The following is a 142,155-nucleotide window of genomic DNA, read 5'->3' on the forward strand; positions in this document are numbered from 1 at the left end:
CAGCGAAAGGACCTGTTCCTAATAACATCTCCATGGTTGCCAGCCGCAACGGATCCCCCTCCCCTCTATTCAAATTCGCTATCACTGCACGTTGTACACCATCCTCCCACCTTGATCTCCACGTTAGTTCTTGCATTGGTGGGTGTGAGGATAATGGACATCAGTGTCCGGCTATCAAAAGGAGTCATAATATTAGTAGTGAAAAAATTAAGAAACGACTGAGTGTAGGGAGAACTAAGGCCAAAGTCATACACTAATTTTCTCGCTTCTTTTACCATCGGCCAAGGAAGACCCTCCCATCTATTGGGATTCCTTCGACCTCCCGTAGTTTCCCCCAGTATCACCGGAAATGCTGTTGGTAACATTATACCCTCTACCAAGGCATTTTGAATGATTCCTTTCCAATGCACTTGCGGATCCGGCGGCTCCCCTGAGCCCGCGGTCGCACCCCCCAACTCTCCTCCCACGTTCCTGTTACCGCCGCCCCATACCCCCCCGCTTTCACCCCTCTGTCGCCTCTCCATATTTCATATCGCTTGCTCCTCCTCTTGTTTCCATGGTCTCTGTTGTTCTCTCTCTAACTGTTCCAAATTCTGTTGCAGTGTTTTTGCCGCTGCGCATGCGCCTTGCGGCAATTCTTGTTCAGCGGGAGAGGGAGGCGATGGTGGAAGCGGTGGGTACAGTGATGGATCAAAAGGTGGTCTGGGGTGCACATCAACATGTTGCCGTGGAGGCTTAGGTGGACCTTCATAAAACCCAGTTCTGGGGTTGTACCACTCTGGTGGAGGTGCCGTTGGTCTTGCTTCCGAGGGTGGCGGTGCTGGCCAGGGAACGTCCTCCTCCATCGGTTCTTCTTTCTCTGGAACTTCCTCAGGTGGAGCAGAGGGGATCAGCAGGGGATCGTCCCAAACCTTCGGACCTGGCCTGTTCGATTCCCCTCCCGTGGGTTGTAGCCGGTGCAAAAGCCCCGGCCGCTGTGGCTCGCTCCGCCTTCATATCTTGTAAGGTCGGTAACACCAACCGCTATGTCGTCGCCAACGGTGATGCCTCTTTGTCTCCTTTACTTATCACTTCCCACAGATTTTTCCCAACAGCCTCCCATATTTCTGGTTTAAAAGCTGTCTGGGGCTCTGGTGCGAATCCGTTCTCTCTGCACCATATTAACAACCTTCGGAGCATACGCTCATCGTATTTCACCCCTCTCTTAGAGAGGATATGCAGGAGAAGTCTTAATATAGCCCCTTCTTCTTTTGTTACTTGTTGCCCCATATCCTGCCCCGGCTGCTCACCTCTCTCCGGGTGTCCGTGGCCACGTTGTCTGTTTATTCCGGATTGCCGCCCAATCCGCCCGGTCTCAGTCCAGCTGAGCCATCCTCCAGCCGGTGGATCACCTTCTGGGTCTTCCGCCCCTCGCGTTCCGTTGCTCAAGCCAAGCGCCGATCGGGATCACGTCGGGGTCACCATCTGAGGAGAAATAACTGGACATGGTGCGGGATCACGCTGACATGGCGGGGGGGGGACCGAGCGATGAGCGCGACCCGGTAGCGGGGGCCGCCCACGGGCGGGTGGGGGCCGGGGGGGTCCCGGGAGAGTCTCAGCGGTCTCCCGTCCCCCCCCCCAGGGTGTCCCCAGGGTGTCCCTGGGCCAACCGACCTGCGCGACCTCCCGCGGCGACCCCCCGCGGCGACCCCAGCTCCGCCATGCTGCCATGCGTCACAGGGCAACGCCCACCGCGTCCGGAAACCACGCCCACTTCCGGCGCAGGGCATGATGGGAGATGGAGTACGGGCCAGTGCGAACCAGTGATCCCAGTACGGGCCAGTGATCCCAGTATGGACCAGCATAGAGCGATCCCAGTGCGGTCCCAGTGCTCCCAGTATGACTTCCTGGTTCCTCAGTTTTCCCAGTTACGGTCCCAGTGCTCCCAGTACGACCCCTGACTCCCTGCAGTGTTCTCAGTGCAGTCCCAGTGCTCCCAGTATGACTCCCTCACTCCCCCCAGTGCTCCCAGGGTGCCCCCAGTGCTCCCAGTTCGACGCCCTGACTCCCCCCAGTGCTCCCAGTGCTGTCCCAGTCCTCCCAGTATGACCCCCTGACTCTCCCCAGTGCTCCCAGTGCTGTCCCAGTGCTCCCAGTGCGGTCCAGTTCTCCCCGTATGACTCCCTCACTCTCCCCAGTACTCCCGGGGTGCTCCCAGTGCTCCCAGGATGACCCTCACTACTCCCCCCAGTACTCCCAGTGCGGTCCCAGTGCTCCCAGTATGACCCCCGGGGATCCCCCCAGTGTTCCCAGTGTGGTTCCAGTGCTCCCAGTATGACTCCCTGACTCCCCCCAGTGCTCCCAGTGCGGTCCCAGTGCTCCCAGTATGACTTCCTTAATCCCCCCAGTGATCCCAGTGAGGTCCCAGTTCTCCCAGTATGACTCTCTGGTTGACCACAGTGCTCCCAGTGCTGTCCCAGTGCTCTCAGTATGACTCCCTGATTCCCCTCAGTGCTCCCAGTGCAGTCCCAGTGCTCCCAATATGACCTCCTGACTCCCCCGAGTGCTCCCAGTGCTCCCAGTATGACCCCCTGACTCTCCCCAGTGCTCCCAGTGCTGTCCCAGTGCTCCCAGTGTTGTCCCAGTGCTCCCAGTATAACCCCCTCACTCCCCCCAGTGCTCCCAGGGTGCTCCCAGTGCTCCCAGTATGACCCCGACTACTCCCCCCAGTACTCCCAGGGTGCTCCCAGTGCTCCCAGTATGACTCCCTGGCTCCCCCCAGTGTGCCCAGTGCTGTCCCAGTGCTCCCAGTATGACTCCCTGACTTCCCCCAGTGTGCCCAGTGCTGTCCCAGTGCTCCCAGTACGACACCCTGACTTCCCCCAGTGCTCCCAGTGAGGTCCCAGTGCTCCCAGGATGACCCCCTGACCCCCCCCAGTGCTCCCAGTGCTGTCCCAGTGCTCCCAGTATGACTTCTTGACTCCCCCCAGGGCCCCCAGTGCTGTCCCAGTGCTTCCAGTATGACTCCCTCACTCCTCCCAGTGGTCCCAGTATCACTCTCTGGTTACTCCCAGTGCTCCCAGTATGGTCCCAGTGCTCCCATGTCGTGGTTTAGACTCAGAGGGCAACAAAGAACCACATGCCACTCGCTCGGGCCTTCCCAATACGGGAAGAATTGGAAGAAAAAAGGCAAGACTCTTGGGTTGAGACAAAGGCAGTTTCACAGAACAGCAAAGGGAACAAGAAAACAACAACAATCACACGGACAGAGGAATGTACAAACACGATTATGGAACCGCCGCTCCCCGCCGCTTGCCGATCGGACCCGGTACGCCCCAGCCCGCTCCAAACGGAGATGTCCTGCCCCCTCCCCCGGCAGCTCAGGGTGGGCATGGCTCACATGGCATGGAACACCTGTGTCCTGGGGAGAATGAACCCTGTCCCCGCCGCAACCAGGACATTATCCACCCCTTATTCCAGACCATCTATGCCATGCCCACATCTTACAGGTTCCAATGAATTGCCACCACTTTTCCCTGTCATGTATATATATACGTATATATTCATGCAGATATAGTGCCCTAAGTCTATGGGCCATCCCTCCAAAGTGTCCCTTGAGTTCATTTCATCCATGGCTCTGGGCTCTATCTGTTAGAACAGTCTGTGTCCTGGAGAGAATTAACCCTATCCCTGCCGGAAGCAGGACAGCAGCCCAGAAAGCCAATCATAGCCTGGGCTGCATCCACAGAAGCGTGGCCAGCAGGTGGACGGAGGGGATTCCTTGTCTCTACTCCAATCTCATATGACTTCATCTGGAATACTGCGTCCAGGTCTAGGGGACCCAGCACAAGAAAACTTGGAACTGCTAGAGTGGGTCAAGGGAAGGATCACCAAAAATCATTGGAGAGCTGGAAGACCTCTCCTAGGAAGAGAAACTGAGAGAGTTGATGTTGTTCAACGTGGAAACAAAAAAGCACCAAGGAGACCTTCTTACGGCCTTTTAATCTATGAGGGAGGCTTATAGAGGAGAGAGAGAGAGATTTTGCCAGGGCCAGTAATGACAGGACAAGGGGCAATGGCTTTACACTGAAGGAGGGTAGATTTAGACTGGACATAGGGAGGAAATTTTTCACAATGAGGGTGGTGAGACACTGGAAAAGGTTGCCCAGAGAAGTTGTGGATTCCCCATCATTGGAGGTGTTCAGGGTCAGGTATGGTGGGGCTTTGAGCATCCTGATCGCAGATGTCCCTAAAAAACAGGAATTGGACTAGATGATCTTTAAAAGTCCCTTCAAACCAAAACCATTCTGGGATACTATGAGGGCAGATGTGGCCACACCAGTGCTGAGTTGAGGGGGACAATAACTGCCCTTGTCTGGGTGGCCACAGTCCTTCTAACACCACCCCATATGCAGCTGGCCTTAATGGTGCTGAGCCTTTACCAGAGGCTCATATGGCATCCCTCAAAATGCCCAGGCCCCTCTCCTCAGACTCACTCCTCACCTCGTCCTCTCCCACTTTGCCCCTTCTCCTAGAAAAAATTGAGGTTTGTGTTGGCGACATCCCCAGGTGTCTCAAGGTCCCTGTGCACTGAAGCTCCAGCACGTCAGCATTTAAATTGTATGTGCAGATGGCTCATGCTGAGTCGTGGTTCCTCTAACAAGACAAATGAGTAGCTGTAGGACAGCAGAGGTAAGAAAAGGGGTTACTAGTGTCATGGACGTCATGAGGAAGGTGGAAAGTGCCACTGTCACCATCTCAGAAACACCAAGGGAAGGACCAACAAGGAAACGGTGAAAAAGAGTTGGCTCTTTGTATGGGAGGGGATGAGGATGATCTAAGAGAAGAACTTGAGAGTGGAAAAAGAGCAGAAAAGGGCATGAAAGGAAAAGAGGAACATCAAATTGCTTGGTTGGAAGGGAGCTTTCAGATCACCTAGTCCAATCATCAACCTAACTCTGACAAAAGCCATCACTAAACCATAGCTCTAAGCACTATGTCTGCCCGTCTTTGAAATACCCCCAGGGATGGTGCCTCAAAAACTTCCTGGGCAGCCTGTTCCAATGCTTAATAACCCCCTCAGTGTAAAAAGTTTTCCTAATATCCTGCCTAAACCTCCCCTGGCACAACTTGAGGCCGTTTCCTCTGGTCCTATCGCCTCTTACTTGGGAGAAGAGACCGATCCCTACCTCTCTACAACCTCCTTTCTGGGAGTTGTAGAGTGAGAAGGTCTCCCCTCAGCCTCCTTTTCTCCAGGCTAAACAATCCCAGCTGTCTCAACTGCTCCACATAATGTTTATTCTCCAGATCCCTCACCAGCTCCGTTGCCCTTCTCTGGACCTGCTCCAGTACCTCAATGTCTTTTTTGTGGTGAGGGGCCCAAAACTGGACACAGTACACCAGGTGGGGCCTCACCCGTGCCGACAGGCGGACAATCACTTCTCTACTCCTACTCACCACACTGTTCCTGATACAGGCCAGGATGCTGTTGGCCTCCTTGGCCACCTGGGCACGCTGCTGGCTCATATTCAGCCGGCAGTTGACCAACACCCCCAGGTCCTTTCCTGCAGGGCAGCTCTCCAGCCACTCCTCCCCAGGCTTGTAACGCTGCATGGGGTTGGTGTGACCCAAGTGCAGGACCCAGCACGTGGCCTTGTTGAACCTCATACCACTGGCCTTGGACCATCGATCCAGACTCACCAGATCCCTCTACAATGCTTTTCTACCCTCAAGCAGGTCGACACTCCCACCCAACTTGGTGTCATCTGCAAACTTACTGAGGGTGCACTCAATCCCCTCATCCAGATCATTGATAAAGATCTTAAAGTGAACTGGCCCCAATACCGAGCCCTGGGGAACAAGCATCAGGGTGACCATCTGCACACAAACATTAACAGCTGACCAAATGCAGCTTGAGTCCAGGGGCAGCTGGAGAAACGCTGGGATTTGGCCAACAGAAATGTCTTCAAGTCTTTCAAGGAGAAGTGTCCAGTCCTGCATCCCGGGGAAGAATAACCCCAATGCAACAGGACAGGCTGGGACCTGATGTGCTGAGCAGTGACCCTGTGGAGACGGGGCTGGGCACCTTGAGGGACGCCTCATGAGCCAGTGGTGCACGCTCACTATGAACAAGGCCGGCTGCCTACGGGGCTGCAGGAGGAGGAGCGTGTGCCCCCCAGGCAACTTGAGTCACCTTCCCCTTTGACTCAGCACTGCTGTGGCCCAACGCACACAGCTGTGTCCCAGTGTGCGGCTCCCCATTTTGGAGAAGTGGAGAGGACCTGGAGAGTGTCCAGAGGAGGTCTGCCACGATGGGCTTTAGGGCCCAGTGCACGTGTGCTTGGTGGAGAGGCTGAGGGACCTGGGCTTCTCTGGCCCAGTGGCAGGGAGGCTCTGGGCACTATTGGAATAGCCTGAACCTGGTTGAAAGGTTGTTTCACAGACGATGGGTTTTTTCTTTGGTGGGAAACAGCAGGAGAAAGAAATAATGCAACAAAGGGCAGCTTGGGAGGTGGAGACTGGACACCAGGAGAAAGAAATGCCACTGCAAGGGCAGTGCTGTGCTGCAACAGATCACCCAGAGGGAGTCGGGATCAGCCCAAGGCGTTGTGTTTCAAGAACAGCCAAGGACGATGGAGAGAGATGAGTAAAGGCAGTGAGATGCTGAGGGGAGAGCAAGATGGGGAAGCAGGGGGGATGTCTGCAGCCTGCAGGGGAAGAGGAGCAGATGTGGGACACCATAGCACAGCCTGTCGTGGAGAAGATCAAGGGAGTTGGCAAGGCTGAAAGCCCCCAACACTGCTTATGTCTTTCTCCTCTTGGCTGTGGCTGCTGTCTGTGCCACCAAGGCTACCAGAAGACACCTTATCCTTACAGCACTAGGGCCTTAGCGCCTCCTCTTCCTCACCCGGGAGCCGTCATTCTGTCTTTCTGCCCTTGGCATTGCACGTCCTCCCATCACAATGCCCCAGCAAGAGCCCTGAGCTGTGCTTGTGGGGCAGGATCTCCCTTCCCAGGTGCTGGAGGCCAGGGCTTGGCCCTTTGCCTTCCTCTCACACATTCAGCATTAGCCAGCATCAGAGACACCTCTCCATTGCCTTTGCCTACCTGCCCTCACCGCCTCCAGTTTTCCCTCGAATGAGCCCCCAGGAGCCTTTGGCAGTAAGGGCCCTCAGTGGGACCCATTAACGCTCCAAGAAACTTTGGAGTCTGCACCTGACGTTGACTTCTGGAGAGGTTTCATCAGCCTCGCCTGTGTCTGAGCTTCATGGACTCAGCACCAAAACCACCAGAGAGATCAAGAAAATGCCTTGGGCTGGTCCTGCCTTCTTCTGCCTGTACAGGCAGGTCCTGCCTGTACCTTCTCCATGGTACAGAAAGGGGGGTTGGCCGGGCGGCAGGAATCCGTGTTCGCTGCTCGGGATGGGCATCGGGGGGTAAGCAATTGTACTGCATCACTCCTGGTTTCCTATATTCTTTTGCAATGATTGTTATTTTCTTTCCCGTTACTGGTCTATCAAACTGTCTCTATCTCAACCCATGAGATTTTTATTCCTTTTTCTCCCTCTTCTCCCTATCCCCCTGCAGGGGGTCAGGGGGCAATGAGTGAAGAGCAGCGTGGTCTTTCCCCCACAACAAGGCTGAGGAATGAGCTGGCTCTGCTCATGTCACTGCAGTTTGAGGACAACCAGGAGTTTCCTTGAGGTTTTCCTGCAGGAATATGCTGAGCAGCTCCTCTGTGTTACAAGTGGATTACAGATGAGGTAACTAGTGAATGGCAGAAGCTGTAACCCCTTTCCCAAATCCCTGCTGCTGTGGAGCAGGGATGACTCCTTGGGAGCCCACAAGCAGAGCTCTGCTCCTCATGGCACACTTGGCCAGCAACAATGAGAGCTCCAACAAGGGCAATGCAGAAAGCTCCCGGAAAAAAGGACACAGGCAAATTGTGTTTTCGGGGCTTGGGTTTGGAAGGACAGGCAATGGGAAGAGATTTGCTCAGAGCTGTCCTGACTTGCGAGTGGGCTTTCCTCTTTTGGCAGTACCTCGGTGTCATGGTTCTGGTGGGGATAGCGTTAACTTTTCCTGGTATTCCATGCCATGTGAGCCACGCCCACCCTGAGCTGCCGAGGGAGGGGGCAGGAAGTTGCTGCTTAAAAGCGGGCTGGGGCATCCCGGGTCCGGCTGGTCGGGGAGCGGCGGGGAGCGGCGGTTCCGTAATCGCATTTGTATATTCCCCTATCCGTGGTGTTGTTGTTGTTGTTTGCCTGTTCCCTTTGCTGTTCTGTTAAACTGCCTTTGTCCCAACCCAAGAGTCTTGCCTTTTCTTACGATCCTTCCTGTATTAGGAAGGCAGGTGCGAGCGGCACGTGGTTCTTTGTTGCCATCTGAGGCTAAACCACGACAGTCCTTTTTGGCGCCCAACGTGGGGCTTGAAGGGTTGAGATAACGACAGAATCCAACTAGAACGTGGAAAAAACGGTTTTGTTTTTTTTTGTTTGTTTGTTTTTTTCTTGTATGCATTTATTTTATTAGGTAAATAGTCACTGGTCATCATGTTGCTTGGTTTGTTCTCATGGCTGTGTTACATAAATTCCTATATGGCTTATGTACTCCCTGCGATGCTGTTTACCATGTCTGGAAGAGGGATGAGGATTATCATTCTGCTGTCCTGTGCGATATCTGTTTATGATATGATAACATCACTGTTCAGACGGCTATTTTGGGGTGTTTATGTGGTTTTGCTGTCCTGTCCGTACATTGGACACCGTCTCTCAGAATTTGTTAATAATTTCCCCAGCCCTTTTGCCTCCCTTTTCTCCTTCGGGTCAGGTATGACAGCTTTTGAGAATCTTGAATATCCTTGGGATACTCAAACCAGCGTGTTCCTAGTGCTATGTCTCCTGAATACGTTCCAGGTCTTGTTTAGGGTTAAGCGACTATTTAAGACTACCACCCGGAGATCTGCTCCGAGGCTGGATAGTCAGGGGTGGCATGGCATGTGGGAGAGCATGGGCAGGTTCCTAGAGAACTACTCACCTCCAATGGTCTGGGACTTCACCCCTGAACAATTACAGGACCCTGATAAAGTGGTAGAATATTTGAAGGGAAAATGCTGTGGCTATTCTAGAGAGGCACAACTCACCGCGCTGTGCTGGGCCCTGGCCAGTATCTACCAGGCACTGCTCAGAATTATGCAGCACCCTCAAGGGGAAGAGATGGAAACCAGACCGGCGGCCCCTGCGGCTGCTGCAGCCCCTGCGGCGGCCCCTGCGGCTGCTGCAACCCCTGCGGCGGCCCCTGCGGCTGCTGCAGCCCCTGCGGCGGCCCCTGCGGCTACTGCAACCCCCGCGGCGGCCCCTGCAGCTACTGCAACCCCCGTGGTAGCCACTGCCACTGAACCAGGGAACCAACCCGTGCCGGTATCAGTTGCCCCCATACAGAAGAAGAAGTACACAAAGAAATCAGTTTGCTTAGTAAGAGATGATGATGAACCAGGGTCATCACGAGAGCAGGAGGAAGAGGCAGAACCAGAGATAATTACTCGATCCCTATCCTTGAGTGAGCTGCGGGATATGCGAAAAGATTTCAGCCGACTTTCAGGCGAGCACATTGTCACCTGGCTGCTCCGGTGCTGGGATAATGGGGCCAGTAGCCTGGAATTAGAGGGTAGGGAGGCCAGGCAGCTGGGATCCCTGTCTAGGGAAGGCGGCATTGACAAGGCGATTGGGAAAAAGACCCAAGCCCTCAGCCTCTGGAAACGACTCCTGTTAGGCGTGAGGGAGAGGTACCCCTTCAGTGAGGATGTTGTATGTCAGCCAAGCAAGTGGACTACCATGGAAAGAGGTATCCAGTACCTGAGAGAATTAGCCGTGCGGGAGATGATTTATTATGACTTTGACAATGCCGACTTACCCACAGACCCTGATGAGGTGCGATGCACAAGGCCCATGTGGCGGAAGTTTGTACGGAGCGCACCATCGTCATATGCCAACTCACTGGCAGTAATGGAATGGAAAGGTGAAGAGGGACCAACGGTGGATGAGGTAGCTGGCCGGCTCCGGCGATATGAAGAAAGTCTCTCTTCCCCCCTTGTCTCAGCTGTGGAGAAACTGTCGCGGAAGGTCCAGCAACTTGAAGAGAATATGTCCTACTCCCCACCTGCACGGGCCAGTGTCTCAGCTATTAGAAGCAGGCATTTCCCCACTCAAGAGAGAGCGTACAGAGGGTACACACCACGAGGCACCCTGTGGTTCTACCTGCGGGACCACGGAGAGGACATGAGGAAGTGGGATGGACAACCTACTTCGATACTGCGGACACGGGTACAGGAGTTGCAAGGAAGGACAACCACAAAAGGGGATCCCTCCAGGAAAAGTGCCGCCCCAGTTTCCAGTGGGCCGTTCCCCAGACAAAGCAGAAGGCCTGATCTTGCTTCTGATCCTCTTGAAGGAACTTCCAAGTCATTTATGCAAGAAGTGAGTAATGGATACTATGACCAGTATTAGGGGGGCCCTGCCTCCGGCCAGGTGGAGGAAAGGGACAACCGGGTTTATTGGACGGTGTGGATTCGATGGCCTGGCACATCAGACCCACAGGAGTATAAGGCTCTAGTGGACACGGGTGCGCAGTGTACTTTAATACCATCAAGCTATAGAGGGGCAGAACCCATTTGTATTTCTGGGGTGACAGGGGCATCCCAAGAGTTGACTGTACTGGAGGCAGAAGTGAGCCTAACTGGGAATGAGTGGCAAAAGCATCCCATTGTGACTGGCCCAGAGGCTCCATGCATCCTTGGTATAGATTACCTCAGGAGAGGGTATTTTAAGGACCCAAAAGGGTACCGCTGGGCCTTTGGCATAGCTGCTTTGGAGACGGAGGAAGTTAAACAGTTGTCTACCTTGCCTGGTCTCTCGGAGGATTCTTCTGTTGTGGGGTTGTTGAGGGTCGAAGAACAACAGGTGCCGATTGCTACCACAACGGTGCATCGGCGGCAGTATCGCACTAACCGAGACTCTCTGATTCCCATCCATGAGCTGATTCGTCAACTAGAGGTTCAAGGAGTGATCAGCAAGACTCGCTCACCCTTTAACAATCCCATATGGCCAGTGCGAAAATCTAATGGAGAGTGGAGGCTAACTGTAGACTATCGTGGTCTGAATGAAGTCACGCCACGGCTGAGTGCTGCCGTGCCGGACATGCTAGAACTCCAGTACGAACTGGAGTCCAAGGCAGCCAAGTGGTATGCCACGATTGATATAGCGAATGCATTCTTCTCAATCCCTTTGGCAGCAGAGTGCAGGCCACAGTTTGCTTTCACTTGGAGGGGCGTCCAATACACCTGGAATCGACTGCCCCAGGGGTGGAAACACAGCCCCACCATTTGCCATGGACTGATCCAGACTGCACTGGAACAGGGTGAAGCTCCAGAACATCTGCAGTACATTGATGACATCATTGTATGGGGAAACACAGCAGAAGAAGTTTTTGAGAAAGGGAGTAAAATAGTCCAAATCCTTCTGAACGCTGGTTTTGCTATAAAGCGAAGTAAGGTCAAGGGACCTGCGCAGGAGATCCAGTTTTTAGGAATAAAATGGCAAGATGGACGCCGTCAGATTCCAATGGATGTGATCAACAAAATAGCAGCTATGTCTCCACCAACTAGTAAAAAGGAAACACAGGCTTTCTTAGGTATTGTGGGTTTTTGGAGAATGCATATCCCAGATTACAGTCAAATTGCAAGCCCTCTGTATCAAGTAACCCGGAAGAAGAATGATTTTAAATGGGGTCCTGAGCAACGACAAGCTTTTGAACAAATCAAACAGGAAATAGTCCATGCAGTGGCCCTGGGGCCAGTCCGGGCAGGACAAGATGTTAAAAATGTGCTCTACACCGCAGCCGGGGAGAACGGCCCTACCTGGAGCCTCTGGCAGAAAGCACCAGGGGAGACTCGAGGTCGACCCCTAGGGTTTTGGAGTCGGGGATACAGAGGATCCGAAGCCCGCTACACTCCAACAGAAAAAGAGATATTGGCAGCATATGAAGGGGTTCGAGCTGCTTCGGAAGTAGTTGGTACGAAAGCACAGCTCCTCTTAGCACCTCGACTGCCGGTGCTGGGCTGGATGTTCAAAGAAAGGGTCCCCACCACACATCATGCAACCGATGCTACATGGAGTAAGTGGATTGCACTGATCATGCAGCGAACTCGAATGGGAAACCCCAGTCGCCCAGGAATTCTGGAAGTGATCATGGACTGGCCAGAAGGCAAGGATTTTGGAATGTCACCAGAGGAGGAGGTGACGCGTGCAGAAGAGGCCCCACCATATAATAAACTGCCAGAAAATGAGAAGAAAGATGCCCTGTTCACTGATGGGTCCTGCCGTATTGTGGGAAAGCATGGAAAGTGGAAGGCTGCTGTGTGGAGTCCTACACGACGGGTTGCAGAAGCCAGTGAGGGACAGGGTGAATCGAGCCAGTTTGCAGAGGTGAAGGCTATTCAGCTGGCTTTGGACATTGCTGAGCGAGAAAAATGGCCAGTACTTTATCTCTACACTGACTCATGGATGGTGGCAAATGCTCTGTGGGGGTGGTTACAGCAGTGGAAGCAGGGCAACTGGCAGCGCAGAGGCAAACCCATCTGGGCTGCTGACCTATGGCAAGATATTGCTGCCCGGATAGAGAATCTGGTTGTGAAAGTACGCCATGTAGATGCCCATGTACCGAAGAATCAGGCCACGGAGGAACATCAGAACAACCAGCAGGTGGATCGGGCCGCTAGGATTGAAGTGGTTCAGCTGGATCTGGACTGGCAACATAAGGGTGAACTATTCATAACTCGGTGGGCCCATGACTCCTCAGGCCATCAAGGGAGAAATGCGACATATAGATGGGCTCGTGACCGAGGGGTGGACTTGACCATGGACACTATTGCACAGGTCATCCATGAATGTGAGACATGCGCTGCGATCAAACAAGCCAAGCGTTTGAAGCCTCTTTGGTATGGAGGGCGATGGCTGAAATACAAATATGGGGAGGCCTGGCAGATTGATTATATCACACTGCCACAAACCCGTCAAGGCAAGCGCTATGTGCTCACAATGGTGGAAGCAACCACTGGATGGCTGGAAACATACCCTGTGCCCCATGCCACTGCCCGGAACACTATCCTGGGCCTTGAAAAACAAGTCCTGTGGCGACATGGTACCCCAGAGAGAATTGAGTCGGACAACGGGACTCATTTCCGAAACAGCCTCATAGACACCTGGGCCAAAGAGCATGGCATTGAGTGGGTACATCACATCCCCTATCACGCACCAGCCTCTGGGAAGATAGAACGATACAATGGACTGTTAAAAACTACACTGAGGGCAATGGGTGGTGGGACTTTCAAACACTGGGATACACATTTAGCAAAAGCTACCTGGCTAGTTAACACCAGGGGATCTAACAATTGGGCTGGCCCTGCCCAATCAAAACTTCCACGTACTGTAGAAGGGGATAAAGTCCCCGTAGTGCACATGAAGAATATGCCAGGGAAGACAGTCTGGGTTAGTCCTGCCTCAGGCAAAGGCAAACCCATCCGTGGGATTGCTTTTGCCCAAGGACCTGGGTGCACTTGGTGGGTGATGCGGCAGGATGGGGAAGTCCGATGTGTACCTCATGGGGATCTGATTTTGGGTGAGAATAGCCAATGAATCAGATTGTGTGCTGTTAATTGCTAAGTAACACTGTCACTGTATGTCCTCATTGCTATAATTGCTATCAGTTGTACTACAAGTAAGGCACAGGGATGATGGGATAAGAACTGACCTCAGCAGCTGGCGCCCAGCAGTTTCCTCAAGATCTACATCAGCCCACGGACTGCATGCATGAGCCACACCAGGTGCACCAGTCACAAGCTCCGAAAAATACAGCATGCAACAGACCAGCACCACCCAGCATCTCACCTGCCCTGAGAGACTGTTCTAACAGATGGAGCCCAAAGCCGTGGATTAAAAGAACTCAACGGACACTTTGGAGGGATGGCCCATAAACTAAGGGCATTATATGTGTGTACATATATATATATATATAACAGGGGAAAGTGGTGGCAATTCATTGGAACCTGCTGGGCATGGCATAGATGGTATGGAATAAGGGGTGGATAATGTCCTGGTTCCGGTGGGGATAGGGTTAATTTTTCCTGGTATTCCATGCCATGTGAGCCACGCCCACCCTGAGCTGTGGAGGGAGGGCGCAGCAAGTTGCTGCTTAAAAGCGGGCTGGGGCGTCCCGGGTCCGGCCGCTCGCTGGCCGGGGAGCGGCGGTTCCGTAATCGTGTTTGCATATTCCCCTATCCGTGCTGTTGTTGTTGTTTGCCTGTTCCCTTTGCTGTTCTGTTAAACTGCCTTTGTCTCAACCCAAGAGTCTTGCCTTTTCTTACGATTCTTCCTGTATTAGGAAGGCGCGAGCGAGCGGCACGTGGTTCTTTGTTGCCGTCTGAGGCTAAACCACGACACCTTCATATCTTCTAAGGTCGATAACACCAACCACCATGTCGTCGCCAACGGTGATGCCTCTTTGTCTCCTTTACTTATCACTTCCCACAGTTTTTTCCCAACAGCCTCCCATATTTCTGGTTTAAAAGCTGTCTGGGGCTCTGGTGCAAATCCGTTCTCTCTGCACCATATTAACAACCTTCGGAGCATACGCTCATCGTATTTCACCCCTCTCTTAGAGAGGATATGCAGGAGAAGTCTTAATACAGCCCCTTCTTCTTTTGTTACTTGTTGCCCCATCTCCTGCCCCGGCTGCTCACCTCTCTCTGGGTGTCCGTGGCCACGTTGTCTGTTTATTCCGCATTGCCGCCCAATCCGCCCGGTCTCAGTCCAGCTGAGCCATCCTCCAGACGGTGGATCTCCTTCTGGGTCTTCCGCCCCTCGCGTTCCGTTGCTCAAGCCATGCACCGATCGGGATCACGTCGGGGTCACCATCTGAGGAGAAATAACTGGACTCCAGACGATCCAATGTGAATCAACAGAAGCCGTTTATTAAGCACAGATCATCATCTTTTATGCCCTGCGTTGTAGCTGTACACGCCACTCGCTTATTTCTGATTAGCTCGTTACACTGTCCACGCGCTGTGCATGCAGTTCATTCACACATCAGATTGGTTACAAGAATTCGCGTCGTAAATTGCTTAGTCATTTGCACAACATGTTTTCTGCCTTCTCAGTCCCGTTTTTCCCATGTACTAATTCCATCTTCTACCACCTGTTTTGCCCTTAATCTACTCTCTCACAGCAGGGAGGCTGGCTCACATGGCCATTTTCTCTCAGACACATTCCTACAATCCCGTACCTCCCCAGTGCAGTTCTGCGTCTTCTCCCTGGACCCCAACCTGCACCCAAACCCCAAACCCATCCTGGTCACCATCACGGTGCAGGGCCCTGTGGGGCTGGGGCAGCTCTATGGGGCGGCCCTATGGGTCTGAGGGGGGTCTCCTCTAGGGTGGGGTAGGGATGGTCCTAAAACTAAATGGACACTTACCTTCAATTTGCACTCAAAAAGGTGGATTTTGAGCTCTGGGACACAAACGGGATGAGTAACACGAATGAGTTCATAAAAATGGAAATCAAGGACTTGTGAGGTCCTGCTCAGCTGACAGGCCATGAGCTGACCCATGGCTCGTGTAGGTTTGGTGAGATCTTTCATGTCTGGACACCTGACAGGCCAGGAGCAGGCCCACGCCCTGTGTCTGTGCTTATGAGGTCACTCACGCCTGAGTAGCCAGTGGGCCAGGAACAGGCCTAGGGATTGTGTAGGTGCCTGGAGGTCACTGGTACCTGCGCAGACGAGAGGCCAGGAGCTGTCACCTGGCTTGTGGATGTCTCTGCGATGTCACTGGTGCCTGAGGAGCCCAGGAAGAACATGTCTTGTGTTGGGTATTTTGAGGTCCCAGGTGCCTGAGAAGCTGGTAGGCCAGGACTAAGGCCCCATCTTGTGTAGGTGTTTGCAAGGTCACCTGTGACCGCTCAGCTGACAGGCCAGGAAGAGGCCCATGGGTTGTGTAGGAGCTGGTGAAGTCACTGCTGCCCGCGTACCTGGTAGGGCAGGAGCAGGAACATGGGGGGTGTCACGGGTGCCTGAGTAGATGATGCCACCAAAATAGTATTTGGACCCCACTCCAATATGGGCTTTTGGAAGAACCATCGTCAGCAGAAGCCCGGACACGGCACACACACACGGGTGACAGCGGGACTCCTGAGCACGCAGCAGCAGCAGCAGCAGGGTGCGAGGTCACGGTCACTGTAACCCCTGCGCACACAGGGGTGGCGGCAGGAGGGACGGGAGCTCCTTCTTCAGGTTCTTCTGCTCCTCCTTGACGTGCGCCTCCAGGAACTCCAGCTCCTGCTGCAGCTTCTCCTGCCACAGCTGGAGGTCGGGGGAGGTCCTGCCTGCCCCCACCATCTGCCTGCACCCCCTCCTGCCCGCCGCCCGCCTGCCTGGACCCTCTCTTGCCTGCACCCCCCTGTGCCCACACCCACCTTGTGGCGGGTGTCACGGTCCTCCAGGTCCTCGGGTTCGGGCACCAGGAAGGACAGAGACGGGGGAGGGCGTGGGGCGGCAGCTCCTCCTGGGGGGGCGTGGGGGGGCTGAACCCAGGGGTGGCGGCACCCGGGGGGGAGGGTGGTGGTGGTGAAACCCAGATGAGAGAGAACACCTGGGCAAGGGGGGGCACCCGGACATTGCGGAGGACACCACCCATGGGTTGGGGAGGGCACCCAGAGGTGGGGAGGGGGGGTGCCCAGAGTATGGGGGGGTGTCACCCTTGGGCGACACCCAGATACGAGGGGGGGACCCAGATTAGGCAGTGTGTGTCCCCATGGGGTGGGGAGCCAGAGGTGTGGGGAGTGTCACTCATGGGGGCACCAAGAGACTGGGGGGGGAGGGAGCACCACCCATGGAGGGGGGGAGCAGAGGTGGGAAGGGCACCCAGAGACTGGGGGGGCCCCATGGGGAGGAGTCGCCCAGAGACTGGGGGGGCTGTAACCCATGGGGGGGCACCCAGAAACTGGAGGGGGACGCCAGAGATGGGGAGGGGGTACCCAGAGACTGGGGGGGGCACACAGAGATACGGGGAGGCACCCAGATATTCGGGGGGGCGCAGCCAGAAAGTGGGGGGGCACCCTCGGATGGGGGGGAGACCCAGAACCGTGGCGGGACCCGGAAGCGGGTGCGGGATCACGCGGACATGGCGGGGGGGGACCGAGCGATGAGCGCGACCCGGTAGCGGGGGCCGCCCACGGGCGGGTGGGGGCCGGGGGGGTCCCGGGAGAGTCTCAGCGGTGTCCCGTCCCCCCCCCAGGGTGTCCCCAGGGTGTCCCCGGGCCAACCGACCTGCGCGACCTCCCGCGGCGACCCCAGCTCCGCCATGCTGCCGCGCGTCACAGGGCAACGCCCACCGCGGCCGGAAACCGCGCCCACTTCCGGCGCAGGGGATGATGGGAGATGGAGTACGGCCAGTGCGGACCAGTGATCCCAGTACGGGCCAGTGATCCCAGTATGGACCAGCATAGAGCGATCCCAGTGCTGCCAGTATGACTTCCTAGTTCCCCAGTGCTCCCAGTTACGGTCACAGTGCTCCCAGTACGACCCCCTGACTCCCTGCAGTGTTCCCAGTGCAGTCCCAGTGCTCCCAGTATGACTTCCTCACTCTTCCCAGTGCTCCCAGTGCGGTCCCAGTGCTCCCAGTATGACTCCCTCACTCCCCCCAGTGCTCCCAGTTTGGTCCCAGTGCTCCCAGTATGACTCCCTGACTCCCCGCAGTGCTCCCAGTGCCGTCCCAGCGCTCCCAGTATGACTCCCTGACTCCTCCAGTGCTCCCAGTGCGCTCCCAGCACTCCCACTAAGACTCCCTCACTCCCCCCAGTGTTCCCAGGGTGCTCCCAGTGCTCCCAGTATGACCCCCACTACTCCCCCCAGTGCTCCCAGTGCAGTCCCAGTGCTCCCAGCATGACTCCCTGGTTCCCTCCAGAGCTCCCAGTTCGGTCCCAGTGCTCCCAGTATGACTTCCTGACTCCCCCCAGTGCTTCCAGTGCTTTCCCAGTGCTCCCAGTATGACCCCCGGGGATCCCCCCAGTGTTCCCAGTGTGGTTCCAGTGCTCCCAGTATGACTCCCTGACTCCACCCAGTGGCACCAGTGCGGTCCCAGTGCTCCCAGTCTGACTCGCTGACTCCCCCCAGTGATCCCAGGGTGCTCCCAGTCCTGCCAGTTCGATGCCCTGACTCCTCCAGTGCCCCCAGAGCTGAGCCAGTCCTCCCAGTATGACCTCCTGACTCCCCCCAGTGCTCCCAGTCCTCCCAGTATCACCCCCTGACTCTCCCCAGTGCTCCCAGTGCTGTCCCAGTGCTCCCAGTGCGGTCCAGTTCTCCCAGTATGACTCCCTGACTCCCCCCAGTACTCCCAGTGCGGTCCCCGCACTCCCAGTATGAGTCGTTGACTCCCCCCAGTGCTCCCAGTATGACTATCTCACTCCCCCCAGTGCTCCCAGGTCGACCCCCTTACTCCCCCCAGTGCTCCCAGTGTTATCCCAGTGCTCCCAGTACAACCCCCTCACTCCCCCCAGTGCTCCCACGGTGCTCCCAGTGCTCCCAGTATGACCCCCACTACTCCCCCCAGTGCTCCAAGTAAGGTCCCAGTGCTCCCAGTATCATTCCCTGGCTCCCTCCAGTGTTCCCATTGCGGTCCCAGTGCTCCCAGTATGACCCCCATTACTCCCCCCAGTGCTCCCAGGGTGCTCCCAGTGCTCCCAGTATGACTCCCTGGCTCCCCCCAGTGTTCCCAGTGCTGTCCCAGTGCTCCCAGTATGACTCGCTGACTCTGCCCAGTGTTCCCAGTGCTTTCCCAGTGCTCCCAGTATGACCCTCTCACTCCCCCAAGTGCTCCCAGTGCTTTCCCAGTGCTCCCAGTATGAACCCCTGACTCCCCTTAGTGCTCCCAGTGCTCCCAGTATGACTTCCTGACTCCCCCCAGTGTTCCCAGTGCTGTCCCAGTGCTTCCAGTATGACTCCCTCACTCCTCCCAGTGCTCCCAATATCACACTCTGATTACTCCCAGTGCTCCCAGTATGGTCCCAGTGCTCCCATGATGTGGTTTAGACTCAGACGACAACAAGGAACCACGTGCCGCTCGCTCGGGCCTTCCCAATACGGGAAGAATCGGAAGAGAAAAGGCAAGACTCTTGGGTTGAGACAAAGGCAGTTTCACAGAACAGCAAAGGGAACAAGAAAACAACAACAATCACACGGACAGAGGAATGTACAAACACGATTACGGAACCGCCGCTCCCCGCCGCTCCCCGACTGGACCCGGGACGCCCCAGCCCGCTCCAAGGGGAGATGTCCTGCCCCCTCCCCGGCAGCTCAGGGTGGGCATGGCTCACATGGCATGGAATACCTGTGTCCTGGGGAGAAGTAACCCTGTCCCCGCCGCAACCAGGACATTATCCACCCCTTATTCCAGACCATCTATGCCATGCCCACATCTTCCAGGTTCCAATGAATTGCCACCACTTTCCCCTGTCATGTATATATATACGTATATATTCATGAAGATATAGTGCCCTTAGTCTATGGGCCATCCCTCCAAAGTGTCCCTTGAGTTCATTTCATCCATGGCTCTGGGCTCTATCTGTTAGAACAGTCTGTGTCCTGGAGAGAATTAACCCTATCCCTGCCGGAACCAGGACAGCAGCCCAGAAAGCCAATCATAGCCTGGGCTGCATCTACAGAAGCATGGCCAGCAGGTGGAGGGAGGGGATTCCTTGTCTCTACTCCAATCTCATATGACTTCATCTGGAATACTGCGTCCAGTTCTAGGGGACCCAGCACAAGAAAACTTGGAACTGCTAGAGTGGGTCAAGGGAAGGATCACCAAAAATCATTGGAAGGCTGGAAGACCTCTCCTAGGAAGAGAAACTGAGAGAGTTGATGTTGTTCAACGTGGAAACAAAAAAGCACCAAGGAGACATTCTTACGGCCTTTTACTCTATGAGGGAGGCTTATAGAGAGAGAGAGAGAGAGATTTTACCAGGGCCAGTAATGACAGGACAAGGGGCAATGGCTTTACACTGAAGGAGGGTAGATTTAGACTGGACATAGGGAGGATTTTTCACAATGAGTGTGGTGAGACACTGGAAAAGGTTGCCCAGAGAAGTTGTGGATTCCCCATCATTGGAGGTGTTCAGGGTCAGGTATGGTGGGGCTTTGAGCATCCTGATCGCAGATGTCCCTAAAAAACAGGAATTGGACTAGATGATCTTTAAAAGTCCCTTCAAACCAAAACCATTCTGGGATACTATGAGGGCAGATGTGGCCACACCAGTGCTGAGTTCAGGGGGACAATAACTGCCCTTGTCTGGGTGGCCACAGCCCTTCTAACACCACCCCATATGCAGCCGGCCTTAATGGTGCTGAGCCTTTACCAGAGGCTCGTATGGCATCCCTCAAAATGCCCAGGCCCCTCTCCTCAGACTCACTCCTCACCTCGTCCTCTCCCACTTTGCCCCTTCTCCTAGAAAAAACTGAGGTTTGTGTTGGCGACATCCCCAGGTGTCTCAAGGTCCCTGTGCACTGAAGCTCCAGCACGTCAGCATTTAAATTGTATGTGCAGATGGCTCATGCTGAGTCGTGGTTCCTCTAACAAGACAAATGAGTAGCTGTAGGACAGCAGAGGTCAGAAAAGGGGTTACTAGTGTCATGGACGTCATGAGGAAGGTGGAAAGTGCCACTGTCACCATCTCAGAAACACCAAGGGAAGGGCCAACAAGGAAACGGTGAAAAAGAGTTGGCTCTTTGTATGGGAGGGGATGAGGATGATCCAAGAGAAGAACTTGAGAGTGGAAAAAGAGCGGAAAAGGGCATGAAAGGAAAAGAGGAACATCAAATTGCTTGGTTGGAAGGGACCTTTCAGATCACCTAGTCCAATCATCAACCTAACTCTGACAAAAGCCATCACTAAACCATAGCTCTAAGCACTACGTCTGTCCGTCTTTTAAATACCTCCAGGGATGGTGCCACAACCACTTCCCTGGGCAGCCTGTTCCAATGCTTAATAACCCCCTCAGTGTAAAAAGTTTTCCTAATATCCTGCCTAAACCTCCCCTCGCACAACTTGAGGCCGTTTCCTCTTGTCCAGTTCCCTCTTCCTTGGGAGAAGAGACCGATCCCTACCTCTCTACAACCTCCTTTCTGGGAGTTGTAGAGTGAGAAGGTCTCCCCTCAGCCTCCTTTTCTCCAGGCTAAACAATCCCAGCTGTCTTAACTGCTCCATATAATGTTTATTCTCCAGATCCCTCACCAGCTCCCTTGCCCTTCTCTGGACCTGCTCCAGCACCTCAATGTCTTTTTTGTGGTGAGGGGCCCAAAACTGGACACAGTACACCAGGTGTGGCCTCACCCGTGCCGAGTACAGGGGGACGATCACTTCCCTACTCCTGCTCACCACACTGTTCCTGATACAGGCCAGGATGCTGTTGGCCTCCTTGGCCACCTGGGCACACTGCTGGCTCATATTCAGCCGGCAGTCGACCAACACCCCCAGGTCCTTTCCTGCAGGGCAGCTCTCCAGCCACTCCTCCCCAGGCTTGTAACGCTGCATGGGGTTGGTGTGACCCAAGTGCAGGACCCAGCACTTAGCCTTGTTGAACCTCATACCACTGGCCTTGGACCATCGATCCAGACTCACCAGATCCCTCTACAATGCCTTTCTACCCTCAAGCAGGTCGACACTCCCACCCAACTTGGTGTCATCTGCAAACTTACTGAGGGTGCACTCGATCCCCTCGTCCAGATCATTGATAAAGATCTTAAAGTGAACTGGCCCCAATACCGAGCCCTGGGGAGCAAGCATCAGGGTGACCATCTGCACACAAACATTAACAGCTGACCAAAGGGAGCTTGAGTCCAGGGGCAGCTGGAGGAACGCTGGGATTTGGCCAACAGAAATTTCTTGAAGTCTTTCAAGGAGAAGTGTCCAGTCCTGCATCCCGGGGAAGAATAACCCCAAGGCAGCAGGACAGGCTGGGACCTGATGTGCTGAGCAGTGACCCTGCGGAGATGGGGCTGGGCACCCTGAGGGACGCCTCATGAGCCAGTGGTGCACGCTCACTATGAACAAGGCCGGCTGCCTACGGGGCTGCAGGAGGAGGAGCGTGTGCCCCCCAGGCAACTTGAGTCACCTTCCCCTTTGACTCAGCACTGCTGTGGCCCAACGCACACAGCTGTGTCCCAGTGTGCGGCTCCCCATTTTGGAGAAGTGGAGAGGACCTGGAGAGTGTCCAGAGGAGGTCTGCCAAGATGGCCTTTAGGGCTCAGTGCACGTGTGCTTGGTGGGGAGGCTGAGGGACCTGGGCTTCTCTGGCCCAGTGGCAGGGAGGCTCTGGGCACTATTGGAATGGCCTGAACCTGGCTGGAGGGTTGTTTCAGAGACAATGGAGCTTTTCTCTGGTGGGAAACAGCAGGAAAAAGAAATAGACTGGACACCAGGAGAAAGAAATGCCACTGCAAGGGCAGTGCTGTGCTGCAACAGATCACCCAGAGGGAGTCGGGATCAGCCCAAGGCGTTGTGTTTCAGGAACAGCCAAGGACGATGGAGAGAGATGAGTAAAGGCAGTGAGATGCTGAGGGGAGAGCAAGACGGGGAAGCAGGGGGGATGTCTGCAGCCTGCAGGGGAAGAGGAACAGATGTGGGACACCATAGCACAGCCAGGGGTGGAGACGATCAAGGGAGCTGGCAAGGCTGAAAGCCCCCAACAGTGCTTATGTCTTTCTCCTCTTGGCTGTGGCTGTTGTCTGTGCCACCAAGGCTACCAGAAGACACCTTATCCTTACAGCACTAGGGCCTTAGCGCCTCCTCTTCCCCACCCGGGAGCCGTCATTCTGTCTTTCTGCCCTTGGCATTGCACGTCCTCCCATCACAATGCCCCAGCAAGAGCCCTGAGCTGTGCTTGTGGGGCAGGACCTCCCTTCCCAGGGGCTGGAGGCCAGGGCTTGGCCCTTTGCCTTCCTCCCACACATTCAGCATTAGCCAGCATCAGAGACACCTCTCCATTGCCTTTGCCTGCCTGCCCTCACTGCCTCCAGTTTTCCCTCGAACGAGTCCCCAGGAGCCTTTGGCAGTAATGGCCCTCAGTGGGACCCATTAACGCTCCAAGAAACTTTGGAGTTTGCATCTGACGTTGACTTCTGGAGAGGTTTCATCAGCTTCCCCTGGGTCTGAGCTTCATGAACTCAGCACCAAAACCACCAGAGAGGTCAATAAAATGCCTTGGGCTGGTCCTGCTTAGTGTAGAAATGGGGGTTGGCCGGGCGGCAGGAATCTGTGTTTGCTGCTCGGGATGGGCATCGGGTGGTAAGCAATTGTACTGCATCACTCCTGGTTTCCTATATTCTTTTACAATGATTGTTAGTTTGTTTCCCGTTACTGGTCTATCAAACTGTCTGTATCTCAACCCATGAGATTTTTATTCCTTTTTCTCCCTCTTCTCCCTATGCCTCTGCAGGGGGTCAGGGGGCAGTGAGTCAAGAGCTGCGTGGTCTTTCCCCCCCGACAAGGCTGAGGAGTGAGCTGGCTCTGCTCATGTCACTGCAGTTTGAGGACAACCAGGAGTTTCCTTGAGGTTTTCCTGCAGGAATATGCTGAGCAGCTCCTCTGCGTTACAAGTGGATCACAGATGAGGTAACTAGTGAATGGCAGAAGCTGTAACCCCTTTCCACAATCCCCGCTGCTGTGGAGCAGGGATGACTCCTTGGGAGCCCACAAGCAGAGCTCTGCTCCTCACGGCACACTTGGCCAGCAACAATGAGAGCTCCAACAAGGGCAATGCAGAAAGCTCCCGCAAAAAAGGACACAGGCAAAGTGTGTTTCCGGGGCTTGGGTTTGGAAGGGCAGGCAATGGGAAGAGATTTGCTCAGGGCTGTCCTGACTTGTGAGTGTGCTTTCCTCCTTTGGCAGTACCTCGGGAACAAAGGGATGCGATGTCCAACGGCAGCTCCATCACCCACTTCCTCCTCCTGGCATTCACAGACACGCGGGAGCTGCAGCTCTTGCACTTCTGCCTCTTCCTGGGCATCTACCTGGCTGCCCTCCTGAGCAATGGCCTCATCATCACTGCCGTAGCCTGTGACCACCGCCTCCACACCCCCATGTACTTCTTCCTCCTCAGCCTCTCCCTCCTCGACCTGGGCTGCATCTCCACCACTCTGCCCAAAGCCATGGCCAATTCCCTCTGGGACACCAGGGCCATCTCCTTCTCGGGATGTGCTGCCCAGGTCTTTTTCTTTGCCTTCTTGATCTCAGCAGAGTTTTATCTTCTGACAGTCATGGCCTACGACCGGTATGTTGCCATCTGCAAACCCCTGCACTATGGGTCCCTCCTGGGCAGCAGAGCTTGTGTCCACATGGCAGCAGCTGCCTGGGGCAGTGGCTTTCTCTATGCTCTGCTACACACTGCCAATACATTTTCAATATCTCTGTGTCAAGGGAATGGCCTAGACCAGTTCTTCTGTGAAATCCCCCAGATCCTCAAGCTCTCCTGCTCAGACTCAAAATACCTCAGGGAAGTTGGGCTTATTGTGTTTGGTGCCTGTTTATTCTTTACGTGTTTTATTTTCATTGTGGTGTCCTATGTGCAGATCTTCAGGGCTGTGCTGAGGATGCCCTCACAGCAGGGACGGCACAAAGCCTTTTCCACGTGCCTCCCTCACCTGGCCGTAGTCTCACTGTTTATCAGTACTTCATTTTTTTCCTACTTGAAGAACCCCTCCATCACCTCACCCGTTCTAGACCTAGTGCTGTCAATTCTGTACTCGGTGGTGCCTCCAGCAGTGAACCCCCTCATCTACAGCATGAGGAACCAGGAGCTCAAGGATGCCCTGAGGAAACTGATTGGACATTTTTTCATCAGCCATAGACTGTGTCCCTTCCTCTGCAAAGGATTCCCTGTATCTTTGTGACAAGCATTCACTATTCCTCCCCTCCTCCTTAACTTTTCACCTCTCGTCTGTGATGCAAAACATTTGTGTAAATAAAGACTCAGTCTCTCTGTGTGTTTAAATAAAATACATGAACCGGCTAACACTTCTTTTTCTGAGACCCATCAGCAGCAGGGCTGAATAAACGGAAAATGAGAAGACCTTTCTGGCTGCAGCAGCCTGGGGCAGGCTGTCCCAGTGCCACTCTGTCACTGGGGCGGCAGGAGCTGCCTGAGGGTCCCCAGGGCCAGGGCTCTTGTACTGGGCTGGGGAGAGGGGATGGCACAGAGGGGCTGCAGACCCCTCAGAACATCCTGGGGAGGAGGACACAGGGGCCCACTGACTGCCTTTGCCTTGTGCCCAAATGCCCCCCATCTCTGGGGCTGACCCTCCTCTGCCCCCCAGCAGCTGCGGTGCCCTTCAGAGGGGCTGTGGCTGTGGAGTGAGTGCCCAGAGCTCTGCAGCACCCTGGGCCAGGCTCTGCTGTTGGGCCAGTGCAGACTGGGCTGGGATGGAGAGAGGGCAGGGGAGGTGGCAGAGCTTGGAGGGAGCTGGGCTGGGCTGGAAAGTGCCCAGGAGGAAAAATCCTCGGAGTGCAGCTTGTACCGTGTGCCCATGCGGGGTGAGGACTCACACCAGAGTGTTTGTGGTGCAGAGCCAGGGCTTGTGGAAAGCATTAAAGCCAGGCAGGTGCAGGAGAGAGGAGGCTGGTCTGTGCCCCTGGTGGCATGGACAGCCTTTCTTACCCACCGGTCTGTCTCACCGACCGTTTCCAGCACTGGTTGCTCACCCCAGGTTTACGGGTGAGTGCGACTGCGAGGCCATCTCCATCCTCCTGCTGGGCTCAGTACCTGGATCAGGGGAACGTCCAGCCCTGCCCGGGCTCTCTCCTGGCCCAGACCTGGAGCAGGGCTGTCTGCACAGCCCCATGTGGGACATGGCTGGTACTGGGGAGGGGTCGTGTGCTGGGGGAGCTTCCAAAATATGATGCTTATGGGGAGCTGGGACAAAGACGACTGCCCAGGTGATGGTGCTGGGGGGCTTTTACCCACCCCTGAATGCACACTACTCTGTGGTGTGCCTTCACAGCAGGGCTGTGGGGCCGTGCATTGGGCTCCTGGGGTAGGGACAGGTCATTGAGAGGGACCATGAAGCAGCTGCCCAGAGGTGACAGCAAGGACAGGTTACACAGAAGGAATTTATAAATTGCCTTTGTTGTGGAGGTATGCTTTAGGGAACAGCAAAGCTCGCCTGGAGTTGGTGGCTGTAAGAAAAGTGAAGAGGAAGAAGAGGAGCTTTGGTCGCTCATGAGAGACCAAGGCTGAACATGGAAAATGCAGGGCGGCTGCAGAATGGGGAGGGGGATTTCATAAGAGCAGACACAGGTGCGGCTGAGGGACTCAAAGGCTTCTTTGCCTGAGTCTTCACTGGAAAGGTCTCCAGTCCTTTGTGACCAGGGAAAGGGTTCAAGGAGGAGGAGAGCATGTGTCGGCAAGAACCTCAGGAAACGCAGGAAGGGCCAGTGCCAGTTTCTGCCCCTGCAGGGGACTCACCCTCTATCACTGAGCTCCTCTTCTCTAGCCCAGGAGAAAGCATGGTGGGAAGATGCTGAAGAACCTTTCCACCTGATGGGTGCAGGAGGTGATGTACTGATAATCCCATTGCCCCTCACAAGCCCACCCCCTGGCTGCTCCTGTTACCATCACTACAGGTGTAAGGTGATCAGCAGACTGATCTTGTCTGAGTGACAAGAGCTTCAGCCACAGACTTTATTGTTCAAGAGGGTTGTGGTGGGTGACCCTGGCCAGCAACTAAGCACACACCAGCCACTCGCTCACTCCAGCCCCAGCACAGAGGGACAGAGGAGAGAATCCTGAGAGCCAAAGCAAGACAAACTCGTGGGTTGAGATATAAAGTTTAATAAATGAAGGAAGAAGAGGGAAAAAGAAAAGAAAAACCTAACACAATGATGCAAAGGCAATCAGTCACCACCTCCCACAAGCAGCCCAATGCCCAGCCAATATTCGAGCAACAGCAACCTTGCAAAGACTACCTCCCAACTTCATTACTGAGCAAGGCATTATAGGGCATGACTTCTCCCTTTGGTCTGCTTGGTCCCTAACGGCACACGGCAGTCCAAGGCAAACTGAGAAACAGGAAGGCAGCCTTGATGCTGTGCAAAGCCCGGTTGAGAAGCAGCTAAACCTTCAGTGAGTTATCAGCCATGTTTCAGTCACACATCCAAAACACAGCAGCGTACAGGCCGATATGAAGAAAATGAACTCCATCCCAGCCAGACTGAGTAATGGTAGAGCTGGGAGAGTTGAGTCCTTCCCAAGGATCTTCTCTCTCAGAGGCAAATGACCTGGGGCTCTTCCTGGGGCAGTGTCACGTGGGGTGTGCGATGCAGGGTGTAGTACCACACCTCCCAGCCACCCTGTGGGGGTGCAAGGAAGCACCAATGCCCCAGTTCCATGAGATGAATGTGTCTCCTTTCGGGCTTTGGTGGCAGTGACAACTGGTACAGCTAAGGGGACAAAGACCTCACTTCTGCTGGGGCCTTCCTGCCCTGCCACTGCCCTTGCCTGTGTCCATCGCAGGCTGCCCTACACTGTCCTACACATGCCCCCATTTCCCTGCAGGCTGGGGACACACGACCTATTTCTCCACCGTGCTCCCACCGTGACATCTCTCTGCCTTTACTGGTATCTCTTCTTCCTCCCTGCTGTTGCCTTGAAACACCCAGCATTGCGCTGATCCAGGCTCCTCAGGGTGACCTGTTCTACCACAGCACTGCCCTTCAAGGGACATTTCCTTCTCCTTATGGTCAATCTCGACTTCCCAAGCTGCACTTTGTGATGGTTTCCCTTTCTCAGGTGGTTTCCCAATGCCAAGGAAAGCTCTGTCATCTCTGAAACCACCTTGTAACCACCTGAAACTGCTACTTTCAGGCTACTCTTTTACTGTCATGAACTGACATCACCAGGCTAGAGAGGTCCATGTCCCTCGGCCTCTCCACACAGGTCACGTGAAAGAAAAGAAAGACCAGAGAAAGAAGCATTATGAGACCTCTTGCTGACCAACTCAAAGCAACTTATGGCAAGACCACGATTGGTGGCAACCTGGGCTGCAGTGTTCATGCCCTGGTGGAATTCATGACCTGAAAGGATATATGCCAGGTGAAAAGTATAGCCAAGAATCTAAACCTTGGGAAGGAAACCTTCAGTATTTTTAGTAACTGGTGAACAGGACACATGTGAACCTCTGGAATTTCATCAAGGCCAAGTGCAAAGTTCTGCACCTGCGTCGGGGCAATCCCCAGTATCAAGATGGACTGGGGGATGAATGGATTGAGAGCAGCCCTGTGAAGAAGGACTTGGGGATACTGGTGTGTGAGCAAATGGATGTGAGCTGGCAATGTGTGCTTGAAAAGCCAATCATACCCTTGGTGTCATCAAAAGAAGTGTTGAAGAAGGGGATTCGCCCTCTCTACGGTGATCGCATGCTACTTCACCTGAAAGACGATGTCCAGTTCTTCCGCAGCACAAGAAAGACAGGGACCTGTCTACAGGGTCAAGAGGGTCAGAGGGTCAAGAGAAGGATCACCAAAAATCACCTATGAAGAAAGGCTGAGAGCTGGGGTTATTCAGCCTGGAAACAAAAAGCTCAGAGGAAATCTTCCTGTGGCCTTTCCATACCTACAGAAGGCTTAAAAGGAAGGGAGAGAGACATTTTACCAGCATCAGTAATGCCAGGACAAGGGACAATGGTTTTAAACTGAATGAGGGAAGATTTGTATTGGATAGAAGGAAGAAATGTTTCACAGTGAGGGAGGTGAGGCACTGGAAAAGGTTGCTCCGAGAAGCTGTGGGTGTCCCATCACTGGAAGTGACAAAGGACAGGTTGGGCGGAGCTTTGAGCATCCTGATCTTGTGGAAGACTTCCCTGAAAAGAAGGGGTTGGACTAGATGATCTTTCAAGGTCCCTTCAAACCAAAACCCTTCTGTGACAGTATGAGAGCAGATGTGGCCACACCAGTGCTGAGTCAAGGGGGACGATAACTGCCCTTGTCTGGGTGGCCTTGGTCCTTCTAACACCACCCTATATGCAGCTGGCCTTAATGGTGCTGAGCCTTTACCAGAGGCTCATATGGCATCCCTCAAAATGCCCAGGCCCCTCTCCTCAGACTCACTCCTCACCTGGTCCTCTCCCACTTTGCCCCTTCTCCTTGAAAAACTTGAAGAAGTTTCCGTTGGCCACGTCCCCAGGTGTCTCAAGGTCCCTGTGCACTGAAGCTCCAGCACGTCAGTATTTAAGGTTCATTATTTATGGTTCATCCTGAGTCCTGGTTCCTCTCCCAACATGAGTAGCTGTAGGACAGCAGAGGTAAGAAAAGGGGTTCCTGGTGTAATCAAGTCATGTCAAAGGTGGAAAGTGTCACTGGCACCATCTCAGAAACACCATGGGAAGGACAAAGAAAGGAAGCAGTGAAAAGGACTTGGCTGTTTGTATTGGAGGGGATGAGGATGGTCCAAGAGAAGAACTCGAGGGGGGGAAAAGAGTGGAAAAGGGAATGAAAGGTGAAGCAATGGATAGGATGAGGGCTGTTAGGGGGTACCTGTGGGGCAGCCCTGCATCTGCGCAACACTGCCTGCAGCAGGACAAGGAAGCCGCCGTTGATCTGACTGTACTGGCATCTCATTCACTTCCATGGTCACAGGGAACCCAAGCACTTCCCCCACCATCAACAAGGGCAGAGAGAGAGGGGAAGAAATCAGCATTATTCAGCATTTAGGCACCTCAGGAGGTCTCTGCTTGTAGCTGCTGCTCACAACAGGATGAGCTATGGGAGCAGACCAGGTTGCTAAGGAATTTATGCAGTAAGGAATTAAAAATATTGAAGGATGAAGGCAGTACTGCCCCTCTGGGCAACCTGCTGCAATGTTTGTCTGCCCTGATGGGGAAAAAGATTTGTTTTTCTTTTGCAAAAGCACAGCTCCTCCCAGCACCTCGACTGCCGGTGCTGGGCTCGATGTTCAAAGAAAGGGTCCCCACCACACATCATGCAACTGATGCCACATGGAGCAAGTGGATTGCACTGATCACACAGCGAACTCGAATGGGAAACCCCAGTCGCCCAGGAATTCTGGAAGTGATCATGGACTGGCCAGAAGGCAAGGATTTCGGAATGTCACCAGGGGAGGAGGTGACGCGTGCAGAAGAGGCCCCACCATATAATAAACTGCCAGAAAATGAGAAGAAATATGCCCTGTTCACTGATAGGTCCTGCCGGATTGTGGTAAAGCATGGAAAGTGGAAGGCTGCTGTGTGGAGTCCTACACGACAAGTTGCAGAGGCCAGTGAGGGACAGGGTGAATCGAGCCAGTTGGCAGAGGTGAAAGCCATTCAGCTGGCTTTGGCCATTGCCAAGTGAGAAAAATGGCCAGTACTTTATCTCTACACTGACTCATGGATGGTGGCAAATGCTCTGTGGGGGTGGTTACAGCAGTGGAAGCAGGGCAACTGGCAGCGCAGAGGCAAACCCATCTGGGCTGCTGACCTATGGCAAGATATTGCTGCCCGGATAGAGAATCTGGTTGTGAAAGTACGCCACGTAGATGCCCTTGTACCGAAGAATGGGGCCACGGAGGAACATCAGAACAAGCAGCAGGTGGATCGGGCTGCTAGGATTGATGTGGCTCAGGTGGATCTGGACTGGCAACATAAGGGTGAACTATTCATAACTCGGTGGGCCCATGACTCCTCAGGCCATCAAGGAAGAGATGCGACATATAGATGGGCTCGTGACCGAGGGGTGGACTTGACCATGGACACTGTTGCACAGGTCATCCATGAATGTGAGACATGTGCTGCAATCAAGCAAGCCAAGCGTTTGAAGCCTCTTTGGTATGGAGGGTGATGGCTGAAATACAAATCTGGGGAGGCCTGGCAGATTGATTACATCACACTGCCACAAACCCATCAAGGCAAGCGCCGTGTGCTCACAGTGGTGGAAGCAACCACTGGATGGCTGGAAACATACCCTGTGCCCCATGCCACTGCCCAGAACACTATCCTGGGCCTTGAAAAACAAGTCCTGTGGCGACATGGTACCCCAGAGAGAACTGAGTCGGACAACGGGACTCATTTCCGAAACAGCCTCATAGACACCTGGGCCAAAGAGCATGGTATCGAGTGGGTACATCACATCCCCTATCACGCACCAGCCTCTGGGAAGATGGAACGATACAATGGGCTGTTAAAAACTACACTGAGAGCAATGGGTGGTGGGACTTTAAAACATTGGGATGCACATTTAGCAAAGGCTACCTGGCTAGTTAACACCAGGGGATCTACCAATGGGGCTGGCCCTGCCCAATCAACACTTCCACGTACCGTAGAAAGGGATAAAGTCCCCGTAGTGCACATGAAGAATATGCCAGGGAAGACAGTCTGGGTCAGTCCTGCCTCAGGCAAAGGCAAACCCACCCATGGGATTGCTTTTGCCCAAGGACCTGGGTGCACTTGGTGGGTGATGTGGCAGGATGGGGAAGTCCGATGTGTACCTCATGGGGACCTGATTTTGGGTGAGAATAGCCAATGAATCAGATTGTGTGTTGTTAATTACTAAGTAACACTGTCACTGTATGTCCTCATTACTATAATTGCTATCAGTTGTACTACGAGTAAGGCACAGGGATGATAGGATCAGAACTGACCTCAGCAGCTGGCGCCCAGCAGTTTCCTCAAGATCTACATCTTCAGCCCATGGACTGTGTGCATGAGCCACACCAGGTGCACCAGTCACAAGCTCCGAAAAATACAGCATACAACAGACCAGCACCACCCAGCATCTCACCTGCCCTGAGAGACTGTTCTAACAGATGGAGCCCAAAGCCATGGATTACAAGAACTCAACGGACACTTTGGAGGGATGGCCCATAAACTAAGGGCATTATATCCGCATGAATATATATGTGTATATATATGACAGGGGAACGTGGTGGCAATTCATTGGAACCTGTAAGATCTGTGCATGGCATAGATGGTCTGGAATAAGGGGTGGATAATGTCCTGTTTCCGGCGGGGATAGGGTTAATTTTTCCTGGTATTCCATGCCATGTGAGCCATGCCCACCCTGAGCTGCTGGGGGAGGGGGCAGAAAGTCGGGGGAGGGGGCAGGAAGTCGTAGCTTGGAGCGGGCTGGGGCGTCCAGGGTCCGGCGGGGAGCGGCGGTTCCGTAATCATGTTTGTATATTCCTCTGTCCGTGTTATTGTTGGTGTTTGCTTGTTCCCTTTGCTGTTCTGTTAAACTGCCTTTGTCTCAACCCAAGAGTTTTACCGTTTTCTTCAGATTCTTCCTGTATCGGGAAGGCCCAAGCGAGCGGCACGTGGTTCTTTGTTGCTGTCTGAGGTTAAACCACGACAACTACATAGCCAGAAAGCAGGGTAAAGAGGAGGTGAGGTATTGATTTCAAAGGTGTGCAAAAGCATTTCTTTGTCAGCGATGGAATAAAAGGACACGGTCTTCTTTTGTAGCTCCAGCAAAATCCAACCTTCAACGGTTTACCCTTGCAGAATAATGTTTCTTGATCTCTGTGCCACGCTGACAGCTGCTCTTTGGGACCTAGCCATTCTGTTATAGTTGAATTTAAAATAAATCGAGTCCAAAATAGATTCAATAAATATTTATTGAGGTAGGAAGGCAAAAGCAGTGCTGGGCGGCCGGGGAGTTGCAACTCCACCAAAGGCTCGCAAATTCAAGCAAGCTGAGCAGCTCTTTTTATCTTCATGGAGGTCAGTTTTGACATCTTCGGTACACCCCTCTGTAGCTTCTTGCTTGAGGTAGTTTAGATAAAAAGTTGGTCACAGAATCAGCTCAAAACAATACATTCTGATAACATTGTGGTTAAGCTTTTTGTCAAACAGGAGTTCCCATGTTGGTGTAGCAAGACAACATTGTGGACATGTCTCTTCTGGTAAAACAGGGAGTTCTCAAGACTGCCACAATGGGTTCGTTCCTCTTGCTTAACTTGTTCGATCAGCAAATCACCTTTAGTTACTTATTACAATTCTACGTACCAGGAATGCTCCGCTCTTCCTAATTTGTCCCTTTTTCCAAGAAGTTCATCAGCAACTCCAACAGCCCACCCATCGCTGGCCTGGGGAATTACTTCCCAGTAGCGGCACCGCGCAGAGAAGCTCTGGAAACACGTCACTTGGCTGATGCAGAATCTCTTGGCGATGGCTTTAATAACAGCAGATGTGCATCCCTACTCAAAACAGAAAGAAAACCAACAGCCACATGATAAACTTTCACCAAAGTTCAATCCCGCAAATCAGCAGAAATCCTCAACCAAGCACCAATGACTGCATCCTGAGCACACGGAAACATTTAACAGGCACAGCTGAGGACACAGCCACGACAGACTCACGCACTCCAGCGTGAAGGGGAAGGTACTTGCTACCTTACAGGACGGATCTTATTCCTAACCACAGTCTTACTAAAAAATGTGCCGATAATAAATGGGACGCTTCCCTCAATAGAACTGACATAGTCACCCGTTCACTGGGACATGTTCTTGCACACTTGATCAGCAAAAACACTTGTTTTATGTTTTCAGCTACAGCTGTAGTACTCTGCGTTGACTGTAAAAATAGTTCTGTAAAAATGTGCCGCGGTTTTGGCCAGATTGGCCGATCAGAACGACAGATGGCCCTCCCCCGACTCTCTCCTCAGAGAGGAGAGGAAGAGATAAGGAGATTTACGAGTTTAGAAAAAGAACTAAACTACTTTAATGAAAATAATAATAAATAAGAAAATAGTATAAAGTAATAGAATAATAAAAATTAAAGAAAAAAAGCATACAATATATACAAAACCGTATCCAGCTCCCAGGATGACGATGGCGTCAGCAGCAGACACAGGGAAAGTCCCAGACTGGAGTCGGCGACGGACAGGAGCTGAATTCCGGAACTAGAGTCCGGAGTGCTCGGATCGGGATCAAAGGCAGACGAACAGACAGGGTCCTCCTCAGACGTCGGCCATTGAAGAAAAAACGAGCCAGAGCCCCCTTTGCCCCTTTGATCCCTCAGCTTTTATACTGAGCATGATGCAGATGGGATGGAATACCCTGTTGGTCAGTCTGGGGTCACCTGTCCCCTCTGCTCCTCCCTGCGGGTGGGACCCTGTGTATCGCAATGTTTTCAGTTAGCTGCGTCATACAATAGAATGCAACAAATGTGGAAGTCGTTGACAGTATTTACCATTTAACCCAGGGTAAACAAAATTATGCATACAGTAATTATATTCCTTTTCTGACCTCTTCAAGTCTGCCCAAAGCATCGTTCAGTTTTCTTCTTCTTTCCAAGGCCAGAAGCCAGACTTGCTGCCATTTGCTGACTAGAAGGTTTGCCCGTGGATTCTGGGTTTCCATTTGCACCTGGGCTGCTGACAGATACGTGCCTGGGGCTGGGGAACGCTTTCCTGTTAAAACATGACAAAATGGGTTAAGTCTCACTCCGTTCAAACAAAACAAACGTTCACACGAAGGGTACTTGACCTTCCTCAAACTACTCCTTCCTGTCCCAGATAACGAGCCCATACCCTGATCGGATTGCATCGGGTGGGATTTTTTGTTTGTATTATTTTACCATCGTTGGGAAAGGAAGGACCACGTGGTGCTTGAAGTATTTTTTGTGTAGTGGCTGCACTAGTGAAGCCACACCGGTTAAATCGAATCTTTGCAGACCTCCCAGAGAGCTGAAAGGTAAACAACCTGATTTTGGAAGCAGGTTCCACGGACGGGTAAGTATAAAGTACAACGGGTAAGCATATCTAAAAACGCAAAAAGCAATTTCCTCACTTGGTGATTCACTTTCCATTCGACTTCACTGAACACACTTCCTAATTGGATCCACATAAATGGATAAATGCGCAGCTCATTTGATTTAGTTCTTCTAAACTAAGCACTGGAAGCTATTCGTTATTTTATTTTCCTAACAGGGCGAAAAAGAGGGATATTCACAGAAGCATATGCATCTTTTCCCGTCCTTCCTGATGAGGCTCACTAGGAACAAGGTCTATTCTTGCCAAAGTTATTCCAGAGATGGATGTTTTTCCAGGCTACCACAGGATGCACTACTGTCTGCACTTCCTAACCTATAAACTCCGTTTTACAAAAAGGAGGCAGATTCATTCATGTGTTTGCTGAACTCCTTCAGCACTGAAGGCAGATGAAGCCACAAACAACGTCTGGACGCTTCTTCAGAGTAAACCGCTTCCGTTAGATAAGAATATAAAAGGTTCATGGAGCGGACGCTGGATTTGTGACTTTATTTTTTTTGAGGGCCTCTTTCTAACAGTAGTTGCACAGGGCACGTAGGTATTTTCTCTGCTCAAGTTCCAACCGACCACACAAAAGGCTTCAGCAGCTGCAGAGCTGCATTACCACAAACAAGGAAAATGCCTTAATTATCCGTGTCCCGTCAATTTCAATCAATTCTCTCTAGATCCAAAATGGGCTCTGAATACTTCTCACATCATCTGCAGGCCAAAAATTAAATGGCAGATTGAAAGGAAAGGAGGGGATTTAGGAGGTTAGTTTGAAATCTTCAGGCCTAGAAACAACACATCATCATGGACAGCACACCAAGTCACACAAGGAGGCAGAGAAGATCTCTTGCTCCTGGGAGGCACTCTTCAAAATAAAAGGCACAACAGAAGCATTCTTCCGTGGGCTCCACAGGCACAATAATCAGTAAAAATACTAAAAAAAAATATTTAAAAAACCCCTAAATTGTATGTAACAAGAGAAGAAGATGGGGGCACGGACACCTTCCTAAAGATGGCTGAGATTTTCAGAGAAGCATTCCATTCTTCTTGTTAGTTGGATCCAATTGGGATAAAATTCTGCAGAATTCAAAACAGCAAATGGCTATTTTCTGAGAAGGAAGAAACAAGAACGAAAGATGCGTAATGGCCGCATACATTTTGTGAGACCTGGCTTAAACAGAACTAATCAAGGAGGTTACTGCTTCAGGGACAGCAGCAGGTTCAATAACTTTTAAGTTCCCTGGGTCAAATTAAGGTGAATAAAAGTGGAGACTAGGGTGAGTTGCTCTGTTTAGCTAAAACCTATGTCACTCGCATGGCACACGCAAAGGAAGGAAAGAATATGGAGGAGTAAGAGGAAAAATATTAGTTATTCCAAGCCTGCGTTTCAGCTATACTCTGCATCTTGAAAATCTCTAGAGAATTATTTACGGAGTGCTAAGTTTTACTACAAGACTCATCACTCAGATAAACATCAAAGGAACATTTCAGTTAACGCTCATCATAATTACACACATGATGTTTGGCAAGTTCAATTTCAATAGCCCTGGGGTCTCCACCCAGAGGTTTCTGTTCATTCAGCAAGTCTTCTGTATGCGTCAGCCACGTCAGCAGCTCATCCAGGGTGCGCTGGAACTGCCCCAAGGCGAGCAAGGCACCTTCCAGCTTGCGCTAGAGGAAAAATAAAATTAACAAGGAAATGGTTTCACAATGCTATTGAATTGGCTTATGTTAGCATTAGTCACCACAATCCAGAGCAGCGTCCGTGCATCTGATATCATAAACCCAGGGAGAAACAGTCATCCAAGACAAGCAACAGCTTCGTACTCAGAGCCGAGGTTGCCATTCCCCTGTAAAGCCTCACACGCCAGTCTTAAATCCCTAACCTTCAGAGACCCCACGTAGCCAGAGCAGAGTTCAGCTGGAAGGTTCTCTCGTCGGAGATACGACAGGAGTTTTTTATCACTTACAACAGAATTTCAATAGAAATGCCATTTGCTGCATGATCTTTAAAACCTTTTCTTTCTTGTGAAATGATTCAATTTAGGAAAAAAAATACACTTCAAAGCACTGCATCTTTAAATCTCTCTTTCACTTTGATAATTTAAGGAAAGAGCACTGAAACAGTTAAGGATTAAGTTGTGTCTTTTTTTTTTTTTAAAGTGCTCAGTTCAGCAGCTAATATTACTTTTGCACATATAAACATGTTTTCAACCGCTACTTAAGATATCATCAACTAATCAAAATGAAATAATAATGATTCAAGATGGCACTGCTGACAGAGGAAGTGACAAAAAATACTGCTAAGGGTTTAAAAACCACAAAAGCAACTCAATAAATTGTAAAATTCAAATTATATTATATATAGAATCATAGAATCATAGAATCGCTGAGGTTGGAAGGGACCTTTAAGATCATCAAGTCCAACCATTAACCTACCCTGACAAAAACCACTTCTAAACCATGTCCCTAAGTACCACATCTACCCTTTTTTTAAACACCTCCAGGGATGGTGAATCCACCACCGCCCTGGGCAGCCTATTCCAATGTTTAATAACCCTTTCAGTGAAAAAATGTTTCCTAATATCCAATCTAAACCTCCCCTGACATAACTTGAACCCGTTTCCTCTCGTCCTATCACTTGTCACCAGGGAGAAGAGGTCAGCCCCCATCTCTCTACAACCTCCTTTCAGGGAGTTGTAGAGGGTGATAAGGTCTCCCCTCAGCCTCCTCTTCTCCAGGCTAAACAACCCCAGCTCCCTCAGTCGTTCCTCATAAGGTTTGTCCTCCAGACCCCTCACCAGCTTTGTAGCCCTTCTCTGGACACGCTCCAACACCTCACTGTCCTTCTTGTAGTGCGGGGCCCAAAACTGAAGGCAGAACTCGAGGTGGGGCCTCACCAGTGCCGAGTACAGGGGGATGATCACTTCCCTAGTCCAGCTCACCACACTATTCCTGATACAGGCCAGGATGCTGTTGCCCTTCTTGGCCACCTGGGCACACTGCTGGCTCATATTCAGCCGGCTGTCCACCAACAAACCCAGGTCCTTTTCTGCCGGGCAACTTTCGAGCCACTCCGCCGCAACCCTGTAGCGCTGCATGGGGTTGGTGTGACCCGAGTGCAGGACCTGGCACTTGGCCTTGTTGAACCTCATACCATTGGCCTACGCCCATTGGTCCAGCCTGTCCAGATCCCTCTGCAGAGCCAACCTACCCTCAAGCAGATCAACACGCCCGCCCGGCTTAGTGTCACCTGCGAACTTACTGAGGGTGCATTCGATCCCCTCATCCAGATCATTGATAAAGATATTAAAGAGAACCGGCCCCAGCACCGAGCCCTGGGGGACACCACTTGTGACCGGACACCAACTGCATTTAACTCCATTTACCACCACTCTCTGGGCACGGCCGTCCACCCAGACTTTTAGCCGGCGAAGAGTACACCTGTCCGGGCCATGAGCAGCCAGTTTCTCCAGGAGAATGCTGTGGGAAACAGTGTCAAAAGCTTTGCAAAAATCCAGGTAGACAACATCCACAGCCTTTCCCTCATCCACTAAGTGGGTCACCTTATCATAGAAGGAGATCAGGTTTGACAGGCATGACCTGCCTTTCACAAACCCATGCTGACTGGGCCTGATCACCCTCTTCTCCTGCATGTGCCGTGCAATAGCACCGAGGATGATCTGTTCCATGACCTTCCCAGGCACCGCGGTCAGGCTGACTGGCCTGTAGTTCCCTGGATTCTCCTTCCGGCCCTTCTTGTGGATGGGTGTCACATTTGCCAACCTCCAGTCAGCTGGGACCTCCCCGGTTGTCCAGGACTGCTCATAAATGATGCAAAGTGGCCTGGCGAGCACTTCCAACAGCTCCTTCAGTACCCTTGGGTGGATCCCATCCGGCCCCATAGATTTGTGCACCTCCAGGTGCTGAAGCAGGTCCCCCAACGTTTCCCTTTGGATTATAGTTCTGTAATTTCCAAACCAAAAGGAATAAATGTGTAAATTGATGCAAACATGATACACACTAAGAAGCTTTTCTCAAAAATCTAAGTCATGAAGAAAGCCCCCACCTTCAAGTTTATTTACCTGCCTATTGATGACTTTTTCTTCTAGGCTGTCCCACATTAGTTTGAGCTCTCAGACAAGGTCTTGAGCTGCGTGCTTGTCACTCTCCTCTCTTACCTTCTGCAGCAACAGCTCTGCCTGACGGCTCAGTCCTTCCATTTCCATCTGCTGCTGACAAGCTTCTGTCTGAAATTGCTACGGTAAATAGAAAAAGAATACACGTAAACTTATCACAAGTAGTGACCTTCTGGAATACAGCACAGTACAGCAGTATTTACAATACCAATGCATCCCTCTCAGCTTTCGTACGTTTGGGGGGTTGTCATCCAGGGTAAAAATGCTTGTAAGACACCGATCACCCCGACAGTCGCAGCAAACTGAGAATCTGCAGCAGTGTCTTAATGGTCTAGCAGGTATTGCTAACTGTGACCACAGAATGGCAAAGATGGCTAATAGGAAAGTATTCTCCAACGATCTCTCTGGTCTGTACAAAAGGCAGAACGCATCTGGAGTCACTTCTAGCTCTGGGGGTTGTGATAACACCATCCGTGAAACTTCATATAGAATTGTTTTTCAGAAGACCTGAAAGCAAATTTTCTTCAGCAGAACACCCTCTCTGGTACATGCAACTGGGACAGCACTCTGAACAACTCGCCTAGGTGTGTTCTTCTGAAGTACGTAAGATTATGGGTCATTTGAAGTTACATCATAAAATAGATAGACTAAACAACCTGCCCACAGCCAAAAAAAGTACAAGCGAGCCATGAAACCAAGGACATTACCTGATCGTTACACATCCCTGGTTTTTATATATCGCATAACAGCCTACTGACATCAGGAGCATACTCAAGTCACAGATCCACAAAGACAGGCTTCTGAAGGTCTAAGTTAGCCTGAAATTTTGATTTTCAGCTTCCTAATGTACTGGGAATGTTGTGATCTGTGTGAGCATTTAGGTAAAGCCTGTAATTGCAGAAGTGAAGCTGTGGAGGCATTCTTTCAGAGCCTCAAGGAAGCTGTTCACGGTAGAAACCAGAACACGTAAAAGTCACAGCAAAAGAACCCTGCACATAATAACCTTACAGCCTGTGAAAGACAAGGAATGCCACTACAAGTATTTCTCAGCTGTCGGAACACAGTCACAAAATAAAATGTACTTTCACCAAAATCTGGAATAGATTTTAAAATTAAACACATTTTAAAATGAAAAGTGTGCAATGAAATGTTATCTGAAATTTTCATACAGATTCTTTTCTACTAGAAGTTGAAAATTGCTTTTGACTCTTGAAAAATACAGAAAAATACTAAACACCACAGGAAAATGCAGACCGATGAAAATAGAAATGAAATAAATTGCTCGTTCATACCTTAAGTTCCTCAGTTTGCTGCTTCACTGTCTCCAGACCTGTTCCAACTGGGGACATAGATGCCAACCCGCTGCCAGCAATGTCCACCCAGTCAAACATTGCCTGAAAATCACAGTACGAAACTGAAGCATGAGCAGAGAAATAGTGTCAGATTTCAAAGTCGCATTAAGTAAAATACCAGAATTTTTTACTCCAGAGAACAAGATTGCTGTGCGCTTTGAAAACAAAACAAAGCAAACCAAAACCAAACAGCTTTCTCCAGCGGAACCTAGGGGTTTTTGCAATACAAGGGATCCAGTATTAACTAAAGTATTCCACGTAATGGTTACGAGAATGTACATGCTGCAAGACTGAACCCCTATTAGCAGCAATATCCTGCCAGTACTATTCATGCGGACTAGTACTCTACTTCTGGAGTAAAATCAGCAATTTTTATGAATACCCCGAAAGGTAAATACAAGACAAACTCTGTTCTGCACTCCTTCGGAGCAAAGATGGAAGGTGGTAGCTGAATGATAACACACTTTAAATGATGATGACAAAAGAACTTCTGTTGAAGGATAACGGTATCTGTATCAGGAAGATGGAACACGACCCATTCAGTACAGAGTAGACAGTGATGGCCAATACCTGAGCTTGACTGAATCTCCTCGTGTAGGGTCCTGCACCTGGGAAGGAAGAATGCCAAACACCAGTATAGGTTAGGGGCGGACATGCTGGGAAGCAGCTCTGAGGAGAAGGACCTGGGGGTCCTGGTAGACAGCAAATTATCCATGAGCCAGCAGTGTGCCCTTGTCGCCAAGAAGGCCAATGGCATCCTGGGCTGCATAGGGAAGACTGTGGCCAGTAGGTCGAGGGAGGTCATTCTCCCCCTCTACTCTGCACTGGTGAGGCCACAACTGGAGTACTGTGTCCAGTTTTGGGCTCCCCAGTTCAAGAGGGACAGGGAACTACTGGACCGAGTCCAGCGTAGGGCAACCAAGATGATTGTGGGACTGGAGCACCTCCCTTATGAGGAAAGGCTGATAGAGCTGGGACTCTTTAGCCTGGAGAAGAGAAGGTTGAGGGGGGACCTGATTAATGTTTACAAGTATCTAAAGGGTGGGTTTAAGGAGGACGGAGCCAGGCTCTTTTCAATGGTTCCCAGCGACAGGACAAGGGGCAATGGGCACAAGCTAGAACATAGGAAGTTCCGTTCAAATACACGGAAAAACTTCTTTACAGTGAGGGTGACAGAGCACTGGAACAGGCTGCCCAGGGAGGTTGTGGAGTCCCCTTCTCTGGAGATTTTCAAGACCCACCTGGATGCAGCCCTGAGGGATGTGCTTTAGGCAATCCTGCTCTAGCAGGGGAGTTGGACTAGATGATCTCTAGAGGTCCCTTCCAACTCTGAAGATTCCGTGATTCCGTGATTCCGTGATTCCTCAGGATAAGGCAGCTGGAACTTCAAAAAACAAATGAAGTCTCCCCAGTTCTGAGGCTTTGTGGGTACTTCCCTTACTCCTGATATAATGCAGAACAACCTCAAGAACACGCCAGTTAAAGATTAAGAACAGCTATAGCACTCTGGGCAATTCATTACATAGAGGAAAAAATACCTCTGCCAGGCCCTTTTTCCTCCTGCCTGTTGTCTGTGATTCATTACGGAGAAGGGCTTAGGACGGCTTCTCAGAGCTGCCCACTGCTACACAACTCCTTGGCAAAAGGAGAACTAACCCCCCCAACACGCTCAACAGGGTGAGGCAGCTGTAGCTAACAATCTGCCCACAATACTTTTAATATTGTCTATTGAAATGAGCGTAAGGTGGCAGTTAAATACAGTTCTTGTACAAAGTACCAAGCTTGTAGGATGTACAATGTGCAGCCCCAGGAAATACAAAGCTCTTAAAGCAACGGCAATGTTCCTAATGTAACCCTACAAGTCAACCTCTGGGCAGTATGAAAATAAGAGACCTTGGAGAAAAAAAACATAGCCAGGGCGCACCGGAAAACAAGATGTTACATTATTATTAAGATGTATTCTGCTGCTCGATCTGCACCGAACACACAAGCAACTGCCCTCAGTGTCAGGTGAAACTCTGTTGTTAAAGATCCAATGAACCAAGACAGACAGTAATTCCACTGGGCAAAAAGAGAGCTTTGCAAAATCTGACCATGAAAACTTTTCTACTGTTTCCATCTTCCAGCCGTTCACTGACAAAAGACATGAGGCCTGCCACTCAGCCAAAACTTGCAAAGAATAGGCAAAAAAATGAAATAAAATACAGCGCATATAGAGAAAAGATATCTTAAAAAACTGCTGGAAAGTTTACCTACCGATTTTAAAGGTGAATCATCTTCCAAAGTATTGTGATTGGAGAAATTACGCTAAGAATTAGTATGATGGTCCAGTATGTCTATATTCTTAGTATAATTACGCTAAGAATTCCTGTAATGGTCCAGTAACATTATGTTAATATTTTGGGCTTAAAATAGTCAAACTGAAATATTTCACTTATAAAAAAGGTGGAATAAAATTGAAGTTCTTTCACTGCCCTCCACTCAAAGAAAACAGCTGCAGGTGAGTATACGGACCTGTATTCTGTTCCTTTCCGATCATGTAAACATGTCACACCTTCAACTCGCCTATTATGTTACGTACTGACTGCCACCAGGAAATGTGAGCAGGATTACTATAAACTTGTGTCTTACCAATAAAGGGGACATCAATTTCGAATCTATGCATAGAGGAGTATATGAACAACTACATGCAGAAAAGAACAGATTTAGTCTTTAATGGAAGAAAAACCCCCAACCCAACCAACCCCGAGAAAAAATATCTGCCTACTGAAGAAAACAGTCGCTAGAATCAGTGACACATGTCACCTTCCCAATCACGTAACATTTTTGACTACAACCACATTAAATCCTATTGACTCAAGATTGGGTTAGGTGTATCACACCATCTTACCTGCAGTCCATCTTGGTATGGAACAGCTGCCTGCAGAGCTTCAACAAGCTTATCTGCCCGGTCTTTCCTTGTTTTGCTTAAGGCATCCCAGGCAGAATTCAGCTGCAAGTAGGTGAAATTTACTCCAATGGACAAACGAATGTTACTGCTGCTGTATAATGTGCGTTCACTCATTATTCACTCATCAATAACACCAATAAACTAAGCATGAATAGTTCATATTAATTCCATGTTAAAACTCTTGTTCTCCTTATCACTGCATAGTTACTTTCCTTCAGAATGCACTCGACGTTCTGGATGACAAAAGCTGTAAAATTCAATACTGATTACTGAATAGTTTCATTAACCTACGGATTACAGTCAATATCAGAAATAGTATTATTAAATCATTTGGAATTGCATCCTTATCAAAAAGGTAGCTTAAAAGAAACACACTGCTGAACACTGCAGAAATTGACAGTACTCTGTAGTCATCCAAGCAGCATTGTCTCAGTCCAGATGTCGCACTTGGCATAAACCAGATACGTTTCAAATTTATTCCAGCATTCCTATTGCAAAAAGTAGCCATCTATTGCAGTAATCAGTGACTATTTCCACAAAAAACCTTTCTGTCTTTTACAGAACTTTTAACCCATAAATCAATACAATAAAATTGTCTATACATTCTGAACTAATACGAGCCAAGATCCATTTACTTGAAAAGCAAACCTTACGTTATCATAAAAGCTTCAGGGGTATCTTACATTTGCCGCAAAATGCCTATTTGCAAAATGTGTTGGGGGCAGGGAGGATATACCAATTTCAGCTGAACAAGCACCTGGCGTAGCAGATTCAAGCACCTGCATTTCCCATACCTCATCTATGCTCTTGTGGACAATAGGTTTGTCAGGCTGTCCACAAGCAGCTCCAAGGTCAGAGCCAAGGCTCAGAACTGTTGCTAGTTCCTCTTGCAGTCCATCAATTTCTTCTTTAGCAGCCTACAAAGAGAAAAAAACATCAATGCCGCTCACACTAAATTTAATGATCTGTGTACAGCTGTGTTCAAGAGAGGACATGGCAGGATTCGGCCTGTGGTTTCTTTAAAGTCCCTTGGACTTACAATCTGACGCTTAAAACACAAGCATCCCTTTGCAGGGTCAGAGTGAAATCACCTGACACCAGTCTAAATTAGAACAACGGCTTATGATGTCACTTTGCATGAGATGAAAAAAAATAAACAGGAAGTTTTCAATTAGATTTCTTTAATCAGAGTGTTTTCTTTTTCAGAGGTTGTCAGTCAACCCTCAAATCTTTAACTATCAGCATGAATAATTACAGGCTTAGAGCATAATACATAGAGCACGATACATGCGCACACCTTTCATTTAGATGTTGCCTATTACTCAGGGAATCTCAAGTACGTATCACTTTCAAAAGTCTCAGTGACGTGCTTATTATATACGTGTTTATAAGCAGATATGCAAATATAAGGACAGGCACCTGTTGCATGCTCATTGCAATTCAGAACTGGTACATGTTATTTACCACAGACTCTCGAGATATCACTATAGTAAATTCCTACACAATTATCCCTCTTGGTCTCTAAAAAAATAGCCTCCTGTGGTATTTCATAGTAATTCTGTCTTTTCTCTGCATACTGTAAATAACATACTTTAAGTCAACAAAATACTTTCTACTGACCTCAGCATCTTCTTGCTGTTGCTTGACTAGAGATGGGTCAACTCCAGGTCCCTCCAGTTCTCCAATGAGCTCCTGAGTATCTTTAATAGTAGCTGCAAGAGCCACGTGACTACACCACAACTTTGCGGCTAGTTTCATTACATCAAACAATTTGGCCTCCCTCTCCTCAGTCAAGGTCTGGATGTCTTCCCAAATGAGGACCATTTGGTCTAGTTTATCTTGAACAGCTAAACAACAGAGGAACTAGATTACTACCTTGGCAAACGATTCTTGGCCAAAAATCTCTCTACAGTTCTACAGCAGAAACATATGGGTATCTTTTAAAATTTAGACTGTAAAATTGTTTCTTGACAGGACGACTCATAACCTTAAGTGGAAACAACCACCACAACCTTAAAAAATAAAACAAAGGTCATATCCACGATGAATTATTTTAAACAAATACTTTGCTTTTATACATCTTCTCCAGCTTCTCCAGGAGAACACAATCCCCAGAGCAGTGGTCATCAGAAATGAAGATTTTTATATGCTGCAGCTTGCTGCATTTCCACTACATGAAACTTTCCTCCATCTATTACCTTTAGCAGATATATCCTTGTCGGCTCCTTCTCAGTGAGCAATCATTTCCTTCCCTCTCTGTTTAAGCGTCTCATACACCGGCTGAAGTTTTTCCAGATCCACTGACACGTTCTTATTTTCACTGATTTGCTCTTTAATCTTCTCAACCTCTGCTGAGGTTGAAGGTGGCTGCCTCAGACGTTCAACTGTGCCTTTCAGACTCTCAAGAGTCGAATCTATCTTGTCATGAAACTGGTAGGGTGGTAAAGGACAGAAAGAAGTGGCAGAGAAATTAGCAAAAAAAAAACAACTGAAAAATGGCATTTGAAATTCTCTTGGAAAAAGGTACTTTAAAATTAACATATTTAACATCTCTAGCCAACAGAGGTATGTGCCACTTGCAATACTGCCCTTCGTGGTTCTTCCCCTCTCTCAATATCTACATTACAAAAATGACCTTGCAAAATGGTACTTCCTCTCAGATTGAAGAATTATACTGTGAAGTCCGGTTTCAGTCCTGAGACGTTCCATCTGAAGATACTATACATAGAGCAGAATCTACTTGCCTTTACTCCTGTGTCATTCATACAGCAGGTTGTACCTTATTTTGGAGAGCCATGACTCGTTGGCTCTTTCATGAGCCATTTCATCATTTTAGCAAGCTGTTTACCTGAGTAGTAAATACATACTTTTTCATATCAGGACCAATACGCTGGCATATAACCACTGGTTAAGATTCGATATGTCTGGTCATTCAAAAAGACGTCTCTTAGTGCCCAGGTGATGCTTGTTACTGCAGTAAAGGAACGTTACTTTCTGCAACTAAACGCACACAACAGCGGGTGTTATGTTGACCCACAGTTGACTGAGCCCAGGGAGGTGTCCAGAAACTCAATTTCAGCTCTGTAACATGGTTCACCCTTTGGTATAGGTCCAAAGATAGCCTTTACTATATGCTTTTGGATCCCTAGAGACTCCTAAAAACACCTCACCACCGTGCCCCTTTCAATTTACAGAAATTAGTAAACCTTGGGTGCATTTAACAATCCCTCCGGGATCTACAAAAAGCACTCTTGACTACACTTGGGAAAGGTGCCAGAAAGAGCACAGCAAAACAAGATTGCCTGATGGGAACAAATAGCTACATCCTTTCTATTCAAAGGAATACAGGCAATGCGAATGTAATGACTTTTTCCCACCACACAACCCACTTCAAATCAGACACTGTGACCAACGTTATGGACTCAGTGTTTTTGTTAGAAGTGCGAATATCATATGAGCCAACAAAATGTGTTACGGAAGATAAGTAGCCTTCCCACCTTCCGGACTTCTGGAAAACTGATTGCAGCAACAAAACCTTACAAAAGTGGTAAAGATGGGAATTAAATTGGCACTATTCAGGTCTCATTAGGAGATATTAAATTTTAAAATTGTTGGTACATTCAGTGGGCTTCCTTGTACTTGTACTTCAATGAATGAGACGAGGTGTTTTAGAACTTCAAAGGAAGAAAATGCAAGTCATTACAACCTCTCATTCTGGCTCCATAGGTTATGGGGTGCCTTTGATACGTAGTGCTGCCACAGATTCCTCTTGGATAGAAAAACCTTCTCCTGGGCTCAGCTCCAGCAACTGAGGCCCAGGTTTGTCCATCTTACCTATATGAGGCTTGTGCTCAGCCATCAGCTCACGCAGTTGCTATAACAAACAAAACGACTTATCGGTTTCCTATGCTTGCACCACCACATTACAGCTGTCCACACTTCTAACACATCCAGCTGGCGAGAAATGCCAAACACCCTTCATCCTAACGTCAAGCAGAAATACTATCAAACAAAGGCAGTGATTGCTCTGCCAGTGATGGCTCCCATTCCAACAGAGAGCTACCCAGGCTTTAAACACCACAATTAGAGACGCACTGGAAAGGTACATGCAATGCTTTTGTAGGACGGATGATTGATTACAGGCAAAATATAAGATGCTAACTATGCATATGTGTCGGGGGCGGCTAGCAGAAAAGTACAAGTATGCAAGAAATTCGAGAGCATGCCGACCTTGCAGACCTGAGACAAATAACTCTGAGGAGCCAGGGAACAACTGGCCTTGCAGGTCTGAGATAAATAACCTTGAAAAAGTAGGGAGTAGGCAACAAGTTATCACTGTAGCTTTTAGCACATTCCAAAACTGTAGCTTCTAGCATGTAGCGAAACTGCAAGTAGGAGGGATTATTGTAATGAAACATTTAGAGCTAAGCCAATTAGAAATGATAGAATTTGTGTAATTTATGTAACTGTTAAGTAACGGTATAAAAAGCTTTCCGACGCGTCTAATAAACCGACATCTTGCTTGCATCAAGCAGCGTTCCGCCTCTCAATCGCAGCACATATGATCTTGGCAACAGACACTCCCCATATCTAGTACCTGTAACGACAGAAATGGCAACAATATTCCAGGCATGTGCATAACACCACTGCATATATACTTTTCATGGTGGTATTTGTCACTTGCCTCAAACCCTTCCATTGAAGAACATCACAGAAAGAGGTACTGGCATTGCAAGAATATGAATTCAAATGATCCTTGCTTTAAGAAGAGGGAAGTGGCACCAGGAAGAGTCAAAGAAACCAGTGAAAAGGAGAAAAGGACAAGGAAGGCCGATTAGGAGAGACTATCAACCTAGTTTAGCAGTCTCCTCTCTGGCCACAAGACCCCTCTGTCTTCACAACAGCGCTATTTCTTAATTGACACAAAGTTTAGCAAGTAATTAATAAGTAAATTAAATCTGATCTCAGCTGTCTACTCCCTCTCATCATCCACCCCCTAAGGAAGTCAAAACTCTGCATAAAACTTGTGGAAGTGAAAGGTCACAAGGTGCCTTCCAACTTGCCCAAGGATTTGGGTTTTGTTGACTTGCACCCGTAGATCTGACAAAAGGGAAAGGTTTCTTGTGGGAGTAGCCCCATCCTTCCCTCCACTTTTATTTATTTTCTCAGCCCATTCCTCCCTTCTCAGGAAAATCCCACTCTCTTGTCAGGCACTGTCCCTCCCGGTGCTGTGAACTCCACGCCTTTCTACCCTATAGCCCCTGTGCAGGAACATGAGAGGCACATGCTCTGTTCCGCTCAGCTCAGACTTTGTTTAAGTTAATGAAGGCACAGGAAAGGGCCTGTGTCAGTCTCAGTGTAAATACATCCTCTTGTCTTCAACTAAGCTTCTTCCCTTAAAAAGACATCCTGATACTGGCTCGCTTACTTGCTCCTCCCCAGAAGAGGAGAGGTTGAGAAGATTGACAAGACAGTGACCATGACTCTCAGCAGCCCTCTGAGGGCAAAACAGCAATGAAAACACAAACCCCCCTGACTCTAGCTCTTACCCAGAATGTAACTCCTTGTACACCTTCTAGCAAGAAAAATAATGTTGATTAGTGGAGAAGAGGCAAAGGTGAAACTAAGAGCAGCCTGAAATTTTTTAGAAAATGATTTTGTGTGTTTTATTTCTGTGCACAAATAGATGATTTGACACATGGCCCACAAGAGTGCACATTTCTGGGTCCAAACCTTACGCTAGTGCTCTGCCCACGGCTTAGTTCAAACCAAACTGACTGCGTGCTACTCACACAGAACCGACTCTATGAATTCCATGACTGGGAATAAAGACAGGCATCAGTAAATACATCAGAACAGAAAGGTAAGTGAATACAGGAAACGGTTTTCCATTCACATTCAGAACCTTTTTTTTTTTTTTTTAATAGAACAATAAATTATTTGATCTTGTCCACTGTGAAACGTGCTGAACTGATTCGTGTCAGCGTGGATTCGTGTCAGGTGAAGTGTGACCTTTGACTGTTTTGTCTGTATGGCCGCAGACGAGACGGTGTGTCTATCGCAGATGAGACGGTGTGTCTGTTGTGTCTGTGTTTTGCAGGAGCCACCTGGCGAACATTCTAGAATACCAACTTAAACCGGTCCTGTTGTTATCTGCATAGTGACCTGTAAGGGGGGGGATACACCCATTTTTGGCAAGGGCCAACCATTTTAGAGGCAGTTATGAATATGTATTAGTATAGGAGATATAAACCAAAAATGGGGTCTGTAAGGTGTGTGTCTTGGTTGGGCAGAGACCCCCGGCACACCCAGCGCTGTTTGCTTGCCTTTGTTCCTTTAATAAATTATAAATTCTAATGGGAAACCTGTTTGCGATTAAATCATTTATCACACCAGTGCGGTCCCAGTGCCACCAGTATGACTCTCAGGTTCCCGCCAGTGCTGTCAGTGCAGTCCCAGTGCTCCCATTATGACCCCCTGACTCCCCCCAGTGCACCCAGTGCGGTCCCAGTGCTCCCAGTATGACTCTCAGGTTCCCGCCAGTGCTGCCAGAGCAGTCCCAGTGCTCCCAGTATGACCCCCTGACTCCCCCCAGTGCTCCCAGTGATGTCCCAGTGCTCCCAGTATGACCCCCTGACTCCCCCCAGTGCTCCCAGTGCTGTCCCAGTGCTCTCAGTATGACTCCCTGATTCCCCCCAGTGCTCCCAGTGCTGTCCCAGTACTCCCAGTATGACTCCCTGACTGCCCCCAGTGCTCCCAGTGCTGTCCCAGTGCTCCCAGTATGACGCCCTGACTCCCCCCAGTGCTTCCAGTGCGGTCCCAGTACTTCCAGTATCACGCCCTGACTCTCCCCAGTGCACCCAGGGCGGTCCCAGTGCTCCCAGTATGACACCCTGACGCCCCCCAGTGCTCCTAGTGCGCTCCCAGTGCTCCCAGTATGACCCCCTGACTACCCACAGTGCTCCCATTGCGGTCCCAGTGCTCCCAGTATGACTCCCTGACTCCCCCCAGTGCTCCCAGTGTGGACCCAGTGCTTCCAGTATGACCCCCTGACTCCCACCAGTGCTCCCAGTGCGGTCCCAGTGCTCCCAGTATGACCCCCTGACTCCAACCAGAGCTCCCAGTGCGGTCCCAGTGCTCTCAGTAAAAGTTCCTGACTGGCCCCAGTGCTCCCAGTGCTGTCCCAGTGCTCCCAGTATGACACAATGACACCCCCCAATGCTCCCAGTGCGGTCCCAGTGCTCTCAGTAAAAGTTCCTGACTGGCCCCAGTGCTCCCAGTGCTGTCCCAGTGCTCCCAGTATGACCCCCTGACTCCCCCCAGTGCTCCCAGTGCGGTTACAGTGCTCCCAGTATGACTCCCTGATTCCCCCCAGTGCTCCCAGTGGGCTCCCAGTGCTCCCAGTACGACCACCTGACTGCCCCCAGTGCTCCCAGTGCTGTCCCAGTGCTCCCAGTATGACCCCATGACTCCCCCCAGTGCTTCCAGTGCGGTCCCAGTACTTCCAGTATCACGCCCTGACTCTCCCCAGTGCACCCAGGGCGGTCCCAGTGCTCCCAGTATGACACCCTGACGCCCCCCAGTGCTCCTAGTGCGCTCCCAGTGCTCCCAGTATGACCCCCTGACTACCCACAGTGCTCCCATTGCGGTCCCAGTGCTCCCAGTATGACTCCCTGACTCCCCCCAGTGCTCCCAGTGTGGACCCAGTGCTTCCAGTATGACCCCCTGACTCCCACCAGTGCTCCCAGTGCGGTCCCAGTGCTCCCAGTATGACCCCCTGACTCCAACCAGAGCTCCCAGTGCGGTCCCAGTGCTCTCAGTAAAAGTTCCTGACTGGCCCCAGTGCTCCCAGTGCTGTCCCAGTGCTCCCAGTATGACACAATGACACCCCCCAATGCTCCCAGTGCGGTCCCAGTGCTCTCAGTAAAAGTTCCTGACTGGCCCCAGTGCTCCCAGTGCTGTCCCAGTGCTCCCAGTATGACCCCCTGACTCCCCCCAGTGCTCCCAGTGCGGTTACAGTGCTCCCAGTATGACTCCCTGATTCCCCCCAGTGCTCCCAGTGGGCTCCCAGGGCTCCCAGTATGACCACCTGACTCCCCCCACTGCTCCCAGTGCGGTCCCAGTGCTCCCAGTGCTGTCCCAGTACTCCCAGTATGACACAATGACACCCCCCAATGCTCCCAGTGTGGTCCCAGTCCTCCCAGTATGACCCCCTGACTCCCCCCAGTGCTTCCAGTGCGGTTACAGTGCTCCCAGTATGACTCCCTGACTCCCCCCAGTGCTCACAGTGTGGTCCCAGTGCTCCCACTGCGCCTCTCTGGCTCCCCCCATTCCTCCCAGAGTGGTCCCAGTGCTCCCAGCATGACCCCCTGACTCCCCCCAGTGCTCCCACTGCGGTCCCAGTGCTCCCAGTATGACTCCCTGAATCCCTGGTAACTCCCTGAGTTCTCAGGGCTCATTGAGAGGCTTTGAACTGGATTTGAAGGGGGGTGGGGACAGTCCTGGGCTTGCTCGGGAGCTGCCAGGGCGCAGTTGCTCAGCGCTCGTGGGCCAGTGTGCCAGTATTTCTGGTAGCCAGAAGGCACAGCACATCTCAAGGGTCACAACTACACACACGACTCCCTCTCTGAAATGCTGAGACACCAGTGCACGCGGCGTGGAGAATGAGCAGGAAGAGCTGGAGATCTGTGCTCGGTCGCAGGGCCACGATCTCATTGCAGTCACTGAGATGTGGTGGGACAGCTCGCGTGACTGGAATGCTGTCATGGGTGGCTACGTCCTTTCCCGGAAAGACAGGCCAGCGAGGCGTGGTGGTGGAGTTGCACTCCATGGGAGAGAGCATTTGGAATGCATCGGGCTCTCACTAGGGGCGGATGACGAGAGGGTCGAGAGCTTATGGGTGAGGATTAAGGGGCAGGCCAACATGAGGGACACTGTTGTGGGTGTTTATCACAGGCCACCTGATCAGGATGGGGAAGCTGATGAGGCTTTCTAGAGACAGCTGAAGGTAGCCTCGCAATCGCAGGCCTTGGTTCTCATGGGGGACTTCGATCACCCCGATATCTGCTGGGCAGACCACGCAGCCAGGCACGCACAGTCCAGGAGGCTCCTCCAGTGCATTGATGAGAACTTCTTGACACAGGTGGTGCAGGAGCCAACAAGGAGAGGAGCACTCCTGGACCTGGTACTGACAAACACAGAGGGACTGGTGGGGGACATTAAGGTTGGGGGCACCCTAGGTTGTAGTGATCATGAAATGATGGAGTTCAGGATCATGGCTACCCAAACTGCTTGGAGAGATCCCGTGGGCTGGGGCTCTGGACGGGAAAGGGGCTCAAGAGAGCTGTTTGGTATTCAAAGACCACTTCCTCCAAGCTCAGGATCAGTGCATCCCTAAGAGAAAGAAATCAGCCAAGGGACACAGGAGACCTGCATGGTTGAGCAGGGAGCTTCTGAAAAAGCTCAAGTGGAAGAAGGAAGTCTACAATACGTGGAAGAAGGGACTGACCCCTTGGGAGGATTACAGGAATGCTGCCAGAGCATGCAGGGATGAAACAAGGAAAGCCAAGGCCGCCTTGGAATTAAACCTGGCCAGGGATGTCAAGCTCAACAGGAAGGGCTTCTACGAGTATATTGGAAGCAAAAGCAACACCAGAGAAGTTGTGGGCCCACTGTTGAATGAGACAGGAGCCATGGGGACAGAGGATCTGGGGAGAAGGCGGAGTTACTGAATGCCTTCTTTACTTCGGTCTTTACTGCTCGGCTCAGCCCTCAGGAGTCCCAGGCATTGGGGGAAGTAACAGGGAAAGAAGAAGACTTCCCTTGGGTTGAGGAGGATCGAGTGAGGGATCAATTAGATCAATCAGATATCCACAAGTCCATGGGCCCCGATGGGATGCACCCGAGAGTGCTGAGGGAGATGGCAGAAGTCATTGCTGGGCCGCTCTCCATCATCTTTGAAAGGTCCTGGAGAACAGGCGAGGTGCCTGAGCACTGGAGGAAAGCCAACATCCCTCCAGTCTTCAAAAAAGGCAAGAAGGAGGAGCCGGGGAACTACAGGCTGGTCAGCCTCACCTCCATCCCTGGAAAGATGATGGAACAGCTCGTTGTGGGCGTCATCTCAAGGCATGTGGAGGAAAAGAAAGCTATCAGAAGTACTCAACATGGATTCACCAAGGGGAAATCCTGTGTGACTAACCCAATAGCCTTCTGTGATGGCGTGACTGGATGGATAGATGAGGGGAGGGCAGTGGATGGTGTCTACCTTGACTTCAGTGAGGCTTTCGACACCGTCTCCCACAGCATCCTCATAGGGAAGCTTAGGAAGCGTGGGTTAGATGAGTAGACAATGGGGTGGATTGAAAACTGGTTGAAAGACAGAGCTCAGAGTGTGGTGATTAGGGGCACAGAGTCTAGTTGGAGGTCAGTGAGGAGTGGTGTTCCCGAGGGGTCAGTGCTGGGTCCAGTCCTCTTCAATATCTTCATCAGCGACCTGGATGAAGGGATAGAGTGCACCCTCAGCAAGTTTGCTGATGACACAAAGCTGGGAGGGGTGGCTGACACACCGGAAGGCTGTGCCACCATCCAGAGAGACCCGGACAGGCTGGAGAGTTGGGCAGAGAGAAACTTTATGAAATTCAACCAGGGCAAGTGCAGGGTGCTGCACCTGGGGAGGACTAACCCCGTGCACCAGGACAGGTTGGGGGCTGACCTGCTGGAGAGCAGCTCTGTGGAAAGAGACCTGGGAGTCCTGGTGGACAACAGGATGACCATGAGCCAGCAATGGGACCTTGTGGCCAAGAAGGCAAATGGCATCCTGGGGTGCATCAAGAAGAGTGTGGCCAGCAGGTGGAGGGAGGTCATTCTCCCCCTCTACTCTGCCTTGCTGAGGCCGCACCTGGAGTACTGTGTCCAGTTCTGGGCTCCCCGGTTCAAGAAGGACAGGGAACTGCTGGAGAGGGTGCAGCAGAGAGCTACCAAGATGCTGAGGGGGCTGGAACACCTCTCTTATGCAGAAAGACTGAGGGATGTGGGTCTCTTCAGTCTGGAAAAAAGACGGCTGAGGGGGGACCTTATCAGCACTTATAAATACTCAAAGGGTGGGTGTCAGGAGGATGGGGCCAGGCTCTTCTCAGTGGTGCCCAGGGACAGGACAAGAGGTAATGGGCACAAACGAGCATAGGAAGTTCCACCTAAACATGAGGAGGAACTTCTTTACTTTGAGGGTGGCAGAGCCCTGGCACAGGCTGCCCAGGGAGGTGGTGGATTCTCCAACTCTGGAGACATTCCAACCCCGCCTGGACGCATTCCTGTGCAACCTGCTGTAGGTGACCCTGCTCTGGCAGGGGGTTGGACTAGATGATCTCCAGAGGGCCCTTCCAACCCTATCATTCTGTGATTCTATGATTAGACACCCGACCCCTGGGGAGGAGAAACTGCTGAGTGACCATCGGCCTGTCCCTGTCCCGCTTCCCTCTGCAGAAACATCAAGGCATTTGTACGTGTTTCCCATCAGTCCGTGCTGCCTTTATCCCCGCCAAGGCTGTGAGCTCTGGGCACTGCACTGTGCGGGGCTGGCAATGAGCAGAACACCCCATCTTTAGGACATTCCTTTCTTTTCCTGGGGGGTCCTGCTGGACTGCGCTGCCCTCCACCAGGGCTCAGCTCTCCCATGGTATCTCTTTGTTATCTAGGAGCCCCATGGAGAAGACACATCTCCTCGCTCTGCACTAAGGTACAGCCCCTTTGCCACTCGGGACCCACAATATTTCACTTTCAGTACAGCAGAAATGCAAAAAATTTCTGCCTTAAAAACACTTTGCTCGAGTGCTGGGGCAAGTCGAACAAAAATAACAAAACAAAATCTCCAGAGCTCTGCTCTGGAGTCAGGTGAATTGGGAGTGACAATGCTCTTTTCTATCACAAGCAGATTTAACCTGAAAATCACATTTAATCTAAAATCACCCCGTGTTCCTATTTAACAGTTGCTGCAGGGCAGACGTGGCTTTTCCAGGGACCTCAGCAGAGCCCCTGCTCTCCTGCCAACCTCAGCCAGTACCAACCACAGCTCAAGGGAAAGGGAGCCACAGCAAGGCATTACTGAAAAGACAGAGGCATTGTCAGGGATTTCTACAACAAACGAAGTAGGTTTTCCTTGGAGAAGTCTACTCTAACTTGTCACTCTCTTCCTCATTGGACATGACCCTGTGCCAAGAGGCGCCAGATGTCTAACAGCAGCTCTGAGGCTGATTTCCTCCTCCTGGCATTCGCAGACACGCGGGAGCTGCAGCTCTTGCACTTCTGGCTCTTCCTGGCCATCTACCTGGCTGCCCTCCTGGGCAATGGCCTCATCATCACTGCCGTAGCCTGTGACCACCGCCTCCACACCCCCATGTACTTCTTCCTCCTCAACCTCGCCCTCCTCAACCTGGGCTGCATCTCCACCACTCTGCCCAAAGCCATGGCCAACTCCCTCTGGGACACCAGGGCCATCTCCTTCTCGGGATGTGTTGCACAGCTCTTTCTATTTCTCACCTTGATGTCAGCAGAGTTTTATCTTCTCACAGTCATGGCCTATGACCGCTACGTTGCCATCTGCAAACCCCTGCACTATGGGTCCCTCCTGGGCAGCAGAGCTTGTGTCCACATGGCAGCAGCTGCCTGGGGCAGTGGCTTTCTCAATGCTCTGCTGCACATGGTCAATACATTTTCAATATCTCTCTGCCAAGGCAATGGCCTAGACCAGTTCTTCTGTGAAATCCCCCAGATCCTCAAGCTCTCCTGCTCACAATCAGACTACCTCAGGGAAGCTGGCCTTCTGGTGGTTAGTGCTTTTGGTTTTTGGGATGTTTTGTTTTCATTGTGGTGTCCTATGTGCAGATCTTCAGGGCTGTGCTGAGGGTCCCCTCACAGCAGGGAAGACAGAAAGCCTTTTCCACGTGCCTCCCTCACCTGGCCGTGGTTTCCCTCTTTATCACCACTGGGGTGTTTTCCAACCTGAAGCCCCCCTCTGTCTCCTCTTCATTCCTGAATCTAGTGGTGTCATTTCTGTACTCGGTGGTGCCTCCAGCAGTGAACCCCCTCATCTACAGCATGAGGAACCAGGAGCTCAAGGGTGCCCTGAGGAAACTGACTGGACATTTTTCAGCAGCCATGGACTGTGTACTTTCCTCTGCAAAGGATTCACAGCATCTGATGTGACAAGCATTCACTATTCCTCCCCTCCTCCTAAACTTTTCACCTCTCGTCTGTGACAAAAAATATTTCTGGAAATAAAGAGTCAGTAAGCGTGTTTCAGTCAGTGTGTGTTTCAATAAACAAAAAATGAACCAGCTAACACTTCTTTTTCTGAGACCCATCAGCAGCAGGGCTGAATAAACGGGAGATGAGGAGACCTTTCTGGCTGCAGCAGCCTGGGGCAGGCTGTCCCAGTGCCACTGTGTCACTGGGGCGGCAGGAGCTGCCTGAGGGTCCCCAGGGCCAGGGCTCTTGCACTGGGCTGGGGAGAGGGGATGGCACAGAGGGGCTGCAGACCCCTCAGAACATCCCGGGGAGGAGGACACAGGGGCCCACTGACTGCCTTTGCCTTGTGCCCAAATGCCCCCCGTCTCTGGGGCTGACCCTCCTCTGCCCCCCAGCAGCTGTGGTGCCCTTCAGAGGGGCTGTGGCTGTGGAGTGAGTGCCCAGAGCTCTGCAGCACCCTGGGGCAGGCTCTGCTGTTGGGCCAGCGCAGACTGGGCTGGGATGGAGAGAGGGCAGGGGAGGTGGCAGAGCTTGGAGGGAGCTGGGCTGGGCTGGAAAGTGCCCAGGAGGAAAAATCCTCGGAGTGCAGCTTGTACCGTGTGCCCATGCGGGGTGAGGACTCACACCAGAGTGTTTGTGGTGCAGAGCCAGGGCTTGTGGAATTGGTGTCCGTCTCCAGGGTTTGGTAGTGGTGGGGCTGAAGGCATGGGCCTCTGTGAGAACAGACCAGGGGCTGCTTCCGTGCCAGACAGAGCTGGTTCCAGACGGCTCCAAAAGAAACCCACCGCTGGCCAAAACTGAGCCCATCAACGAGGATGGTGGAACCTCTGTGAGAGTGTATTTAAGAAAGGACACAAGGGCTCGAGTGGGAGAGGAGTGAGGGAAAAACCAGTGTGAGAAACAGCCCTGCAAACACCAGGGTGAGTGAAGAAGGAGGGAGAGGAGGTGCTCCAGGTGCCAGAGCAGATGGTCTCCTGCAGCCTGTGGAGAATACCACAGTAGAGCAGGTATTTCCCTGCAGCCTAAGGAGAGGAGCACAGCGGAGGAGGTAATCCCTGCACTTGGTGGAGGACCCAACACTGGAGAGGTTGGATATTTCCTGAAAGAATTTCAGCTTGAGGAGAGCCCATGCTGTAGCAGGTTTATCTCGAAAGACTGTAGCCAGTAAGAGGGACCCCATGGGAAAAGTGTTAGGAGGAAGGAGCAGCAGAGAGGAATTGTTATGGACTGACCAGGACCCCCATTCCCCATCGCCCTGCACTTCTCAGGGGGAAGGAGGGAGAGGAGCTGGGAATGAAGCTGAGAAAGTTCAACAAGGAAAAAAATGGGTGGGAGGAGGCTTTCCAGGTGATAAGGTCTTCCATCGGTCCTATGCTTCTTTGACCCTCAGCCTTTGCAGTTGCACATGCCTGGCCTGCCCACTTACCTTCACTCCTGTCCCCTTTGTAGGAGGCCCACACACATCTTGGCACGCCCAGCGCAACGTGGCCTCCACCAAAGCTGGAGCCCACCTGGCCTTGGAGGCAGGGAGGGGCCCGGTCCCCTCTGTCCGGGGCTGGGCACAGCTTTTCCCTGGGAACCTCCCTGAGGAGCACTCCTCGTCTGTGTCAGCCTGGGGCCCGGCAGGGGTGGCCCAGGGACAAGGGCTGCTGGGGCAGGGCTGAAGGAGCTCAGCTGGGAGAGCGTTAGACTGAAGATCTAAAGGTGCCTGGTTCAGCCCTGGGCTTCAGCAGTAATTTTTCTCCCTCTGCTTTTTGCAGAGCCCGTCTGCCACCTTCCAGCCTGCCCCAGCCCTGCTTGCTCCTTCACCTCTTGCCAGAGCACTGTCCCTGCCCTGGACCTGCACGTCTGCGGCTTAGAAGGAGCCTTCCTCCAGCCCCACAAGTCCCCAGCCTGCCCCTGGGCAGGACTCTCCACTCAGGGCTGCTTTGGGGTGGTCTCCAGCTGTGCCTCCTTCCCTGCTCCACAGGATCGGGATGTGTCCTCTGCGGGGTCTCTGCACGACCCAGTTCCTCTCCTCTTTGTCATGCTCAAGGGTGCAGAGTCTGTTCCCCTCCTCAGGCGCCTCCTGCACCTTGTCTTCAGTTCCCAGAGCAGAGGCCAGTGGACCAATAGTCCCAGGGAGAGGCACTCCCTGGAGCTGCGGCCTGAATGGCAGCATCCTTCCCCCGGGGGGGTGTTGCAGTGGGACCTCTGATGTGCCCAGGACAGCTGACAAAGCCACGCTGAGGATCACCCACCGGAGTGCATGGCCATCAGTATTGTTTAGCCACACGCTGTCCTGAGCAGAATTTCTTGGCCCCCTTTGCCCCCCTGCTCCAATGACTGCTAACACACCAATATGCTCCTCTCTGGGCATCAGCCCCATGGAGATGGACACCTGCCCTTCACCCCACCTCCTGGGATGCTGCGGGGCAGAGGGGTGCAGGAGGAGGCCCGCTACATGGATGAGGGCATGTGAGCTTTCTGCCCCCATGTTGCCCCATCGCACACCCTGGGGTGCCATCAGAGCCTGGGGGCACCTCACCCCAGGGAGGGCATGTCCCTCACCCTGTTGTACTTCTCCTCCTGTGCCGCTGTGCACAGATGTGGCACACAGGGGGGTTGCCCTTGCCCTGGGGGGCAGAGGAGGCTCAGGAGTTTTCTCCTCTCCGTTGGCCCTGGAGGGGGCTAGAGCGTGGGAGCAGCACCTGCAGCCAGAGCCTCCTTCTGCCCCATCGCTCTTCAGAGACGCTGGAGGGGCAGTGCTCTGCAGTGCAGCCCTGTGCCAGGATCAGGCCCCGGGGAGAGGCCGTGCGGACTTCCCCCATCTCAGGAGGGATCAAGTGCTGTTTGCTGCAGAGGGTCCCTGGGCACCCAGGGGACAACGGGGCTGTGCTTGTCACAGACCCCTCATGGGAGGAGAGTGTCTCCTGCTGGGAAGGCTCCAGAGGGTGTAGCTCAGTGGCAGAGCGCCCACTTTGCATGTGGGAGATCCTGGCTTCCATCCCCAGCATCTCCAAGGGGCTTCTTCCCTGAATGCCCAGCCTCAGGGAAAGGCTGGAGCTGGAGCCTCTGGTCCTCTGCAGGCACTGTGGGCCTGCCCTGCCCAGCCAGGGTCTGGCTGTGGGGTGAGGAGGGCTGTGTGCGCTGCCTCCTTGGAGCCCCCTCTCAGGAGAGAGGCAGGCAGCTGTGCTGGACCTGAGCTCAGCTCACTGCCCTGCACCACACACCCACCCGAGACATACCCCTTCCCCACCGCCATGTCTTTGGGCTCTGGTTTCCTCCAGCCACCCTCGGGGAGACACTAAAACACCTGGGCAGGCAAGCACAGCTCTGGCTCAAAGGCTTTTAATAAGAACTGATATGGGGGCCCCTGTGTAAAAACAGGGGAATCAAAATCGAGGAAACCCCTGGCAGATTCTGCTGCCCATGGGAAAAGGGAGAGGGTTCCCTGGTGCTCATCGCTCTCCCAGCTGCACAGACCTCTCCTCCCTCCTGGCTGCCCCCAGCTGCACTGCAGGGACGGGCTCTCCTGGCCCGGGGCTCAGGGACCGTTGTGCACTGAGCTCCAGTGTCACAGCCTCTGTGTCCTCAGGGGGATGTGCCACAGACACCTCTTCAGCATCGTCATAGCCCGTGCTCTCTGGGGACAGGGACCAGCCATCCCCCTCAGCTCCAGGGGCACCAGCACCTCTCTGGGAGAGCAGGTTTGGCCCTGCAAGAAGCAAGGCAGGCCATTGCATGTTCACCCCATGGGGTGCCTCTCCTGGGCTGTACATCACCTTTCTCCCTTCTCCTCACCAGTCCTGAGACTTTCAGCTCCCTCTCCCACCCACGGTACCCCAGAAGAAACTCCTGGGGCAGGTTCCCCCATCCCAGCACATTGGGCTCTCGTTGTGACAGCGAATCATCCAACGCCAGGGATGCCACCCCAGGAACCAGCAGCACTTTCTTTCCTTCTCACCTCCAGGGGTATCCGTTGGTCCAGATCCTTCCTCTGCCACCCTGGGCATTTCCCAGTCTTCCTGCCCAGGGGAAGGATCCTCCCCAGGGTCAGAAACCTCCCTGGCATCATCATAGCCATCAGCTGGGTCACCTCCAGGCAGGACAGGGACGTCTGAAAGGAGAGGAGAGCTGGTGTCAGTGAGAAGATGCGTTCTGCAGAGCAGAGGATGGGAGGATGCGCAGGGACGTGGGGCTCCGACATCGGTGTTTGCAGCCCCACAGGAGATCCCGCCCGTCATCCCAGCTCCGAGGGTGACGCTCAGTGACACTGCTGTCCATCACATGTCTGCAGGGAGGAGACATCCACCCCTTCCTGCCCCCCATTACCTGGTGCTGGCCATGGACCATCCTCCTCCTCGCTGTCCCCAGGGTAGGGCTGCAGCTTGCTCAGGGACCCCTCTGAATAGGAGCCTGGAGAGAGGCCCAGCGGGTGTTAGGGGAGTGCGTTCTGCGGACCCAGCTTGTGCTCAGTGCTGCTGGGGACGTGGGACCCACAGAGCCACGGCTGCACGGGGACGAGGGCTCAGGATTCTCCCTGCTGCCCTGGGACAAAGCCCATCTCCAAGGGCCTGCCAGAGCTGCCCTGGGACAGCCCCTTCCCTCACCCCTCAGGTGTCCCCCAGGGTGCAGGGACAGGCAGAGAGGGGCTCTCCCCAAATGGGACGCGCAGAGCAGGTGGGGGGAATGCTTCTCTCCTAGGCCCAGGACATGGGTGCTCCCCACACAGATCCAACAGCCCCACAACCGCACGAACCATGGGTTAGGGGGCTGCAGGGCTCAACCCTGGGTGGCAGCCAGGGGAAAGAGCACTCAATGAGGGACGCACACCAACCTGAGCCGCTGAACCTTGCCTGCTTCTGCCATGCTGTGCTGGAACCGATCTCCTCATACACGGCCTCAGGGAAGGGCTCCTGAGCTCTCTCAGAGCCTGTGGACAGAGGCAGGGCTGGCCCAGGGATGGTCAGAGAGGGGATGGGATCCCGCAGAGAGCACACACTCTTGTCCCCCCAGCTCTGCCTCTCCCGCTCACTGACACCCCACGGCACTCCTGGCCTTGCCAGCAGGCATCTTCCCCTGGGAAGGGACCCACCTCTGCGCCCAGCCCTGGCGCTTCGCACTTGCCCGGCCAGGAGGGCCAGGAGCAGGCAGACAAGGGCTCCCAGGATGATGCACATGATGACGGGCAATGAGACTCTCCCGCTGCCGGTCAGACGGCCCCGGGTGGGATCTGCATGGCAGGAACACAGAAAGGGCAGCACCAGGCCTGGGAGAGGTGAGGGGCCGGCACACCCCAGTCCTGACCCCCATTACATACCAGGTTTCAGGGATAAGGGATGGGGAAGCTCCCACCTGGCTGGGTGAATGACAGCCCTCCCCAGCCTCCCGCCCCACCGCTACCCCGCTGCCTCCTCCTGGGAGTTTCACAGCCCAGCAAGGAGCCCCTTCCCTCCGGCTGTGGGTCACAGCCTGGCCCCAAGAAGACCCAGCGCTGGTGGGGAGGACGGGTTACCTGCTGGAGGGGTTGGTGCTGCCGTCCTGGGTGCATCTGCAGAGGAGGAGAAGGAGAGCTGGGCTGAGAGGGTGGGGGTGCAGGTAACAGGGAGCCTCCTCTCTGACACACCGTGTGTGTGTGTGTGTGTGCGCACGTGTGCATGTGCAGACATCCCTGCCACATCCCACCCAAATCGCCCCTCCTGCACGACTGGTGAGCATGGCCAGGAAGGAGCGCAGGGCCCAGTGCAGGGACAGAGCCGGCAGCCCGGGAGGTGCCCCTGGGGGCTGCAGGGCCCTGCGGGCAGAAGCTGGAGGACACCCAGCCCCACAGAAGCTGCTGCCCACTCGGCAAAAGGCTCTCCTGCTCTGCAGGGATGGCCTTGCGCTCAGGAGCTCTGGAGCCATGATGGCACGCAATGGGGAAAAGGGCTCCCTGTGAGGTGTCGCAGCCCTGCCGCTCACCTGAGCAGATCAGGGCCGCGTCCTCCTTATGGCGGCAGGCACCGCTGTCCCCAGGCCGGGCCCAGCAGTCCTGCAGAGATGGCTCTGTGCCCCGGCACTCCACCTGCTCCAGCCAGATGGGGCCGCTCCCCTCCCCAAATGCAGCCTCGGCCAGGGCAGACACCGCAGGGCCACAGCCCAGCTGCCTGCATGCCACCTCGGCATCCCGCATGTCCCAAGAGTCGTCACACACCGTCCCCCAGGAGCCGCGGTGCCACACCTCCACTCGGCCAGAGCACCCCTTCTCCCCTCCCACAGCACGAATCTTCTCCCTGTCTGGAGAAGGCAGAGAGCTCCCAGGGCCGCGGGACAGCAGGCAGAGCCCTGCCAGGAGAGAGGGGCATGCAGAGGAGCAGCTACCTGTGCAGCTCGGGGTGCTGGGGCACGCAGCCATTGGGGCCGGGGGTGTTTCTGGCTGACTCCCTGCAGAGGGAAACGCTGTGGTGAAGGGGCTGCTGCAGGGGGGCGTGCAGCAGAGAGCGGGGCTCAGCTCAGCTCATGCCAATCATACCATCAGCTGAACCCTGGTCATTCCGGGGACACACACGGAAACGTGGGGGACCCTGACTGCTCAGCCCCAAAGGGACCCTGGGTCACAGAGCAGCAGGAGGGTGTCCATGGAAGGGACACTCCTCGGAGCCCTGGCTGTTCCCTTCTGGGACCTTGCCTCGAGAAACCTCTGCCTCAACCAGGCGAAGCTGGGAGCCCAGCTGGCAACCGCTGGTGAATGTGTGGGGCTCCAGGAGAGGAAGTCCCATTTTTGGTACCAGCAGGACAAGTGTCTGGCATGGAAACGAAAGGCCCCTGCAGGCCCAGGAATTTGACCATGCCCAGCCAGGAGCAGGAATGCAGGGGATGCTGGTGCCCGGCTAGCTCAGAATTACCCTTGCAGGTGATGTGGGTCTCCTCTCGCAGGTCGTCGCATGACTGCGGGTGCCAGGGAGCGGAGGGACACTGCCAGAAGGAGCTGTTTCTCTCCCCACACTCCACACGATCCAGCCAGGCCGTGCCAGACAGCCTGCCGTAGGGCCATTGTGTTTCCAGGGACCCGCTGTCCCCGCAGCCCAGCTCCTTGCATGCCAGCGACACAGTTTCAGGAGTCATGGAGTTGGAGCAAACGCTCCCCCACGCCCCATTGTAGAAAACCTGCAGGCGCCCGGAGCAGTTGGTGCCGTTCTCCAGCCTCAGGGCCATGAACTCTGGGAGGAAAGGCAGCGAGGGGGAACAGGCTGGGCTGGGGCTGGGGGAGCAGGGACACCCCTGCACCCGCCAGGCCCTCAGACAGGCAAAGGCACGTCCAGCAAGTCCCCCTTGCACCCACGGACAGAGAAATGTCCCTGATGGACAGACACCCCTGCCCTCCCTGCTGACCGTCAGGGACAGCAGAGCTCCCCAGGGACCCCCGGTGGGACTGAGGGCACCTGTGCATGGGTGTCCCCACGATGGCCTTTGTCAGGGGCTCAGAGCTGGCCAGGAACAGCCTCGGCCGTGTCCAGCTCTCCCCTCGTCCCAGCCTGCCTGGGCACTGGGCTCCCACCACAGCTCCCGGCACACACCTGAGCAGATGACTCCTGCGTCCTCTTTGTGCCCGCAGTCATGCTGCCCCCAGGACCCTGCCGGGCAGTCCCAGAGAGCAGCTTCGGCCCCGGAGCAGTTCACGCTCTCCAGCCAGATCTGAGCGGAGCCTTCCCCGAAGCGAGCGGAGCCAACCGCCTCCAGCGCCCCTCCGCAGCCCAGCTGGTGGCAAACGACGGCAGCATCAGACAGGTCCCAGCCGTCATCGCAGACGCTCCCCCAGCTGCCCTGGTAGTAGATCTCCACTCTCCCAGCGCAGCGCCCAGGCCCGTTCACCAGCCGCACCTGACGGCTCCCTGTAGCAGCAGGAAACCCCGGCTGCCGTCAAGGGCCGGCTGCCCACCCAGCCCAGAGCCTGGGGGGGCCGTGCAGCGCCACTCACCCCAGCAAACGACCCCCACGTCCTCGGCAATCCCTGCTTCCAGCGCACTCTCAGGCAGGGAGGTGTTGCAGAGGGTCAGGTTGGCCTCATGCCCTGCACACCGCACCCCTTGCAGCCCCACGGGACCCGTCCCTCTCTGAGCCTTCGGGGGGTTGTAGGCTGCCTCTGCCTCCCCGCACTGCAGCTGCCGGCACACCACGCTGGCCTCCTGCACGTCCCACTCCTCATCCAGGACTCTGCCCCACATCCCGTGCTGGAAGATCTCCACTCGCCCGTCGCACGGGCTTCCTCCACCCACCAGCCGCAGGGATGCGAAGCGAGCTGGGCCTGGGGAGAGCAGCCATGACACAGCCCTTGGCGGCATCAGGGAGCCCGGCAGCCTGCAGCACGTCTCCAGGCTCTGGCACCCTTGCAGGAGGGCCTTGGAGCTCGCCTGCCTGCCGCCAGCCCTCTGTGGGGACCTTCTGAGCCAGAGCCTTGCACTGCCACAGGGTCCCCTGCTTTGGGAGCATTTAAGAGGAAAACAGAGTAACCGAGTGTTTTCCTGCACTCACCTGAGCATATGACAGCAGCGTCGTTCTCATGGGAGCACGGCGAGGCCCCCAGGGAAGTCACTGGGCACTCTCCCAGGTGGGCTTCAGTCCCGTCACAGTGGAAGGAGTCTCTCCAGACAGGGCCGCTTCCTCTCCCAAAATGCCCTCCTTTAGGAATGGACTCAGCAAACCCACAGTTGAGGTGACGGCAGAGAACGTGGGCGTCCAAGAGGTCCCAGCGGGAGGCACAGAGGGTGCCCCAGGCCCCCTGCACATGGACCTCCACCCTCCCCTCACACGCCGTGCTGCCGTTCACCAGCCTGAACCCTGTGAACTCTGGACAGAGAAGGATGAGACAGGGCAGACTTGTGCTTTTCTCCCTTGGGTGGTGGAGTAGAGGGCAAATGGACACCCTGCCTTTCTCCTCCTTCTGCACCATTTTAGGGCTGCAGGCAAACATTCAAGGTCAGGTTTAACGGGGCTCTGAGCAACCTGATCTAGTTGAAGAGGTCCCTGCTGGTTGCAGGCAAGTTGGACTAGATGACATTGTAAGGTCCCTTCCAACCCAAACCATTCTATGGTTCTGTGGTCACCCCTTCTGTCCTCACACCCAGCACAGCACAGTCCCGTCCCTGCTCCCCCATCATCGGCACACCCGCGGTGGTAACACCCTGCCCTGAGTCCTTACGTGTGCAGGTGACACCGGCAGCATTCGCGTGGGTGCAGGGCTGGTCCCTGGGGGACCCCGTGGGGCAGGAGCTGAGAAGGGATTCATTCCCCACACACTGCAGCTCTCTGTCCCACATGGGACCAGCCCCTTCTCCAAAGTGAGCTGCCCCGGGGACAGACAGGGCTGTGCCACACTGCAACTCTCTGCAGACCACGTCGGCAGCTTTGGGACCAAAGTCGGAGTCACAGACAGTTTTCCACTCGTTCCTATCATGGATCTCCACTCTTCCTGAGCAGGGGTTGTCCCCTCCAACCAGCCGGACAAATCCTGGAGTAACCAAAGAACCCTGTGAGTTCCCACAGCCCTCTGGCAGTTACATACCCATGTCCTACCTGGCCTGCAAGGTGGCTACAGGCAAAGAGCCCCACGACCCTCCCAGCAGCTCCCAGTGGGTGTTGATGGCACAAACACACCAGGGACCCCCTGCTGCTCCCCCAACATCATCACAGCACTCGTGGGCTGGCTTTTCTCCTAAACCCACAGCCACAGGAAGCGCTTAGAAAAACTGCTGCCCTCCTGGAGACCCTGGGCTACCTGGCACTGGCCCCAGGCACTGCAGCGCTTGAGCCCAAGGAGATGGGCTGAGGTTCTGCTGGCTGCTGCAGCCTGCTCTGCCCCACCAAGCTGAGAGCCAGGCTGAGGAACCCCTTGGAGCCACCAGAAATGGAGCCCATTGAGGCACTGCTATTAGATGGGACATGTCAGAGGGAGCAGATGTGGTGCAGCTGTACCTCCAGTCGCTGTCTCCACCAGCCCCCAGCTCCAGCACCTGCCTGGGGAGGGTCCTCAGCCAGGGCCAGAGAACACTGCCAGGGGTGCACATCCCTGGCCCCCAGCTGGGTAGAGGGCAGGAGAGGGGGCAGCGGAGCAGCCCTGGGCTGACACAAGCTCCCAGGGCAAGGAGAGCCAGAAAGTGCTGGCAAGTGCCCTTGGCACAGGGCAGGCAGGGGCTGGGGTAGGCAGGAGAGGCTGGGCAGCAGGTCAGCGCTGCCTGCACAGGGGTGTTTCCCTGTGGGCTCGCTCTCATGGGGTGGCTCTGGAAGGGGAATGAGGTGGCCATGAGCCACCCAGCTCTTCTGCCCAAGCCCAGGGCCCCTGCCCTCTGAGCAGCCCCTCTGCTTTCGGGGACTCATGTCTGCCAGGGGAGACAACCCAAAAGTCCCTGACCTCCTTGGGCCCAGGGTTGTGGGTGGCCACGTGAGCTGCTCTAAGTTCCCTTGCATGAGGGCACCATCTCCCAGCCCCAGGCGCTGACGGAGGGTGGGCTGAGACACATCAGGCGTCAGGCAGTGGCGGGTTCCCACTGGCTTTTCCTCAGGGACCGGGGAAACCAGCAATGACAGTCCCAGCTCAGCAGTGTGACCAGCCACACCAGGCCCTTCTCCAGTAATCCCTTGTTTCCTTGAGGGCACAGCCAGGTCCCTTCCCCCGTCCTGGTCACAAAGGTGGGGAACAGGCTGGCACCGTACCTGAACACGTCACTCCAGCATCCTCACTGTGATCACAGTATTGTCGAAAATCTTCTGTGTCTGTGCAATCAGACAGGGCTGACTTGGTGCCATGACACTCAACATCAGCCATCCAAATGGGGCCAGATCCTGGCCCAAAATGTCCGTACCGAGGAGCTTCAAGAGCAGACCCACAGCGCAGCTGCTTACAAACCACCGCAGCATTGTCCATGTCCCAGTTGTAGCCACACACAGTCCCCCACTGGCCCTGCTGTTTCACCTCCACTCTCCCAGCACAGCGTCCGCCACCATCCTCCAGCTTCACCTCTGCAGCCCCTTCGAACATCGACATGGGACCGCTCAGGAGAGCACCGAGCCCCAGAGTGCAGGTCTAGAAGGCCCCCCCCGCCCAGGCTGAGTCAGAAGCACCACGGTGGGAGGGTGGGAGTCCTCACCCCTCTAGGCTGTCCCTTGGCCAGTGTAGGGGTCCCTGCTCTCCCCACAGCCTGTGAAGGCTAGGGGTGCAGTACTCCAGCCCTTCTGCGATGGGCTATTCACCATAACACAGCCCTGGGAACCTCCTCCCACTCCCATGGCCCCCTCCCATGACCACCCACTCATTGTGCCCCCAGGCACTGCACAGGGAACCCGCTCCTCCCCAGCCCAACACCCCATAACAGCCCCATGCCCCCAGCCCCACACCTCCCCCTGCTGACCACCTGCCCTGGCACCACCCAAGCTCACACACCCCCAGGCCTTTCTGTGTCCTCATGAACACCAACATGATCCCAAGGATCCCCCCAACTCATGTCCCCTCCTGGCCCCTGGTGGCAGCCCAGCCCCTGTGCTTGGTGGGAGCCCCTGAGAAGGGAACTTCTCTACCACCTGTGGGTGCAGACAGTCCAGTCCCCCTCTCTCTGTGGGGCACAAACTGCCTTCCTGGTGTCAGGGCTCCCCTGGACCCTGGAGCCACAGCCAGCCTCAGGGGCACAGTACTGAGGAATAAGTCATCCCAAAAGGGTACCCCAGGATGGGTTGTCTTTAAATGCAGCCAGGCACAGGCTGCCCGAAATACTGGAGCTCTGGAAGTGGAGACACCCTCTCCCAGCCAAATGGACACAGGCAAAGGCACAGGGTCCATGGACTTGAGCTCCTCCTGACCCTCATCTCAGCGGCACTTGGAAAGAAACCCTCTTCCCAAAGGGCTCTTGATGACCCCACTGGTACCCGATGGCCCTGGGCTGTGGGAAAAGGGAGCCGGCACTTACCTCTGCAGAGCTGCACCCAGAGGAGCAGCCACAGCACCCGAGGGGACAGGAGTCCCTCCATTCCCATCCTGAGCCTCCTGCCCTGCTGGCACAGCCCTGCTCTTCCCCACTCCCTGTCACAACTCCTGGGGACTCACGGGGACGTCGATGATGGGAGGGTAATATATCTCTGCAGATGCCGACCCAGCTGCGGAAGGAGCCAATCGAAGCAGCAGCACCTTTTTAGACGTTATCGGGAGCTATCTCCCCTCCAACACAGCCCAGCCCGCCAATGAACTTCTCCAGCGCCGTTCATGACCATATATGAGGGACATATATGTCCCGCTGCCGGTGTCATGGTTGCTATGGTGGCGGATCATCATGGGACAAGCTCGGTGTGCCGGGGAATTTGGTTAGTCACCCCTTGCACCCTGCTGTGGGCCTGGAAGCACTGAGCATCTCCTGCACCGGGCTCATCCAAGAAGCCACGAGGCAAGTGTCCAGCTGCCCCCAAGCTGCGGTGACCATGGAGCGGGGACTGCACCAGGGTCTGCGTCAGGATGGGGAGGAAACAGCCCCTGCCCCTGCTACGGACCTCACTGTGCTGGGAGCAGCAGCTGGGAGAGGTCTTCATCCAGGGCAAGGGCTCCATCCCAGGAGTGTTGGCTTGTCCGTCCCTCCCTGCAGACCCCCACAGTGAGTCCCTCGCAGGAGCTGCAGCTGGATCATGTCCCTGCCCTGGCAGCAGACGGGAAGCCCAGAGGCTCAGACGTGTCCCTGACTCTCAGTGTGTCACCCAGGGGCCGTTATTCCCCGCGGGCGGAGCGGGAGCTGGAGCCTGCAGGTGCACAAACCACAGCCCACGTGGCCTCGCCGCGCTCCCCCCGCTCCCCCCGCAGCGCCCGGGCAGGAAGTCTGTGGTTTCCTCCTGGCGCCGTGCCCAGGCACATCCCTGGGGTACCCCCGAGCCACCCCCACCCCGACTGCTCCAGCCAGGGCCGCAGGGGCTGCTCCTTCGGCCTCGCAGACACGGGGACGGGCAGCTCCCAGCCCCCATCATGCCCCTGTCATGCACACGGCCGCTCTGCACCGAGCCCCACGGGCACGGGGTGACATTGGTGATGTGACCTCACATCCTTCCTACTGCCAAAGCTGTGTGTTCGTGGGTTATACTGACGGTGACCTCACACTCTCCTACTTCTGCTGCCGTGTGCTCATGAGTGGTACCGACAGTGACCTCACGTCCCTCCTGCTGCCACCACCCTGTGCTCAGGGGTTACAGTGACCATGACCTCACACCCTCCTGCTGCTGCTGCTGCGTGCTCAGGAGTCCCGCTGTCACAAGTGTGTGCGTGTTGTGTACAGGCTTCTGATGACGACGGTTCTTCCAAAAAGCCATATTGGGGTGGGGTCCAAGTATTATTTTAATGGCATCAGAAGCGGCCACACAAGCCATATGCCTGCTCCTTGCCCAAAAGCTACACAGGCAGCGGTGAAATCACAAGAGCGACATTCCCAAGTCACGTTCCTGCTCCTGGCCTATCAGGTATTCAGACACCAATGACCTCACAAACACCTACATAAACTACTGCTTGGCTCCCAACCTGTCATCTACTCGGGCACCCGTGACACCACAACACCCTGCACCACCCATGTTCCTGCTCCTGCCCTACCAGGTACGCGGGCAGCAGTGACTTCACCAGCTCCTACACAACCCATGGGCCTCTTCCTGGCCTGTCAGCTGAGCAGTCACAGGTGACCTTGCAAAAACCTACACAAGATGGGGGCTTAGTCCTGGCCTACCAGCTTCTCAGGCACCTGGGACCTCAAAATACACAGCACAAGACACGTTTCTCCCGGGCTCCTCAGGCACCAGTGACATCGCAGAGACATCCACAAGCCAGGTGACAGCTCCTGGCCTCTCGTCTGCGCAGGCACCAGTGACCTCACAGGCACCTACACAATCCCTAGGCCTGTTCCTGGCCCACTGGCTACTCAGGCGTGAGCGACCTCATAAGCACAGACACAGGGCGTGGGCCTGCTCCTGGCCTGTTAGGTGTCCAGACATGAAGGATCTCACCAAACCTACACGAGCCGTGGGTCAGCTCGTGGCCTGTCAGCTGAGCAGGACCTCACAAGTGCGTATCTGCCCGTTTGCCACGTACTTGCCGGTGAGGGACTCAGGCTGCAGTGACCTCACAGGCACCTACACGGGCTGTGCACCTGGGCCTGCCTTATCAGCTACTCAGCCAAGAGTGACATCCCAAGGACAAGCCCGAGCCACGTGTCTCCTATCAGCTACACCAGCACCAGGGACCTCACCAGCCCCTACAGGAGCCCTGGCCTTGCTCCTGCTCTATCAGCTACTCAGGCACCAGAGACCTGACCCCCACATCTCCCCCTGCTTGCTGTCTGCTCACCTCTGAGATACGACTCCTCACAAGCTCCTACACAGACCAGAAGCCTCCTCTTGGCCTGTTGGCTACTCAGGCAGCAGCTCCTCACAAGCACATACCAACCTATTTGCTGCGTGCTCGTCTTTTGGGGGGACCCAAGCCAGTACTGACCCCCCCTCTCCGTCACTTGCTCACCCCTCCTAGAAGGGGGCCGTAGCCCCTGGGCATGTTCCAGCGTGTCCGTGCCCCACCACCTTTCGGGCACCCCTCCGCCCTCTTGAATTCCCCCCAGCCCACCCTGTCAGGGCTTGTTCTGCAGCCTGGTAAGGTGGGGGACCCCCACCCGGCCTTTTCCTTCTGCTTCCATTCACATTTAAACTCTAATTCTTCACTACACTAAATCATACTGAAGAAGGATTTATTCAGTTCAAAACTATAGCTCCAATTCAAATTTATAGTTATGCAAACTTTAGAAACAAAAATTATTAATTTAATTTCTATATGTTTATTAATGTTTACCTATGTAGAAATCTATACACATATACATAAGAATATATATAAAAAGAATGTGTGTATTATTAAAAAACTAAATTCATTAGTAGAATTATACACTTCCTTTCATAGATATATAAAATATATGATTATATTGTCTATAAATTTTCTATTTTTATATCCAAACAAGGCAGGCGGCCCATCCCAGGGGCTGCCTGAGAACACGCGGGTGTGACGGTGTCAGGAAATGGCCGTTAGCCAATCACGGAGCTGAGTGATCTTTAACCAAATAGCAGCTCCCTGCCAGGGAATGGCGGCATCTCGGCATAAAATGGCGGACAAACCACAATGGCGGCCCCCATTGGACCCTTCCGGGTCCAATGCACTTCCGTGTCCATCCAGCCAGGGTGGCCGGTGCTGGCAGCCAATCAGAAGAGAGCAGAGGCCCGGTAGAGGAGAGGGGGCAGGACTTCCGCCGGAAGCTGGTGGGTGGGGCAGCTGTCAGGCCGAGTGGCCATCAAGAAGAAGGTGCAGGGCCCCAAACCTGAGGCAAAGGCTCAGGGAGGCAGCGATGGGAACCAAAGGTGGTCAGTCACGCTGAGGGATGGAGGTGTGTGAGAGGGGGAGTGTTTATTCCAGCAAGGTCATCTGCGCGGGGACCTTGTTAATGGGGAAACAGGGAGAAAAAAGGGGAAAGCAGAAGCAGAGTGCACTGAGCCACAAACTTGAGAAAAGAACCATGGAGTCGCTGGCAAGAAAGAACTTTTGCCAGTCCCAGGAATTGGTGGGCCATCAAGAAAGTCCAGGTGGCACCTCCAGGAAGATCAAGTGGCCGTTTGAAATGAGAACGTTGTGAGTCAGAGGGAGCCTGGTCTGGGAGGGATGCGGGAATGAATAGAGCTGTGCAAAGCCCTGAGGGACATGCAGCGGAAGGGGGAGCAGGGAGGAACCAAGAGGGGGGAGGCAGAACACGGTGTAAAAGAGGCCAGTTGCATGTCAGACTGGATTGACCGGGAAAGGGATGGAGATTTTAGGAAGAGAGAAGGGCCAGGGGCTGCTGGTGTGTTTGGAACCCACAGGGAAACGGCTGTGAAATGCTTCATAGGATTTGGGGTGTGTTCCTCTAAAGAAGTTGTCATGGTCAGTGGCCCAGCTGAAGTGCCTCTGTACCAACGCACGCAGCCTGGGGAACAAAGGGGAGGAGCTGAGCACCCTTGTGCAGCTGGAATCCTCACGGCTGGGGTTTGCTACAGGCCACCCGAGCAAGAGGAGCCTTTTGACGAAGTGTTCTTACTTCACCTCCAGGAAGCACCACACTCAGAGGCTGAGATCTACTGGGGGACTCCAGTCACCCTGGCAGCTGCTGGAAGAGCGTCCCATGAAGCTGTAATCAGTGCAGGAGACTCATGGAGTGTGTTGACGAAGGGATTGAGGGCAGCCCTGCAGAGAAGGGCGTGAGGATGCTGGGGCTGGAGTAACTGAACATGAACTGGCAATGTGCGCTGGCAGCCCCAAACCATTTTGTGGTTCTATGATTCGATGTCTCTATGACCTACACCCAAGGGAGCACATGCCAGTGGTGGTTACCCAGCGGATGTTACTCCAAACCTGAAGTGATCTGAGGAAACTGAGTTTACCACAACAGGACACTCCTAGGAGTAGCTGCTGGCACTTGTGCTCCCTCAAATTCATCTCATCACGCACATGAAATGTGTATTCCTAAGTCTGTGATGCAAGAACAAACTTCTGATGCAGTCATTTTGTGTCCCTCCATGGAGGGACAGACCAGCTCTCTGAGCTGAGGTGAGTGGCTGTTGCTGCAGCTGTGAGGGGCTGGTTGGTGATGATTACCCTGGGGCAGGTTCCCCGGGGTGTCCAGGGACTGTGGCACAGAGCAGGTCCTGCTCTGCTGGTCCTTCCTGTCTCTCCAGAAGGCCTGGCTGTGTGAGAACACTGCTGTGTGCACCCAGCCTTCACACTCACACAGCTGAGCTCTGCACTGGTGTTTTCCTCTCCCGAGCACTTCCCAGCTCAGCCCAGGCAAAGCCAAAGCTGTGTGTGTAAGCAAAGCAAAATAAAGCATTCATTCACTGCTTGATTTTCTGCTGCCGCCTTTATTTTGTTTGAAGTATAGAGGGAGTCTGCTTTTCATGTACATCATTGGGATGCTCAAAAAGAGAGCTTAGGAATAATATTATCACAAGCCTAAAATAAGAGGAAGAGAGAAAAAAGAGAAACAGTGAAAGAGAGAAAGAGAGAAGAGAAAGCAAGGAATATAGGAAGGAAAAAAGAAGAAAGAGAAAGAAAGGAAGGAAGGAAGGAAGGAAGGAAGGAAGGAAGGAAGGAAGGAAGGAGGAAAGAAAGAAACAAAGAAAGAAAGAGAAAATACAGAAAGAAGGGAAAAAGAAAGAAAGAAAGAAAGAAAGAAAGAAAGAAAGAAAGAAAGAAAGAAAGAAAGAAAGAAAGAAAGAAAGAAAGAAAGAAAGAAAGAAAGAAAGAAAGAAAGAAAGAAAGAAGGAAGGAAAGAAAGAGAAAAAAGAAAAGAAGAAAGAAATAAGAAAAGAAGGAAGGAAGGAAGAAAGAAGGAAACAAAGGAAGACTGTAAAAAGGTTATGAACAAAAGGTTGTCCTGCTGGTTTCTGTGAATATTGCAGTATATTGCAATAGTTTCCTCAGGGCATCCCTGAGTTCCTGGTTCCTCATGCTGTAGATGAGGGGGTTCACTGTTGGAGGCACCACCGAGTACAGAAATAACACCACTACGTCTAGATCTGTGGAGGAGATGGAGGTGGGCTTCAGGTAGGCAAACGTGGCAGTGCTGAGAAACTGTGAGACCATGGCCAGGTGAGGGAGGCACGTGGAAAAGGCTTTCTGCTGTCCCTGCTGTGAGGGCATCCTCAGCACAGCCCTGAAGATCAACACATAGGACACCACAATGAAAACAAAACACACAAAAGAAAAAAAGATACTAAAAGAAAGAAGACAGACTTCTCTGAGGTAGTCTGATTGTGAGCAGGAGAGCTTGAGGATCTGGGGGATTTCACAGAAGAACTGGTCTAGGCCATTGCCTTGGCAGAGAGGTATTGAAAATGTATTGGCCATGTGCAGCAGAGCAGTGAGAAAGCCACTGCCCCAGGCAGCTGCTGCCATGTGGACACAAGCTCTGCTGCCCTGGAGGGACCCATAGTGCAGGGGTTTGCAGATGGCAACGTAGCAGTCGTAGGCCATGACGGTCAGAAGGGAAAATTCTGCTGAGATAAAGAAGGCAAAGAAGAAGTCCTGGGCAGCACATCCCGAGAAGGAGATGGCCCTGGTGTCCCAGGGGGAATTGGCCATGGCTTTGGGCAGAGTGGTGGAGATGCAGCCCAGGTCGAGGAGGGCGAGGTTGAGGAGGAAGAAGTACATGGGGGTGTGGAGGCGGTGGTCACAGGCTACAGCAGTGATGATGAGGCCATTGCCCAGGAGGGCAGCCAGGTAGATGCCCAGGAAGAGACAGAAGTGCAAGAGCTGCAGCTCCCGCGTGTCTGCGAATGCCAGGAGGAGGAAGTGGGTGATGGAGCTGCCGTTGGACATCGGATCCCTTTGTTCCCGAGGTACTGCCAAAGGAGGAAAGCACACTCACAAGTCAGGACAGCTCTGAGAAAATCTCTTCCCAATGCCTGCCCTTCCAAACCCAACCCCAAAAAACACCCTTTGCCTGTGTCCTTTTTTGCGGGAGCTTTCTGCATTGCCCTTGTTGGAGCTCTCATTGTTGCTGGCCAAGTGTGCCGTGAGGAGCAGAACTCTGCTTGTGGGCTCCCAAGGAGTCATCCCTGCTGCACAGCAGTGGGGACTGGGGAAAGGGGTTACAGCTTCTGCCATTCACTAGTTACCTCATCTGTGATCCACTTGTAACGCAGAGGAGCTGCTCAGCATATTCCTGCAGGAAAACCTCAAGGAAACTCCTGGTTGTCCTCAAACTGCAGTGACATGAGCAGAGCCAGCTCACTCCTCAGCCTTGTCGGGGGGGAAAGACCACGCAGCTCTTCACTCACTGCCCCCCGACCCCTGCAGAGGGATAGGGAGAAGAGGGAGAAAAAGGAATAAAAATCTCATGGGTTGAGATACAGACAGTTTGATAGACCAGTAACGGGAAAGAAACTAACAATCATTGCAAAAGAATGTAGGAAACCAGGAGTGATGCAGTACAATTGCTTACCACCCGATGCCCATCCCGAGCAGCGAACACGGATTCCTGCCACCTGGCCAACCCCCATTTCTATACTGAGCAGGACCAGTCCAAGGCATTTTATTGACCTCTCTGGTGGTTTTGGTGCTGAGCCCATGAAGCTCAGACCCAGGGGAAGCTGATGAAACCTCTCCAGAAGTCAACGTCAGATGCAGACTCCAAAGTTTCTTGGAGCGTTAATGGGTCCCACTGAGGGCCATTACTGCCAAAGGCTCCTGGGGACTCGTTCGAGGGAAAACTGGAGGCAGTGAGGGCAGGTAGGCAAAGGCAATGGAGAGGTGTCTCTGACGCTGGCTAATGCTGAATGTGTGAGAGGAAGGCAAAGGGCCAAGCCCTGGCCTCCAGCCCCTGGGAAGGGAGATCCTGCCCCACAAGCACAGCTCAGGGCTCTTCCTGGGGCATTGTGATGGGAGGACGTGCAATGCCAAGGGCAGAAAGACAGAATGACGGCTCCCGGGTGGGGAAGAGGAGGCGCTAAGGCCCTAGTGCTGTAAGGATAAGGTGTCTTCTGGTAGCCTTGGTGGCACAGACAACAGCCACAGCCAAGAGGAGAAAGACATAAGCACTGTTGGGGGCTTTCAGCCTTGCCAACTCCCTTGATCGTCTCCACCACAGGCTGTGCTATGGTGTCCCACATCTGTTCCTCTTCCCCTGCAGGCTGCAGACATCCCCCCTGCTTCCCCGTCTTGCTCTCCCCTCAGCATCTCACTGCCTTTACTCATCTCTCTCCATCGTCCTTGGCTGTTGCTGAAACACAACGCCTTGGGCTGATCCCGACTCCCTCTGGGTGATCTGTTGCAGCACAGCGCTGCCCTTGCAGTGGCATTTCTTTCTCCTGCTGTCCAGTCTGTTTCTTTCTCCTGCTGTTTCCCACCAAAGAAAAGATCCATCATCTCACAAACAACCCTTCAACCAGGTTCAGGCCATTCCAATAGTGCCCAGAGCCTCCCTGCCACTGGGCCAGAGAAGCCCAGGTCCCTCAGCCTCTCCACCAAGCACATGTGCACTGGGCCCTAAAGGCCATCTTGGCAGACCTCCTCTGGACACTCTCCAGGTCCTCTCCACTTCTCCAAAATGGGGAGCCGCACACTGGGACACAGCTGTGTGCGTTGGGCCACAGCAGTGCTGAGTCAAAGGGGAAGGTGACTCAAGTTGCCTGGGGGGCACACGCTCCTCCTCCTGCAGCCCCGTAGGCAGCCGGCCTTGTTCATAGTGAGCGTGCACCACTGGCTCATGAGGCGTCCCTCAGGGTGCCCAGCCCCGTCTCCGCAGGGTCACTGCTCAGCACATCAGGTCCCAGCCTGTCCTGCTGCATTGGGGTTATTCTTCCCCGGGATGCAGGACTGGCCACTTCTCCTTGAAAGACTTGAAGACGTTTCTGTTGGCCAAATCCCAGCGTTTCTCCATCTGCCCCTGGACTCAAGCTCCATTTGGTCAGCTGTTAATGTTTGTGTGCAGATGGTCACCCTGATGCTTGTTCCCCAGGGCTTGGTATTGGGGCCAGTTCACTTTAAGATCTTTATCAATGATCTGGACGAGGGGATTGAGTGCACCCTCAGTAAGTTTGCAGACGACAGCAAGTTGGGTGGGAGTGTCGACCTGCTTGAGGGTAGGAACACACTGCAGAGGGATCTGGAGAGTCTGGATCAATGGTCCAAAGCCAGTGGTATGAGGTTCAACAAGGCCAAGTGCCAGGTCTTGCACTTGGGTCACACTAACCCCATGCAGCGTTACAAGCCTGGGGAGGAGCGGCTGGAGAGGAGCATTATATGGAGCAGTTGAGAGAGCCGGAATTGTTTAGCCTGTTGAAAAGGAGGCTGAGGGGAGACCTTCTCACTCTCTACAACTCCCAGAAAGGAGGTTGTAGAGAGGTAGGGATCGGTCTCTTCTCCCAAGTAAGAGGCGATAGGACAAAAGGAAACGGCCTCAAGTTGTGCCAGGGGAAGTTTAGGCAGGATAATAGGAAACATTTTTACACTGGAGGGGTTATTAACAATTGGAACAGGCTGCCCAGGAAGTTTTTGAGGAACCATCGCTTGAGGTATTTAAAAGATGGGCAGACATAGTGCTTAGAGATACGGTGTAGTGATGGCTTTTGTCAGAGTTAGGTTGATGGTTGGACTAGGTGATCTGAAAGGTCCTTTCCAACCAAGACAATTCTATGATTCTATTCAACTTTCATGCCCTTTTCCGCTCTTTTTCCATCTCAAGTTCTTCTCTTGGATCATCCTCATCCCCTCCCATACAAAGAGCCAACTCTTTTTCACTGTTTCCTTGTTGGCCCTTCCCTTGGTGTTTCTGAGATGGTGACAGTGGCACTTTCCACCTTCCTCATGACGTCCATGACACTAGTAACCCCTTTTCTTACCTCTGCTGTCCTACAGCTACTCTAGTTGCCTCGTTAGAGGAACCACGACTCAGCATGAGCCATCTGCACATGCAATTTAAATGCTGACGTGCTGGAGCTTCAGTGCACAGGGACCTTGAGACACCTGGGGATGTGGCCAACACAAACCTCCTCAAGTTTTTCAAGGAGAAGGGGCAAAGTGGGAGAGGACGAGGTGAGGAGTGAGTCTGAGGAGAGGGCCTGGGCATTTTGAGGGATGCCATATGAGCCTCTGGTAAAGGCTCAGCACCATTAAGGCCAGCTGCATATGGGGTGGTGTTAGAATGGCCGTGGCCATCCAAAGAAGGGGAGTTATTGTCCCCCTCGACTCAGGACTGGTGTGGCCACATCTGCCCTCATAGTATCCCAGAATGGTTTTGGTTTGAAGGGACCTTGAAAGATCACCTTGTCCAATCCCTGTTTTTTAGGGACATCTGCGATCAGGATGCTCAAAGCCCCACCATACCTGACCCTGAACACCGCCAATGATGGGGAATCCAGAACTTCTCTGGGCAACGTTTTCCAGTGTCTCACCACACCCATTGTGAAAAATTTCCTCCCTATGTCCAGTCTAAATCCACCCTCCTTCACTGTAAAGCCATTGACCCTTGTCCTGTCATTACTGGCCCTGGCAAAATCTCTCTCTCTCTCCTCTATAAGCCTCCCTCATAGGTTAAAAGGCCACAAGAAGGTCTCCTTGGTGCTTTTTTGTTTCCAGGCTCAACAACTTCAACTCTCTCAGTTTCTCTTCCTAGGAGAGGTCTTCCAGCCTTCCAATGATTTTTGGTGATCCTTCCCTTGACCCTCTCTAACAGTTCCAAGTTTTCTTGTGCTGGGTCCCCTAGAACTGGACGCAGCATTCCAGATGAAATCGTATGAGATGGCAGTAGAGACGGGGAATCCCCTCCCTCCACCTGCTGGCCACGCTTCTGTAGATGCAGCCCAGGCTATGATTGGCTTTCTGGGCTGCTGTCCTGGTTCCGGCAGGGATAGGGTTAATTCTCTCCAGGACACAGGCTGTTCTAACAGATGGAGCCCAGAGCCATGGATGAAATGAACTCAAGGGACACTTTGGAGGGATGGCCCATAGACTCAGGGCACTATATCTGCATGAATATATACGTATATATATACATGACAGGGGAAAGTGGTGGCAATTCATTGGAACCTGTAAGATGTGGGCATGGCATGGATGGTCTGGAATAAGGGGTGGATAATGTCCTGGTTGCGGCGGGGACAGGGTTACTTCTCCCCAGGACACAGGTATTCCATGCCATGTGAGCCATGCCCACCCTGAGCTGCTGGGGGAGGGGGCAGGACATCTCCGTTTGGAGCGGGCTGGGGCATCCCGGGTCCGGTTGGGGAGCGTGGGTTCCGTAATCGTGTTTGTACATTCCTCTGTCCGTGTGATTGTTGTTGTTTTCTTGTTCCCTTTGCTGTTCTGTGAAACTGTCTTTGTCTCAACCCAAGAGTCTTGCCTTTTTTCTTCCGATTCTTCCCGTATTGGGAAGGCCCGAGCGAGCGGCACGTGGTTCTTCATTGCCCTCTGAGTCTAAAACACACCATGGGAGCACTGGGACCATACTGGGAGCACTGGGAGTAACCAGAAAGTGATACTGGGAGCACTGGGAGGAGTGAGGGAGTCATACTGGGAGCACTGGACAGCACTGGGAGCACTGGGGGGAGTCAGGGGGTCATACTGGAAGCACTGGGACCACACTGGGAACACTGTGGGGGTCAGGGAGTCATCCTGGGAGCACTGGGACCTCACTGGGAGCACTGGGGGGAGTCAGGGTGTCGTACTGGGAGCACTGGGACAGCACTGGGAGCACTGGGGGGAGTCAGGGGGTCATACTGGGAGCACTGGGACCACACTGGGAGCACTGGGGGGAGTGAGGGGGTCATCCTGGGAGCACTGGGACCTCACTGGGAGCACTGCGGGTAGTCAGTGTGTCGTACTGGGAGCACTGGGACCGCACTGGGAGTACTGGGTTGAGTAGTGGGGGTCATACTGGGAGCACTGGGAGCACCCTGGGAGCACTGGGGGGAGTGAGGGTGTTATACTGGGAGCACTGGGACAACACTGTGAGCACGGCGGGGAGTAAGGGCGTTGACCTGGGAGCACTAGGGGGAGTGAGGGAGTCATACTGGGAGCACTGTGACAGCACTGGGAGCACTGGAGGAGTCAGGGCGTCGAACTGGGAGGACTGGGAGCACCCTGGGAGCACTGCGGGGAGTCAGGGGGTCATACTGGGAGCACTGGGACCGCACTGGGACCGCTCTATGCTGGTCCATACTGGGATTATTGGCCCGTACTGGGATGACTGGTCCGCACTGGGCCGTACTCCATCTCCCATCATCCCCTGCGCCGGAAGTGGGCGCGGTTTCCGGCCGCGGTGGGCGTTGCCCTGTGACGCGCGGCAGCATGGCGGAGCTGGGGTCGCCGCGGGAGGTCGCGCAGGTCGGTTCGCCCGGGGACACCTTGGGGACACCCTGGGGGGGGGACGGGACACCGCTGAGACTCTCCCGGGACCCCCCGGCCCCCACCCGCCCGTGGGCGGCCCCCGCTACCGGGTCGCGCTCATCGCTCGGTCCCCCCCCGCCATGTCCGCGTGATCCCGCACCCGCTTCCGGGTCCCGCCACGGTTCTGGGTCTCCCCCCCATCCGAGGGTGCCCCCCCACTTTCTGGCTGCCCCCCCCGAATATCTGGGTGCCTCCCCCCATCTCTGTGTGCCCCCCCCAGTCTCTGGGTACCCCCTCCCCATCTCTGGCGTCCCCCTTCAGTTTCTGGGTGCCCCCCCATGGGTGACAGCCCCCCCAGTCTCTGGGTGACTCCTCCCCATGGGGCCCCCCCAGTCTCTGGGTGCCCTTCCCACCTCTGCTCCCCCCCTCCATGGGTGGTGCTCCCTCCCCCCCCAGTCTCTGGGTGCCCCCATGAGTGACACTCCCCACACCTCTGGCTCCCCACCCCATGGGGGCACACACTGCCTAATCTGGGTCCCCCCATCGTATCTGGGTGTCCCCCAAGGGTGACACCCCCCCCATACTCTGGGCACCCCCCCTCCCCACCTCTGGGTGCCCTCCCCAACCCATGTGTACTGTCCCCCCGCAATGTCCGGGTGCCCCCCCTTGCCCAGGTGTCCTCTCTCATCTGGGTTTCACCACCACCACCCTCCCCCCGGGTGCCGCCACCCCTGGGTGCAGCCCCCCCATGCCCCCCCAGGAGGAGCTGCCGCCCCACGCCCTCCCCCGTCTCTGTCCTTCCTGGTGCCCGAACCCGAGGACCTGGAGGACCGTGACACCCGCCACAAGGTGGGTGTGGGCACGGGGGGTGCAGGCAGGAGAGGGTCCAGGCAGGCGGGCGGCGGGCAGGAGGGGGTGCAGGCAGATGGTGGGGGCAGGCAGGACCTCCCCCGACCTCCAGCTGTGGCAGGAGAAGCTGCAGCAGGAGCTGGAGTTCCTGGAGGCGCACGTCAAGGAGGAGCAGAAGAACCTGAAGAAGGAGCTCCCGTCCCTCCTGCTGCCACCCCTGTGTGCGCAGGGGTTACAGTGACCGTGACCTCGCGCCCTCCTGCTGCTGCTGCTGCGTGCTCAGGAGTCCCGCTGTCACACGCGTGTGTGTGCTGTGTCCGGGCTTCTGCTGACGATGGTTCTTCCAAAAAGCCATACTGGGGTGGGGTCCAAGTATTATTTTAGTGGCATCATCTACTCAGGCACCCGTGACACCCCCCATGTTCCTGCTCCTGCCCTACCAGGTACGTGGCCAGCAGTGACTTCACCAGCTCCTACACAACCCATGGGCCTCTTCCTGGCCTGTCAGCTCAGCGGTCACAGGTGACCTTGCAAACACCTACACAAGATGGGGGCTTAGTCCTGGCCTACCAGCTTCTCAGGCACCTGGGACCTCAAAACACCCAACACAAGACATGTTTCTCCTGGGCTCCTCAGGCACCAGTGACATCGCAGAGACATCCACCAGCCAGGTGACAGCTCCTGGCCTCTCGTCTGCGCAGGCACCAGTGACCTCACAGGCACCTACACAATCCCTAGGCCTGTTCCTGGCCCACTGGCTACTCGGGCGTGAGTGACCTCATAAGCACAGACGCAGGGCGTGGGCCTGCTCCTGGCCTGTCAGGTGTCCAGACATGAAGGATCTCACCAAACCTACACGAGCTGTGGGTCAGCTCATGGCCTGTCAGCTGAGCGGGACCTCACAAGTCCTTGATTTCCATTTTTATTAACTCATTTGTGTTACTCATCCCGTTTGTGTCCCAGAGGTCAAAATCCACCTTTTTGGGTGCAAATTGAAGGTAAGTGTCCATTTCATAGAATCATAGAATCATAGGGTTGGAAGGGACCTCTGGAGATCATCTAGTCCAACCCCCCTGCCAGAGCAGGGTCACCTAGAGCAGGTTACACAGGAACATGTCCAGGCGGGTTTTGAATGTCTCCAGAGTTGGAGACTCCACCACCTCTCTGGGCAGCCTGTTCCAGGCTCAGGGTAAAGAAGTTCCTCCTCATGTTTAGGTGGAACTTCCTATGTTCAAGTTTGTGCCCATTGCCTCTTGTCCTGTCCCCGGGCACCACTGAAAAGAGCCTGGCCCCATCCTCCTGACACCCACCCTTTAAGTATTTATAAGTGTTGATAAGGTCACCCCTCAGCCGTCTTTTTTCCAGACTGAAGAGACCCAAATCCCTCAGCCTTTCCTCATAAGAGAGGTGTTCCAGTCCCCCAATCATCTTTGTAGCCCTCTGCTGCACCCTTTCCAGCAGTTCCCTGTCCCTCTTGAACCGGGGAGCCCAGAACTGGACACAGTACTCCAGGTGCGGCCTCACCAAGGCAGAGTAGAGGGGGAGGATGACCTCCCTCGACCTGCTGGCCACGCTCTTCTTGATGCATCCCAGGATGCCATTGGCCTTTTTGGCCACAAGGGCACATTGCTGACTCATGGTCATCCTGTTGTCCACCAGGACTCCCAGGTCTCTTTCCACCTAGCTGCTCTCCAGCAGGTCAGCACCCAACCTGTACTGGTGCATGGGGTTGTTCCTTCCCAGGTGCAGCACCCGACACTTGTCCTGGTTGAATTTCCTAAGGTTTCTCTTTGCCCAGATCTCCAGCCTGTCCAGGTCTCTCTGTATGGCGGCACAGCCTTCCGGTGTGTCAGCCACCCCACCCAGCTTGGTGTCATCAGCAAACTTGCTGAGGGTGCACTCTATCCCCTCATCCAGGTCATTGATGAATATGTTGAAGAGGACTGGACCCAGTACTGACCCCTGGGGAACACCACTCGTCACTGGTCTCCAACTAGACTCTGTGCCCCTAATCACAACCCTCTGAGCTCTATCTTTCAACCAGTAAATTTAGTTTTAGGACCATCCCTACCCCACCCCAGAGGAGACCCCCCTCAGACCCATAGGGCCGCCCCATAGAGCTGCCCCAGCCCCACAGGGCCCCGCACCGTGATGGTGACCAGGATGGGTTTGGGGTTTGGGCGCAGGTTGGGGTCCAGGGAGAAGACGCAGAACTGCACTGGGGAGGTACGGGATTGTAGGAATGTATCTGAGAGAAAATGGCCATGTGAGCCAGCCTCCCTGCTGTGAGAGATTAGATTAAGGGCAAAACAGGTGGTAGAAGATGGAATTAGTACATGGGAAAAACGGGACTGAGAAGGCAGAAAACATGTTGTGCTAATGACTAAGCAATTTACTATGTGAATTCTTGTAACCAATCTGATGTGTGAATGAACTGCATGCACAGCGCGTGGACAGTGTAACTAGCTAATCAGAAATAAGCGAGTCACGTGTACAGCTACAACACAGGGTATAAAAGATGATGATCTGTGCTTAATAAATGGCTTCTGTTGATTCACATTGGATCGTCTGGAGTCCAGTTATTTCTCCTCAGATGGTGACCCCGACGTGATCCCGATCGGCGCTTGGCTTGAGCAACAGAACGCAAGGGGCGGAAGACCCAGAAGGAGATCCACCGTCTGGAGGATGGCTCAGCTGGACTGAGACTGGGCGGATTGGGCGGCAATCCGGAATAAACAGACAACGTGGCCACGGACACCCGGAGAGAGGTGAGCAGCCGGGGCAGGAGATGGGGCAACAAGTAACAAAAGAAGAAGGGGCTGTATTAAGACTTCTCCTGCATATCCTCTCTAAGAGAGGGGTGAAATACGATGAGCGTATGCTCCGAAGGTTGTTAATATGGTGCAGAGAGAACGGATTCACACCAGAGCCCCAGACAGCTTTTAAAGCAGAAATATGGGAGGCTGTTGGGAAAAAACTGTGGGAACTGATAAGTAAAGGAGACAAAGAGGCATCACCATTGGCGACGACATAGCAGTTGGTGTTATTGACCTTACAAGATATGAAGGCGGAGTGAGCCACAGCGGCCGGGGCTTTTGCAGCATTACAACCCACGGGAGGAGGATCGAACAGGCCAGGTCCAAAGGTTTGGGACGATCCCCTGCTGATCCCCTCTGCTCCACCTGAGGAAGTTCCAGAGAAAGAAGAACCGGTGGAGGAGGACGTTCCCTGGCCAGCACCGCCACCCTCGGAAGCAAGACCAACGGCACCTCCACCAGAGTGGTACAACCCCAGAACTGGGTTTTATGAAGGTCCACCTAAGCCTCCACGGCAACATGTTGATGTGCACCCCAGACCACCTTTTGATCCATCACTGTACCCACCGCTTCCACCGTCGCCTCCCTCTCCCGCTGAACAAGAATTGCCTCAAGGTGCATGCGCGGTGGCAAAAACACTGCAACAGAATTTGGAACAGTTAGAGAGAGAACAAAAGAGACAATGGAAACAAGAGGAGGAGCAAGCGATATGAAATATGGAGAGGCGACAGAGGGGTGAAAGCAGGGGGGGGTATGGGGCGGCGGTAACGGGAACGCGGGAGGAGAGTTTGATAACGGGAACGTGGGAGGTATGACTCCTTTTGATAGCCGGACACTGATGTCCATTATCCTCACACCCACCAATGCAAGAATTAACGTGGAGATCAAGGTGGGAGGATGGTGTACAACGTGCAGTGATAGCGAATTTGAATAGAGTGGAGGGGGATCCATTGCGGCTGGCAACCATGGAGATGTTATCAGGAACAGGTCCTTTCGCTGATGCTCAGCGACAAGCGCGGCTAGATGTCGCTATCTTACAACAGTCCGCAGAGTTGGCTCGCGAAGCACTGAGGACGTTGCCGGAGGATGGCAAGGTCACTCCCCCATATACGACGATAAAACAGGGCCCCAGCGAGGGATTCATGCAGTTTCTTGGTAGACTAAGGAATGCGTTAGACCGGGGAGAACTGCCAGCGGCAGCCAAAGAGGCGGTATTTCAATCATTGGCTGTAGAGAACGCAAATCCAGCCTGTAAGCGTATCTTGCAAACTTTGCCTCGACACGCCACCATTACCGACGTGATAGAGGCATGCTGTAGGGTAGGGACACCTGAAGAACAGGCAGGATTTTTGGCCTCCGCTTTTGCTGCGGCTGTCAAGCCCTTGGTCAGTAATCGTAATTCAGGACCAAAATGCTTTAAGTGTGGGAAGGTCAGTCATTTGAAGATACAGTGTAGAGTAGGAAAGCAGAGGGGAGAGACAGATATGACGCCTGCTAGGAGCGGAGGAACGGGAGGATTTACGGGCACATGAAATCCGTGTTAGAAATTTGGACATAGAGCATCTGAATGCCGCTCAAAATTCCATAAGGATGGCACGCCATAGGGAAACGGGCTGATGAGCGCGGGGGGCCCGAGCGCGATGACACAAACCAGGCCTCAGGGTCAGGGTGCGTGGGTAGCGCAGCCTCTGCCCCACAGGGAGTGCCGGAGTGGACGTGGCAACAATAAAGGAGGTTACCCTTACAGACTCCCAAGTGCAGTGCATTCCTACTGATATGGAAGGGCCACTGGGGTATGGACTGAGTGCACTATTATTGGGACGATCTTCCATTACCAGACGGGGTTTCTTTGTGTTACCTGGGGTAATAGACGCTGATTATACAGGTCCAATTAAAGTAATGGTATGGACACCCACTCCACCTGTGCATATCCCAGCGGGTACTCGCATTGGACAAGTCATGCCATTTAAGGCCGCTGTTCCAACGGCCGGAAATCAGGTAAGGGGGGATAAAGGTTTTGGCTCAACAGGTAATGCAGATATATATTTAGCCCTTGAAATCAGTAAAACAAAGCCCTTGCAGCGAGTTGCCCTAAGAGCACCAGGGGGTCAAAAGTGCGTACTTGATATGCTTGTAGACACCGGCGCTGATGTGACTATGTGATAAATGATCTAATCGCAAACAGGATTCCAATTAGAATTTATAATTTATTAAAGGAACAAAGGCAAGCAAACAGCGCTGGGTGTGCCGGGGGTCTCTGCCCAACCAAGACACACACCTTACAGACCCCATTTTTGGTTTATATCTCCTATACTAATACATATTCATAACTGCCTCTAAAATGGTTGGCCCTTGCCAAAAATGGGTGTATCCCCCCTCTTACAGGTCACTATGCAGATAACAGGACCGGTTTAAGTTGGTATTCTAGAATGTTCGCCAGGTGGCTCCTGCAAAACACAGACACGACAGACACACCGTCTCGTCTGCGATAGACACACCGTCTCGTCTGCGGCCATACAGACAAAACAGTCAAAGGTCACACTTCACCCTGTGGCCTTAACACTGTTCCACGCTGACACGAATCAGTTAAGCACATTTCACAATCCCCCATTTTCTTTTTCTATGGCATTGATTCGTGTTTTTGTTTCCAACCGAGTTAATACTTGCCGAATGGGTATTAGTTTGGAATCTTCTTTTGTGTTTAGTATCATCAGGGAAAGAGTTTTCTCTTTCCCTGGTTCTGAATCAACAGGTTCTGTAGCTATCTGCGTTCCTTGTATAACTGAGTGTATTAGTCTAATAAAGCAAGGTATAAAACATGGAATTATTAACAATCCCGCAAATGCCCCCAATATAACAATCCCGATTTTAGTAAGCTGATCACCTCCCGTAAAGTTTTCCCAGAATCCTTCTAGGTCGACTCCAGTCCAAGTCTGAACTGGGACACGTGCAATTTTCTTTATTTCTTTTACAGTTCATTTACAGCTTCCCCTTCATCATCAATTTCTAAACAACAATTACTAAGGTTAAACTTCCCACAAACACCTCCCTCTTGTGCTAGCAAATAATCCAAGGCTAAGCGATTTTGGTACAAAGCAGTTCTCATCTTGGTATTTTGTCTCGCAATTCGTCCAAGGGCATCTCCAGTTGTATTTACAATTATTTCTAATACAGCTTGTAATCTAATTATTCTATTTAGCATATATATTGGAGTTCTATAGCCCCAGGATCCATCTTCTGCCCATGTGGCTGGACCGTAGTAGGCAATGACTCTTTTGGGAGGCCAATCTTTATCTTTCCAATGTCCAATTTGTAGACTCCGTTTATAGTGCCTTTTTCTTAATTCACCAGCTTCAGCATACACTTGGACTCCCAATCGCTCTCCCCGATTTATAGGTAACAGGAAAAAACTGGGCCTTATAATTCCCAATACACAGGATCCCGTCCAATTTTGTGGCAAAAACGCATAAGCTAGTTTACCACAAATCCAATAATGTCCTTCAGGAGTGGGCCGTCCATTTGGTATGTTTGTTCCATTGGTCCAATTTTTAAATTGATCACTCATTTCCCATGGACTCCCCCACTTATCCCATTTATTCTGAGTTTCGTTCCATAGGTAACCTCCTTCACACTCTAGATTACCTACTTGTTTTCCATTCTCTTTTAAATTTTGCCAACAACTCCTTCCAATTATACTCGTTTGAAGTACCCACTGTTGTTTCCTGTTACCCTTTCCCATTGTTTTCCATATTTGAGGATTACTAATGTTGCTCTCCATAGCCTCCCATGGCCATCGTTCACCTTGGTTTGTTCCACCACAAACGTAACAATTAGTTACATTTAATGACTTAGCAATGTTTTCAGCAAGATTTACAAATAGATTTTTAGCAACTGTGGGAATTTCATATTCCACTCCTGTTTCTATTTCATGATAAAATGAGTTAAATAGTAGTCTGTGCTGTACCGATTCCCTTATTCTTTCTTTTATTTCGATATTAATAATTACACCCGGATCTTCTCCGGGTCCATGTATCTTAAGTCCAATTTTATTTACTTTCTTTTGCTTCCAAATTTCTAAATTTATCTGGGTTAAATTTATTAGATTGCAGGTACGGGTTGTACAATTACTATCTGTTTGTACCTTTGTGATTGAAGCTTGTAAATTCCCACACTGTCTATCATATCCCCAGCCTGCAGTGTCCCAACATACACAAGACCACCCTCTTCTTCCACACAGGTGTGCTGATTGATATCTCGCTGTTTGACTAGGTGTATAATCAGGATTTATGTCACATTGGTGTCCCCCTGGGCAAATATATTTTGGTTGATTACTATAGTACCGTCTCCAGTCTGAACTCCTGCAATTAGTGTCTAGATCATCATCTATAATGTCACACGCGTCAAAAATTACCGACACCGATGTACTTAAATTGGTTATAACCTCACTTGTTCCTGTTAGTCTTCCTACTTCTGAATTTGTCTTCATTTCTACCCAATATTGATAGGGGAGTTCCTTTGGATCATAGCACACAATCCTCTCTTCGTCTTTGCATAAAGTATATTGGGTTAGATTATAAATGCAGCTTCCTATTTTCTGGCCTTTACACTCATAAATAGTATGATAAACCAAAGTCTGGGAACTTACCCGTCCCCTCCTAGTAGTTCCTACGCACTGGCTGCAGTTGTTTGCCATAACCAGAGTCAAGGAGCTTACCCCAAATAGGACCAGAAGAGGTCCGGTCAGGGCCATAGTGATTGGCGGTCACAGCCCGAAGGGGTTGCAGCCCTTGGCAGACCTTTCAAGCCGCACCACTCATTCCCCTCCGGTCTTGCCCTCTTCCTTAATCTTTTAAGGGGTAACCTTCAATCAAGAAACACTCTTTGATTAAATTGACAACAATAAAGCCTAACCCATGGTAGGTTATATAGGGGAGTGGTGGCCCCACAGCGAATGCACAAAAATTCTAAACTGTTTCCTAGATCCTTGACTTCTTTTTTGGAAAATGATATATTTTAAAACATGTAGAACACTTTGCCCTTAAAAATAAACAACACCGTTTACACAATGGACTAAATCACCTTTCCTAATAGGTATTTATCCCTGTCCACTAATTCTACAGGAGTAGTTACAATGAAATTCCCACAGCAACTTAGCTTATGCTTCTTGATGAAGGTCTCTTTAAGTTCGTCTGATGGTTAGCTTGGCTTCTCCGGGCTCAGATGTGACTCTCCACTCCTTCACTGGACCTTTCACTCGCGACACATGTGTCAAATCCTAATGGTGGTGTTTGAGCCATCATCCCAATCTCTCGTAGTTCTTTTAACCTTTTTCCAATGGTTATTATATATTTTTGGATACTATGATCTTCAACTACATTGTTCCCCAGGGGCATCCCTTGGGAGTAAGGCATTCCATATAACATTTCATATGGCGATAATCCAGTCTCACTGTGTGGCTTAGTTCTTATGTTTAATAGTGCCAATGGTAGGCATTTCGTCCAGGACATCTGTGTCTCAATCATTAATTTAGCCAATTGCTGTTTTATTGTTTGATTCATTCTTTCTACTTTCCCTGAGCTTTGTGGGTGCCACGGAGTGTGGTATTCCCATTGAATACCTAATGATTGACATAATAATTTTATTATTTTAGAAGTAAAATGTGTGCCCTGATCAGAATCAATATACTGGATTATCCCATATCTAGGTATTAAGTGTTCTAATAAGATTTTTACTACCATCTGTGCCGTAGCTCGTGCTACAGGGTAAGCTTCTACCCATTGTGTTAAATGATCTACTATTACTAGTAAATATTTTATTCTCCCTACCTTAGGCAATTCAGTAAAATCGACTTGTATTCTTTCAAAAGGTCTATAAGCTGTTTTCCTTCCTCCCGTGGCTGCTTGTCGAAACACTTTCTTGTTTACTTTTTGACAAGTTAAACATCCTCGCGTGATTTGCTTTGCTATTTCAAAAATCCCAATACAGCCAAATTGTTTAAGGAAATATCACTTATCGCCTTTGTACCCCAATGTGTTTGTGTGTGTAATCGTTCAAATATTTGCCTGGCATAAGCTTTTGGCAACATCTCTCGCCCGTCGGGCAGCATCCATTTTCCCTGTTCTAACTTAGCTCCTATTTTCTCTAATTTTGCCTGTTCCTCAGGGGTAAATTTCTTCTCTTTCTCCTCTAGTTCTTTTTCACTAATGTCTCCTTGTACTTGTACTACATTAATTTTAGCGACCTGAGTCCTCAGGGCTGCTTCCTGGGCCTCTCTGTCGGCTAGGTTATTCCCTCTGGTTCGATAATCTAATCCCTTTTGGTGTCCTCTCACATGTACCACTGCTATCTCCTTTGGTTTTCTTAACACCTTTACAATTTTCACTATTAGTTCTTGATGTATTAGATTCCTTCCTTGGGTATTAATTAAACCGCTTTCCTCCCAAATTTTTCCAAAAGTGTGGACTGCTCCATACGCATATTTAGAATCCGTAAATATGGTCCCACTTTTTCCTTGTAATAATTCCAGGGCTCTACAAAGGGCATACAGCTCACAAGCTTGAGCTGACCATGATGGACTCAGAGGTCCTGATTCTATAAGTTCTAAATTTTTATTAATTATGGCATATCCTGATTTTCTCCTCCCTTCCACCACACGGGAGGAGCCACCTACAAATAACACTTCTGCATTTTCTAACTCAGTATCTCTTAAGTCCGGCCTCACCTTAGTCTGGGTCTCAATTACCTCTAAACAATTATGTTGTACTTCCTTTGATGGCTCTCCAAACAAAAACTGTGCTGGACTCTGAGCAGAAGTCACCCTCAGTTCTAAATCGGGGGAGTCTATTAATATTGCTTCATATTTCAAGATCCGGCTGTCCGTTAACCATTTTTCTGCCTTTTGTTGTAAAACACTCCTGACATTGTGTGGGGTATACACTTTTAAAGGAGCACTAAAGGTAATTTTCCGAACTTCCTCTATTAATAATGCGGTAGCTACCAAAGCTTGGAGACAAGCAGGCCATCCTCTACGTACTGGATCAAGTAATTTAGAACAGTACCCCACAGGTTTTTTTACTCCTGCCCAGTCTTGAGTAAGAACTCCATATGCTGTCTGATTTGATGTATTCACAAAAAGATGGAAAGGTTTTTCTAGATCTGGGAGGCTCAATACCGGTGCTTGTATTAATGCCTTTTTTATTTCCTCGAATTTCTGGTCATCTTCTGCAAACCACTTAAGTTGGTTACTAGTTAATTTTTCATATAGAAATTTTACCTTGTAACTATAATTTTCAAGCCATGATCTACAATATCCTAATAATCCCAATATTTGCCGAACCTCCTTTATAGTTTGTGGGGGTCTTAAAGATAGAATCCCAGATATCCTATTAGAATCTAGTTTCTTCTTTCCCTTACTTAGCCAATGTCCTAAGTATTTTACTTCCTGTTCTACAAACTGTAGTTTTGATCGGGACACCTTCAATCCCTTCTCCCCTAGAAAATTTAACAATTTAATAGTAGCTTCTCGGGTCCCCTCTTCAGTTTCTCCTGCTACTAATAAATCATCTACATATTGCAATAATTTTATCTCCTGGGGTAATGTAAAATTCTGTAAGATTTTCTCTAAAGTTTGCCCAAATAAATGTGGTGACTCCGTAAACCCCTGTGGTAATACCGTCCATCTTAATTGCTGTTTCCGTCCCGTTTCGGGGTCCTCCCACTCGAAAGCAAAATAATCTCTAGATCCCTCGTCCAGAGGACAGGCCCAAAAAGCATTTTTCAAATCTATCACACGATACCAAGTATGTCTGGGAGAAATATGACTTAATAAAGTATAGGGATTTGCCACTACAGGGAATTTAGTAATCGTTCACTGATTTACAGCTCTTAAATCCTGTACCATTCTGTATGACCCGTCCGGTTTCTTTACAGGGAGGATGGGTGTATTATGAGGTGACATACATGGTTCCAAGGTTCCTTTTTCCAAAAGTCTGTCAACTACAGGTTTTAATCCTTTTTGACCCTCCATGGGTACAGGGTATTGCTTGATTCTAATCGAACGATGTGGATCTATTATTTGAACGCTTATGGGGTCCATTTTTATTTTTCCAGTTTCCCCTTCTTTATACCACACCGAGGGGTTAATAGCTTCTTCATCCTCCTGCGTTAAAGTATATAATTTGATCTGCAGTTTGTTCCCCTGACTCTGAATGCTCAAGTTTAACTTCAAAATCAGATCCCTTCCTAGTAAATTGTATTCCGCTTCAGGGGAGCAAAAGGAAATCATTAGGACAAATTTTCTTTTCTGTTTCTACTTCTACATCTTTCAAGATAGGGACTTTAAAAGGTTCTCCTTTTGCCCCGACTACTGACATATAATTCTTCCCTATTTCTATTCCTTTTGGAAGTTTTTGAATGGTTGATTTTTCAGCTCCTGTATCCACTAAAAATAAAACCTCCTCCTTATGGGGACCTATTAATAATTTTATCAAGGGCTCTGTTGATGTTGAAGGCCCCAAAAGATATAGCCCCTGACACCCCTATTCTTCTTTGAACATTTTCTCATCTTGTTCTCGCTTACAACAGTTCCTCTGAACATGTCCCCTCTTGTTACAGTAGTAACAGACAGGAATTGTGAATCTCTCCCTGTGAGGCTGTCCTCTGGGTGTCTGCTCTATTCTTTTTTCCCTTTTCTCTCTAAACGGATTCTGATTTTTCTGACTTTCTTTTACTGCTGCTACAAAAATTTTTGTCCCTTTTCCTCAGCAGTAAATAAGATCCCTAAAATGGATTGTATTTCTTACCAGGTATAAGTATTCGGTCCTAAAAATTGGTTTAGTTTTTCTGCTACTCCAAGGGGATCATCTAATAGGGTCCCCATTTCTTTCTTGAAATTCCTTACATCTGTGGTATTTAATGGAACTGCCACAAACCCGATGCCTCCCTGATTGCCTCCGAGGGGTACTTCTCGTAAGGGATATAGAGAAGCTCCCCCAGATGTGGCAGTTCTACTTCTCGTACATGCAGCCGGAGGTCTATCTAATTCCGGTGCTGTTGGTGGTGGAGGCAGGGGTAACGGTGGCACTGGTGGGGGTACTACGGCCCCTGGAGGGAGAGCCGCCGTCGGAGGAGGATTGTTAGGATATGGAGGTGGTAAGTTATCCAGTGGTTCCCCTTTATCATCTTTTTCCTTCCCTTTTTCGTCTTTGTTTCCTTCTTCTTTCTCAGACTTTTCATCCATTTTTAATGTAAGTATTGAAGCCGGAAAAGGACGTGAAGTCCTGATCCATAATCCTGCATAATCACTTTCCTCCTGACTAAAAGGTTGCTTTGAATTAACATATAGATTTAAGGCCTGGCAAATCCAGTCTTCAAAGGATCCAAAACCAGGCCAAAAGACATGTGGTTTTAAAGGTTTCTTCGGCCATTCAATCATACAATAGTGAACTAATTTTAATTTACTTTTTCCTTTTCTGGGGTCCCTTTCATTCCAATTCCTAATCATTATTCCTAATGGACTTTCCAATGGTATATTTGGTAATTTGCTCCCTTTCCTCTGGTCCTGGGTCTTCGATTTTGTCTGACCTACCTAGGAATTTTACTGTGGCAATTCCTACAGCCCTTGGTTACCAGTAAGAGTGTCTTGCAGGGGGTTTAGGACCTATCAGCCACCCACGAATCCTATAGGAATCGCTTCGGTCCTTCACCGGCCAAGTCCCTCGTGGGAGATTGGAACCGCGGTTAGAAGACCTCCACAATCACTTCGGAACCAGGTTCCGTCTCAATCACACTCTTACACACAGCCAACCGAATCCCACCCAACTGAACGGTATACACTTTATATACTCACGATTCCGTCATCTTCGTTCGGATCTTCGCGCGCAGAATTACGGGTAAAATAAACTGCTGCAGCCAGCAAGGGAGCTCATAAAAATAAAAATCAAAATCTTTTCTTTGCTTGCCTTTACTCAGGTTCAGGATGGCGTTAGTCCCGACCTGACCTGATCAGGAGCCACCTAATGGTGGGGCGCCCCTCCTAGATCAAGTCAGAATTCAGGAACTAAGACCATCCCGGACGAGCCCCCAAATTGTGATAAATGATTTAATCGCAAACAGGATTCCAATTAGAATTTATAATTTATTAAAGGAATAAAGGCAAGCAAACAGCGCTGGGTGTGCCGGGGGTCTCTGCCCAACCAAGACACACACCTTACAGACCCCATTTTTGGTTTATATCTCCTATACTAATACATATTCATAACTGCCTCTAAAATGGTTGGCCCTTGCCAAAAATGGGTGTATCCCCCCTCTTACAGGTCACTATGCAGATAACAGGACCGGTTTAAGTTGGTATTCTAGAATGTTCGCCAGGTGGCTCCTGCAAAACACAGACACGACAGACACATCGTCTCCTCTGCGATAGACACACCGTCTCGTCTGCGGCCATACAGACAAAACAGTCAAAGGTCACACTTCACCCTGTGGCCTTAACACTGTTCCACACTGACACGAATCAGTTAAGCACATTTCACACAAGGAACAGGCAGGGAGGAAGAAGAGCTGTCAGGAAAGGCGAGGAGATGCCCCAGTGGGAGCAAGGGGAGGAAAGAGCTTGGGTGTCCACAGCCTGCAGGTCTTTGTCCCCTTGGCTGTGGCTGTTGTCTTTGCTACCAAGGCCTGAAAGGAGACACCTTAATCTCATGGAACCGGGGCCTCACTGTGTCCTTCCTCGCACCCCCCAGGGAGGCCGGGAGGTGTGGTGCCGTTGTCCTTCACTCGGCATTGCCTACCCTACACCTCACTGCCCCGGGAGGAGCCCTGAGCCAGTGTGAGGGACAGGATCCCCCTTCCCAGGGCTGGCCGCTTGGCGGGATAAAATACATCAAGGCTTTACTCAGCATCAGCTCCACCTGCAAAGTGCCTTTGCCTCCCTGTAATCACAGCCTCCAGTTGCCTGCTCGAACAAATCCATGGGGAGGCTTGGTCTGTCATGGCCCTCAGTGGGGACAATTAATGCTCCAAGACACTTTGGCGTTTGCTTCGGCCTTGAATTCCTGCACAGGTTGTTCAAGCTCCTCTCAGTATCTGGCATTCCTGGGCTCAGCAGCAAATGCCCCATGGGGCTCGTTAAAGTGCAGAAAGCCCTAAGGAGCCACAGCTCTGCCATGATTTTCTTCAGGGCTTCTAGCCTGGTACAGCTCAGTGGAGAGGTCTCAGGAGTCTACTTAAAGTGGAAGGTTTCAAGAAGCACTTAATAAAGAGGTAATTTTTCATTTTGAAAGGGCTTTTCATTAGTCTTTTTCTTTTTGCAGAGGAAATGCTTGCAGCTTTCTCCAACTGATACTGAACCAGAGGGTCTCCTAAGGAGGACCGGAGAGGTAGCAACTGCCATCTCCTCGAGGTCCCCCACTGTACGGACAACGTTTCCCCCCCACCTCCTCCTCCCCACCATTTCTCTTGGGGCTGCCTGGGACTTGCATTCTTTTCCTACATCAGACTTGTGCGCTGAGTCTGCAGCTGAATGTTCACAGCTCCTTTGCACCAATTCCTGCCCGATTCCCCCGCAGACTTGGCTGTAAATAGACAAGGGATTCTTATTAAATTTGAACAGCCAGAAGGACAAAATGATACCAATTAATTAAAGAAACCCAGTGCTTTCCTCCACTATATGCCAAGTCCAAGCCTCCAATAAGCTCCACCTTCCTCAAATGATTACCGTAAAAGAAATTTGTTGGAGAGACTGATAGCAAATTCTAAATGTACGCACAGTTAGTGAGTTGGCTAAAGAGAGAGTGTGGCAGATTAAGTAAACTGTGCCTTATTCTTGGCCAAATTTCCATCCCAGAGCCTTGTCACCAACTCATGTCTCTAGTCATGTCCCTGCCCATGTTACATTATGTGCTTGTTAAACAAAACTTTTCTTCTCCAGCAAACTCGGGCAAAACTCTTCCTTGGAGACAGTCTCTCCTCAGAGTCCCCTTGCAACCATACGGTGAATTGAGATGCAAGAATAAACTCATTACAGTTCCTTCACGTTAACAAGCTCCCAGGGGAAAGTCACGCAGTGTGGAGGGCCCTGGTGGGAATAAAGAGCCTTGGAGGTTCAGCAGGGTCTGCTGAGGGCTGTGGGTGACGAAGCTGCTTCAGGAAATGGAAGCGTGCCTCCCTGGGGGCTAATTGGAGCAGAGAACCAGAGGCAGTGATTTCAGGGTGACAAAGAAAGGAGGCAGAGACATCCTGTGTGCTGTAGCCCCCTGGATGTGCCCTGCCAAGCCAAGGGGCCCAGTGCTAATCCCCAGCTCATTGCAATGGGGATGCTTTTGGCCATCACCACGTGAGCTTTCCCTCTGCTCACCACCAGGGCCCATACACGCTGAGTGCCTTCCACACTCTTGCCCCTCAGACTCGGCACGACGCAGCTCCCCCTAAGCCTTTGCCTGGACCCTAACCCTAATCCCTCACCTGCAGCTCTCATCTGTAGTCCTTCCCTGAACACTAACACCGAAGCTGAAACCCTCACCACATGCCTCACGCCTAAACCTGTTAGAGCGGGTCAAGAGATGGATTATCAACAATCATTGGAGGGCCGGAAGACCTCTCCTAGGAAGAAAAGCTGAGAGAGTTGAAGTTGTTGAGCCTGGAAACAAAAAAGCTCCAAGGAGACTTTCTTTCAGCCTTTCAATGCATGAGGGAGGCTTATAAGAGAGAGAGAGAGAAATTTTAGCAGGGCCAGTAATTTCAGGACACGGGGCAATGGCTTTACACTGAAGGAGGGTGGATTTAGACTGGATATAAGGGAAGAAATTTTTCAAAATGAGGGTGGTGAGACACTGGAAAAGGTTGCCCAGAGAAGTTGTGGATTCCCCATCATTGGCGGTGTTCAGGGTCAGGTAGGGCGGGGCTTTGAGCATCTTGATCGCAGATGTCCCTAAAAAACAGGGATTGGACTAGATGACCTTTCAAGGTCCCTTCAAACCCAAACCATTCTTGGATACTATGAGGGCAGACGTGGCCACACCAGTGCTGAGTTGAGGGGGACAATAACTCCCCTTGTCTGGGTGGCCATGGTCCTTCTAACACCACCCCATATGCAGCTGGCCTTAATGGTGCTGAGCCTTTACCAGAGGCTCATATGGCATCCCTCAAAATGCCCAGGCCCCTCTCCTCAGACTCACTCCTCACCTCGTCCTCTCCCACTTTGCCCTTTCTCCTTGAAAAGCTTGAGGACGTTTCCCTTGGCCACGTCCCCAGGTGTCTCAAGGTCCCTGTGCACTGAGGCTCCAGAACATCAGCATTTAAATTGCACGTGTGGATGGCTCATGTTGAGTCGTTGTTCCTCTAACAAGACAGCTTGAGCAGCTGTAGGACAGCAGAGGTAAGAAAAGGGGTTACTAGTGTCATGGACGTCATGAGGAAAGTGGAAAGTGCCACTGTCACGAACTCAGAAACACCAAGGGAAGGGCCAACAAGGAAACGGTGAAAAAGAGTTGGCTCTTTGTATGGGAGGAGATGAGGATGATCCAAGAGAAGAACTTGAGAGTGGAAGAAGAGTGGAAAAAGGAACGAAACGTTAATAGAATCATAGAATTGTCTTCCTTGGGAGGGACCTTTCAGATCACCTACTCCAACCATCAGCCTACCTCTGACAAAAGCCATCACTACACCATATCTCTAAGCACTATGTCTGCCCATCTTATATTATTGTTCCGTGGCCTTGCCTTGTGACGAATAGCAGATATGGGAACGAGATAGTACTACAGAAAGATAAGATGCCTACTTGCTTACTACAAAACAGATAAGCGGCCTACTCACTACCTGAGCCAACATTTCATCAAATTTTGATGAAATTTTGTCCTTTGTGCGAACATTGCTCATTACAACGTACCGAAACACACCTCCATCCCAGAGGCTACCTGCCCCCAAGGTGCTACCACTCCTCCTTGAGTACACCAATCATAATAAAAGAATTTATGACTAAAGTCACTCAAACTCCACTTTGAAGATAAAATAAATAGTATAAAAATAGCCCGAGAGAGGGGGGATATCGGGGAAGACACCATCGCGAACAAGTCAGGAGAATTCCATCACTAACTTCTGGGACCAGTCGACTGGCTGAGCCTTTCTTCCCCGCCATAGGGACGCCTTTGGGTAAGACTTAGATCATACCGAGTGTTTCCTCGGGAAACTTAGAAATCTCTGTAGAGAATCTCTCTCCTACATTTATAGCCAGGCTGTATTGTATATAACTTCAATGTGCCTTTTCTATATTTAACAATATCGTTATTTGCACGTGCTTTGCAGACAGTGTATTTATCACCGACAATCCTATATACCTGTTGTTTAAATAAACTGCGCTGTTTCAGTAGCTGGTCATTTCGCTTTCTCACTGAACGCAACCAAAGACTGGAGAATGGCCGTGCTGGTTCAGGAGCACGACTAGACTGAAGGTGCAGTCCACTATCAGTGTGTCCAAATCATAACAGTTTAATACATATTAAACGCGATTGGACTGATAGTGCTGGATTGGGCATCACTCTGAATTTAAACCCAGACGCACCTGGTCCCCCATCTCAGTGAGGAGTGTTAGAACGCAAGGGGGTTTATCTTCTGCCAAAACCGCTTTGCCCCTTTTCATGCAACAGGAGGGACCTTTCAGATCACCTAGTCCAGCCATCAACCTAACTCTGACAAAAACCATCACTAAACCATAGCTCTAAGCACTATGTCTGCCCATTTTTTAAATACCTCCAGAGGTGGTGCCTCAACCACTTTCTGGGCAGCCTTTTCCAATGCTTATTAACCGCTTCAGTGTAAAAATTTTTTCCAAATATCCTCAGCCTCCATTTCTCCAGGCTAAACAATCCCAGCTCCCTCAGACACTCCTCATAAGATTTATCCTCGAAATCCCTCACCACCTCCTTAGCCCTTCTCTGGACCTGCTCCAGCACCTCAATGTCTTTTTTTGTGGTGAGGGGCCCAAAACTGGACACAGTACTCCAGGTGGGGCCTCACCGGTGCCGAGTACAGGGGGACAATCACTTCCCTACTCCTGCTCACCACACTGTTCCTGATACAGGCCAGGATGCTGTTGGCCTTCTTGGCCACCTGGGCACACTGCTGGCTCATATTCAGCCGGCAGTCGACCAACACCCCCAGGTCCTTTCCTGCAGGGCAGCTCTCCAGCCACTCCTCCCCAGGCTTGTAACGCTGCATGGGCTTGGTGTGACCCAAGTACAGGACCCGGCACTTGGCCTTGTTGAACCTCAAACCATTGGCCTTGGACCATCAATCCAGCTTTTCCAGATCCCTCTGCAATGCCTTTCTACCCTTAAGCAGGTCGACACTCCCACCCAACTTGGTGTCATCTGCAAACTTACTGAGGGTGCACTCGATCCCCTCGTCCAGATCATTGATAAAGATCTTAAAGTGAACTGGCCCCAATACCGAGCCCTGGGGAACAAGCATCAGGGTGACCATCTGCACACAAACATTAACAGCTGACCAAATGGAGCTTGAGTCCAGGGGCAGATGGAGAAACGCTGGGATTTGGCCAACAGAAACGTCTTCAAGTCTTTCAAGGAGAAGTGGCCAGATCTGCATACCGGGAAAGAATAACCCCAATGCAGCAGGACAGGCTGGGAGCTGATGTGCTGAGCAGTGACCCTGCGGAGACGGGGCTGGGCACCCTGAGGGACGCCTCATGAGCCAGTGGTGCACGCTCACTATGAACAAGGCCGGCTGCCTACGGGGCTGCAGGAGGAGGAGCGTGTGCCCCCCAGGCAACTTGAGTCACCTTCCCCTTTGACTCAGCACTGCTGTGGTCCAACGCACACAGCTGTGTCCCAGTGTGCGGCTCCCCATTTTGGAGAAGTGGAGAGGACCTGGAGAGTGTCCAGAGGAGGTCTGCCACGATGGGCTTTAGGGCCCAGTGCACGTGTGCTTGGTGGAGAGGCTGAGGGACCTGGGCTTCTCTGGCCCAGTGGCAGGGAGGCTCTGGGCACTATTGGAATAGCCTGAACCTGGTTGAAAGGTTGTTTCAGAGACAATGGATCTTTTCTTTGGTGGGAAACAGCAGGAGAAAGAAATAATGCAACAAAGGGCAGCTTGGGAGGTGGAGACTGGACAGCAGGAGAAAGAAATGCCACTGCAAGGGCAGCGCTGTGCTGCAACAGATCACCCAGAGGGAGTCGGGATCAGCCCAAGGCGTTGTGTTTCAGGAACAGCCAAGGACGATGGAGAGAGATGAGTAAAGCCAGTGAGATGCTGAGGGGAGAGCAAGACGGGGAAGCAGGGGCAATGTCTGCAGCCTGCAGGGGAAGAGGAACAGATGTGGGACACCATAGCACAGCCAGGGGTGGAGACGATCAAGGGAGTTGGCAAGGCTGAAAGCCCCCAACAGTGCTTATGTCTTTCTCCTCTTGGCTGTGGCTGTTGTCTGTGCCACCAAGGCTACCAGAAGACACCTTATCCTTACAGCACTAGGGCCTTAGCGCCTCCTCTTCCCCACCCGGGAGCCGTCATTCTGTCTTTCTGCCCTTGGCATTGCACGTCCTCCCATCACAATGCCCCAGCAAGAGCCCTGAGCTGTGCTTGTGGGGCAGGACCTCCCTTCCCAGGGGCTGGAGGCCAGGGCTTGGTCCTTTGCCTTCCTCTCACACATTCAGCATTAGCCAGCGTCAGAGACACCTCTCCATTGCCTTTGCCTACCTGCCCTCACTGCCTCCACTTTTCCCTCGAACGAGTCCCCAGGAGCCTTTGGCAGTAATGGCCCTCAGTGGGACCCATTAACGCTCCAAGAAACTTTGGAGTCTGCATCTGACGTTGACTTCTGGAGAGGTTTCATCAGCTTCCCCTGGGTCTGAGCTTCATGGGCTCAGCACCAAAACCACCAGAGAGGTCAATAAAATGCCTTGGGCTGGTCCTGCTCAGTATAGAAATGGGGGTTGGCCGGGCAGCAGGAATCCGTGTTTGCTGCTCAGGATGGGCATCAGGTGGTAAGCAATTGTACTGCATCACTCCTGGTTTCCTATATTCTTTTACAATGATTGTTAGTTTCTTTCCCGTTACTGGTCTATCAAACTGGCTGTATCTCAGCCCATGAGATTTTTATTCCTTTTTCTCCCTCTTCTCCCTATCCCTCTGCAGGGGGTCAGGGGGCAATGAGTGAAGAGCAGCGTGGTCTTTCCCCCCCAACAAGGCTGAGGAGTGAGCTGGCTCTGCTCATGTCACTGCAGTTTGAGGACAACCAGGAGTTTCCTTGAGGTTTTCCTGCAGGAATATGCTGAGCAGCTCCTCTGCGTTACAAGTGGATCACAGATGAGGTAACTAGTGAATGGCAGAAGCTGTAACCCCTTTCCCAAATCCCCGCTGCTGTGGAGCAGGGATGACTCCTTGGGAGCCCACAAGCAGAGCTCTGCTCCTCACGGCACACTTGGCCAGCAACAATGAGAGCTCCAACAAGGGCAATGCAGAAAGCTCCTGGAAAAAAGGACACAGGCAAAGTGTGTTTCCGGGGCTTGGGTTTGGAAGGGCAGGCAATGGGAAGAGATTTGCTCAGAGCTGTCCTGACTTGTGAGTGTGCTTTCCTCCTTTGGCAGTACCTCGGGAACAAAGGGATCCGATGTCCAACGGCAGCTCCATCACCCACTTCCTCCTCCTGGCATTCGCAGACACGCGGGAGCTGCAGCTCTTGCACTTCTGCCTCTTCCTGGCCATCTACCTGGCTGCCCTCCTGGGCAATGGCCTCATCATCACTGCCGTAGCCGGTGACCACCGCCTCCACACCCCCATGTACTTCTTCCTCCTCAGCCTCTCCCTCCTCGACCTGGGCTGCATCTCCACCACTCTGCCCAAAGCCATGGCCAATTCCCTCTGGGACACCAGGGCCATCTCCTACTCGGGATGTGCTGCCCAGGTCTTTTTCTTTGCCTTCTTGATCTCAGCAGAGTTTTATCTTCTCACAGTCATGGCCTACGACCGGTATGTTGCCATCTGCAAACCCCTGCACTATGGGTCCCTCCTGGGCAGCAGAGCTTGTGTCCACATGGCAGCAGCTGCCTGGGGCAGTGGCTTTCTCTATGCTCTGCTGCACACAGCCAATACATTTTCAATATCTCTGTGTCAAGGCAATGGCCTAGACCAGTTCTTCTGTGAAATCCCCCAGATCCTCAAGCTCTCCTGCTCAGACTCAAAATACCTCAGGGAAGTTGGGCTTATTGTGTTTGGTGCCTGTTTATTCTTTACGTGTTTTGTTTTCATTGTGCTGTCCTATGTGCAGATCTTCATGGCTGTGCTGAGGATGCCCTCACAGCAGGGACGGCACAAAGCCTTTTCCACGTGCCTCCCTCACCTGGCCGTAGTCTCACTGTTTATCAGTACTTCATTTTTTTCCTACTTGAAGACCCCCTCCATCACCTCACCCGTTCTAGACCTAGTGCTGTCATTTCTGTACTCGGTGGTGCCTCCAGCAGTGAACCCCCTCATCTACAGCATGAGGAACCAGGAGCTCAAGGATGCCCTGAGGAAACTGACTGGACATTTTTTCATCAGCCATAGACTGTGTACCTTCCTCTGCAAAGGATTCCCTTTATCTTTGTGACAAGCATTCTCTATTCCTCCCCTCCTCCTTAACTTTTCACCTCTCGTCTGTGATGCAAAACATTTGTGTAAATAAAGAGTCAAACGCTCTGTGTGTTTAAATAAAATACATGAACCGGCTAACACTTCTTTTTCTGAGACCCATCAGCAGCAGGGCTGAATAAACGGGAGATGAGAAGACCTTTCTGGCTGCAGCAGCCTGGGGCAGGCTGTCCCAGTGCCACTCTGTCACTGGGGCGGCAGGAGCTGCCTGAGGGTCCCCAGGGCCACGGCTCTTGTACTGGGCTGGGGAGAGGGGATGGCACAGAGGGGCTGCAGACCCCTCAGAACATCCTGGGGAGGAGGACACAGGGGCCCACTGACTGCCTTTGCCTTGTGCCCAAATGCCCCCCATCTCTGGGGCTGACCCTCCTCTGCCCCCCAGCAGCTGCGGTGCCCTTCAGAGGGGCTGTGGCTGTGGAGTGAGTGCCCAGAGCTCTGCAGCACCCTGGGCCAGGGTCTGCTGTTGGGCCAGCGCAGACTGGGCTGGGATGGAGAGAGGGCAGGGGAGGTGGCAGAGCTTGGAGGGAGCTGGGCTGGGCTGGAAAGTGCCCAGGAGGAAAAATCCTCGGAGTGCAGCTTGTACCGTGTGACCATGCGGGGTGAGGACTCACACCAGAGTGTTTGTGGTGCAGAGCCAGGGCTTGTGGAAAGCATTAAAGCCAGGCAGGTGCAGGAGAGAGGAGGCTGGTCTGTGCCCCTGGTGGCATGGACAGCCTTTCTTACCCACCAGTCTGTCTCACCGACCATTTCCAGCACTGGTTGCTCACCCCAGGTTTACGGGTGAGTGCGACTGCGAGGCCATCTCCATCCTCCTGCTGGGCTCAGTACCTGGATCAGGGGAACGTCCAGCCCTGCCCGGGCTCTCTCCTGGCCCAGACCTGGAGCAGGGCTGTCTGCACAGCCCCATGTGGGACATGGCTGGCACTCGGGAGGGGTCGGGTGCTGGGGGAGCTTCCAAAATATGATGCTCATGGGGAGCCGGGACAAAGACGACTGCCCAGGTGATGGTGCTGGGGGGCTTTTACCCACCCCTGAATGCACACTACTGTGTGGTGTGCCTTCACAGCAGGGCTGTGGGGCCATGCATTGGGCTCCTGGGGTAGGGACAGGTCATTGAGAGGGACCATGAAGCAGCTGCCCAGAGGTGACAGCAAGGACAGGTTACACAGAAGGAATTTATAAATTGCCTTTGTTGTGGAGGTATGCTTTAGGGAAAAGCAAAGCTCGCCTGGAGTTGGTGGCTGTAAGAAAAGTGAAGAGCAAGAAGAGGAGCTTTGGTCGCTCATGAGAGACCAAGGCTGAACATGGAAAATGCAGGGCGGCTGCAGAATGGGGAGGGGGATTTCATAAGAGCAGACACAGGTGCGGCTGAGGGACTCAAAGGCTTCTTTGCCTGAGTCTTCACTGAAAAGCTCTCCAGTCCTTTGTCACCAGGGAAATGGTTCAAGGAGGAGGAGAGCATGTGTCGGCAAGAACCTCAGGAAACACAGGAAGGGCCAGTGCCAGTTTCTGCCCCTGCAGGGGACTCACCCTCTATCACTGAGCTCCTCTTCTCTAGCCCAGGAGAAAGCATGGTGGGAAGATGCTGAAGAACCTTTCCACCTGATGGGTGCAGGAGGTGATGTACTGATAATCCCATTGCCCCTCACAAGCCCACCCCCTGGCTGCTCCTGTTACCATCACTACAGGTGTAAGGTGATCAGCAGACTGATCTTGTCTGAGTGACAAGAGCTTCAGCCACAGACTTTATTGTTCAAGAGGGTTGTGGTGGGTGACCCTGGCCAGCAACTAAGCACACACCAGCCACTCGCTCACTCCAGCCCCAGCACAGAGGGACAGAGGAGAGAATCCTGAGAGCCAAAGCAAGACAAACTCGTGGGTTGAGATAAAGAGTTTAATAAATGAAGGAAGAAGAGGGAAAAAGAAAAGAAAAACCTAACACAATGATGCAAAGGCAATCAGTCACCACCTCCCACAAGCAGCCCAATGCCCAGCCAATATTCGAGCAACAGCAACCTTGCAAAGACTACCTCCCAACTTCATTACTGAGCATGGCATTATAGGGCATGACTTCTCCTTTTGGTCTGCTTGGTCCCTAACGGCACATGGCAGACCAAGGCAAACTGAGAAACAGGAAGGCGGCCTTGATGCTGTGCAAAGCCCGGTTGAGAAGCAGCTAAACCTTCAGTGAGTTATCAGCCATGTTTCAGTCACACATCCAAAACACAGCAGCGTACAGGCCGATATGAAGAAAATGAACTCCATCCCAGCCAGACTGAGTAATGGTAGAGCCGGGAGAGTTGAGTCCTTCCCAAGGATCTTCTCTCTCAGAGGCAAATGACCTGGGGCTCTTCCTGGGGCAGTGTCACGTGGGCTGTGTGATGCAGAGTGTAGTACCACACCTCCCAGCCACCCTGTGGGGGTGCAAGGAAGCACCAATGCCCCAGTTCCATGAGATGAATGTGTCTCCTTTCAGGCTTTGGTGGCAGTGACAACTGGTACAGCTAAGGGGATAACGACCTCACTTCTGCTGGGGCCTTCCTGCCCTGCCACTGCCCTTGCCTGTGTCCATCACAGGGTGCCCTACACTGTCCGACACCTGCCCCCGCTTCCCTGCAGGCTGGGGACACACGACCTATTTCTCCACCGTGCTCCCACCGTGACATCTCTCTGCCTTTACTGGAATCTCTTCTTCCTCCCTGCTGTTGCCTTGAAACACCCAGCATTGCGCTGATCCAGGCTCCTCAGGGTGACCCTTTCTACCACAGCACTGCCCTTCAAGGGACATTTCCTTCTCCTTGTGGTCAATCTCGACTTCCCAAGCTGCACTTTGTGATGGTTTTCCTTTCTCAGGTGGTTTCCCAATGCCAAGGAAAGCTCTGTCATCTCTGAAACCACCTTGAAACCACCTGAAACTGCTACTTTCAGGCTACTCTTTTACTGTCATGAACTGCCATCACCAGGCTAGAGAGGTCCATGTCCCTCCGCCTCTCCACACAGGTCATGTAAAAGAAAAGAAACACCAGAGAAAGAAGCATTATGAGACCTGTTGCTCACCTACTCAAAGCAACTTATGGCAAGACCATGATTGGTGGCAACCTGGGCTGCAGTGTTCATGCCCTGGTGGAATTCATGACCTGGAAGGATATATGCCAGGTGAAAAGTATAGCCAAGAATCTAAACCTTGGGAAGGAAACCTTCAGGAGTTTTAGTAACTGGTAAACGGGACACATGTGAACCTCTGGAATTTCATCAAGGCCAAGTGCAAAGTTCTGCACCTGGGTCAGGGCAATCCCCAGTATCAAGATGGACTGGGGGATGAATGGATTGAGAGCAGCCCTGTGAAGAAGGACTTGGGGATACTGGTGGGTGAGCAAATGGACATGAGCTGGCAACGTGTGCTTGAAAAGCCAATCATACCCTGGGTGGCATCAAAAGAAGTGTTGAAGAAGGGGATTCTCCCTCTCTACGGTGATCCCATGCTACTTCACCTGAAAGACGATGTCCAGTTCTTCCGCAGCACAAGAAAGACATGGACCTGTAGAAGAGGGTCAAGAGAAGGATCACCAAAAATCACCTATGAAGAAAGGCTGAGAATTGGGGTTATTCAGCCTGGAAACAAAAAGCTCAGAGGAAATCTTCCTGTGGCCTTTCCATACCTACAGAAGGCTTAAAAGGAAGGGAGAGAGACATTTTACCAGCATCAGTAATGCCAGGACAAGGGACAATGGTTTTAAACTGAATGAGGGAAGATTTGTATTGGATATAAGGAAGAAATGTTTCACAGTGAGGGAGGTGAGGCACTGGAAAAGGTTGCTCCGAGAAGCTGTGGGTGTCCCATCACTGGAAGTGACAAAGGACAGGTTGGGCGGAGCTTTGAGCATCCTGATCTTGTGGAAGACTTCCCTGAAAAGAAGGGGTTGGACTAGATGATCTTTAATGGTCCCTTCAAACCCAAACCATTCTGGGACACTATGAGAGCAGATGTGGCCACACCAGTGCTGAGTCAAGGGGGACGATAACTGCCCTTGTCTGGGTGGCCACGGGCCTTCTAACACCACCCCATATGCAGCTGGCCTTAATGGTGCTGAGCCTTTACCAGAGGCTCATATGGCATCCCTCAAAATGCCCAGGCCCCTCCCCTCAGATTCACTCCTCACCTGGTCCTCTCCCACTTTGCCCCTTCTCCTTGAAAAACTTGAAGAAGTTTCTGTTGGCCACGTCCCCAGGTGTCTCAAGGTCCCTGTGCACTGAAGCTCCAGCACGTCAGTATTTAAGGTTCATTATTTATGGCGCATCCTGAGTCCTGGTTCCTCTCCCAACATGAATAGCTGTAGGACAGCAGAGGTAAGAAAAGGGGTTCCTGGTGTAATCAAGTCATGTCAAAGGTGGAAAGTGTCACTGGCACCATCTCAGAAACAGCATGGGAAGGACAAAGAAAGGAAGCAGTGAAAAGGACTTGGCTGTTTGTATTGGAGGGGATGAGGATGGTCCAAGAGAAGAACTCGACAGGGGGAAAAGAGTGGAAAAGGGAATGAAAGGTGAAACAATGGATAGGATGAGGGCTGTTAGGGGGTACCTGTGGGGCAGCCCTGCATCTGCGCAACACTGCCTGCAGCAGGACAAGGAAGCGGCCGTTGATCTGACTGTACTGGCATCTCATTCACTTCCATGGTCACAGGGAACCCAAGCGCTTCCCCCACCATCATCAAGGGGAGAGAGAGAGGGGAAGAAATCAGCATTATTCAGCATTTAGGCACCTCCGGAGGTCTCTGCTTGTAGCTGCTGCTCACAACAGGATGAGCTATGGGAGCAGACCAGGTTGCTAAGGAATTTATGCAGTAAGGAATTAAAAATATTAAAGGATGAAGGCAGTACTGCCCCTCTGGGCAACCTGCTGCAATGTTTGTCTGCCCTGATGGGGAAAAAGATTTGTTTTTCTTTTGCAAAAGCACAGCTCCTCTCAGCACCTCGACTGCCAGTGCTGGGCTGAATGTTCAAAGAAAGGGTCCCCACCACACATCATGCAACTGATGCCACATGGAGCAAGTGGATTGCACTGATCACGCAGAGAACTTGAATGGGAAACCCCAGTCGCCCAGGAATTCTGGAAGTGATCATGGACTGGCCAGAAGGCAAGGATTTTGGAATGTCACCAGGGGAGGAGGTGACGCGTGCAGAAGAGGCCCCACCATATAATAAACTGCCAGAAAATGAGAAGAAAGATGCCCTGTTCACTGATGGGTCCTGCCGTATTGTGGGAAAGCATCGAAAGTGGAAGGCTGCTGTGTGGAGTCCTACATGACGGGTTGCAGAAGCCAGTGAGGGACAGGGTGAATCGAGCCAGTTTGCAGAGGTGAAAGCCATTCAGCTGGCTTTGGACATTGCTGAGCGAGAAAAATGGCCAGTACTTTATCTCTACACTGACTCATGGATGGTGGCAAATGCTCTGTGGGGGTGGTTACAGCAGTGGAAGCAGGGCAACTGGCAGCGCAGAGGCAAACCCATCTGGGCTGCTGACCTATGGCAAGATATTGCTGCCCGGATAGAGAATCTGGTTGTGAAAGTACGCCATGTAGATGCCCACGTACCGAAGAATCGGGCCACGGAGGAACATCAGAACAACCAGCAGGTGGATCGTGCTGCTAGGACTGAAGTGGCTCAGGTGGATCTGGACTGGCAACATAAGGGTGAACTATTCATAGCTCGGTGGGCCCATGACTCCTCAGGCCATCAAGGGAGAGATGCGACATATAGATGGGCTCGTGACCGAGGGGTAGACTTGACCATGGACACCATTGCACAGGTCATCCATGAATGTGAGACATGCGCTGTGATCAAACAAGCCAAGCGTTTGAAGCCTCTTTGGTATGGAGGGCGACGGCTGAAATATAAATATGGGGAGGCCTGGCAGATGGATTATATCACACTGCCACAAACCCGTCAAGGCAAGCGCTATGTGCTCACAATGGTGGAAGCAACCACCGGATGGCTGGAAACATACCCTGTGCCCCATGCCACTGCCCGGAACACTATCCTGGGCCTTGAAAAGCAAGTCCTGTGGCGACATGGTACCCCAGAGAGAATTGAGTCGGACAACGGGACTCATTTCCGAAACAGCCTCATAGACACCTGGGCCAAAGAGCATGGTATCGAGTGGGTGTATCACATCCCCTGTCACCCACCAGCCTCTGGGAAGATAGAACGATACAATGGACTGTTAAAAACTACACTGAGAGCAATGGGTGGTGGGGCTTTAAAACACTGGGATACACATTTAGCAAAAGCTACCTGGCTAGTTAACCCCAGGGGATCTACCAATGGGGCTGGCCCTGCCCAATCAACACTTCCATGTACCGTAGAAGGGGATGAAGTCCCCATAGTGCACATGAAGAATATGCCAGGGAAGACAGTCGGGGTTAGTCCTGCCTCAGGCAAAGGCAAACCCATCCGTGGGATTGCTTTTGCCCAAGGACCTGGGTGCACTTGGTGGGTGATGCGGCAGGATGGGGAAGTCCGATGTGTAACTCATGGGGATCTGATTTTGGGCGAGAATAGCCAATGAATCAGATTGTGTGTGTTAATTGCTAAGTAACACTGTCACTGTATGTACGCATTGCTATAATTGCTATCAGTTGTACTACAATAAGGCACAGGGATGATGGGATAAGAACTGATCTCAGCAGCTGGCGCCCAGCAGTTTCCTCAAGATCTACATCTTCAGCCCACGGACTGCATGCATGAGCCACACCAGGTGCACCAGTCACAAGCTCCGAAAAATACAGCATGCAACAGACCAGCACCACCCAGCATCTCACCTGCCCTGAGAGACTGTTCTAACAGATGGAGCCCAAAGCCGTGGATTAAAAGAACTCAACGGACGCTTTGGAGGGATGGCCCATAAACTAAGGGCATTATATCTGCATGAATATATATGTATATATATATATGACAGGGGAAAGTGGTGGCAATTCATTGGAACCCGCTGGGCATGGCACAGATGGTATGGAATAAGGGGTGGATAATGTCCTGGTTCCGGCGGGGATAGGGTTAATTTTTCCTGGTATTCCATGCCATGTGAGCCATGCCCACCCTGAGCTGCCGGGGGAGGGGGCAGGAAGTCGCCGCTGGGAGCGGGCTGGGGCGTCCCGGGTCCGGTCGGTGAGCGGCGGGGAGTGGCGGTCCCGTAATCGTGTTCGTATATTCCCCTATCCGTGTTATTGTTGTTGTTTGCCTGTTCCCTTTGCTGTTCTGTTAAACTGCCTTTGTCTCAACCCAAGAGTCTTGCCTTTTCTTCCGATTCTTCCTGTATTAGGAAGGCGCGAGCGAGCGGCACGTGGTTCTTTGTTGCCATCTGAGGCTAAACCACGACAGACCTCAAAACACCCAACACAAGAGATGTTTCTCCTGGGCTCCTCAGGCACCAGTGACATCGCAGAGACATCCACAAGCCAGGTGACAGCTCCTGGCCTCTCGTCTGCGCAGGCACCATGACCTCACAGGCACCTACACGAGCTGTGCACCTGGGCCTGCCTTATCAGCTGCTCAGCCAAGAGTGACATCACAGGGACAAGCCCGAGCCACGTGTCTCCTATCAGCTACACCAGCACCAGTGACCTCACCAGCCCCTACAGGAGCCCTGGCCTTGCTCCTGCTCTATCAGCTACTCAGGCACCAGAGACCTGACCCCCACATCTCCCCCTGCTTGCTGTCTGCTCACCTCTGAGATACGACTCCTCACAAGCTCCTGCACAGACCAGAAGCCTCCTCTTGGCCTGTTGGCTACTCAGGCAGCAGCTCCTCACAAGCACATACCAACCTATTTGCTGCGTGCTCGTCTTTTGGGGGGACCCAAGCCAGTACTGACCCCCCTCTCCGTCACTTGCTCACCCCTCCTAGAAGGGGGCCGTAGCCCCTGGGCATGTTCCAGCGTGTCCGTGCCCCACCACCTTTCGGGCACCCCTCCGCCCTCTTGAATTCCCCCCAGCCCACCCTGTCAGGGCTTGTTCTGCAGCCTGGTAAAGTGGGGGACCCCCACCCGGCCTTTTCCTTCTGCTTCCGTTCACATTTAAACTCTAATTCTTCACTACACTAAATCTTATTGAAGAAGGATTTATTCAATTCAAAATGACAATTCAAATTTGCAAATATTCAAAATTTTCAATTCAAAATTATTAATTTAATTTCTATAACTTTATTAATGTTGACCTAGATCAAAATATATATAAATATATAGATATATATATAAGTAGTGTATCTATTTATAAATGAATAAATAAATTTATTAATAGAATTATACACTTCCTTTCATAGATATATTCCTCTAGGTGTATATATTGCCTACCAATCTTATAGTTTTATACCCAAGCACTTCTGGGCCAAAGGAGGCAGGCAGCCAATCCCAGGGGCTGTGTTCCTCTAAAGAAGTTGCCATGGTCAGTGGCCCAGCTGAAGTGCCTCTGTACCAACGCACGCAGCCTGGGGAACAAAGAGGAGGAGCTGAGCACCCTTGTGCAGCTGGAACCCTCACGGCTGGGGTTTGCTACAGGCCACCCGAGCAAGAGGAGCCTTTTGACGAAGCGTTCTTACTTCACCTCCAGGAAGCACCACACTCAGAGGCTGAGATCTACTGGGGGACTCCAGTCACCCTGGCAGCTGCTGGAAGAGCATCCCATGAAGCTGTGAGCAGTGCAGGAGACTCATGGAGTGTGCTGACGAAGGGATTGAGGGCAGCCCTGCAGAGAAGGGCGTGAGGATGCTGGGGCTGGAGTAACTGAACATGAGCTGGACACCTGCGCTGGCAGCCCAGAAAGCCAAGCGCATCCTGGGCTGCATGAGAAGAAGCGTGGCCAGCAGGTGGAGGGAGGGGATTCTCCTCCTCTACGCTGCTGTGGTGAGACCCCAGCTGGAGAACAGCATCCAGCTCAGGGGTGCCAAGCACAAGACAGATACGGAGCTGTTAGCGTGCGTGTAGAGGAGGGCCACAAACATGCTGTGAAAGCTGGAACACCTCTTGTGAAATGTGCTGAACTGATTCGTGTGAGTGTGGAACAGTGTTAGGGCCACAGGGTGAAGTGTGACCTTTGACTGTTTTGTCTGTATGGCCGCAGACGAGACGGTGTGTCTATCGCAGACGAGACGGTGTGTCTGTCGTCTGTGTTTTGCAGGAGCCACCTGGCGAACATTCTAGAATACCAACTTAAACCGGTCCTGTTGTTATCTGCATAGTGACCTGTAAGGGGGGGGATACACCCATTTTTGGCAAGGGCCAACCATTTTAGAGGCAGTTATGAATATGTATTAGTATAGGAGATATAAACCAAAAAATGGGGTCTGTAAGGTGCGTGTCTTGGTTGGGCAGAGACCCCCGGCACACCCAGCGCTGTTTGCTTGCCTTTGTTCCTTTAATAAATTATAAATTCTAATTGGAATCCTGTTTGCGATTAAATCATTTCTCACCCCTCTCATGGAGAAAAGCTGAGAGAGTTGGGGTTGTTCAGCACAGAGAAGGGAAGGCTCCAGGGAGACCTTATTGCAGGGATCCAACATAAAAAGGAGGCTCATGGGACAGTCGAGGAGAGACTGTGTACCAAGGCCTGCAGTGACAGGACGAGGACCAGGGCTTTAAACTGTGTCCCCAGGGTGTCCCCGTCCCACCCGACCTGCGCCTCCTCCCCCGGCAACCCCAGCTGCGCCATGACGCCAGCGGGCGGTGGGGCAACGACCACTCAAGGCGGAAACCGGACCCACTTCCGGCGCAGGGGATGATGGGAGATGGAGTACGGGCCAGTGCGCACCAGGCATCCCAGTATGCGCCAGTGACGCCAGTATGGACCAGTGATCCCAGTATGGACCAGCACAGACCGTTCCCAGTGTGGTCCCAGTGTTCCCAGTAAGACCCTCTGACTTGTCCCAGTGATCCCAGTATAACTCCCTGACTCTCCTCAGAGCTCCCAGTGCAGTCCCAGTGCTCCCAGTATGACTCTGTGATTCCACCCAGTACTCCCAGTGCGGTCCCACTGCTCCCAGTATGACTCCCTGACTCCCCGCAGTGCTCCCAGTGCTGTCCCAGTGCTCCCAGTATGACTCCCTGACTCCCCCCAGTGCTCCCAATCAGGTCCCATTGCTCCCAGTATGACCCCCTGACTCCCTCCAGTGCTCCCAGTGCTGTCCCAGTGCTCCCAGTATGACCCCCTGATTCCCCCCAGTGCGGTCCCAGTGCTCCCAGTATGACTCCCTGACTCCCCCCAGTGCTCCCACTGTGGTCCCAATGCTCCCAGTATAAGATCCGGACTCCGCCCAGTGCTCCCACTGCGGTCCCACTGCTCCCAGTATGACTCCCTGACTCCCCCCAGTGCTCCAATTGCACTCCCAGTGCTCCCAGTATGACTCCCTGACTCCCCCCAGTGCTCCCAGTGCGGTCCCAGTGCTCCCAGTATAAGTTCTGGAGTCCCCCCAGTGCTCCCACTGCTGTCCAAGTGCTCCCAGTATGACAACCTGACTCCCCCTGGTGCTCGCAGTGCTGTCCCAGTGCTCCCAGTATGAGCCCGTGACTCCCCCCAGTGCTCCCAGTACAGTCCCAGTGCTCCCAGTATGACTCCCAGACTCCACACAGTGCTCCCAGTGCTGTCCCAGTGCTCCCAGTATGACTCCCTGACTCCCTCCAGTGCTCCCAGTGCTGTCCCAGTGCTCCCAGTGTGACCCCCTGATTCCCCCCAGTGCGGTCCCAGTGCTCCCAGTATGACTCCCTGACTCCCCCCAGTACTCCCACTGTGGTCCCAGTGCTCCCAGTATAAGATCCGGACTCCGCCCAGTGCTCCCACTGCGGTCCCACTGCTCCCAGTATGACTCCCTGACTCCCCCCAGTGCTCCCAGTGCGGTTCCAGTGCTCCCAGTATGACTCCCTGACTCCCCCCAGTGCTCCCAGTGCTGTCCCAGTGCTCCCAGTATAAGTTCTGGAGTCCCCCCTGTGCTCCCACTGCTGTCCAAGTGCTCCCAGTATGACAACCTGACTCCCCCTGGTGCTCGCAGTGCTGTCCCAGTGCTCCCAGTATGAGCCCGTGACTCCCCCCAGTGCTCCCAGTGCGGTCCCAGTGCTCCCAGTATGACTCCCAGACTCCACACAGTGCTCCCAGTGCTGTCCCAGTGCTCCCAGTATGACTCCCTGACTCCCTCCAGTGCTCCCAGTGCTGTCCCAGTGCTCCCAGTATGACCCCCTGATTCCCCCCAGTGCGGTCCCAGTGCTCCCAGTATGACTCCCTGACTCCCCCCAGTACTCCCACTGTGGTCCCACTGCTCCCAGTATAAGATCCAGACTCCGCCCAGTGCTCCCAGTGCGGTCCCACTGCTCCCAGTATGACTCCCTGACTCCCCCCAGTGCTCCCAATCAGGTCCCATTGCTCCCAGTATGAGCCCCTGACTCCCTCCAGTGCTCCCAGTGCTGTCCCAGTGCTCCCAGTATGACCCCCTGATTCCCCCCAGTGCGGTCCCAGTGCTCCCAGTATGACTCCCTGACTCCCCCCAGTGCTCCCTCTGTGGTCCCAGTGCTCCCAGTATAAGATCCGGACTCCGCCCAGTGCTCCCACTGCGGTCCCACTACTCCCAGTATGACTCCCTGACTCCCCCCAGTGCTCCCAGTGCGGTTCCAGTGCTCCCAGTATGACTCCCTGACTCCCCCAAGTGCTCCCAGTGGGCTCCCAGTGCTCCCAGTATAAGTTCTGGAGTCCCCCCAGTGCTCCCACTGCTGTCCAAGTGCTCCCAGTATGACCTCCTGACTCCCCCTGGTGCTCCCAGTGCTGTCCCATTGCTCCCAGTATGAGCCTGTGACTCCCCCCAGTGCTCCCAGTGCGGTCCCAGTGCTCCCAGTATGACTCCCAGACTCCACACAGTGCTACCAGTGCTGTCCCAGTGCTCCCAGTATGACTCCCTGAATCCCCCCAGTGCTCCCAGTGCAGTCCCAGTGCTCCCAGTACGACACCCTGACTCCCCCCAGTGCTCCCAGTGCGGTCCCAGTGCTCCCAGTATGACTCCCTGACTCCCCCAAGTGCTCCCACTGCGGTCCCAGTGCTCCCAGTATGGCTCCCTGATTCCCCCCAGTTCTCCCGGTGCTGTCCCAGTGCTCCCAGTATGACCCCCTGACTCCCCCCACTGCTCCCAGTGCGGTCCCAGTGCTCCCAGCATGACCCCCCCACTCCCCCCAGTGCTCCCAGTGTGGTCCAAGTGCTCCAGTATGACCCCCTCACTCCCTCCAGTGCTTCCATTGCTGTCCAAGTGCTCCCAGTATGACACCCTGACTCCCCCCAGTGCTCCCAGTGCAATCCCAGTGCTCCCATTATGACCCCCTGACGCCCCCCAGTGCTCCCAGTGCGGTCCCAGTGCTCCAGTATGACCCCCTCACTCCCCCCAGTGCTCCCAGTTTAGTCCCAGTGCTCCCAGTATGACCCCATGACTCCCCCCAGTGCTCCCAGTGCAATCCCAGTGCTCCCCGTATAAGTTCCTGACTCCCCCCAGTGCTCCCAGTGCGGTCCCAGTGCTCCAGTATGACCCCCTCACTCCCCCCAGTGCTCCCAGTTTAGTCCCAGTGCTCCCAGTATGACCCCATGACTCCCCCCAGTGCTCCCAGTGCAATCCCAGTGCTCCCCGTATAAGTTCCTGACTCCCCCCAGTGCTCCCAGTGCTGTCCCATTGCTCCCAGTATGACCCCCTGACTCACCCCAGTGCTCCCACTGCAGTCCCAGTGCTCCCAGTATAAGTTTCGGAGTCTCCCCAGTGCTCCCAGTGCTGTCCCAGTGCTCCCAGTATGACCCCCTGACTCCACCCAGTACTCGCAGTGCTGTCCTAGTCCTCCCATATGACTCCCTGATTCCCACTAGAGCTCCCAGTGCTCTCCCAGTGCTCCCAGTATGACTCCCTGACTCCCCCCAGTGCTCCCAGTGCAGTCCCAGTGCTCCCAGTATGACCCCATGACTCCCTCCAGTGCTCCCAGTACTGTCCCAGTGTTCCCAATACGACTCCCTGACTTCCTCCAGTGCCCCCAGTGCTGTCCCAGTGCTCCCAGTATGACCCCCTGACTCCACCCAGTACTCGCAGTGCTGTCCTAGTCCTCCCATATGACTCCCTGATTCCCACTAGAGCTCCCAGTGCTCTCCCAGTGCTCCCAGTATGACTCCCTGACTCCCCCCAGTGCTCCCAGTGCAGTCCCAGTGCTCCCAGTATGACCCCCTGACTCCACCCAGTGCTCCCAGTGTGGTCCCAGTGCTCCCAGTATGAATTCCTAACTCCCTCCAGTGCTCCCAGTGCAGTCGCAGTTCTCCCAGTATGACTCCCTGACTCCCCCAGTGCTCCCACTGCGGTCCCGTTGCTCCCAGTATGTCTCCCTGACTCCAGCCGAGTGCTCACAGTGCTGTCCCAGTGCTCCCAGTATGACTTCCTGACTCCCCCCAGGGCTTCCATTGCAGTCCCAATGCTCCCAGTATGGCTCGCTGTCGCCCCCCAGTGCTCCCAGTGTGGTCCCGGTGCTCCTAGTATGACTCCCTGAATCCCTGGTAACTACCTGAGTTCTCAGGGCTCATTGAGAGGCTTTGAACTGGATTTGAAGGGGGGGTGGGGACGGTCCTGGGCTTGCGGGGGAGCTGCCAGGGCGCAGTTGCTCAGCGCTCCTGGGCCAGTGTGCCAGTATTTCTGGTAGCCAGAAGGCACAGCACATCTCAAGGGTCACAACTACACACACGACTCCCTCTCGGAAATGCTGATACACCAGTGCACGCGGCGTGGGGAATAAGCAGGAAGAGCTGGAGATCTGTGCTCGGTCGCAGGGCCACGATCTCATTGCAGTCACTGAGACGTGGTGGGACAGCTCGCGTGACTGGAATGCTGTCATGGGTGGCTACGTCCTTTCCCGGAAAGACAGGCCAGCGAGGCGTGGTGGTGGAGTTGCACTCCATGGGAGAGAGCATTTGGAATGCATCGGGCTCTCACTAGGGGCGGATGACGAGAGGGTCGAGAGCTTATGGGTGAGGATTAAGGGGCAGGCCAACATGAGGGACAGTGTTGTGGGTGTTTATCACAGGCCACCTGATCAGGATGGGGAAGCTGATGAGGCTTTCTAGAGACAGCTGAAGGTAGCCTCGCAATCGCAGGCCTTGGTTCTCATGGGGGACTTCGATCACCCCGATATCTGCTGGGCAGACCACGCAGCCAGGCACGCACAGTCCAGGAGGCTCCTCCAGTGCATTGATGAGAACTTCTTGACACAGGTGGTGCAGGAGCCAACAAGGAGAGGAGCACTCCTGGACCTGGTACTGACAAACACAGAGGGACTGGTGGGGGACATTAAGGTTGGGGGCACCCTAGGTTGTAGTGATCATGAAATGATGGAGTTCAGGATCATGGCTACCCAAACTGCTTGGAGAGATCCCGTGGGCTGGGGCTCTGGACGGGAAAGGGGCTCAAGAGAGCTGGTTGGTATTCAAAGACCACTTCCTCCAAGCTCAGGATCAGTGCATCCCGAAGAGAAAGAAATCGGCCAAGGGACACAGGAGACCTGCATGGTTGAGCAGGGAGCTTCTGAAAAAACTGATGCGGAGAAGGCGGAGTTACTGACTGCCTTCTTTGCTTCGGTCTTTACTGCTCCGCCCAGCCCTCAGGAGTCCCAGGCGTTGTGGGAAGTAACAGGGAAAGAAGAAGATTTCCCTTGGGTTGAGGAGGATCGAGTGAGGGATCAATTAGATCAATCAGATATCCACAAGTCCATGGCCCCCGATGGGATACCCCCGAGAGTGCTGAGGGGGCTGGTGGATGTCATTGCTGGGCCACTCTCCATCATCTTTGAAAGGTCCTGGAGAACAGGCAAGCTGCCTGAGGACTGGAGGAAAGCCAACGATCCTCCAGTCTTCAAAAAAGGCAAGAAGGAGGAGCCGGGGAACTACAGGCCGGTCAGCCTCACCTCCATCCCTGGAAAGATGATGGAACAGCTCGTTGTGGGCGTCATCTCAAGGCATGTGGAGGAAAAGAAAGCTATGGGCAGTAGTCAACACGGATTCACCAAGGGGAAATCCTGTGTGACTAACCCAATAGCCTTCCGTGACTGGATGGATAGATGAGGTGAGGGCAGTGGATGGTGTCTACCTTGACTTCAGCGAGGCTTTCGACACCGTCTCCCACAGCATCTTCATAGGGAAGCTTAGGAAATGTGGTTAGATGAGTGGACAGTAAGGTGGATAGATAACTGGTTGAAAGACAGAGCTCAGAGGGTGGTGATTAGGGGCACAGAGTCTAGTTGGAGGTCAGTGAGGAGTGGTGTTCCCCAGGGGTCAGTGCTGGGTCCAGTCCTCTTCAATATCTTCATCAGCGACCTGGATGAAGGGATAGAGTGTACCCTCAGCAAGTTTGCTGATGACACAAAGCTGGGAGGGGTGGCTGACACACCAGAAGGCTGTGCCACCATCCAGAGAGACCTGGACAGGCTGGAGAGTTGGGCAGAGAGAGCCTCATGAAATTCAACCAGGGCAAATGTAGGGTGCTGCACCTGGGGAGGACTAACCCCGTGCACCAGGACAGGTTGGGGGCTGACCTGCTGGAGAGCAGCTCGGTGGAAAGAGACCTGGGACTCCCAGTGGACAACAGGATGACCATGAGCCTGCAATGGGACCTTGTGGTCAAGAAGGCCAATGGCATCCTGGGGTGCATCAAGAAGAGTGTGGCCAGCAGGTGGAGGGAGGTCATCCTCCCCCTCTACCCTGCCCTGGTGAGGCCGCACCTGGAGCGCTGTGTCCAGTTCTGGGCTTCCCAGATCAAGAAGGACAGGGAACTGCTGGAGAGGGTGCAGCAGAGAGCTACCAAGGTTAGTTTGCAGCAACAGAAAAGGCTGCTCCGCAACACCTCCTCCCTGGGCCTCCATCTTGGCTGTGCCCCGTATTAGCTCCAAGGTGGAGACGGTCTTGAGTGGTCAAAGTCCAATGGCTCATGCTCTGTGCTCAGGTTCACCTCCAAAGGGGGTGCAGAGAGAAAGCTCAGGTTGGAGGTTCATGGGAAGGTTAGAAGGCCTGTGTCCTGTCACTGCACTGCAGATGTCTACGTTGGTACAGTTTAACGTGACACGAACAACGGATGAGTGTGTCTGACCGAGGCAGCCTTGCGTGGCTCTATCGCCAATAGCACAAATGACCCTTCCAGAAGAGAGCATCTCCTGCCCTCCTGTGAGGCTCACGCAGCCCTTGATTTCTTACTCTGCAGCTCTACGCATGGGTCGAGCCCTACCATTCAGCCAGTTCTTCACCCACCGCACCCTCCACCTGCTCATCTCCAAGTTGGGCAACTTGTCCGGAAGGATACTTTGAGGGACACTATCAAAAGCTTTACTAAAATCCAGCAAAACTACATCCACCACCTTCCCTTCATCCACTAGGCAGGTGACCTTATTGTGGTTTGTGGTGAATGGCCTGTTCCCCTTAATGTTAACTCCTTCTCCCAGGTGGGTGTTAGGGCTCTAGATGGCCCCCAGTTCAGGCTCAGCTGTTCGCTCTCCAGGAAGGGCACTCTGTGGAGACTGCAGCAATACTGAGAGGGTTTCCCAGCAAAGTCCAAGATAACAAGAGGAGGAGAAAGCCCAAGCTCTGACTCCATGAAGAGAAACTGGAGGTGCTGGAGATAATCTGGCCAAAGATTCCCCATGACGGCGGAATCCCTTCCCACCACTACCACTGGAGGGATCTCCATGGAGATTTCCCGCATTGCTAGAGGGCCAAAATACCCAAAGAAAGTCCTTTTGTGTCCCTGCTCTGCCCTCCTGCCTGGCCTGCCTGGTCACCAAGGCTGAGGCCAAGCTTATCCCAGTGCTTGACCCAGCCATGAGACTTCTCTTGCCTATCACCAGCAGAGACAGATGACACAATGGAAGGGGTTGGAAGGGTCCTTCCGAGATCATCTAGTCCAACCCTGTGCCAAAGCACAATCAACAGCCAAGCCATTTTCCTACTTCTGGCCTGTGAGGTTCTCAGACAGAATTGACTTCAGGCACCTTCACAGACACCTGCCTCTTACTCACCTGTGAGGTTCTGAGGCACAGCTGACATAAGAGTAGCTTCCCCACCATCACCCACCTTGTCACCCACAAGCTGATCTGATACACGTCCTCTCACATTTCATCTTCCAATGTCAGGCGACTGCTCCAGGACCTCACAGGCTCTGCATTCACTCTGCCTCTGGGGGAAAAACAGCTTAGAGAGAGGTTTGGAGGGCAAGGGAAGGTTAGGGGTTCCGAGGGAGGCCGCTAGGGCTTTTGGGTTAGGGGTTTCTGTTACCAGTTTTCTTCCACGCGAACCAAAAACTCTGGTCAGAGTTTCTGCTTCATGATCAGGGTAGGACTGGGGCTAAGAGCTCCCCTTTTAGGGCTAGGGCTCATGGTGAGGCTCAGGATGATTCTTCTTAGGGCTTCTTGTAATTGATCCGAGTCCTGCTCAGCTTTGTGGGTTAGGGGGTTGGGTTAGGGCTAGAGGCTTAGGGTTAGGCCAGAGTTAAGGCATTTCAAGAGCAGGAACCCCACCAAGTGCTGTCCCTCCCACACGCTTCTCCCTTCACCTATCCCATGCTCCCTTCTCTCTTTGATGAAACTCCCAGGCATGTCGAGCACTTCCCAACGCTGCTCCTCACACGCAGCTTCCTCCACCATTAATGACATCACGATCTACTCACCAGCAATGGCACCTTTACCTTCATCTTCCTCTTGCCTGCCCCTAACATCTCATCATCTCCCTGGCCTTTCCCTCCAGAACTTCACAATCCCTGCCCTCCTTCTGCATCCTGGGAAACATGAGTAAGACTTAGGGAAAAGGGTTGAAGATGAAAGGGGGTTGAGGGACACGATTACATACATACAACTTAACCCTGTGTTAATAAATCTGAAATTGGTGCCACCTCAAAGTTGGGCAGGATCCCAAATTAACATTCACAACGAGACTGGACATGAGGAGAAAGAGATGTCCCATGAAGGACAGTGCTGTGACTGCTGAGGTCACCCAGAGGGAGCCTGGATCAGCGCAACGCTGGGTGTTCCAAGGAACAGGCAGGGAGGAAGAAGAGCTGTCAGGAAAGGCGAGGAGATGCCCCAGTGGGAGCAAGGGGAGGAAAGAGGTTGGGTGTCCACAGCCTGCAGGTCTTTGTCCCCTTGGCTGTGGCTGTTGTCTTTGCTACCAAGGCCTGAAAGGAGACACCTTAATCTCACGGAACCGGGGCCTCACTGCTTCCTCGCACCCCCCAGGGAGGCCGGGAGGTGTGGTGCCGTTGGCCTTCACTCGGCATTGCCTACCCCACACCTCACTGCCCCGGGAGGAGCCCTGAGCCAGTGTGAGGGACAGGATCCCCCTTCCCAGGGCTGGCCGCTTGGCGGGATAAAATACATCAAGGCTTTACTCAGCATCAGCTCCACCTGCACAGTGCCTTTGCCTCCCTGTAATCACAGCCTCCAGTTGCCTGCTCGAACAAATCCATGGGGAGGCTTGGTCTGTCATGGCCCTCAGTGGGGTCAATTAATCCTCCAAGACACTTTGGCGTTTGCTTCGGACTTGAATTCCTGCACAGGTTGTTCAAGCTCCTCTCAGTATCTGGCATTCCTGGGCTCAGCAGCAAATGCCCCATGGGGCTCGTTAAAGTGCAGAAAGCCCTAAGGAGCCACAGCTCTTCCATGATTTTCTTCAGGGCTTCTAGCCTGGTACAGCTCAGTGGAGAGGTCTCAGGAGTCTACTTAAAGTGGAAGGTTTCAAGAAGCACTTAATAAAAAGGTAATGTTTCATTTGGAAAGGGCTTTTCATTAGTGTTTTTATTTTTCCAGAGGAAATGCTTGCAGCTTTCTCCAACTGATACTGAACCAGAGGGTCTCCTAAGGAGGACCGGAGAGGTGGCAACTGCCATCTCCTCGAGGTCCCCCACTGTACAGACAACTTGCCCCCCCACCTCCTCCTCCCCACCATTTCTCTTGGGGCTGCCTGGGACTTGCATTCTTTTCCTACATCAGACTTGTGCGCTGAGTCTGCAGCTGAATGTTCACAGCTCCTTTGCACCAATTCCTGCCCGATTCCCCCGCAGACTTGGCTGTAAATAGACAAGGGATTCTTATTCAATTTGAACAGCCAGAAGGACAAAATGATACCAATTAATTAAAGAAACCCAATGCATTCCTCCACTATATGCCAAGTCCAAGCCTCCAATAAGCTCCACCTTCCTCAAATGACTACCATAAAAGAAACACATTGGAGAGATTGATAGGAAATTCTAAATATACGCACAGTTAGTGAGTTGGCTAAAGAGACAGTGTGGCAGATTAAGTAACCTTTGCCTTATTCTTGGCCAAATTTCCATCCCAGAGCCTTGTCACCAACTCATGTCTCTAGTCATGTCCCTGCCCATGTTACATTATGTGCTTGTTAAACAAAACTTTTCTTCTCCAGCAAACTCTAGCAAAACTCTTCCTTGGAGACAGTCTCTCCTCAAAGTCCCCTTGCAACCATACGGTGAATTGAGATGCAAGAATAAACTCATTACAGTTCCTTCACGTTAATGAGCTCCCAGGGGAAAGTCACGCAGCGTGGAGGCCCTGGCAGGAATAAAGAGCCTTGGAGGTTCAGCAGGGTCTGCTGAGGGCTGTGGGTGATGAAGCTGCTTCAGGAAATGGAAGCGTGCCTCCCTGGGGGCTTGTTAGACCCGAAAACCAGAGGCAGTGATTTCAGGGTGACAAAGAAAGGAGGCAGAGACATCCTGTGTGCTGTAGCCCCCTGGATGTGCCCTGCCAAGCCAAGGGGCCCAGTGCTAATCCCCAGCTCATTGCAATGGGGATGCTTTTGGCCATCACCACATGAGCTTTCCCTCTGCTCACCACCAGGGCCCATACACGCTGAGTGCCTTCCACACTCTTGCCCCTCAGACTCGGCACGACGCAGCTCCCCCTAAGCCTTTGCCTGGACCCTAACCCTAATCCCTCACCTGCAGCTCTCATCTGTAGCCCTTCCCTGAACACCAACGCCAAAGCTGAAACCCTCACCACATGCCTCACGCCTAAACCCAAACCCAGCTCCCTCATCCTGTCACCAACTCAGAGATACTTATTGGAGAGGCCAAGACTGGTGGCTGCCTGGGCTGCAGCGTTCAGCCCCTGGTGGAATTCATGATCTGAAGGGATATATGCCAGCTGAAAACTATAGTCAAGACCCTAAACCTTGGGAAAGGAACTCGCAGCTGTTTTGGTCACTGGTAAATGGGACATGTGTGACCCTCTGGAAGTGCAACAAGGCCACGTGCAAGGTCCTGCACCTGGGTCGGGGCAATCCCCAGTATCAATAGAGACGGACTGATGAATGGATTGAGAGCAACCCTGTAGAGAAGGACTTGGGGATGCTGGTGTGTGAAACATTGGACAGGAGACAGTAATGTGCACTTGCAGCCCAGAAAGCCAATCATAGCCTGGGCTGCATCTACAGAAGCGTGGCCAGCAGGTGGAGGGAGGGGATTCCCCCTCTCTACTCTAATCTCATACGACTTCATCTGGAACACTGTGTCCAGTTCTGTGGGCCCCAGCACAAGAAAGACATGGACCTGCTAGAGAGGGTCAAGGGAGGGATCACCAAAAATCATTGGAGGGCTTGAAGACTAGAAGGGATGGAAAATAAGCTGAGACAGTTGAAGTTGTTGAGCCTGGAAACAAAAAAGCACCAAGGAGACCTTCCTGTGGCCTTTTAATCTATGAGGGAGGATTATAGGAGAGAAAGATATTTTGCCAGGGCCAGTAATGACAGGACAAGGGGCAATGGCTTTAAACTGAAAGAGGGTAGATTTAGATTGGACATAGGGAAGAAATTTTTCACAATGAGGGTGGTGAGATGTGGTAATAGAGAGCAGCATAGGTCTGTTCGACCTTGATGAGATAAAGCTGTGTCCTTGAGAGAGGGCTTGAGAGAACAGAAAAACAAGTAAGAACTAGCAAGAAATAGGACGTGAGAATGAAGTTGTTGCTCCTCGTGAACAGACAGCAGAAACCAATTGGAAGAAGTAGAGAAGTGCATGGCAGTCGACCTTCAACCTATCAGCAGGACACAAATAGCGCGTGGAGAGTGTGTATAGCTGTAAAGCCTGTCAGATTGTTGCAATAAAGGTCTTTGGTCTGTACCCTGCCAGAGTCCGTGAATCCATGCTCCACACATGGTGCCCGAACAGGGAGAAAAATCGTAGGAATGTACGAGGGACTTGAATCGTAGGAATGTACGACCGGTGGAGCAGCCCGGCTGAACGAAAAAAGGCAGCAGGATAGGAGAGCTGCAGTCCGGACAAATAATCACCAGAAAAAGGTGAGCAGCCGGGGTCGTGTGAGGATGGGATCGAGAGAGTCCTCAGAGGAAAAGGCAATCATATGTATATTAGAAAAGTTTTTAAGTAGAAGGGGTATTCAATACGATGAAGGACCTTTTCAACTTTTACTGGCATGGCTAAAAAGCAAGGGTCTTCCCGCTGATTCTACAACACCTTTCCAATTATCAAGTTGGGAGCAAGCGGGCGAAACTTTATTTGAGACTGCAACAAAAGGGGATGCGACTACCACAAAGGTTTTGACAACCTGGAGGTTGATTAAAGATACTTTACAGCAGGTAAAATCCGAACGAAATGCCACAGCAGCCGCCGCTGCAGCTATGGCACCGTGCCACTACTGGGAAGTAATTCCCCAGGCCAGCGATGGGTGGGCTGTTGGAGTTGCTCATGAACTTCTTGGAAAAAGGGAGAAATTAGGAAGAGCGGAGCATTCCTGGTGTGCAGAATGGCTAGGTCCCAAAGAGCAGCTGTCAGAACATTCTCGTGTTGGGAGGAGAGGGAGAAGTGGCTACATGGCCCTGCTCGCACCATCACCCCCATGGGGCTGGTCCCACCACATCGAGTCCCAGCATCAAGTTGTTCTTGTCTGCTTCCACCTTCGCCATGAGGGCGTCCACTCCGCGGTGGGATGGGTGACAATGGACAATGCAGCGTCCCCGTTGGTAGGTGGCTGCGGGGGGCGGGGCGTCGCCTAGCAACAGGGGACGCTGCCTTGTCCCTTGTCACCCGTCCCGCTGGTGCGACCACTCTGCTGCGAGGAGCCAGCAGAGGAGGAGGAGGAGGAAGAGGAGGAAGAGGAAGGCTTCAAGTGCCCATCCCTTCCAGCCATCCCGGGCCCCCCCTCAGGCAGAAAGGTTCCCATCCCCCACAGGTGCCTCCATGGCTTTGGGCAGGGCAGCAGCCATGGCCCAGCTCAGCCTGTACCAGCTGCTGGACGAGGCCATCGGGACACCCGAGCTCGGGGCAGTCAACTTCATGGCGCTGCGCAGCCTGCTGCTCGCCATGCTCGGGCACCTGGGCCTGCGGGACCTGCCTGCCCAGAAGCAGGGGGACAGCCTGACCCTGCTCTGGGAGGGGGACCAGCCTGCAGAGGCACCCCCTGTGCTGGAGAAGGAGGGCGACAGGGCCCAGGACAGGGGGCAGCAGCCCCAGGAACCGGGGCAGTGGCTGCCTGGGAAGGACTTGCTCCAGGAGAGCACGAGCAGCCCCCAGCTGGCCTCCATGGCCACCGACGTGGGCTGGATGAAGGACAAGATCAAAACCAACGAGAGCGGCATCTCCAAGGTAGAGGCTCTTACCCATCCCCTGGCTGCCCCCCTGCACGACACCCCATCCTCCGGGTTCCAGCCGCCGTTGTGCTGCCCTTAGACCAAGGGCTGGTATAAGCCTGAGCTGAGGGTGGCACGTGGGGCTCCAGTGAAGGAAAGTGGTGAAGTCTTGGGGAGGAAAAGCTGGGGCTGAAATGCTGCTCCGCTTGCTCTGGGTCTTCCCCACGTTGCCGTCAGCGGGTCCTGGTGGGGCCGATACCCAGCGAGTCCCTGGTGCCCTTGGCTCCCTTGGATGGAGGCTCGGCACCCTGGAGGTCCTGCCCCACCACCCTCTCCAGCCCTCTCTTCCCTGCTCCTGACCTTCAGCCAGTACCGCATCCACTCCTGGGGCAGCTGAGAGGCTCCATCAGCCCCTCATGGGCCTCATCTCCCACCGCTTGCCCACGGGCTGAAGCCGGCACTGGTGGGAACCAGAGAGGGGCCTCACCCTGCATGGTGCTGAGCCACTGGTGACCATGCATCGCCAGAGCATCCCCTGTGGGGAGAACTAAGCTCGGGCTGAAGGAAAGAGCCACCATCAGCAGTGCCGGGCCAGGTCCTGCCAGGGCTGGGACACCGCGGGAGATGGCGGCAGGGAGGGTTCCCCACGCAGCTGGAGATGATGGTGGCCACTTGGTTAGCAGTGGCTGCTGCTGCCCTGGCCAGGCTGTGCTCGAGGGGGCTGCAGTGTCACTTTGCCCTTTGGATGGGCTGCAGGGATCTCATGGGGAGCCTGGCAGGGGCAGCGGGGCTGGGGGCGTCCCTGCTGAGCCAGGCCATGCAATGGGCCCCCCTGGGGCAGGGGTGGGCATCTCTGGGGAGCTGCTGCCCCATCTCAGCTCTTGAAAATGTGATGGATGGGACGTGCTGCCCGCCCTGCCCTGCCAGCCTGGCACTGCCCCCCGGCTCCGGGCAGGCCACAGCGGCGGCAATGGTCCTGGTCCCCAGGGACCCTCTCCTGGGGCTCACCCCCACCACCCCTTTCTGCCAGGCCACAGCTCTCTCCGAGGAGCTCCTCCAGGAGATGGGCGCAATGAAGGAGGCGCAGTCCCACCTGGAAGAGGAGCTCCGGGCCATGCAGGAGGCACTCGGCTTGGTGAGCTGCCACCAGTGCACCGAGAGGGAGATGGGCCCTCGCCCCCTCCCTGCCCCTCTCCCCATCACCACCCCAGACCCTGCCCCGCGGCCATCAGCCCTCCCTGTCCCCCAGCAGGAAGGGCACCAGGAGGGCAGAGTGGGAAGGATGTCCCAAGGAGGGCAGCAGGGCAGCTCAGCCACCCCCACCCAGACCTCCCCACCCTCTGCCCACCAGCACAGCCCCAGGGAGGGTAGAAACGGGCACCGCTGCCTGCAGCTCAGGCTGGGGCTAGAAGGAACTGTGGCCATCACCCAAAGGGATGCTCAGGCGCTTTGGAACCAAAGAGCCATCAAAAAAGACACCTGGGAGCTGGGAAGGAGGGAGAGAAAGCTCTGCCCCAGGCAACACAGCCACAGCCCCCGGGCACAGCCCTTCCCAGCGCCCCTCTCTCTTGTGCCCAAGGCAATGTGGGGATGCTCCTTTGAAATGCGCTGCCACAGCCAGACTGGTGTCCCTGTCCTCTCCCTGCTCCAGGGGAAACTCCAGGATGCCGCCAGCCAGCTGCCAGGGCCCCCTCACAAGAAGTGTCGTGGTGAAGTATGGCCGCAGGGGGTCCTGGATCCTGCACTGAGACAGGAGGTAGCTGTGTCCCCAGCTCCCCTGGAGGGACCATCCCTCCTGTGCTGGGGCATGGTCCATGGGTGGTGGGTGCTGGGCAGTGATGCTGGGGGTCCTGTCCCCGAGGGGGCCATCCCTGCCAGCTACGTGGCCAGGCTGAGCCCTTGATGCCTTCCTTCCCCAGAAAAGCCTGAAGGAGATGCGGAGCCTCAGCCCAGTCCCGGAGGAGGTGCGCAGCATGGTGGGCTGGGAGGTGCTGGGGGGTGGCTCGCCTGGTGGGCAGCGAAGCAGAAGGGGGAGGAGGAGGGGGCAGATCCCAGCATTTGGCACTGTGAGATGGTTTCCAAATCCCGCCGGGGGCTGCTGCTCCTGAAACACCAGCGCAGCCCCTTGGGCTGGGAAGCGGGTCTGGGCAGCAGGCCTGGAGCACCGAATGCCCTTGCTGGAGAGCAAAAGGCCTCGCTGCCATGGCCCGGGGAGTCAGGGAGGGTTTGCCGCTCCCCAGGCTCGACTGCTCAGACGCTGCCGGCCCAGAGGCCAGCAAAGCACTAAGGGGGCTGGGGAGGTTGCGGGAGGCTGTGGCCGTGGGCCCTGGGGCTCTGTGCCGGGGGGGCAGCCTTTGCCTTGGGGCTCTCGTGGTGTCCTTGAGTTTGGCCCCGGGAGGCGGTGCCTTGGAGACAGGCAGTGGGGACATGGCGGGGGGGCCTGGGCTCTGTCCTTGCCGCTGCATGGCTGCCTGTAACCCTGCTCCCCTTGGCCTCCTCTTCCCAGGAGGGCAGTGGCAGCCTTTCTTCCCCCACCGAGTCCCCCCAGGCGGACGTGGACACCCAGCACGGGGCAAGCTCCGTGCCGGGGACGGAGGAACCAGGGCCACAGCCTGTGCCCAGCACAAGCAAGGGGGCTCCCGGGACACAGCCTGGCTCCGAGGAGACGCAAGCAGGGACACACAGAGCACCAGTGAGCCCTGAGAAGGCGGCAGGCGCTCCTTCAGATGGGAAGAGCATTTCTGATGCCAGCGCCACAACCCCCAGCATGCAGCCAGGGTCCCCTGGCACTCAGAGCACCACCCAGGGGACGGAGCCAGGATCCCCCAGTACCCAAATCACCACCCCGGGCATGCAGCCAGCGTTCCCTGGCATCAAGACCACCAGCCAAGGAAAGCAGCCAGGGTCCCCTGGCACCTGGACCGCCACCCCAGGGACGCAGCCAGGACCCTCCAGCACCCAAATCACCACTCCAGGGATGCAGGCAGCATTCCCTGGCATCAAGACCACCACCCCAGGAGAGAAACCAGGGTCCCCTGGCACCCAGACCATCACCCCAGGGGTGCAGCTAGGATCCCCCGGCATGTCCCATTTCCAAGAGCCAGCAATGCCCTGGGGGTCCTCAGCCTCCAGCAGTGCCTCTGGCCATGGGATGGAGATGGTGGAGGCTCTCCGCCAGTCTGGGCAGCTTGGCCAACTGAAGGAGCAGGTGGCCCACCTGGAAGCCACCAAGTCAGATCACGCCGAGCGTGAGCAGACGCACCTGCTCTTCCCAGAGGGAGGTAGGAACCCTGAGGGGGCTGGTGGGGGGTGTTTAGCGTGGGAACACCCTGGGCTGGGGGCTCATCGTGCTCAGAGCCTGGCCCCAAGGGCGAGACCCCCTCACTGACAGCATGTCCCCTTGGACCATGTCCCTCTAGATGACAACAGCATCGTCCTCTGGGGTCAGGTGTCCTCCCTGCAGAGCCTCGCCAGTGAGCTGCAGGAGGTGAAGGAGAAGGTGAGTCGGTGGCAGTGTCCGAGGGGGCTGCAGGGATGCCAGGGGGGATTTGGAGAGGGAGGGGGCAGCCAAAGGGCCCCTCCGCCCCCCGCAAAGGGACAGCACGGGGTGCCATGCCCTGACTCTGCCACCACCGCCGTTCCCAGATCAGGCAGCTGGAGGATGCCCTTGGAAAGTCGCGGGTGGCTGGAGCGGACTGGAGAGCAGATGGCAGCGACCAGATCGCCCTGCAACTGGGGTAAAAGGACGGGAGAGGGTTTGCTACCCCATGGGGCTGCAAGGGAGCCCAGTGGCTGGGAGCATCCCAGTCTGGGGGGCGAGGGACACCCCCCTGAGTGGCCCCGATGAGGCTAAGCCTGCCTGTGCGCCCATCTTGCTGGCCAGGTCCATGCTGCAGGAGACAAAGCAAGAGGTGCTGGAGCTGAAGGAGCTGGGACTGCAGGAGTTAAAGCGAGAGGTGTTGGAGCTGAAGGACCTGGGACTGCAGGAGTTAAAGCGAGAGGTGCTGGAGCTGAAGGAGCTGGGACTGCAGGAGACAAAGCCAGAGGTGCTGGAGCTGAAGGAGCTGGGACTGCAGGAGATAAAGCCAGAGGTGTTGGAGCTGAAGGACCTGGGACTGCAGGAGTTAAAGCAAGAGGTGTTGGAGCTGAAGGAGCTGGAATTCCAGAAGATAAAGCGTGAGCTGAAGGAGCTGGGAGAACACCAGGACATGACCGAGGCCATGCTGAAGCAGCTGGTGACAGAGGTGGCCCAGCTGATGCAGGCTCAGGTGAGGTCTAGGGGGAGTGCTCCCACTGCCCGCCGGCTGGGTGGATTCCCGGCCACGGCCCCTGGCCGGCTGCAGCCATCGAGCCTCCACAGCACCTTGGCTTGTTGGCTGCATCCATTCCATCTCAGAGCCGATCCCTTCTCCCCTTCCTGCAGCAGGACAAGCTTAAAGCGATGGAGAGCGCAGGGCAGGAGCAGGCAGAGGCGCAGGCAGCATGCCCTGCCTGCTGTGGGGACACCGGAGCGCAGGTGGGGCAGCTCCTGCAGCGCTACGAGAAGCTCCAGGAGGTGGTGGACTCCCTAATGTCCCAGCGGGCGGTGGGCAAGGTGCCGAGGCGGCTGCCGAGGGTAGGGAGCCAGTAGCAGGTAGGGAGGGCGGCACGGGGGGCTTGGGAGGGGGCTGCCGGGACTCCCCTGGCTGGTCGTGCTTTGCTGTAACATGGGGGAGCCCCTCGCTGCTCCCCACATTGCCTTGTACAAATCAGCAGCACGGAAGGAAATGAAAGCCTTGGTGCAAATGTCCTGCTGGCACCGAGAGCCTTTGGCCACCGGCCAAGTAACCTGGCTCTGTCCCCACGGGGCAGCCAGTTCCCCCTTGCACAGCACCGCCCTGTCATCTTCCTCCCGGCAGCAGGATGAGGAGGTGCTGAAGCGCGTCCAGGCCACCCTTGTGCAGGTGCAAGGCAGCTACGAAAAGCTCAGCTCCATCGTGGGGAACCTCCTGCGTGACAGTCAGCGGCAGCAGCAAGATACCAAGGTGGGTGGCTGAAAGCCCCACGGGGTCAGAGCATCCTCCAGGCAGAGCCTGGGCACCACAAGGGATTTGTCCCTTTCCCGCAGGTTTTTAAGGGGGGTGGGAGATGGATGGGGGGTGCTGAGCTGGCCAGGAGGCAGCTCCGACGCTGCCGTGGCATCATGGGGTGCTTTCTGTGTTGGCAGGCTCTGTTCCAGTCCCTGGAGAAGCTGGTGAAGGGCAAAGCGGACAAGAATGACCTGATGCTGGCACTCGATGTGGTATGGCCTCGAGGGTGCCCAGCACCAGCCAAGGGGGTCCCAGGCAGGGTGACAATCACCCCTTGTCCCTTGGGTGCTTGGTGGCAGAACCTGCCGGGGGGAGGGAAGATTTCCAGACTGGCTGCGCGTCCCTCGCCAGGTCCCTCTGTCTCCCCACGGGTCCCTTTGGCTGCTGGCACCAACCCCATGGGGGTGATGGGGCAAGCAGGGCCATGTAGCCACTTCTCCCTCTCCTCCCACCACGAGCTGGCCCTGCCTAGGCTACCTTCGTCCTCTCCCCACCGCTCTCCTGCCCTTCCCTCTTGCTAGAAAGCAGACAAAACCAGCCTGGCTGGCAAAGTCAACCGCAGCGAGTTCGACACAAGGATGGAGCGGCTGACTGAGATGCTCGAGGAGGTGCTGAGCCGGCAGACGGGCCAGGAGAAGGTCCAGCAACAGCTTAGTGAAGAGGTGGCCTCCAAGGTGAGGGGTGTCCTGTCTCTGCCACGCAAAACCTGCTCCTTCAGGGCTTGGCATCCCTCCAAGGATCCCTCTGCCAGCTGTCCCAGCCGGGGACCACCATGTCCCATCCCGGGGCAGCTGGCTGAGGGGGGGCACCTGTCCACAGCTGGGCCGCCAGGAGCTGGGGGCTCTGCAGAAGCAGCTGGAGGGGCACTGGGAGAGCAACCTCAAGCAGCTCCAGAAGGGCTCACAGGCAGGGGCTGATGATGCAGCTGGCATTAAGAAGTGAGTGCAATGGGGACGGCGGCGGCTTCAGGGACACCTCGCTGCTGCCTGCGAGCTGCCTGCCTGTGTCCCCCCCAGGAGCTCACCCAGCCCTTTTCTCCCCACTCCAGCCCGCTGCTGACCCATTTCCACTGCCTGTCCTGCGACCGGCCCCTCGACATGTCGGTGCCTGGCCCGTGAGTAGCACCTGGCGCTGTGGGCGGGACGGGGGGGCGATGGGTGCTGGCAGTGCCCCGCTGTGCCAGGCACAGGGGTTCGGGGCTCTGCCTGGGGGGTTTGACCCTGCCCAGCCCCCTCGCGGCCCTGCCTGGCAGCAGGGGGACGCAGAGCCCTCCCCGGGGAGCAGGGGTTGCCGTGGGCTACAAGCCCATGGGTTTCAGGGCACTGCCGCGTCACCCATCTACGGCTCCTGCCCTCCCCAGGCACATCGTGACCATCCCATCCCTGCCGCCGCTGTCCCCCCGCCTCGCCGAGCACCCCCGTCCCATTCTCAAGCCAGAGCAGGAACAGCAGCACGACCACAGGTAGGGGACATGGGGACCCATCCCTGTCCCACTGGGGTGCAGGGTGGCCTGGCCCCGGCGAGGGAGAGCTCTTCCCCAGGTGGGGGCGCAGGGGTCCGGGCGGACCTGGGCAGGGCAGGGGAGCAGAGCTGTGCTGCAGAGGGTCAGCTGTGCTTACCCCGCCTCTGCGGGGTTTTACAGCCCCCCCTCGCTGCCCGTCTGGCCCAAGCCTCTGTCTCAAGGGCGCTGAAGCCACGTGCGATGAGTTGTGTCTGGTCTCAGCCTGACCTCGGGCTTAGGGAGGTCAGGTTCCTTCTCCCAAACAAGTTGCTGAAATCAAGCGCTGCAGCCGGGACAGCCCAGCTCCTGCCTCCTGCTGTCCTTGGCGTGGGGTGCAGGGACCTGCCACTGCCATGGCCAGCTCCCGGGGGCTGTGGGGAAAGAGCAGATCCAGCAGGACGGCCGGGGGGTCTCCTGCAGCAGGCGGAGGGGAGCCGGGAGGGACAGACCCCACCGGGGAGCAGCCCCTGGCCCCCTCCCTGCCGTAGCAGGCTGAAGCACGGGCTGCCACGGTGCCGGGCACTGAGCATCCGCGTACCCCGTCCCACAGGCAGCCGCCAGCCGAGGTCAAGTACCCCACCATGCCGCGGAGCTGCGGGGGCCGCCACACTGTCACCACCCCGCTGCAGCGCCGCCAGGGCCTCCAGCTGCCCCGGCGCCTCCAGCCGCTCCTGCTCCCCAACAAGGTAGGGATGACAAAGGTAGGAATACGGCGGGGGCGACTGAGGCCGAGCCTCTGCGGGGGCAGGGGGGGGCATCTGAGCCTCAGTTTCCCCAGGGAGAGCTGGCTGTGGGAGGGTTGCCAAGGGATGCCGAGTTCGGCCCCGTGGCTCAGCCAGCCCGCTCTCTCATTCCCAGTGCAACGTGGTGGACCTGTTGGCAAAGGACGGCTGCATGTCCAGGGAGCAGCTGGACAGTCCCGTGCTCACAGACAAAGAGGGTACGGCCGGGGCTGGCTTGGGGAGAGGATCCCATGGGTGTGAAGGGGCAGCGGGGAGGGCAGGGCACCCACGAGGTGCTGGGTTTTCCCCACCCGTGTCCCCCCCACTGCCCCCACCCCAGCTCACTCTGCTCTCTCCTGCCACCCCTGCTGCCTGACAGGGCCAGCACAGCACCAGCCCGGGCTGCACAAGGCAGCGGAGAGCAAGAGCGACTCGTCCGACTGCCACCTCCCTCACGCACCAAGGCCCCCGCGGGACAGACCCAGGAGCCGGGCAGCTGGGCAGGGACAGCTGCTCTCCAGAAAGTGATTTCTTATTTAACTAATAAAAAGCCCTTTATATTATTTTGTGTTGGTTTTTTTCCCCTTTGTTTTGTGCCATGAACGGCGGTCACAGGGACAGAGGGGGCATCCCCTTGACAAATCACAGCCCCCAGTTCCGCTCTCCCCCCTCAGAGCCCAGTGGGAAGTACAGCAGGCAGTGGGCTTGTGGGCTCCTGTCGCCTCTGCGCGGGAGTTCTGCTCTGGGCTTCCCTGGGATGGTGACGCAGCTTTCTGCCATTGGGAGCCACGATGCAGATTTCAAGCGCTGTCATGGAACGGGGCTGGCTGCAGTGCTGCGCCTGCCAAGTGAGCGCCTCCGACGCACAGGAACACCAGGAGCGACACAACACACTCCCTTTTACATGGCACGGTCATTTATGATCAAAGCGCAACAAATTGCTGCTCCTGAGCACTGCAGCACAGTTTGTACGTGCAAACCTAGAGGTGCCCAGGCAGCTCATCGTGCTGGCCCTGTTCTTGCTCCAGATGCACCAGGAAGGGACGCCTCAGCCCTAACAAGAGGCAGCAGCCACCAGCTGTGCATTCACTATTGGCAATGTTGAGAGAGCCACCCCCACTCTTGCAGAAGCTGACACACGCACCGCTGGCATCTTACAGACGCGCAGTTAGTCCAGAGTGCTTCCAGGGTGTTCGGGGACAGCAGTTCAGTGTTCAGCTCCATCAGAGCAGAGCGGGAAGAAAAGCAGAGCCAAGTATCAGCTGCTCATTCCCAGGAAGACCTGGGTCGCTACACGCTCCTGGGTAAATTCCTGTGCGAGACACTGAAGCTCGTACAGAAGCTCTGCAGTCACAGCCAAAATTGTCACTTTTCTGACTTAGACTGAAAGATCCATTTCTTTCTAGACGGTATAGCCAGAAAGCAGGGTAAAGAGGAGGTGAGGTATTGATTTCAAAGGTGTGCAAAAGCACTTCTTTGTCAGCGATGGAATAAAAGGACACGGTCTTCTTTTGTAGCTCCAGCAAAACTCCAACCTTCAACGGTTTATCCTTGCAGAATAATGTTTCTTGATCTCTAAGCCACTCTTTGGGTGCTTTTTGGGACCTAGCCATTCTCCGCACCAGGAATGCTCCGCTCTTCCTAATTTGTCCCTTTTTCCAAGAAGTTCATCAGCAACTCCAACAGCCCACCCATCGCTGGCCTGGGTAATTACTTCCCAGTAGTGGCACCACGCAGAGAAGCTCTGGGAACACGTCTCTTGGCTGATGCAGAATCTCTTGAGCGATGGCTTTAATAACAGCGGATGTGCATCCCTACTCAAAACAGAAAGAAAACCAACAGCCACATGATAAACTTTCACCAAAGTTCAATCCTGCAAATCAGCAGAAATCCTCAACCAAGCACCAATGACTGCATCCTGAGCACACGGAAACATTTAACAGGCACAGCTGAGGAAACAGCCACGACAGACTCACGCACTCCAGCGTGAAGGGGAAGGTACTTGCTACCTTACAGGACGGATCTTATTCCTAACCACAGTCTTACTAAAAAATGTGCCGATAATTAATGGGACGCTTCCCTCAATAGAACTGACATAGTCACCCGTTCACTGGGACATGTTCTTGCACATTTGATCAGCAAAAACACTTGTTTTATGTTTTCAGCTACAGCTGTAGTACTCTGCATTGACTGTAAAAATAGTTCTGTAAAAATGTGCCGTGGTTTTGGCCAGATTGGCCGATCAGAACAACAGATGGCCCTCCCCCCACTCTCTCCTCAGATCAGAGAGGAAGAGATAAGGAGATTTACGAGTTTAGAAAAAGAACTAAACTACTTTGATGAAAATAATAATAAATAAGAAAACAGTAAGTAGTAATAGAATAATAAAAATTAAAGAAAAAAAGCATACAATATATACAAAACCATATCCAGCTCCCAGGTTGACGATGGCGTCAGCAGCAGACACGGGGAAAGTCCCAGACTGGAGTCAGCGACGGACAGGAGATGAATTCTGGAACTAGAGTCAGGAGTGCTCGGATCGGGATCAAAGGCAGACGAACAGACAGGGTCCTCCTCAGACATCGGCCATTGAAGAAAAAACGAGCCAGAGCCCCCTTTGCCCCTTTGATCCCTCAGCTTTTATACTGAGCGTGATGCAGATGGGATGGAATACCCTGTTGGTCAGTCTGGGGTCACCTGTCCCCTCTGCTCCTCCCTGCGGGTGGGACCCTGTGTATCGCAATGTTTTCAGTTAGCTGCATCATACAATAGAATGCAACAAATGTGGAAGTCGTTGACAGTATTTACCATTTAACCCAGGGTAAACAAAATTATGCATAAAGTAAATATATTCCTTTTCTGACCTCTTCAAGTCTGCCCAAAGCATCCTTCAGTTTTCTTCTTCTTTCCAAGGCCAGAAGCCAGACTTGCTGCCATTTGCTGACTAGAAGGTTTGCCCGTGGATTCTGGGTTTCCATTTGCGCCTGGGCTGCTGACAGATACGTGCCTGGTGCTGGGGAACGCTTTCCTGTTAAAACATGACAAAATGGGTTAAGTCTCACTCCGTTCAAACAAAACAAACATTCACACGAAGGGTACTTGACCTTCCTCAAACTGCTCCTTCCTGTCCCAGATAACGAGCCCATACCCTGATTGGATTGCATCTGGTGGGATTTTTTGTTTGTATTATTTTACCATCGCTGGGAAAGGAAGGACCACGTGGTGCTTGAAGTATTTTTTGTGTAGTGGCTGCACTAGTGAAGCCACACGGGTTAAATCGAATCTTTGCAGACCTCCCAGAGAGCTGAAAGGTAAACAACCTGATTTTGGAAGCAGGTTCCACGGACGGGTAAGTATAAAGTACAACGGGTAAGCATATCTAAAAACGCAAAAAGCAATTTCCTCACTTGGTGATTCACTTTCCATTCGACTTCACTGAACACACTTCCTAATTGGATCCACATAAATGGATAAATGCGCAGCTCATTTGATTTAGTTCTTCTAAGCTAAGCACTGGAAGCTATTCGTTATTTTATTTTCCTAACAGGGCGAAAAAGAGGGATATTCACAGAAGCAGATGCATCTTTTCCCGTCCTTCCTGATGAGGCTCACTAGGAACAAGGTCTATTCTTGCCAAAGTTATTCCAGAGATGGATGTTTTTCCAGGCTACCACAGGATGCACTACTGTCTGCACTTCCTAACCTATAAACTCCGTTTTACAAAAAGGAGGCAGATTCATTCATGTGTTTGCTGAACTCCTTCAGCACTGAAGGCAGATGAAGCCACAAACGACGTCTGGATGCTTCTTCAGAGTAAACCGCTTCCGTTAGATAAGAATATAAAAGGTTCATGGAGCGGACGCTGGATTTGTGACTTTATTTTTTTTGAGGGCCTGTTTCTAACAGTAGTTGCACAGGGCACGTAGGTATTTTCTCTGCTCAAGTTCCAACCGACCACACAAAAGGCTTCAGCAGCTGCAGAGCTGCATTACCACAAACAAGGAAAATGCCTTAATTATGCGTGTCCCGTCAATTTCAATCAATTCTCTTTAGATCCCAAATGGACTCTGAATACTTCTCACATCATCTGCAGGCCAAAAATTAAATGGCAGATTGAAAGGAAAGGAGGGGATTTAGGAGATTAGTTTGAAATCTTCAGGCCTACAAACAACACATCATCATGGACAGCACACCAAGTCACACAAGGAGGCAGAGAAGATCTCTTGCTCCTGGGAGGCACTCTTCAAAATAAAAGGCACAACAGAAGCATTCTTCCGTGGGCTCCACAGGCACAATAATCAGTAAAAATGCTAAAAAAAAATATTTAAAAAAACCCTAAATTGTATGTAACAAGAGAAGAAGATGGGGCATTGACACCTTCCTAAAGTTGGCTGAGATTTTCAGAGAAGCATTCCATTCTTCTTGTTAGTTGGATCCAATTGGGATAAAATTCTGCAGAATTCAAAACAGCAAATGGCTATTTTCTGAGAAGGAAGAAACAAGAACGAAAGATGCGTAATGGCCGCATACATTTTGTGAGACCTGGCTTAAGCAGCCATGAGCAGCCAGTTTCTCCAGGAGAATGCTGTGGGAAACGGTGTCAAAAGCTTTGGAAACATCCAGGTAGACAACATCCACAGCCTTTCCCTCATCCACTAAGTGGGTCACCTTATCATAGAAGGAGATCAGGTTTGACAGGCATGACCTGCCTTTCACAAACCCATGCTGACTGGGCCTGATCACCCTCTTCTCCTGCATGTGCCGTGCAATGGCACCGAGGATGATCTGTTCCATGACCTTCCCAGACACCGCGGTCAGGCTGACTGACCTGTAGTTCCCTGGTTCCTCCTTCCGGCCCTTCTTGTGGATGGGTGTCACATTTGCCAACCTCCAGTCAGCTGGGACCTCCCCGGTTGTCCAGGACTGCTCATAAATGATGCAAAGTGGCCTGGCGAGCACTTCCGACAGCTCCTTCAGTACCCTTGGGTGGATCCCATCCGGCCCCATAGATTTGTGCACCTCCAGGTGCTGAAGCAGGTCCCTCACCATTTCCCTTTGGATTATAGCTCTGTAATTTCCAAACCAAAAGGAAAAAATGTGTAAATTGATGCAAACATGATACACACTAAGAAGCTTTTCTCAAAAATCTAAGTCATGAAGAAAGCCCCCACCTTCAAGTTTATTTACCTGTCTATTGATGACTTTTTCTTCTAGGCTGTCCCACATCAGTTTGAGCTCTGAGAGAAGGTCTTGAGCTGCGTGCTTGTCACTCTCCTCTGTTACCTTCTGCAGCAACAGCTCTGCCTGACGGCTCAGTCCTTCCATTTCCATCTGCTGCTGACAAGCTTCTGTCTTAAATTGCTACGGTAAATAGAAAAAGAATACACGTAAACTTATCACAAGTAGTGACCTTCTGGAATACAGCACAGTACAGCAGTATTTACAATACCAATGCATCCCTCTCAGCTTTCGTACGTTTGGGGCGTTGTCATCCAGGGTAAAAATGCTTGTAAGACACCGATCACCCCAACGGTCGCAGCAAACTGAGAATCTGCAGCAGTGTCTTAATGGTCTAGCAGGTATTGCTAACTGTGACCACAGAATGGCAAAGATGGCTAATAGGAAAGTATTCTCCAACGATCTCTCTGGTCTGTACAAAAGGCAGAACGCATCTGGAGTCACTTCTAGCTCTGGGGGTTGTGATAACACCATCCTTGAAACTTCAGATAGAATTCTTTTTCAGAAGACCTGAAAGCAAATTTTCTTCAGTAGAACACCTTCTCTGGTACATGCAACTGGGACAGCACTCTAAACAACTCGCCTAGGTGTCTTCTTCTGAAGTACGTAAGATTATGGGTCATTTGAAGTTACATCATAAAATAGATAGACTAAACAACCTGCCCACAGCCAAAAAAAGTACAAGCGAGCCATGAAACCAAGGACATTACCTGATTGTTATACATCCCTGGTTTGTATATATCGCATAACAGCCTACCGACGTCAGGAGCATACTCGAGTCACAGATCCACAAAGACAGGCTTCTGAAGGTCTAAGTTAGCCTGAAATTTTGATTTTGAAGCTTGCTAATGTACTGGGAATGTTGTGATCTGTGCGATCATTTAGGTAAAGCCTGTAATTGCAGAAGTGAAGCTGTGGAGGCATTCTTTCAGAGCCTCAAGGAAGCTGTTCACGGTAGAAACCAGAACACGTAAAAGTCACAGCAAAAGAGCCCTGCACATAATAACCTTACAGCCTGTGAAAGACAAGGAGTGCCACTACAAGTATTTCTCAGCTGTCGGAACACACTCACAAAATAAAATGTAGTTTCACCAAAATCTGGAATAGATTTTAAAATTAAACACATTTTAAAATGAAAAGTGTGCAATGAAATGTTATCTGAAATTTTCATACAGATTTTTTTCTACTAGAACTTGAAAATTGCTTTTGACTCTTGAAAAATACAGAAAAATACTAAACACCACAGGAAAATGCAGACCGATGAAAATAGAAATGAAATAAATTGCTCGTTCATACCTTAAGTTCCTCAGTTTGCTGCTTCACTGTCTCCAGACCTGTTCCAACTGGGGACATAGATGCCAACCTGCTGCCAGCAATGTCCACCCAGTCAAACATTGCCTGAAAATCACAGTATGAAACTGAAGCATGAGCAGAGAAATAGTGTCAGATTTCAAAGTTGCATTAAGAAAAATACCAGAATTTTTTACTCCAGAGAACAATATTGCTGTGCGCTTTGAAAACAAAACAAAGCAAAACAAAACCAAACAGCTTTCTCCAGCGGAACCTAGGGGTTTTTGCAATACAAGGGATCCAGTATTAACTAAAGTATTCCACGTAATGGTTACGAGAATGTACATGCTGCAAGACTGAACCCCTATTAGCAGCAATATCCTGCCAGTACTATTCATGCAGACTAGTACTCTACTTCTGGAGTAAAATCAGCAATTTTTATGAATACCCCGAAAGGTAAATACAAGACAAACTCTGTTCTGCACTCCTTCGGAGCAAAGATGGAAGGTGGTAGCTGAATGATAACACGCTTTAAATGATGATGACAAAAGAACTTCTGTTGAAGGATAACGGTATCTGTATCAGGAAGATGGAACACGACCCATTCAGTACAGATTAGACAGTGATGGCCAATACCTGAGCTTGACTGAATCTCCTCAGGATGAGGCAGCTGGAACTTCAAAAAACAAATGAAGTCTCCCCAGATCTGAGGCTTTGTGGGTACTTCCCTTACTCCTGATATAATGCAGAACAACCTCAAGAACACGCCAGTTAAAGATTAAGAACACCTATAGCACTCTGGGCAATTAATTACATAGAGGAAAAAATACCTCTGCCAGGCCCTTTTTCCTCCTGCCTGTTATCTGTGATTCATGACGGAGAAGGGCTTAGGACGGCTTCTCAGAGCTGCCCACTGCTACACAACTCCTTGGCAAAAGGAGAACTAACCCCCCCAACACGCTCAACAGGGTGAGGCAGCTGTAGCTAACAATCTGCCCACAATACTTTTAATATTGTCTATTGAAATGAGCGTAAGGCGGCAGTTAAATACAGTTCTTTTACAAAGTACCAAGCTTGCAGGATGCACAATGTGCAGCCCCAGGAAATACAAAGCTCTTGAAGCAACGGCAATGTTCCTAATGTAACCCTACAAGTCAACCTCTGGGCAGTATGAAAATAAGAGACCTTGGAGAAAAAAACATGGAAAACAAGGTGTTGCATTATTATTAAGATGTGTTCTGCTGCTCGATCTGCACCGAACACACAAGCAACTGCCCTCAGTGTCATGTGAAACTCTGTTTTTAAAGATCTAATGAACCAAGACAGACAGTAATTCTACTGGGCAAAAAGACAGCTTTGCAAAATCTGACCATGAAAACTTTTCTACTGTTTCCATCTTCCAGCCATTTACTGACAAAAGACATGAGGCCTGCCACTCAGCCAAAACTTGCAAAGAATAGGCAAAAAAATGAAATAAAATACAGCACATATAGAGAAAAGATATCTTAAAAAACTGCTGGAAGGTTTACCTACCGATTTTAAAAGTGAATCATCTTCCAAAGTATTGTGATTGGATAAATTACGCTAAGAATGATGGTCCAGTATGTCTATATTCTTAGTATAATTATGCTAAGAATTCCTGTAATGGTCCAGTAACATTATGTTAATATTTTGGACTTAAAATAGTCAAACTGAAATATTTCACTTATAAAAAAGGTGGAATAAAATTGAAGTTCTTTCACTGTCCTCCACTCAAAGAAAACAGCTGCAGGTGAGTATACGGACCTGTATTCTGTTCCTTTCGGATCATGTAAACGTGTCACACCTTCAACTCGCCTATTATGTTACGTACTGACTGCCGCCAGGAAATGTGAGCAGGATTACTCTAAACTTGTGTCTTACCAATAAAGGGGACATCAATTTCGAACCTATACATAGAGGAGTATGTGAACAACTACATGCAGAAAAGAACAGATTTAGTCTTTAATGGAAGAAAAACCTCCAACCCAACCAACCCCGACAAAAAATATCTGCCTACTGAAGAAAACAGTCACTAGAATCAGTGACACATGTCACCTTCCCAATCACGTAACATTTTTTACTACAACCACATTAAGTCCTATTGACTCAAGATTGGGTTAGGTGTATCACACCATCTTACCTGCAGTCCTTCTTGGTATGGAACAGCTGCCTGCAGAGCTTCAACAAGCTTATCTGCCCGGTCTTTCCTTGTTTTGCTTAAGGCATCCCAGGCAGAATTCAGCTGCAAATAGGTGAAATTTACTCCAATGGACAAAAGAATGTTACTGCTGCTGTATAATGTGCGTTCACTCATTATTCACTCATCAATAACACCAATAAACTAAGCATGAATAGTTCACATTAATTCCATGTTAAAACTCTTGTTCTCCTTATCACTGCATAGTTACTTTCCTTCAGAATGCACTCGACGTTCTGGATGACAAAAGCTGTAAAATTCAATACTGATTATTGAATAGTTTTATTAACCTATGGATTACAGTCAATATGGGAAATAGTATTATTAAATCATTTGGAACTGCATCCTTATCAAAAAGGTAGCTTAAAAGAAACACACTGCTGAACACTGGAGAAATTGTCAGTACTCTGTAGTCATCCAAGCAGCATTGTCTCAGTCAAGATGCTGCACTTGGCATAAACCAGATACGTTTCAAATTTATTCCAGCATTCCTATTGCAAAAAGTAGCCATCTATTGCATTCATCAGTGACTATTTCCACAAAAAACCTTTCTGTCTTTTACAGAACTTTTAACCCATAAATCAATACAATAAAATTGTCTATACATTCTGAACTAATACGAGCCAAGATCCATTTACTTGAAAAGCAAACCTTACGTTATCATAAAAGCTTCACGGGTATCTTACATTTGCTGCAAAATGTCTATTTGCAAAATGTGTTGGGGGCAGGGAGGATATACCAATTTCAGCTGAACAAGCACCTGGCGTAGCAGATTCAAGCACCTGCATTTCCCATACCTCATCTATGCTCTTGTGGACAATAGTAG

At 52.8% G+C, this 142,155-nt stretch overlaps 4 protein-coding genes across 4 annotated transcripts; 1 reads left to right on the top strand and 3 right to left on the bottom strand.

Annotated features, from left to right (window-relative positions):
* Nucleotides 1-23,994: 23,994 nt before the first annotated feature.
* LOC141736713 (olfactory receptor 14A16-like) lies at nt 23,995-24,972 on the top strand. The gene has a single exon (XM_074571270.1). The coding sequence runs from the start codon at nt 23,995-23,997 to the stop codon at nt 24,970-24,972; it is 978 nt and encodes a 325-aa protein (XP_074427371.1).
* Nucleotides 24,973-28,495: 3,523 nt separating this feature from the next.
* On the bottom strand, nt 28,496-63,177 carry LOC141736714 (antigen WC1.1-like). The gene is made up of 5 exons (XM_074571271.1): nt 62,452-63,177; nt 62,006-62,041; nt 61,586-61,723; nt 59,059-59,123; nt 28,496-28,555 (listed from the first exon to the last, which is right to left on the bottom strand). Exons 1-5 carry the CDS (start codon nt 62,882-62,884, stop codon nt 28,496-28,498), a joined length of 732 nt encoding a protein of 243 aa, XP_074427372.1. The 5' UTR covers nt 62,885-63,177.
* LOC141736715 (scavenger receptor cysteine-rich type 1 protein M130-like) lies at nt 63,004-67,510 on the bottom strand. Its single transcript, XM_074571273.1, has 7 exons — nt 67,180-67,510; nt 66,043-66,181; nt 65,002-65,360; nt 64,448-64,540; nt 64,047-64,361; nt 63,375-63,689; nt 63,004-63,014 (listed from the first exon to the last, which is right to left on the bottom strand). Exons 1-7 carry the CDS (start codon nt 67,508-67,510, stop codon nt 63,004-63,006), a joined length of 1,563 nt encoding a protein of 520 aa, XP_074427374.1.
* A 5,255-nt stretch (nt 67,511-72,765) lies between these two features.
* LOC141736655 (olfactory receptor 14J1-like) lies at nt 72,766-74,866 on the bottom strand. Its single transcript, XM_074571207.1, has one exon. The coding sequence runs from the start codon at nt 74,864-74,866 to the stop codon at nt 73,904-73,906; it is 963 nt and encodes a 320-aa protein (XP_074427308.1). The 3' UTR covers nt 72,766-73,903.
* Nucleotides 74,867-142,155: the final 67,289 nt, after the last annotated feature.

Source organism: Larus michahellis (genome assembly GCF_964199755.1).
Source record: "Larus michahellis chromosome W unlocalized genomic scaffold, bLarMic1.1 SUPER_W_unloc_1, whole genome shotgun sequence".
In the NCBI taxonomy this organism is placed as follows: Eukaryota; Metazoa; Chordata; class Aves; order Charadriiformes; family Laridae; genus Larus; species Larus michahellis.

Coding starts and splice junctions, on each gene's coding strand:
- LOC141736714 (XM_074571271.1), bottom strand. CDS start 62,884: ATGGCTGCGTGCCCCAGCACCCCGAGCTGCACAGGTAGCTGCTCCTCT. Junction 61,724..62,005: donor AGCACCAACCCCTCCAGCAG/GTAACCCGTCCT, acceptor CCTGCCATGCAG/ATCCCACCCGGGGCCGTCTG. Junction 59,124..61,585: donor CGCCAGGGCTGGGCGCAGAG/GTGGGTCCCTTC, acceptor TCTGCCCCCCAG/GGCAAGGGCAACCCCCCTGT.
- LOC141736715 (XM_074571273.1), bottom strand. CDS start 67,510: ATGTCGATGTTCGAAGGGGCTGCAGAGGTGAAGCTGGAGGATGGTGGC. Junction 64,541..65,001: donor CGCTGCTGTCATATGCTCAG/GTGAGTGCAGGA, acceptor TGCGGTGTGCAG/GGCATGAGGCCAACCTGACC. Junction 64,362..64,447: donor CGTGGGGGTCGTTTGCTGGG/GTGAGTGGCGCT, acceptor CTGCTGCTACAG/GGAGCCGTCAGGTGCGGCTG.
- LOC141736713 (XM_074571270.1), top strand. CDS start 23,995: ATGTCCAACGGCAGCTCCATCACCCACTTCCTCCTCCTGGCATTCACA.
- LOC141736655 (XM_074571207.1), bottom strand. CDS start 74,866: ATGTCCAACGGCAGCTCCATCACCCACTTCCTCCTCCTGGCATTCGCA.